We start from the raw sequence: 144179 nt of genomic DNA on the forward strand, positions 1-144179 counted from the left end.
CATAGATATGTTCAAATTAATTAGTAATCTCCCCTGTTTTGTTTTGTTAGATTCAGAGTCTAGTACAGTTGAGATCCACATGTCGAGTGAGAACCGAGACTGTGGGGACATAGAAGCAGAAGGGGAGGTACTGGGAGACTCGGCAAGATGCTAAAAAGGAAAAAAAAGCACTATGCCCAGCCTCTCTTCTCTGCAACCTAGGAGTGATGACTACACTCAGCCTGTCTTCAAACAAAGAGTGACATCTTTCTGACATCACATTAATTCAGTTAAATTCATGTATTGTTCACACAGGGGAAACTCATTTCATTGTCAAGTGTGACAAACAAAAAAAAGAGATAAAAAAAAAACACACCCTACACAAATACTCAAAGCATATCATATCAAATATTCAATCCAGTGTTGTTAAAACATTTACCACAAATGCAAAAATGCAGTTTTTCAATCTATTACTTGTCACCACAGGGAATGAATCCAGAAGGAAGGAGTTGAAACTCAAAACTATACAAGTTGTTGTTCTTGCTTTTCAAGTAACCAGTCAAATTAATATGTCATCTAAAGGAGTCATGATTTTATTGAGCACTTTTATTTGCTCTTTATTTGCACACTTAAATCCCAAAACCAAGCAATTATGGAAAAGAAAAAGAAATATGATAAGTGACTTTTAGAAAGGCTCATCTTCATGTCTACACTGAACATACTTAACTTTCTTAAGAAGTATAGTACCTGTTTCCCCTTTACACAAGTTGTATAAATATTTGTAGTAAAGGTCAGATTATTGTCAATATTGATCATAAAATGTAACATTTTAGCAGCAATATCAATAATTTTAATAAAATTTAAAGTAAGGGCGTTGGGGCAATTTATGGAAATCAATTTTCATTACTTTGTTTTTGTAATATTAAAATACATGTGTGTACACCACTGAGTCTTTAACTACTGACCCATGTACAGTCTTCTCATGCTATTCCTGTAACGGTGAGGGGGAGGCAGAACAATGAGGCGAGTTATTTAGAACATAGTGTTTATTATTAAACATATAGTGTACACTAGACATTCACATAGACAGTGCATGACTCAGACAAACACGAGCATGGGACATTGCGTAAACACACATTAAACAGAGACCCAAGTGATGATGGCACGAGCCACAGGTGATACAGATGAACACACTTACATTGAAGCACACCCAAGTAATATATGGTCAAAACCAGATGCAGACTACACCTACACACGCCCAAAGGGAGGGGTCCAGTGGGGCTGTATCATGACAGATTACCCCCCCATACCCCACGTTGGGGCCTCCGCCAAGAAACATCTCAGAACACCGTCCCTGGGAAGATGGGAAAACATGTTAGACAAAAACTGACACAGACACAAAACACACACAGGCACATTTACAATGATGGGCATAAAATGGAAAAGGGGATTAAAATGTGCCATATTTTTGTCAATTGTGATTTTTACACCCCAATCGAAATTTGTCCTCCGCTTTTAACCCATCTGTGCAGTCAGAACACACAAACGCACACACTAGTGATTACTAGGGGGCTGTGGATCACACGTGCCCAGAGCGGTGGGCAGCCCTAGCCCGGCGCCCGGGGAGCAGTTGGGGTTAGGTGTCTTGCTCAAGGGTACCTCAGTCATGGCCTGTCTGGGAATCGAACCCACAACCCTCCGGTCACAAGACCAGTTCCCTAACCGCCAGGCCATGACTGCCCCTTTAGGGACAAACATGGGGATAGACAACAACATAGGCACAGACATAAATGGGAACAGAGGGCCAGGCATCCATGCCTGAAGCCACACAATTAGTTGCACAGACAGTCCTAGGATCACAGGTGTTTGGCCTGACGCCTTCCCTCTCTGTTCCTCAGCGGAGCCCCGAGGTCGATTCCTGGCAGTAGACGCGGTAGGAGCACGGTCAGGCTCCTGAAATGATACAGAGCAGCATGCAGTCCCACTTGGCGCCACTGTCTTCTATGTTTAATACGTGATTTGGTATCAAATTTAGGGGGTGCTTCTGCAGCACACAAACAAGGAAACAAACCATGCACACCTGACACCAATAATGAAGGGTGACGTAAAAAAAAAGACCTGGTGGAAACAACTGAAATGAAAACAAAAGCACATGGAACATGACAACAAAGACTTAGACAGATGGGGGGTGGAGCCAGATGGAACAGTAACCCCATACCCCCCAACACCCCTCCACCACCCAAAGCATACCACACTGAGGTGTCCAAAACAGAAACCAAAAAACATAAGCCAAAAAAGGCACAACAAACCATGAACCAGAAAACAACAAACCAGAAAACCAAAAACACAAGGTGTTAGTGTTTCTATTTTATTCATTTATTTATTTATTTATTTATTTATTTTTATTGTCCATTACAAGCTTTGTAATCCTGTCATATGATTACAACTTCCTGCAAGCTACATCAGCTACATTACTGCCTTCGCGCCTTTTGTACTTCGGGCTTTCCATATTGTGGCAGACTTTCAAAGCATTGCCAGAGGTAAGTCGTGAAAATGAGCATCGGGAATAGTTTCACAATCTTAAGTTCAAATAATAATTTAATAACTTATAGATGTCATGCATACCCTTTCTACATTAGCACAAAGCCAATATTAATTGTTTTTGATTAAACATTTTGCATAAACATTTGAAAACTTTCAAGGCCTAACCACGCTATGCTAGTGGACTCTCTCGCTGAAATCACCTACTAGATGTAAATATGTTATATTTTTATTCCCCAAAAGGTACAAAAGCCATAGCTGAAAAGGTACAGTGTTACTGTTGATTGTGCGCAGGTATGTTGTAGTCCTCCCTTTTCCTTTGTTTCACTGTTATTATTCTTTGAAATATCATCTGCATTCCGGGCTAGTCAACAAAGCTATAGAAAAAAAAAAACTGTACATTGTTTAATTTTTTTCTTGTTGTCTCACTGTAGAGATTCAAATAGTAATGTCTACCATTATTTTAGGGGGCGTAGTAATCAATCAATCAATCAAATTTTATTTATATAGCGCTTTTTACAACAGTTGTTGTCACAAAGCAGCTTTACAAGTGCCGAGTCCTAGCCCCCAGTGAGCAAGCCAAAGGCGACAGTGGCAAGGAAAAACTCCCTAGTTTTTTTGCATGAGGAAGAAACCTTGAGAGGAACCAAGACTCAGGGGGGGAACCCATCCTCCTCTGGCCGACACCGGTCACCATGACAACAACAACAATATAGACAGAATGTAGACAGAATGTAAAAGATGCAATAATGTCCATTTAGACAGAATATAAACAGGGTTGCCAACTCTCACGCATTGAGCGTGAGACACACGCATTTGACCGTTTTCACACGCTCTCACGCCACACTTCCGATATCTCACGCCGAAAAAAAATATCCAGATTATTTACCTCAGATCCACATATATGATTCAATACGTTACTAGTTCGCTAGCTCTGGCGCCATCCACCGGCGATATAACATTGAATCTGTGTCCATTTTACGTTCGCCACCCCCCCCCGCTCAACAAAATACACTCGCCACCGGCTCCAGGTTAAAATCTCACTCCAAGCGAACGTCAAAAGTTGGCAACCCTGTATAAAAGATGTAATAATGTCCATCATGGTGTAGGCATCCGGTTAGGCAGGAGGTGGCCGGCCCAGGATGGATCGCTTATCTCTCCTCATCTCATTATTCCTCAAGCAGGCGGGCAGCCATGTGGAGAAATGAAACAGGGAAAATTAGCTCTGTATGAGGACAGGTAAAATTATAAACATTTCTGGAGTGTGGCAGCAACTCCGGCACTAAGTTAAATTATTACAGCCTAGCTAAAAAAGGCAGAACCAGAAGGTAACATAGGCTTGGGGGCATTCTGAGACAATGGCATCCGTCCACTGCACTGTCAACAAACTTGAGTGACCACGAGCAGTGACAGGATGACAGCACCAGCACCCCAGTCTACCATAAAACCCTTCGTCTATGAACCCCTGGATCTGTACCTTTATCTAAGGGGGATATTAATTATCAAACGCTAGACTAAATAAGTGGGTTTTCAACCTAGATTTAAAGATTGTGACTGTGTCAGAGTCCCGGACACATTTAGGAAGATTATTCCAAAGCTGGGGGGCTTTATAAGAAAAGGCTCTTCCCCCTGCTGTTACCTTGTTAATTTGTGGAACTAATAACAGACCAGCACCCTGTGATCTTAGTTGACGTGGGGGTTCATAGTAGGAAATAAGTTCCTGGAGGTATTCAGGAGCAAGCCCGTGTAGTGCTTTATATGCTAATAATAGAATTTTAAAATCAATACGAAATTTAACTGGGAGCCAATGCAGGGCTGATAGGACTGGTCTAATATGCTGAAATTTTCTAGTTCTGGTCAGAACTCTAGCTGCAGCATTTTGAACTATTTGAAGTTTATTTAGATTCCTATTTGAACATCCTGACAGTAGTGAATTGCAGTAGTCTAGTCTAGAGCTAAAAAAGGTGTGCACCAATTTTTCTGCATCATCCTGTGATAATGCATTTCTTAATTTGGCAATGTTGCGGAGATGTAGAAAAGCTATCCTAGTAGTATTATCTATATATTTATCAAATGATAGGTCGGAGTCGAGTATGACGCCTAGGTTTTTGGCTACTGTACCAGGTGTAATGGGATAGTCTGCAAGATTAAGCATTAAATTTGGAATTTTTTGTCTTGCGGCCTTAGGGCCCACAAGGAGAACTTCTGTTTTGTCCTCATTTAATTGTAGGAAGTTTAGAGACATCCAGCATTTAATATCTCTTACACAGGCCTCAATTTTTCCTAAACTGAGTTTGTCATCGGGTTTGGCTGATATGTAAAGTTGAGTGTCATCCGCATAGCAGTGAAAATTGACACCATGTTTGTTTATAACTGTGCCCAATGGTAGCATATATAATGTAAATAATAGTGGTCCTAAGATGGAGCCTTGCGGGACCCCATATTTAACCATTGTACGTTTGGATGAAATATTATTGAGCTCTACAAACTGATAGCGATTTGTTAAGTAAGACTGAAACCATGAAAGGGCTGTGCCTGAGACTCCAACCCAGCGTTCTAACCTTTCTAGCAAGATCCTATGATCAATTGTGTCGAAAGCTGCACTAAGATCAAGAAGCACTAGCAGTGATACATAGCCTTGATCTGATGCAAGGAGGAGATCATTTGCTACTTTAACTAATGCTGTTTCAGTACTGTGATGGGGCCTAAAACCAGATTGGAACTTTTCAAATATGTTATTCCTATGCAGATATAGGCATAATTGCTGGGCAACAGCTTTTTCTATGATCTTAGATATAAATGATGTGTTTGAAATGGGTCTATAATTAGATAGCACAGTCAGATCAAGATTTGGTTTCTTGATCAGAGGTTTGATAATTGCTAATTTACATGATTTGGGCATGTGACCTATTGTAATGGATGAGTTAACTATAGTTAGAAGAGGTTCAGTTACAGCTGGTAATACTTCTTTTAATAACTTTGAGGGAACTGAGTCTAGTGTGCAGGTAGTACAATTTAAGGAAGAAATTATTTTCTCTAATTCTGATTTTGGGAGTGGATGAAAAGCATTAAGTTTTTCTCCCGGTATGTAATTTAAATCAATATCAACCAAATACAGTGTGTATGTGCAGCTATGAGTGCATATCGTCGATGGTATGAATAGAATGGCAGAATTTCAGAGCATTGCTAGAGAGGGTACAAAAGCAGTAACTGGAAATGTACAGTGATACTGCTGATTGTGCACAGGAATAAAGACATCCCGGGAAGAGTCACCTCCATGTCTTGTGTCTAACACACACCTCATCACACTAGTGTCGCGCATCCATTACACTGGTGTAGTGCATCTGTTACACTAGCATATCTGCAAAGGCAGCAAGAATTTTTTTACAGAGCTGCACTCTGTCACATGGAGCTGCCTCCCTCCTGTCAGTCATGTCTTCTGTTTTGTTCTCCACATGTTTGTGTGCCTTTTATTTTTAAATTTCTAGTTGTGTCTGCCTTCACACCCCTGCCTTGTTCTCCGCCCCTCGTTATTGCTTTCTGGTGTGTCTTGTTAGGTTCCTCGTTTGGTCAGTGTATTTAAGTCCTGTGTTTGTCGGTTATTGTAAGTACTGGTTTTGTTCATGACTTTTGTCATTCATTCTTGCTCCTTCTATGTATTTAATGTTAGCTTTCATGACACCTCTGTTCTTTGTATGAGTACCATCATTTTTGTGTTAGTTATATTATTATTAAATCACTTCAAAATCTGCATTTGAGTCCCACCTGCTTAGCCCTCAACGTTACACACTCATACAGGAATGTTACAAAGAAACATACAAAGAATGTTTGGTGGACTTTGCAGCACTTGTTTGTTCTGAGAAAGGAAGCATTTGCAAATGTGTCCCTCTCCAGGCAAACGGTAACAAGATGAATAAAGGGGAATTTGGACTTTCAGCTGCAAAACAAACTTTTTTTGTCTTGGCTCTGGAACAAGAGCTGTGATGATACAGCCACTGATCTTTATACGCTGGGTAATGAAAAACTATTCAGTCAATGTGATGCTATTAATTTTTTTTTTTACTGAAAAGAATACTTTCCAATCTGAACAATCACTAGTTCATTCAAATTGTTATGGGCCAGTCTACCTTTCCTGTTATGATCTGTTCCACTCATATGGTGGGTTTATTGGTATAGGGAATAAACAACTGACATATCTGGTTTATTGTCAGGAACCCACAGGCCAAAATAATTAACCGAAATAACTATAACAAACGAAACAACTAACGTACCTTTCAATAAACAAAAGCAAATGAAATCACAATAACACACCCTACTACTCCCTACCCAATAAACACACAAAAAACTGTAAAATGAAATGGTACATTTCCTTACTAACCCCCTTTTGTGCCAATATTTACAATCAGCTTACAAATCCAATTAGGCAATCTGAACAATGAAAACCATAGCAATTTGCAAAGGGTAACAAAATCCCAAAACAAGAATTGAATACCCACCACAAAATGTGAATTGTAAGAACAGATTTCAAATGAGGAGGCTCTATGCTCCTTCTTCCTGGTTCAGGCTGTTTTATGTCCAGGAGAGACTTGCAGCCGATGAAACAGCCAATCCCATGACAATGTGTTGTGTTTTCAAGATGGCGCCTCTCTTGGTGGCATGTAGTCTGCCCCTCCTGTTTTTGTTAGAATTATACATGTTTTGCCTTTTTGTCAACTGTGATGCATAATCGATCCTGGTCTATGATCATTCAGCATTACGGAAAATCCAGGACTCACTAAACAGTGACCCAATTTTCGCTAAAATTGGACATTCTGAGAAGCTGCCACCATTCCCGGCGTCTGTGCCTAGCTTTGTGTGCCTACTTACCTGCCGCCCGCTGCACACAGCCACGGTCACACATTGGACATAATAATTTATTTCTTTCTGTATCCATTACAGAGATTCTGCATAGTTGTATTTCAGACCACCTCCCCATTATATTTAATGTCAAGGTTTACTATCTCAGCACGTCTCGGCTGCCCCTTCACTTTCTCCACTGCAGGACAGTTTGCTTTTGCCCTGTACTCTGATGAAAGTCTGGACTCTCAATCTGGAAGAATTTATCACATCTTTTCATCACACCTGCACAGAGATCTTGGACTCTATTGCTAAAATAAAACCAGATCCCTGGCTTAATGATACCACTTGGGCAGAATGCAGATGGAAAAAGGACAGGCTTTGTATGCCCCAGAATATGTTAAGAGACTGTCTTTGTGTATATCAAGATGCAGTTCAAGGGGTCAAATCTCTGTATCTTTTCAATTTAATTACTACCAGTTGTGACTGGCCGAGGGTTCTATTTAGTACCATTCAGTCTGTAATGAATCCCTCCATTAACGTTCTGACAACTGCTACATGTGAGGATTTTCTTAAACACTTCGTTAACAAAACAGACTATTAAGCTCCTCCAATCACATCTAATGTTTTTGACCAGTTTGAGCCGATATCATTATCCCAGCTCATTATCCCGTTCAGGTGGTTCAACAGATGAAATCTACAAACTGTCCTCTGGACATCATTCCTTCTAAGATGTTCAAGCAGTCCTTTGATGCTATCTGTCCTTGTCTTTTGACACTTATTAATAGCTGTCAGCATCAAAGCTGTTATTAATAGCTATCATTGCAAGTTCAGGTTTTGTCCCGTCCATCTTTAAGCATGCTGTGCTCAGGCCACTCCTTAAAAAACCGGGTCTAGATCCTACAGTTCTCTCTTACTTCAGGCCAATCTCTCATTTGTCATTTCTCTCAAAAGTTCTGAACAGGGTTGTTTTTATTCAGTTGCAGTCATTTTTAGAATCCAACAACTTGTTTGAAGAATTTCAATCTGGTTTCAGATTCCGACGTAGTGTAGAATCTGCAATACTCAAAGTACAAAGTTTGTTCCTTGATGCCAAAAAAACTGTTCTGCTGGTCATGCTGGACCTATCAGCAGCTTTTGACAGTAGACCATCAGATCCTCATCACTCGTCTGAATCAGCATATCGGCCTTCAGGGAGTTGTCCTTGAGTGGATTAAGACCTATCTAACAGACAGAACTTTTTCTGTAATGATAGGTGATCTGTCTTCCTCCTCTGTGATTCCTTTGACCTCTGGTGTACCGCAGGGATCCATTCTGGGGCCCTTACTTTTTTCAATTTACATGCTGCCACTAGGACCTATCATTGCATGCCATGATCCGTCTTTCCATCTGTATGTAGATGATTTATAAATCTATCTGCCTGTTGCTCCAAAATCTGCACTCAGTTTTAACTCTGTTATTAGCTGCTCTCTCTGTGCGAGCTTTTAAAGACCCACCATCAAATCTCGTCCTGCACCATGAAGCCACATGACTCCCGCACCAGATGGTAATCACGGCGGTGTGCCATGTTCTGGAGAACCTGCAAATAACTCCAAAGCAACCAAACAACCAAAAAACAAAGCCCAAAAAACTGACCATAACACTTTGAAAACAATTTACAGGCAAGCCATTAACATTCCCTTTTAAATAATATTATTATTAATAAACTTATTTAAAATTTTAAATGACATACACCATCCATTTTACACTTTCATTCCTATCTACAATACAATTCTTCTCATTCCAAAGCCTGCAAAAACTCAATTCCTCACTTGCAACTACTCCGATTTAATCACATTTGTACAGACAATGAAAACATCCTCCAGAAAAGTATTGAAATGCGTGAACATTTCCAAACTGTGGTTTTCCTGAGGAAGTCATAGATGCTGATTTTGCTAATGTTTTACCTATTCAAAGAGTGGATGCACTGACCTATAAACAATCTACTGAGACAACAAGAATTCCTTTGATGCTGATTTATCATCCCACAAATAAAACAAAGTCCAGACCCTCCAGAAAGTCGCGATGTTGCGATTTGCAACTTCAATGCAACTTCAAGCAAACCCCGCGAATTCAGGGCGGTGTTGCAACTTCAGCCAATCACCGCAACTTTCCCGCAAATTTGACCAATCACTGATGTCGTCTTGATGTGACGTCGACAAACTCCCGCCTTACTTCCGTATATACGTTCAAGAGTAGCAGACTGAAAGCAGCATGAGCGACGAAAAATAACGGCAAAAAGATCGGGAAAAGCAGTATCCCGGTACACTACATGAAAGCAGGGATAAACTGTCCAGATCCGACCCGCGAATTGATTATCTATGGCCCCCTGGATGATATTTAATTACTATTAGAACTGGTCCGCAGGACACAGCCGCCCGATGGTGTTTTGCACGCACAAACACTACATTCCCCACAATGCAACGGTAGCCCGCGAAGTCGCTGCAGCGCACGCAAGCGGCGAGGGTCTGAGATAAAGTTTATAAGTTTAAACTTTAAACTGGGATAAAGTTTAAAGTCAGATAAAGTTTCTCTATCTCTGATCCATATCTATGAGTTACTAGTTCGCTCTGGCGCCAACCACTGGCGATCGATCTCGATATAATACTTAATTTGTGTCCCTTTTACAGGCCGCCCGGTAACAACTTACGTTCACTAACCCCCCCCCCCCCCCCCCCCCCCCCGTCAAAAATTAATGTTCGCCAGTCGCCACCCCCTCCAGGTTCAAATCTCACTTCAAGCGATCTTGAAAAGTTGGCAACCCTGATTAAATAGGTAAATAGATAATTAAAATGGACTACTAAATAGAGGAAACCATACATTTACGCCCTATTGTAATGTACTCACAAAAATGCAAAAACACACCGCAACTTCCATCGCAATTTTTTTGAAAAACACCTGCAACATCAAACATTTTAGCCCGCAACAATCACAAAAAAGGCTCGCGAAATCCTGGTGGGACTGATTTACGATCAAAGCATATCTAAATCTGGGGTCGCGCTTAACGACAGACTTTTCGGTCTAACACCGTTGTTAAGCGGGGACTTGCTGTATTGTTTGCGCTTGAAAAAAGGAGAAATATTTTTATTTATTTTATTTTAACTTTTATGAAATTTTATTTTAATTTCAATTTGTCTAACGCGACGCAGCAGAGTACTGAAACGATGGTTGTGTCTATACAACCGTTTGACCGAGATGCTTTCAACGAGCGGTTGGATTCCATCCAAGCCATGCTCGGTAAAGACGCTGATGGGAAACCTGTGGCGCTACCCTCTCTCTGTCTAGTCCCTGAGGTGTACGATGGTGAGAGAGGGTTGGTCAGGAGCTTTCTCCTCCAATGTGAGGGTTACTTACAATTCCTCACGATACCTAAGCCACCTGAGGACATACAGGTCATATTTATGCGGTCGTTGTTGAAGGGGAAAGCCTTAGAGTGGGCCAACATTGTCCTTGCGCACCGGGATACCGACGCATGGACTGTGGAGGGGTTTAGCCGGACATTATGTGAAAGGTTTGGTGGAGGTGTATTTGAGTCTGCTCCTCAGTGTCGACGGGGAGTGCCTGCGGACCTGTTGATCAGCAATGGGATCGAGACCTCCACACCCTTCGACGACACCAGCACTGCAGCCCGGCCTCACGACGACGCCGTCCCAGCCTACGGTGACCGCATCCCGGAAGCCACTCCCCGAAGGCCCCCCCCGAATTTTTTGGGGGGACGCAGTGGCCACTCACCGCAGGAATGGCCAGCTCGGACCCAGGATGACGTCAGTGTGGCGGACACGCCCCCCGATGGCGTCGGCCCGGTGGTCACGCCCCCCGATGACGTCGGCCCGGTGGTCACGCCCCCCGATGACGTCGGCCCGGCCACCACGCCCCCAGATGACGTCGGCCCGGCCGCCACGCCCCCCGATGACGTCAGTGCGACGGCGCCGCCCCCCGATGACGTCAGTGCGACGGCGCCGCCCCCCGATGACGTCAGTGCGACGGCGCCGCCCCCCGATGACGTCAGTGCAACGGCACCGCCCCCCGATGACATCAGTGCAACGGCACCGCCCCCCGATGACGTCGCTCCGGCCGCCACGCCCGCCGATGACGTCGCCTCGGTGGACACGCCCGCCGATGACGTCGCTCCAGCCGCCACGCCCACCGATGACGTCGCCTCGGTGGACACGCCCGCTGATGACGTCGCCTCAGTGGACACGCCCGCCGATGACGTCGCCTCGGTGGACACGCCCGCCGATGACGTCGCCTCGGCGGATACGCCCTCCGATGACGTCTTCACGGCGACGCCGCCTGTTCCCGCTCCCCGCCAGCGGGCTCCGCCTGTTCCCGCTCCCCGCCAGCGGGCTCCGCCTGTTCCCGCTCCCCGCCAGCGGGCTCCGCCTGTTCCCGCTCCCCGTCAGCGGGCTCCGCCTGTTCCCGCTCCCCGCCAGCGGGCTCCGCCTGCTCCCGCTGCCCGCCAGCGGGCTCCGCCTGCTCCCGCTGCCCGCCAGCGGCCCCCGCCTGCTCCCGCTGCCCGCCAGCGGCCCCCGCCTGCTCCCGCTGCCCGTCAGCGGGCCCCGCCTGTTCCCGCTGCCTGTCGACCGGTCCCTGCGGCCCCTCCACCGGCCTCCGCTGTTCCTCAGCCGGACCTGCCAGTACCCCTGGACCCTTCCCTGGCTCCCCTGGGAACTCCTCCAGCTCCGCCGGCTCCCCAGTACCCTCCTCAGCCCACGCCAGCCCCCACAGAGACTGCCTCGCCCGCCTGTGGGCCTGGAGCTGGTTTTTTGCTGAACTGTCCGGACACTGTCCCTCCTGTTAACCCTGTTTTACACTCACCTGTGTTCCCTTTTTTGCCCTGTCCCCTCCCTGGCTTCCTGTTGGTCCCCGTTCCTGTGTGCGTGTCTGTCCGCGTCCGCGTGCCTGTCCCTGTGTCCGTCCTTGGTGGTGTCCTCCATGTCCCTGTGCCAGTCTCTGTTCCCCAGGTAGTCACCCACTTTGTTCCCGTCCCTGTCTCCGTCGTCCTCCGTCTGTTTGCCTCTGTGTCCCAGCCTTCCCGAATGTCCAGTCCTGTACCCTTGACCACGCCTTGTCCGGCCCCCTTGGTCTCGCCCCCTGTGTCGACCCCCTGTCCTGTCTCGTCTGGCCCCGTTCCTTGTCCTGGTCCTCCCGTGCATTCGGTGCCCAAGCCATCGTGTCCGTCCTGCCCCGTGTCTGTTGCCCCCGCCCCGGCCTCGTCCTCTCGTTTCCCTCTGTGCCGTGGTGTCTCTGTCCCCAACGTCTGTCCGGTCCTCCCTGGTTGGCGTGCCCCGGAGTTGCACGCCTTGAGGGGGGGTTATGTCACGTCCAGCCCCTCCCTCCTCCCTGGTCCCGCCTAGCTCCCCGCTCCCATTCGTTCCTCCCTCTGTCTGTCACGCCCCCGTCGTCAGTCTCGTACACCTGAGTCTTGTTCCACCGTCGTGTTTCCGTGTATAAAAACCCCCTCGTGTTTTACCCCGGTGTCGGTCATTCCCTGCACGGTAATCCCTCGCTCCTTCTATTTCTCGTTCCTTCCAAGACCTGTTCCTCCCGCTATTCTTGTTCTCCCTTTGACTTCGCTCCCTGTCTGTTTGTTAGTTGTTCCTAGTGTTTAACGCCTGTGTTCTGAGTGTATGTTCCCTCGTAGTATTTCTATATGATTTTATCGTGCTGTCTGTTTGGGTTACCCTACTGTTGTGCTTTAGCGTTTCTTGTGTCTAGTTGCCCCGGTGTTCATTGTTGCTTATGTGTTTACAGTTTGTTAGTTGTGTGTTCTTACGTATGCTTGTTCCCAGTTGTTTAACGTTTCCGTTTAGTTCATGCTCTCTCCCCGTTAGTTTGCTTAGCTCCCTCTGTCTTCCGTGTCCTTATCTTGTTTGTATCCCCTTTTCATTAAAATCTCCAAAGAACTCTGCATTTGCGTCATGCCTGCCCGTCGCAAACGTTACAGTGTAACTCAGTTAAATAAAAGTATGTTGTCCAGTCATATAATTTGTCATTTTAGTTTCCTTAAAATCTCGTCACGTCTCGTTCTCGTGAACCCAATATCGTGTATCGTCACACCCGTAGCAGTAATCCTCAGTATGGATGAGATGATAAACACCCTAACCAGTGCACGAACTATGGTGGCGCACTGCTTCAAGCAGAATAAATAGAACATTTCTCCATAGTACTGCTGGCTAGCATGCTATCAGCGGTACTCGAGAATGAGACTGTAAATACAGTATAGAAAAAAACGAACAATGTTCTCGTGCACAACACTCCACTGTGCTGCCACTGCTCCTCCGCGCACCGCACAAAATAACATAAAAAGTTGGTCGTAACTCCGGTCCGTCAACCAGACCCGTCGTTAAGCGGGGACTCACTTTATTATGTGCAAAACAAAAAGTTTTTCTCTGTCAATAGGCTACAGAGTGCAAATAGTGCAAACAGAGTCTGACCAAGTATGTCACTGAATTTGCTGCAACTACACTGCCATGATCATTTTTAAGAATATTAGCATCCCCACACTGCTCCCGATATCCTGCTGTCTCAACTTGCCAAAGCGCCGTTCTGTCCTTGCTACCAAGTGAGATATGTTGATCTGAGTACTGAGCTGTGGTGGTGCTGTAAATGTCTCTGCATCGTGCTCGTATTGGCCGCGGTGTACGGCATTATTTTCATACAATGTTTGTATATGGTCAGTGTCTTATCAGTCACTCTCTTGCCATTTATCATTTCTGCCGGGTACCCAAAATGCTGCCAAACAAACGAGCCTGCCGCCATACCTGGTACCACAAACTGAAAGCACAAAATGGCGCAAGTGACGTCAGGTTTCATTCCATATATTCAGACTTTCGTTCCATATATTCAGACTTTCGTTCCATATTCTCAGGTTTCATTCCATATATTCAGACTTTCATTCCATATTCTCAGGTTTCATTCCATATATTCAGACTTTCATTCAATATTCTCAGGTTTCATTCCATATATTCAGACTTCATTCCATATTCTCAGGTTTCATTCCATATATTCAGACTTCCATTCCATATATTCAGACTTCAGTCCATATTCTCAGGTTTCATTCCATATATTCAGACTTAGCAGTCATTCTATATATATAGTTTTTTCCTGAACGGCTTGCCATAATAAATAAATAAATAAATAAATATAACACAAATATATCTTCTTCTTCTTCTTCCGGCTATTCCCATTTAGGGATCGCCACAGCGGATCAAACTCCTCCATTTGGCCCCGTCCTGAGTGTCCATTGACACACCAGCCACTCTCATATCCTCTACCACTGCATCCATAAACCTCCTCATAGGTCTACCTCTCCTCCTTTTGCCTGGAAGTTCCATCCTCAAGACCCTCCTACCAATATACCTCTCCTTCCTCCTCTGTACATGTCCAAACCATCTCAATCTCGCTTCTCTAACTTTATCTCCAAAACATGCTACATGTGCTGAACCTCTAATAAACTAATTTCTGATCCTATCCTTCCTCATCACTCCAAATGAGAATCTCAACATCTTCATCTCAGACACCTCCAACTCCCTCACCTGTCTCTTTGTCAGTGCCAATGTCTCCAGTCCATACAACATAGCAGGTCTCACTACTGTCCTATAGATCTTTCCTTTCATTCTAGCAGACACCCTATCACAGATCACCCCAGACACTTTATGCCATGCACCCCACCCTGCCTGCACTCTCTTCTTTACCTCCCTTTCACTCCATTACTCTGTATCCTCAACCAGAGTAATTTACATGCTACCTAAGTAGGTAAACTAGTCAACCTTCACCAAATCAACTCCTTGTAACTGGACCTGTCCACCATCTGTCCTCTCATTCACACACATGTACTCTGTTTTACTCCTGCTCACTTTCATTCCCCTGCTCTCCAAAGCATATCTCCATCTTTTCAAGCTCACTTCCACCTGCTCCCTACTCTCACTACAGATCACAATGTCATCAGCAAACATCATAGTCCAAGGGGACAGAGGTGGGTAGAGTATTCAACAATTTTACTCAAGTAAAAGTACTGTTACTTGAACCAAATGTTACTCAAGTAAAAGTAAAAGTATGCATCCAAAAATGTACTTGAGTAAAAGTTAAAAAGTACTTTGATTAAAAGCTACTCAAGTAGTGAGTAAATGCATGAGTACTGTCTCGTGTCAATAAATTACATTATGGGAAATTTAATTACTGGAAACAATGACTTTTAATGTTAACAAAAATTATTTATTATAAATAAATATAATATATGAAAATTATTTATTATAAATTATATGTATTTTTGTTTGTTTCTAATTATTAGGCCTGTGTAACTTTAATGTGTGCCACAAAGGCACTAACTGATGAGACGGTCAGCCAATACGTGTAGCTACAAATTGATGCCAACTTAATCAATTTGTAGAAACTTAATCATCATATATTACTGGTGTGTACACTCAGAGTGTGAACTGGTTTTTAGTATTGCACTGCGTTACATTTAATAACTACATTATACAAACGTTATGCCTCAGATATAGCATTACACAAAATTATACATACGGCAAACTTATCGCAACGTGTTTACTCAAATTTGATGTTGAGTTCTTGTAGGCTGAAATGTCCACACGTTTGGCAGACACAACTGACAGCGCATTATATAACTGTCCTTTTTATGTGAGGCCAGGGATGCTCGGTAGGTTCTTCTGTCACCATACTTTCTTGCTACCAGTGGAGAAAGTTTGCATATGTGATCACGTGATTGACCGGCTTCATTTAATTGGTCACTCATACTCAGATGACGAGACGTTGGTCTGTCTTCTCACTGAAAAGACGAATTATTTATGAAACTAAAGTAACGGTAGAGTGCGGCGCAAATCCGATTGTAACGGAGTAAAAGTCGCGTTTTTCTCAGCACATATTTACTCAAGTAAAAGTAGAAGTCTTTCATATTAAAACTACTCTCACAAGTACATTTTTGTCCAAAAAGCTACTTGAGTAAATGTAACGGAGTAAATGTAACGCCTAACCTCGTCCATCAGTCTGTCCATGACAATTGCGAACAGGAAGGGACTCAGGGCTGATCCCTGATGTAGTCCTACCTTTACTTTAAACCCATCTGTCATTCCTACCGCAAAACTCACTGCTGTCACACTGTTCTCATACATATCCTGCACCACCCTTACATATTTTCTGCTACTCCTGACATACTTTTCTGCTACTCCTGACTTCCTCATACAATACCACAGCTCCTGTCTCGGTACTCTATCATAAGCTTTCTTTAAGTCAACAAACACACAATGTAACTCCTTCTGTCCTTCCCTATACTTCTCCATTAACACTCTCAAAGAAAACAGCATCTGTGGTGCACTTAGCTAATATGAAACATGAAACCATACTGTTGCTCACAGATCTCTACCTCTCCTCTAAGCCTAGCTTCCACTACTCTTTCCCAGATTTTCAGGCTGTGACTGATCAACTTTATTCCCCTGTAATTACTACAGCTCTGAACGTCGCCCTTATTCTTGAAAATCGGCACCATTATGCTTCGTCTCCACTCCTCAGGCATCTTCTGACTTTCCAAGATTCTGTTAAATAACCCAGTCAAAAACTCCACTGCTGTCTCTTCTAAACATTTCCATGCCTCCACTGGAATATCATCAGGTCCAGCTGCCTTACCACACTTCATTCTCCGAATTGCAGCCCTTACTTCCTCCTTGCTCACCTGAGGCACTTCCTGATTCAAAACCTCTACCTCTTCTAACCTTCTTTCCCTTTCATTCTCTTGATTCATCAGTTCCTCAAAATACTCCTTCCACCTTCCCAAGACACTCTCCTCACCAGACAACACATTTCCATCTTTATCCTTTATCATCCTAACCTGCTGCACATCCTGCCCATCACGGTTTCTCTGTCTGGCCAATCTGTACAGATTCTTTTCCCCTTCCTTAGTGTCCAACTTCTCATACAGCTTGCTATACGCCTTCTTTTTAGCTTCTGCCACTGCTCTCTTTGCCTTTTTCTTAAAGTAAGTGTTAACTACAGCCATGTTTATCCTTTAAGCAAAATCTAACACCATTTGTCCTTCTGTATTCCTTTCATTAACACCATATCTACCCAAGACCTCCTCATTACAACTGTTCCCTCCACCAACATGTCCATTAAAATCTGCTCCAATAACCACTCTCTCTTCTTTAGGAACCTGCAAAACAACTTCATCTAACTCTCTCCAGAATTCCTTTCTCCTCCAAATCACAACCTACCTGAGGAGCATAAGCACTGATGACATTCATCATCACCCCATCAATCTCTAACTTTACACAGATCACCCTGTCACTTAGTCTCTTTACCTCCACTACACTCTTACTAAACTCATCCTTCAGGATTACCCCTACTCCATTTCTCTTCCTGTCTACACCATGATAGAGGAGTTTGAAACCACCACCAATGCTCCTGGCCTTGCTCCCCTTCCACTTGGTCTACTGTACACACAGTATATCTATCTTCCTCCTTTCCATTGCATCAGCTAGCTCTCTCTCTTTACCTGTCATAGAGCCCACATTCAACGTACCAACTCTAACCTCCACCTTCCTGCTCTGCCTCCTCTCCTTCAGCTTCAGAACCCTCTTCCCCCCTCTCCTCCTCCTCTTTGTCCCAACAGTAGTCCAATTTCCACTAATGCCCTGTTGGACAACAGCACCAGTGGCAGTCATTGTTAACCCGGCCTCGACCGATCCGGTATGGAATTTCTATTTTTGATCCGCATCATTTGATTTGGCACAGTTTTTACACCGGATGCCCTTCCTGACGCAAACCTCCCTATTTATCCAGGCTTGGGACCGGCACTAAAATACACTGGTGTGTGCACCCTAGTGGCTAGGTTCACATAATACATATATGTGCAAAAGTATTTTGCTCACCTTACTTGACTCACATATGAGCTTAAGTGATATTCCATTCCTAATCCAAAGGTTCATACAGTTCAATATGACATTGGTCCACCATTTGCAGCTAGAACAGCTTCAACTCTTCTGGGCTGTCCACAAGGTTATGGGGATTTTTGACCTTTTTTCTAGAAGCGCATATGTGAGGTCACATACTGATGTTGGACGAGAAGGCCTGGCTCTCAGTTGCCACTCTAATTCAACCCAATGGTGTTCTATTGAGTTGAGGTAAGGACTCTTTGATTGCAGGCCAGTCAAGTTCATCCACACCAGACTGCCATCCATGTCTTTATGGACCTTGCTTTGTGCACTGGTGGTCATGTTTGTAGAGGAAGGGGCCAGCTCCAAACACAAAGTTGGGAGCATGGAATTGTCCAAAATGCCTTGGTATGCTAAAGCATACAGAGTTCCTTTCATTGGAACTAAGGGGCCAAGCCCAGCTCCTGAAAAACAATCCCAGCAACTTCATAATCTCCAGTTGAGCACCAAATTTGGATAGGTACCTTAAAGGGAAACAAAATTCAGTGATGTGCTCCACCACCCCACTCCTGCTGTGACAGCTATGTTTCCATATGTTGGATAGCAAATTAACAGCCCACTTGAGAATATTTTGGCACCATTTCTTTTGCACAAAAAAAGGTACCAAAACTTTGGAACGCCCTTCCATTATTCTGTACACTCTATACACTCTCCCTCATTCCTTTTTCAAATCTGAACTCATAACTTTTTAAAAAATTTCTCAATATTTTCATTCTATTTTATAAGGACTTGTACTGTCAATTAGCTTTTAGGCTGGATCACTAACTTTGTGCTATATGAACGTTATGTATGTTTTATCTTGTTTTTAAGTTTGCCTTGTTTGTGCATGCCTTGTGTTTTGCACTGGAAAGTGTACTGTGGTACAAGATAGGCACATTATAAATTTAATTCATAAAAAATTTAAGGAGCAGTTTGCAAAATAGGATAGGGTTGGAAATAGGGTTTTACATAATTTACAAATGAGCAAAAAACAAACTGAACTGAATCTAGATGAATTCAGCAAAAGCCAAGGATTAAGAATAAAAAGAATCTGCAACAAATGGTTCACAAGATACAGGCCAAACCACATAATGCTGCACTGTAGCGCCTCCTGCAGGATGATGTTGGAACCTGTATTTGAATGATGAATCCTGTATTTGAATTTGCAACTTTTCCACCGAGTTTGGTGTTCCCGGCTTAACGGTCTTTGCTACCCATCACATTTTAGTAGAGAATAAGAAAAGCAATTAATTGCTTAGTAAAAATAAACCAACCGAGACAGAATTTTGTAATATCAAAATAGAGTGATTTATTTGAGCCACTGAGTGCGAGGCATGGAGACATTGTTTTTGTTTGAAAACAGAATTTACCCTTGACTAGGATGACATGGATGCATACATCCTTCCAAGTACTCCACCTTCCTTGACTAGGATGAGATGGATGCATACATCCTACCAAGTACTCCACCTTCCTTGCTGGCATACATCACAGATGATCTCTCAGTCTGACCCAGATAGCAAAGGCTCCTGGTGAAGGGAGTATGGGCATCAGCAGTAACCAATCAACCGATATCCGACCATCCTGTAAAAACCCAATAAATTAACAGCCACTTCTTTTTTTTTGATGCAATCAAAATTCTTCTCCCATACTGTCTGAAAAAAGTCAATTTTATAGAACCCTAGAAATTGGTTGCAATGATACAAAAGGACCAGAAGAAAAAGCATGTCAAATGTGTGGCCTGTTAGTTGAAAAATGCCGTCATCCCATAAAGCAGAGGCAGACTTACAGTACAAAATTAAAGCTAAGCCCATCTTTCAGGGTATTCCGAGGTCACTCGCGTTCACAGCTGACACTGGCTATCAATCATATCAAAAAGATGCAACAATAGAGCCTTCTAACTAACCAATCACAGCTTAAAGGCTACAGCAGGACATTTGCCTAATCAGGTGGAACAATGAATAAACTTTTTTAGAGAAATGTGCTCAAGCAGTAATGCAAGAAAAGCTTGAAAGATGGACAGTGCCTTGACAGTGAGCATATGAGATTTTCCTTAAAGCTGGTACTGGAGTCTGCAGCAGAATATAGTCAGCCTCTGATTCATCCAAGCATGCTACGTTCCTCCAAGGCTTTGTTATGCTTGTAAACCAGTGTTAGAATTAAGACCTGGGTTGAGAACAAAACATTGCCTGGAATGTTCCACACACACTTGCAAAATGAGAGATTTTGAGGCGCATCACATCCCCAATTTCTGAATGATGAACTTCACAACCAACTCAGCAAACAAGATTTCTCGCATTATCAAAATTCTGAAGCAATCTAGAAGGGGGAAAAAAAGCTGGGTATGCAAGATAAAACTTAGCTTTCGTAAAGCATGAGGCCAAAACCTCCAGATAATGATGACAATGACTACATATACCGTATATAAACATATATGTGTGTATATATATATATACAGTATAGAAAATCTGTGTATTCTTCTCATTTACATATCTATACATTCATTAGATTTACATCCAGAGGGCAGATCAAACAATTGTCAATAACACATTTTACATCTGTACTTTCTTATTTCCTGTACGCCGTCATCCTGTTAAAATCCTGTTTGTTTTAAGAAAAAAAAATACTTGGCAGTTGTGTTTCTTAACTGACCTCAGTAGTAATGTGCTTGAGATGGAAAACAGCTCAGTAACTGCCAGAGCTTGTCTGTCTTTCAGAAGTCCACAGTTTAAAAAACATCATACGCAAGAAGTACTCTTGAAACATCTGCTAATCTCCACTAAGGAGAAATAAAAATTAAACGCTCAAGATCTCCAGTGCAAAAGCTACCCAAAAGACAGCGAAAAACATAAGCACTGTTGAACTGTGGGAAAATAAAGACAACAAAAATCTTACTGCTTGTCAAATAGTGCACTGATCTGGCTCTGCCAGAAGGCATCAGGGCGGAGCAGTGAGGAGACACAGGCACAACCTCCAGCTCCACCACCATGGCTAGACTGAGAAGCTCTAATTCAGTTCATCTCTCAGGTCTCAACAGCAGCCTCGTCTGATTGGTCACCCTCTGAACTGGCTGAGACCACAAGCAAGCAAGTCTGTGTGCCTCTTTTGTTCCCTCTGCACGAACCATCCTTCTTCAAATTTGGTTAACATTTGGGTTGTTTTTTTTTTTTCTTGTCATTGTTTTTTTTTTTCTTGGTGTAGTTGAGTTCCTGCCATGTTCTTGGTCTTGCCTGTTCATCGTTAGCGTGAGCTCAGAGAGTTTCAGCCTGGTGACGCCAATGCTGTCAGAATGCATTTAGCTTCACAGTTCCAGCTTTGCCTTCAAACTGGCAAGGGGCTACTTCCGTAGATCCAGAACACAAACCTTGAAAAACAAAAGGTGAACAGCATGAAAATAAGATTAATGATAAGGTTAATGTCAGAAATAGTTGCACAATCAATTGAAGTGGGTAACTTACAGATCCATCTGATGCACTGGCCCCTACTTTGTCTCCCGAACTATTCCAGCAGACCTCAAAAATGCCTCCTGTTCCTCGGTAGCTATTCACCAATGCTCCACTCTGATTTGGGAAATGAAACAGCAGCATTGCACAATGGGTTAGCAAATTCTTTTTGAAATTCCAGATTCTTATATGTATGATGTGAGTGACACATTATAAAATTCTTACATTTGGATTTACTCTACACCCCACTCCCCGGACCAGACCGCCTACACCCCCTGCCCTTACCGCACCCTCCTCACTCACACACAACCACACATGCCACACTGAAGTCAGGTCTAAGGTTTGTTCCATCTCCCTCACCCCTCCTAGCAGTATCAAAGGGGTCTACTCACTGCCGTGCTCCAGATGTGAACGCATTTGTCAAAGGAGCCACTAGCCAGAAACTTGCCGTCGGGACTAAAGGCCACACTGTAGACAGGCTCCTGGTGTCTAGTGAGCGTGTGGAGGCAGACTCCACGCTCCACATCCCACAGCCGCACCGTGGAGTCAAAGGAAGCACTGGACACACAAGCGAAGGCCCACGGTTAGCACACAGAGAAAAGTTTCCCAGGATTCCTACATTGTTAGGAAAGTTAACAAGTTATATTAAATTTAAAAAATTGACTTTTAAAGAATAAATCTTAGGAAGCATACTCAATGCTTGAATCAGGGCTAGAGGTAGAGAACAGTTATATCAGGATAATAACACAGGTGGTGTTGGATTCTCAAGGGGCAGACCCACCGTCAAACGCACAAATATCAATTGCTTTGGATAAGAGCATCTGTCAAATTTCACACACGTAAATGTACCAATGTAGGGTTATCAGTAAAAAGGTCTAACCTATATGACTATAAAACCATACATATGTGAAAGTTATGGGAAAATATGAGTGAATGACGTAGAAGCCTTTATAATGTGCCACCAGCCTGGCCAGCTTCTTATAACAGACATAACCTCATATACTGCTCATATACTGCTCATAACAGACATAACCTCATATACTGCTCATAACAGACATAACCTCATATACTGCTTATAACATACACAATCTCATATACTGCTCATTGTTTCTGGTCTTGTTGTCTATGTTCTTGAACTCTGCTAACGAGTTCCTTTTATTTAACCAGGGAAATGCAGGGACATTTGCTTTTTCTTATTTATAATAATAATAATAATAATAATAATAATCTTTATTTGTATAGCACCTTTCATACATACATGTAACTCAAAGTGCTTTACAGTATAAATAAAAGAAACATTAAAAGGAGATAAGACAAAGACAAAAAGAAAAATGTTAAAAGAAATTAAAGATAAAAATATTAAAATAACATAAAAAGTAAAAAGTGAAGTAAGTAAAATAATAAAAAGTAAAGTAAATAAGATAAAACTATTAAGATAGAGTTTCTTAACTAAAAGCGGATCTAAACAGGAATGTTTTGAGACTGCTCTTAAAACTATGCAGGGATTAAATGCCTCTGAGCTCTTCAGGAAGAGAATTCCAGAGCTTTGGGCCATAGTGGCTAAAAGCACCCTCGCCAATCTTTAATCGGCATCTAGGAATCACCAGTAGATTACTGTTTGAAGACCTCAGAGACCTGACTGGAACATATCTAACCATCATTTCACTGAGGTAAAGAGGGGCAAGACCATGAAGACATTTAAAAACCATGACTAGAACCTTAAAATCTATCCTAAAGCTGACAGGTAACCAGTGCAGTGAGTGGAGTGCAGGTGTAATATGATCTCTCTTTCTCCTGCGGGTCAGAACCCTTGCAGCCGCGTTCTGAACTCGCTGTAGGTGCGAAATAGAGCTCTTTGGAAGAGCAGATAGAACAGCGTTACAATAATCTAGCCTTGATGTGATAAATGCATGGACAAGTTTTTCACTGTCAGCAGGAGAGAGCATATCTCGGACCTTAGCGATGTTTCGAAGATGAAAGTAAGCTGTCTTGCATGTAGTCATGATGTGTGATTTGAAGCTGAGCTCATTATCAAAGGTGACGCCCAGGTTCTTAACACCTGCATCTCCATATTTGTAGCTATGGAGATGCTCTGTTAAGCTGAAAAGCAGGAGTGCTAAATAAATTTAGCAGCATGTGTAAATGGGAGGAGCAGCACCAACCACAAAAGCTGCACACGCAGTGTGCTTCACATGTTTGTTTTTTAAATAGAATAATTATTATTCTTGGAGAAACTGGATTTACTACACCAGCACAAATTAATGGATTTGAAAATGGATGAATTCATCTCTTAAAATATGTTCTCCTGGGAAAATGACAAAATACTAGACCAAACAAAAAGGCCAAAGAATAATTATAGAGAGGCATTAACATCACAGGTGAAAAACAAGAAGTAGTAGCTGTAATGATGCTAAATGGCTAATTTTAAAATAGCATCTATATGGCTTGATTTATAAGTGTGTGTGTGTGCTTGTATGGATTTTGTATGTGAGTCTGTGTAACACACATGTACACATGGCATAAATGAAAGAAGTGTGCGAGTACTGAGCCACTAGTACCCACTTGCTCTCAGAAATCTTTAATGTCACATTCTTACTAAGATCTCTCTTACTGGGTGCCCTCTCCTATTTCCTCCACCATTCTCCTGGAGCTCTGTTTGACTATGAGGTACAGGAGGCAGGGAGTCTCACAAGGTCATTACCTGGCCAACAGCAGATTGGCATTGGGGTTGTTAGATCCTGCCCCTGTGGGACTCCATTTGATAGTATAGATCTCTTTACTGTGTGCCTGTAGATCGTGAACACACGAGTCCTGCTTCATGCTCCAGATCTGAAGGAAGAGAAGATGTTGTCAGATATGACAAACACTAAAACATCTAAATCCAACACAAGACTATTAAGGTTTGGTTTTCCAAAAGAATCTGCTCAAGAATGCATGTAACAGTAGTTTATTGCTGTAAACGGCCAAAGAAGAAACCCTGGTTTGTGAAAACACTTAATGTAAAAAGCTATATTCTAAACCAGCAAGCCTTCCATAAATCTAACTAGTGATTCTCAGAATAATACTGTTAGACTTTAGTCTGTTAGACTTTATCCAAAGCACCAATGAGATAGAATTGCACTTGGGCAGTTCTAGGTCACTGAGGAAACTTTCTCTAACCTTCAATGTCATGTCATCAGAGCACGAAGCCAGGAGTGTTCCAGACGGGTCCCACTTGATGGCATTTACCTCGTTCTGAAAGAGCAAACACAGTCTTACAGTGCACTCGGTGCTCAGCAGATCTGAAAGCATGTGGCAACCATGGGGCCTGAGGCCATGCTCGGCGGGCAGAGCTACCGTGTGGCCCTGGAAGGTCTTCAGCGGACGATCGGTGCCCAGACGGCACACGTGGATACACATATCCGTGCTGCATGATGCAAATGTGGTGTTGCTCTGCCAGTCCACGTCCAGTGCAGGAGCTACGGAAACCAACCAAGGCACAGAACAATGGTACAAGCTGGCAAACAGCACTGGAGTACTAACAACCAAGAATGGATCTGTCTCTATAATTTAACAAACATCAACTGGGACCAGAAGCAGGAAGAAAAAAACTCCTAATTACTATAGACTTCCCATGAGTCATGATGTGATGTCTATTTACAAGTAAACAGGTCATTTGAAAAGACTAACCAACCATGTAAGGTAACTTTCTTCCCCTCTCCCTCCGTCTCTTACCATCTCTTAACACATTCAAGGCTCAACTAAAGACCCAGCTATTTAATCAACATTTTCTCACAACTTCCTCAACTTGGGTCTGTTCTATGGGATTTTTTTTTCTTTTTTTATTGTCTGTTCTTGTCTGTGTTTTTTTTTTGTATTTCTCTGTACAGCGTCCTTGGGTACTTTGAAAGGCGCTATAGAAGTGGAAATTATTATTATTATTATTATTATTATTATTAAAGACATTACTCAAGGCAATCAAAGCTGTGATTGGATGATTTCTTGGTCATAACATGGTTTGCTTGCAGGTCTTGCATTTAGGATCTGTCTGGTTTGATGGGAGGTCGTGACCTTACCCGAGTGAAACGGGAACTGCTGTTTTGCCTCCCCCGTGTGCGCGTCCCAGATGATTGTCGTCTGAAGCAGCAGCAAGTTCGATAGAACAGAAGCAGGATTAGAGTCACACACACATTTGCCTTTGGGCATTTGTTGCCCATTTAAACACAGAGGAGACAGAGGCCATGACGTACCTTATCCACTCCAGCGCTCAGAATACTATTTCCTTTCTTGTTCCACTTCAAGGCAAAAATGGGCCCTTTATGTTGGCCCAGAGTGCTAGCCAGATTGCCTATGCAACACATGGGGAAAAGGGATTATTCTGATTGCAACTTAAAGATCACACAATGCTCTTTAATATAATAAAAGCTGGGTGAATAAAACCCAGATTGCATATCATCATGAGTGGCCCATTATCTGACATTAAAATTCAGCCCCTTATCATTGTTTTGATGTGCCGTCCCATTAAGCAGAGTCAGAGTAGATATACTGGGCTTTAGTTGCATTAGATCTTTAAACTAAGATGAATGGAGGACTGCATTTGCACATACCATCCTTTGTCCATATTCTTGCAAATCCATCATAGGATCCAGTGGCTAGGAGTGTACCATCACTCTATTGGGAAAAAGGAATTACTAGTATTAGTACAAACCAGTGACCTGCAGTTGCAGCTTGTTATGTACACAATCAAAGTAACATGACTGTCAGCCAACAGTTATTGGAACAATTGTGTCAGTTTACTGCACAGAATGCGGAATGATTACATTTAATGTAAAAGAAAATGTAATGGCATGACAGGACTGACGTATTCATGTTGTCGAATAGAGTGAGTGTGTGGAGAGGGAGGCCACTAACGTTCCAGTCGAGGGAGGTGACATCCTTGTTACTCGGCACGTCCTGCCCGCCCTCGCGTATGCAGTGCCGCAGGACCAGCTGGGTGGAGCCACTACTGCTGTTCTCGCTTAGGTTCCAGATACGTGCCGTCGAATCGCCCGAACTGAATCGTGCAAACAAGCACACACCCACGCGCTCGAATTAGTGCAAAGTGCAAACACCTCTTCAACTACTCTACGCAGAAGCACACCAGGCAGTTCAAATGTGTACACACACAAATGTGCATGGAGGGATGGGGAACCAGCTGACTTACCCAGATGCCAACAGGTCACTCACGGGGTTCCAGGCGCAGATGAATACCTCAGACTCATGGCCCCGCAGCACTGTGGCCTTACTGGCTGGGATCTCCACCTCACCATCCACCTCCATGGGCTCCACGTGGTTACCTTTCCCCAGAGAGAGACAGTAAATCAGCTTCCTGCACACAGCTGAGAGCTACTTAAAATGAACAAATAAACACTACGAGATGTGTAATGGATGCAAGATAATGCTTTTTAATGGGGAAAAATTCAGTAGCTCAATTTCCTTTATTAAGTATCTTTCAAGCCTATGGGATTAAATGTTGTTTTAGATTTGAACCTGAACCTCAAATCATCAATTATGGGAGCCACTTACTGCTAACCTGCATCACTTATAAAAGACAGTAATTACAAAGTGAGGCAAGGGCTGCCACAAAATTAATCAACCACCCCCGTCCTTCTACTACCCCTCCTCAAAACCACACACTTCACTTTTAAATGATTCATTTTACAGCCACTTTCTGGGCTGTAGTGATCATTTCAGCGGTAACTGTAAAAGCCTGTCTGCCTTACTCTGTTTAATGGAGACATGGGTGCCATTCTCCTGGCCATTGACAGTGGCCTCTCCATTCTTGGCCATGCCGCTCTGGCTACCCGTTCCAGCTCCGCCCCCCGAGCTGCCTCCAACCTGCTGCTGCTGGGCCAGCTTGTCCCGGAAAGCCTGCTGCCGTGTCTGCACGACGTCTGGCATCACGGCATCGATGAGCGACAGCGACTCGATCGGTCGCCCGTCAAACACGGTACCATCCTGGTGGAAAGAGGACAGACACAGAGCTGAACGGCAGCAGCCGTGCCCGTGATGTGGCACTGCCTACACATCACGCCACTTTGTCAAGCTTCGGACTGTGTAAGAGTTTAACCTACGGATGCCCAAATCCGGACCTGAAGCAACTCTTTATGTTATGCAACCCCTGGCAAAAAGTATGGAATCACCAGTCTGGGATTAGCACTCATTCAGACATTTTATTCTGTAGAACAAACTCAGATCAAAAACATGATACAATAATAAGGTCATTCCAAAGTGCAACTTGTTGGCTTTCAGAAACACTAAGAAATAAATAATAATAAAAAAAACATTGTGGAAACAAAGTAAATGTTACTTTTATTGAGCAAGCACAGAAAAAAAATGGAATCACTCAATTCTGAGGAAAAAAATGGAATCATGAAAAATAGATAAACAATTCAAAATACATCACTAGTATTTAATTGCACCACTTTTGGCTTTTATTACGGCTTGGAGTCTCTGAGGCATGAACTTGATGAGTGACAAACAGTATTCATCAATTTGGTGCCAACTCTCTTTAATAACACTTCCCAGATCAGCTTTGCAGGTCGGAGCCTTCTTGTGGACTATTTATTTCAATTTCCACCACAGGTTTTCAATTGGGTTGAGATCTGGACTATTTGCAGGCCATGACATCGACTGAATGTGTCTTTCTCCAAGGAATGCCTTCACTGTTTTTGCCCTATGGCACGATGCATTGTCATCTTGGAAAATTATTTCATCATCTCTAAACATCTGTTCAATTGAAGGGATAAGAAAACTGTCCAAAATGTCAATGTAAACTTGTGCATCTCCCCAGTGCCTTTGCCTGACATGCAGCCCCATATCAAGGACTGTGGAAATTTGGTTGTTTTCTTCAGGCAGTCCCCTTTATGAATCTCACTGGAACGGCACCAAACAAAAATTCCAGCATCATCACCTTGTCCAATGCAGATTCTTGACTCATCACTGAAGATAACCTTCATCCAGTCATCCACAGTCCATGATTGTCTCTCCTTAGCCCATTGCATTGCAGTCTTGTTCTTTTCTGTTTAGGGGTCAATTATGGTTTTCTTTTAGATTTCCTGTATTGAAATCCCATTTCCTTATGGTTCAGTCACATACATTTTCTTACGGTTCGGTCACATACATTGGTTCCAGCTTCCTCCCATTTATGCTTCATCTGTTTAGTTGTACTTTTTCGGTTTTCAAGACAAATGGCCTTAAGGTCTTTGTCTTGACGCTTTGAGGTCTTTCTTGGTCTACAAGTATGCTTGGCTTTAACAACCATTACAAGCTATTTGTATTTGGTCCAAATCTTGGATACAGCTGACTGAACAGCCCACATCTTTAGCAACCATAAGTGAAGAATTACCTTCTTCAAGAAGTTTCACAATCCTCTCTTCTGTTTCAAGAGACATTTCTCTTGTTGGAGCCATGGTTCTTCCACTCCACTTTGTCCAGCAGCCCTCCAAGGTGTCATGACTGCAGGTGTTTTTAACTGCAGACTAACAAGCAGATCTAATCTGAGGCAGGTGTCCATTTAGGGAAAGGAAATTGACTGGGTGTGTCCTTATTTTCTACCTCCAATTTGAGTGATTCCATACTTTTTTCCTCAGAATTGAGTAATTCCATATTTTTTTTCCTGTGCTTGCTCAATAAAAGTAACATTTACTTTGTTTCCACAATGTTGTTTTTTTTCTTTTAGTGTTTCTGAAAGCCAACAAGTTGCACTTTGGAATGACCTTATTACTGTATCATGTTTTTGTCTGAATGAGTGCTCATCCCAGACTGGTGATTCCATACTTTTTGCCAGGGGTTGTACAATACAAATATTGTGCAATTTAAACATGTTTTAATCGTGACTAATAGTCTCGTAATTAAGATCAGCAAAATCACTACACTGTTGCATTTTACATCTATGGAAAACTGGCTTGTCTTTCTAAGGAGTGAATTAGCTCAAATTAGCTGAGTGTAGCCTCAGTGTAATGCATCTTGCTAACCTCGTTGATGCTGATCTCAGCCTCCACATACTGAAGGCCCTTTTGCAGTATTGAGATGAGGGCAGCAGGGGGCACCAGAGTGCCGTTGATGTTTGACTGGCTGATGTGGCTCTCAATGCCAAAGGTGAACGCAGAATGAGAGAAACCTGCAGCGCGCACACACACACACACACACACACACACACACACACACACACACACACAAACACAAGAGTGAGAGGTCAAATAAAGCATGGACATACACATATGTAAACACAGCTGATAAACACACTTGCAAGGCTCCTCACAGACTGAGAGATAAATATTGTCATATACCAGGGATGACAAAATGAAGAAATCAAATATGTGGTAGGAATATATTAAAATATGTGGCATATGGTAAAGAAACATGAGTAGGAAAGCTTCAACTGAAGAGTGCCACTTTAAAGAACACCATCCAATGTCAGGGCAATGTTAGAGATAATGTCAGGGGTAAACTGACATTACTTGTCTTAAGCTAATTCTTAAAACCTTGTGCATGGCATTGGCTTCACACATTATAGTTTTGAAATGTACTGCGTCATGCATTTTTATGTGTAAGAATTTTAATACAATATTCATACTGGTATTGCATATTACTGTTGATGTACTTGGTATCTCTGCACTCATAATATGAATATCTGTACATATTTCTGTGTATGAAACAGCACCACAGACATGAGCCAAGTTTTCCACACACACTGCCAGCCTGCCTGCTTTCCATCAGGCATTCGGCAGTCTTGATTAGCTCTCTACTCATGAGCACACATGTGACCTTCCTCCTAGGGGGTGTAACACCTTTCCACATTAAGTAGGACCGTGAATTCTGAGTTAATGATTGTGGTGCCATGTTTGGGAGTTGGGGCTCTGCTCTTCTTTTTATATCAAAGTATCGGAGTAGTTCATTAGTTGCAGGTCTGAATTTTTGAGAAGGAAATCATAAAATATGAAAAGAAGTTTACAAATATGCAAGGAAAGCAAGCATCACAAAGTAAATAAGGTGAATGTTTATCTTTTCTCAAGACAATTTACCAAAAAACACTCACCTGATTCTTGGAGATATCGATAGACCAAAAAGTTGACTTCATCACTTGTTATACTCATCTTAACCCACCTTGGTGGATAAGGCACACAGGAATGACAGCCCCCACTCTGCAGGTCAAGAAAAAAAAGTAAATTAGTTGGCAAGAAACCGTAAGGTTGTCAAGAGTACCAATCAGATCAAACTTTTGTGTTTTTTCACATATATGTCAACACATCACTCTCCATCAACCATCCACTGGAGAGCAGCAGCAGATACACCAGTAGTTGCGGAAACAGCAAAAACTAACCATATGTTTGTTTTCATCTTTTCAGCCTGATCATGTACGGATTTTGCAATCCAGAAAATAAAAAGCGATGCACATATTAGACCATCCATTTTGTCTTATTTAATACACAAAAAAGTCATATTCTTACAAAATATCACTTTTAAATTGTGGGTGAATTGTGACTTATGCAATATGTTTTATACCAAAAATGCATGAATGTTCGCATGCATGGCATTTTGGAGAACATGCGCTCACTGACACATGCGCTCAGGTCACTTCACACAATGTGAACTGCCAAGATAAAAATAAAAAAAAAACTGGGAAATTGGAATCTACCGATGTGTATATAGCCCAGGCTACCTACAACCGCTGTTCTGACGAGTTGTGCTGCTTTGTCGAAGAATGCTACCGTAACGAGAATCAATAGCAAAACTGGGCTACTCCATCAGAAAAAATAGTACCTTATGGGTTTCAGTTGCCAGTTGTGTACATCCCATAAAGGTACGGCCTAACTCTCACAGTATGATGACTCTTTTTAATTACAAAAGGAGTAAGTGTAATGTAGGAGCATGGGAGGCATGTTTTAAAGGGGTAAATCTATCAGATTTAGATTCATTGACAGAATGGGAGAACTTTGTGTAGGTGACTGGGATGGTGTGGGGATAACACGCTACAGACGAACAGCATATGCAACATCTACACAATGATTCAGAATGAAACTGAGAGACAATATGAATATTCCATTAACTGTCCACAGGATCATGCCACTGATTGCTTTTTAAATCCCAGCTGCACGGTGTCCAGCCTGACATGACTAGAAGACCAACACGAATGTCTCCTAATGGAATAAGCTATTTGCACCAGCAGACCTCTTCCCACTCAGCACCCCTGCTCTGTTGGCCATGGTGAGTCATGAAGAGAGTGGAGATATTAAGGACGGAAGGAGAGGCAGCCTCAGGAGAACCCGCTGCTCTGATCTTTTTAACTTCCATTAGTATTCAGATTCACACTTCACATAGTTACAACGCATTTATACCATTAATTAAAGTATAATATGCTGAGAAAGAATGTGCAACAACTGTGCGCTACTCTGTACATAATGTGCAATGGTACTGTTCGCTACTCTGTACTATGTACATAATGTGCAATGGTACTCTGCTATACAACATGTGAGATCAGAGCATCGTGCATTTTCCTGCATTCTCTCAGTATGTTACAGTGTAATTAATATAACAGTTACATTAGACCAGACCTTTATAATGTAAATTGTTTCTGTTTTGTTCCACACAGATTATTCTCATTCTGGACCCAGTCAGTGCACTTTAAGGGCGTACTCACACTAGGCACGGTTTGCTGGTTCCGTGCTGGGGCCCGGTTATCCCCCCTCCCCACTCCCCCTCCGGCCTGCACTCACACTGGCTTCAGCAACCCGGCCCGAGCACGCTTACGTCATCACAACGTGGCTTTATTTGGAAAAAAAGCACGCTCGCACAACACTATGGAGTTCACGATTCTCTTTTTATTGTATTTTTGGAGTCGTTTTGGGAGTGCAGAAACACGGTGCAAGCACAGAATTATCGATAATTTAACACAACGATTGTCTGCTAATCGCTTTGCCGCTATGACTGTTTAATGTGAGCATCGCATCACTAACGTCATGTTTGAGTTCCAGCGAAATGAACCAATCACACGAGGCACCAAGCGGGCCCGGGCACGGATAGCGCTCACACTAGAAGCGAACCGTGCCCGAGTCCACATGAATCGTGCCCTGGCCCACCTCTTCAAGCGGGCCCGAGCACAGTTAACTGATCTGGGCCCGGGCACGGTTGGAGCGCTCACACTAGCCAAACGAACCGTGCTTCGGCAGGCAACCGTGCCCGGGCCCGGATCACAGAGCCTAGTGTGAGTACGCCCTAAAAGCTAAATGCTAATGCTGAGTTTATGCAATAGCGATGCTTAATGTAAGACCAGAAATGACAAACTGAAAAATAAAATCATGACAATTTTAAACCCATTGACATCTGCTACCTTTAACACCTCAGTTTTTGTCAAATCTATATGATGCACCAGTCGTAAAGCATTATGGCAGTTTTGTGTGCGAGTGACCAGATTTTTGGCTGGGCCAAACAAATTCTAATGTTACCCCCACAACGCTAGTGAATCTGTAGGACACTCCTCTGTAAACCTAAAGAAACCTGAAATAGGACCAAAAGATATATCAAAGCATTTTCAAAGCACTCCCATATATGTATAAATACAAACATTGTGATAATTTTCTTTAACCATGGTTCATGATGAATATAAAAATTTTATTATTTCCAATAAGTCAAATATTTCATCAAGAAAATACTGGGATAGACTTTTTTAATAAACATTCAGGTACACCAAGTTCTCCACCTAATTAAAAAAATTCCAGTACTGTTAATAAATAAAGAGCACTTACTAAGGGCATGTCAGGTTGGTGTCAGAATAACAATTTGTTAGATGAAAGCGCTGAATTCAGAGAGAAAAACAGACTAGCATACCAATTCAAAAACACCTGGGAAGAGGGCCCCGAAAGCAGAATGACATATAAAGCGTAATCCTCCATGTAAACAATAACACTAATGTAATCCTTAAGAAATGAAGGCAAATGTGAATTCCTCTAGCCAGATGGATGAGGATATATTCATGTATCAGATAAGATCAACATTGGCACTGGAGAGGAAATGGTGCTACAATGAGCTGTGAGCTCACAAAGGAACTCTGGGCTATAACCAAAACCTGATCAGGACAAAAATGCTGCCTAGCTGCCTAGTTCTCAAGCAAAATGTGCATTTTCAGTGATAATACACATCTGTGTATTATGTCTGTACCATCAACACATTTTTTAAGCAAACCAAATCTTGACTTAAAAAAATTGTATAGAATGTAAAAAAAAAAAAAAAACAAAAAAAACAAAAAAAAACCTGCTATGAAATGCCAACATTCTGCTTAACAAATAAGTGGGAGGTCCAAACTCATCCTATACATTGAGTGCCAAATCTGTATTTATATAGATAAATATAAAGTCCTCTGGAAAAAATAAATCGGCTGCTGGTCGCAGCATCCTGTGTAATTGAAAATCCACTGCACACCCACTTTGAATTCCTCATTAATAATGCAATACTCCTCAAAAGCTGTAATTTACAGTAAATATGTCCTTTACATTAAAGTTTGTTTATGTTTCCCTGAACACCTATGACAACAGACCATGAATGAACAGTTGGCCTGTATTGAGAAGTTTGAGAAGAACATTCACTGGCCTCCTGGTGAAACAGTGGAGAAGTGAAGCTACGGGCAGCAGCTGATGGCATCTGGGTCATGTCTGTACCTGTGCAGCTTGCCTTCACAGAGAAACCGAACTCTGGGAATTTAGTGTTGAAGTGCATGGAGGCTAGCATCGATATGCTTCAGCTAGTTAGCCGAGTTATTGCATGAGTTGTGTGAATACTTGAAATGAATAGTAATTCTAACAAACAATGGTTAATACGAAGTTACCTGATTTCCATAAAAATACTAGAATCAAGTAAACATTAGTGCAAAATGCTAGTTACAAAGCACCAATCGGGATTTGTTCAGGCTACAGTGTACAGCTACATTAATGTGCAATATGCCATCTGCACAAGCAAGGCCTCAAGAGTTAGAAATATATCCTCATACCCTAGTCACATACTGTATCATGACATGACCAAGTAATGAGAGGGCAGCACTCCTGGAATACCCTGTTTCTGGTTTACTCTGGTCACTTTTTCTTCACATAAAATTATAAACTGTGAAGCAAATCATGTGATCAGCGAGACGGTAGTATCTGAGCCTTGATGGATTAGTCCATCCATTCATCTCAGCAGTGAGGTATTCACTGTAAATTGCTCAAATCACTCTAAAATACGTTATTGGATTAAAAAATCAAAGCTTAAAATTTGCTGTATGAGATCACTGTTACATTTATGTAAATTACTGAATCATTTGTCTCCAGTTCAGTTGTTTTTTTCACCTGAAAACTGGTCGCAATTCAAATAGCTGTAGGCTATAGCTATTCTTTCTATGTTTCGCTTTGACCTGACCCCAACACTGGCCTCTGAGCTCAGGCATATGCTAGCTGTAGAAAGTGTTTTATATCTTAGTATGTCTAACTTAAGACGCTAAAGAATGAAGTGGTTGTGTTTACAAGAGAACTTGTATACAGCATAATACAGCTCTGCTCATCTCGAAACTCTAAACCCTCCAGTTTAAACATCAGCACAACGCCCATTATGCTGATGAGGTATGTAATAAAACTGTATGTCCTCCATGTCAAAAGTGGAAGCCCTATGTATGCAGCCCATTCTAACAGCCTCTCTGCAGAGTAGCTCGAGGCTACACCACATTGTGATTACCTGCGGCTCTCCTGAGAGTGAGAAACACCGCTTCCTTACAAGGTTAAGAGCTCATGAACACTCATGAAGCACACAGCGCCCATCCACATGGCTCTCAGCAAGCTAGGCCTTTGGTAGCGTAGCAACAAGAAGCTACAGCTTTAAACAGCAAGGATTTGAGATTCATACTGGGCAGCATGCCAGCCAGGCCACGCACACTCCTCCACATGAATTATTCATCCCTTCATTTTGGGACTCTCTTTCACATAGGCTCCTGTTGTGTCACAGCAAGCCTCTCAAACAGCTTAAACTGTGCATGTGTAGGCCTGTGGTCAGAGGTGGGTAGTAACAAGTTACACTTACTTACATGTACTTAAGTAAAATGTACATTTGTGGGGAGAGATATTGACATTTTATTTTAGCTAGTTCAGTCACATTTACTTAAGAATACCTATTGTTAATGTCTGCTTGTGACATTGCCTGGACTGTTTTGTCGGTCATCTTTTTTTAGACCAAAATATCACACAGTAGTACTTTGCAAACTACTTTTCCTATGTCAAGAAATGTCTATGATAAGAAGTATACCATCTATAAAAGTGTACCGCTATTAGAGTTTCATTTTTCTGTTCTACTGTCATTTCCTCTAAATAAAAGTGTTCCTAATGCTTGAATAACCATAATTCCAAACATGGAAATATACCAAAAAAACAACTTTGTAATTAACATCATTCATTAAATGGAAGCATCATTTCCAGTTAAAATTAACCTACCCTAGGCAGCCAGTGTGGAATAAGAGTTAGTACATAAATAAGTGCCACATCCTTCTTTTGGTCTTAGCTTAGGTTTAAAAATAGCGATACAGCAGATTGCTGTAATATGCAAGCGTGTGAGGTGTCCCTTACAGCAAAAGCTGGCAAACCAAATTGTAAATAGGAAGGTCAGTTATGTTAAGTGTTTAAAACAATCATTAAAAAAAGTCATAGCTGCTTTTCACAAGTACCAAAATTCAACATACCAAACCATCTTCCAGATCATATTAATTGATAGAATGTAATTATTAACAATACAAGAGAGCATTTCAATCAAGTAAGTTACTTCTTAGGCACAACAGATGTGGCATCTAGTCCATCATCTTAATTCATCATCCTATTTCTAGTTCTTTTTAGTCTATTTCTCTTTCTGGTGTCTATGAACTGCCAGTTAAATTGTATGATACACTGCAAGGTTTCCTTTGGCAAGGTTCAAGCAAAACAAATTGCATCATGTTTGTCTTTTTGGTTTCATTCAATTTACAATGATACATATCAGAAATTGTTTCAACATATTAGAAAATGGTACAATCTTTTTACATGCATTGGTCTTGGGACATTGAACTCTGCGTGGATGCCTGCAACAGGCTCAAATCGAGAGGACTGAGAATCTGGGAGAGATTATATACTTATCAGTATAAAAACTACTGCTGGACTGACTGTTAACACAATGGCAGCACAATAATAACCTTGTAAAAGCCACAATGATGATGAAAGCTCAAAGCGCTAGTTTGGTTGTGGTAAATGATATGCTATTAATTTGCTATTTAGGCAATCACATCCTTAGGCAGGTGGATGTAAATGACCACTCAAGGTGATGACCTATTTTCTTGGGCTGGTAACTGATTCTCTCAGCCTGGTAAAAGACTCTATTTGCTGAAACTGATTTATTTGGACTGATGACTGGCTGACCTGGCTAATGGTTCCCCAGGGCTAATTCTCTCCTTGGCTGGTGAGCGACATGTCTTGGCTTGTTACTGCCTTTTACTGCCATAGGCTCTCCAGTAGCAACACACTCTACAAGACCAGATAATTACACTCTCTGGTGAATGACTAGGTTAACAGCTTGATTTGCTAAAATGGCTAATATGGAACAATTTTTTCTATCCCAAAACAAATAACAAAATCTGTAAACAGGTCTCGGTTTTTTATTACACTAATTTTAATTCATAAGTACTAAACAAGCAATTATTTTAAAAAAATTCAAAAGTGGCTTAGCATCCGATTTAGGCATTAACCAATTTTTCCTTCAAAATAAGTTGAGAAAAATATGGCAATTATCATGTTAGTTAAGTTAGCACAGCTGAATAGTTTCCATGCTTACATTAGTATGTTTTTGGTGTATATACTGTAGCTATACACCAGGAGTGGCCAAACTGCGGCTCTTTGCCTGGTTTCATGCGGCTCCCCAGCCGGCCCGCACCCTCACCTGCACAAACGATCTGTGCCGTGGCCCGGTTACCTCATCAGCTCTGAGGGCGACACACTGCTATATCTTCGTGGTGCACGGTTTGGTTACAAGCCTAGCGAGCCGCTACCACTTTTTAAACTGGCGTAGTGGAAAATGTGAGACTAGTGGCATGAAGTATCTGTGCTATTGTGATTGTGCTTTGAGTCTCGTTGGTGAGACGCGGTCTTCTGTCACACATTTTGGAATAAACCACATATGAGGTGCAGCAAAGGCACCACAGACGACCAAGTGAGACTTGAAAACTACTGCCACTGTCTGTTCTCTTCTTCCTAAAGTGAGCGCAGGTCAGTGGCGTTCTAACGAGCGTTATCCACTTTTTACCTAGAAAGCAGTTGCGTACATAACATATGAGTACATATGAGCTCGTAGTGTGCGTACACGCATGCATGAGCAACCTCGCTGTGCCGTGGCCCACCTCCTCCAACAACGCCAAAGTCCCGAAGCATATCAAGCCTTATGTTTATGTTGAAGTTTGTGTTTATGTTTTTCTTTTTAATGTGCTGTTCGCTTAGCTTGAGTTCACCCCGGTATTTTTGTCAAACGCGCATGTGTGCGAGATGAAAACACCACTTCCCAGTCAGGACAAGATCATTTCAATAAACAATTTGTCAAGTTTGCTCTCAAAATGGCAGGGGCAAAATGCACAGCAAAACAAAAATATGAAGATGAACAGAGGATGTTTTTAACAGAGTAGGCAGCCCTAGCCCGGGACCCGGGTAGCAGTTGGGGTTAACTGCTCAAGGGCACCTCAGTCATGGCCTCAGGCCTGGGAATCGAACCCAGGACCCTCTGGTCACAAGACCGGTTCCCTAAACACCAGACCATGACTAAACCCCACACCGTTTGTGTGTGACATTTACAATAAATCTGAGCAGAGGGGTGTGTGTGTGTGTGTGTGTGTGTGTGTGTGTGTGTGTGTGTGTGAGTGAGTGAGTGAGAGAGAGAGGGGAGATGGGAGATGTTCAAGTGTGCCCATGTGTATGATGTGGCTCTTTGCTGTAACACAGTAAAAAAAAAGTGGCTCTTGTGGCCACACCGGTATACACCATAATGTTATCTTCTAAACTCTGGAACTTAAAGAAATGCATTGTAGAACCTTACATTTCCTCATGATTTTATTGGATTTTGTTATTTTGGTACAAACTGTTATGCTGAAGAGTTATGTTAGATTCATAATGAACATACTTCTCGCCTATGTACTTCTGAAACAAGGGTCTGTTCCCTGTGCTACGAACAACTTGATCAATGAGCAGACAGCCAAAGTAGGTGACACTGAGGATCTGAATCTAATGATTCTTTTTTATATCCGAAATTAATATGAGAATTTAATATAGGCCAAAAAAAAAATGACACTGCTGTACTGCAGTCGTGGTTGCAAAACCTTGTTCAAATGTACACAACATATATGGAGTAATGACAACCCCCCCCCCCCCCCCCCCCATACTATAAATGATTGTATACTTTTTTAAATATTCAAAATTGGGTATAATTATATCGCAACATGGATGCTGAGTAACCAATTTAGAATACATTTTTACATTCCTAGTACATGGAGTTTAGACATGACCTACATGTTACAGCACTGTGCTGCACCCATGGCCCAGGAGTCGTTTTGGTCTTCTTTGTGGATAAATGATGATAAATGTGGAGAATTCACAATAAATGTAGGTCAGCAAAAAAAGAAAAAAAAAAAAGAAAGTGCTGTTATCTTTGTGAGCTGCCAGCTCCCATAATTACCCAAATACGAGACCTCAGAGTGGGTGTCTTCTGATTCACTGTGCTAACAGGGATGAAAGGTTCTGGATGGGAAATCTGGTGGACACAGACTGCTACTCCCTTTGTTTCCTTCTGTTTTGTAAAGCACACATTAATTAGATGGCATAATGTGCCGTGGATGGGGTGAACACAGTAAAAGCCCTGAGCTGCTGCTGTCAGTGTGTTTGGGGTTGGTAACACTCGGGCCTGACTCTGCTTCACTCCAGCACTAATCCGGCTTTCAGATCAGCTCACGCTTAATTCATCAACTGTATAAACTGTTCAGATGGCACTAAACTATAGCTTGTTCTAGAGAGCGCATGCTGAAAACAAGGCCCTCCTCTGCTACTGTCCATGTACCACAGCAGAACAGCTTAGATGCGCAAGCAAACATAGCATTACGGCAGGGGCTGCAGTGCTCTAATCCTAGCATGGAAAAATGCACTAGTAGGAGATGGTACACTTATGCAACCATAAGGAATGAGGTTTCTGAGTGCATATACTGGCTATGCTGATGTGTTTGGAGGCAGTGAATTTAAATTGTGCCATGCTTCATGTGTTTTAGTGTATCAAAACAGATTGCTGAGAAAATAATTTATTCTGCCTGAACCTATTCTTTGCCATCTATGCTAAATGGAGCCAAAACTTATGAATGTGTTAACACAGATTAACCAGTTTTTATTATACAATTTAAAATTTCTATACCATTACTATACCTTTCAATGTAAAACAATATTTCGTGGCTGAACAAAACAAACCAAGAAAAATAGGCTCATCTTATCATGCAATTCTTGATGAATTTTGTTTATAGCCACAAGAGAAAATAATAAGTGACGTCCTCTCTTCACAACTGATGTCTCAATGTGAATACTCATCAAACATAAGCTGGACCACACTCTGAAACTTCAGACTAGCAAATCTGATCATAATACTGATACTCTATTGCCAATTGTGAACATTTTTTGTGCAACTCATATCATTGCCCAGGACAGGTGAGAGTGTTGCACACATTTATTATGTCAGTAATAAGAGTCCTTGAGGGCAATGCATGGCCAGATATGTCCCTCTGAATGTGGATTAAATGACTATCAATGTATCTCCAAAACCCATATGACCCCATTTACTTGTATATTGTACTGACCAATTGTGAACCAATCACTTGATACACATACCATATATAAATGGAAGCTAGGAGTGCAGCTACAGCTTGAGTGCCAAATTTCGGGAATTTACTTGGCTGCCTCTTTCCAATAGAAAACACTAGTAATATATGTAACCAGTTCTAGGTAAGGGTGTGCTCAGAATATTGATACAATGTGTTACAGCCCTTTTGCAAATATTTAAATAAGTTTTAAATGTAACGGAATCAAAGAGTGTACGTTGATCATGCCGGGCTTCTCAGCGTTGAAAAAATGGACAGAACACAATGAAACAGGGTTGTGCAGGAACTGACAGACATTAGTATCAACAATGAAACAAACCAAAATAAAGAATCCAGCATGAGCCAAGCATGACCAAACCAGAAGTTATCAAGTTGTAACAGCTTCATGTTATTAACCTTCTGGAAAACTACAGTACAATATGCAGAGGGCTTATCCTCCATACATTTCTCATTAACTATGGGGTTATTTGTATCTTTGGTTATTACCTTGATACAGATAACCCTACAACCACCACAGTAATCTGTGCAAATCTAATGTTTCGATTGGTGGAATTAGAACTGAGAAATATAAAAGGCTATGCCAAAATTTTATGAAGCACATTCAAAATTTTTATGCAATAATTCAAATTCACACAAGCCATGCAGAACAGGGATAAGCAGCAGGCATTGATAGACATGTTTTTAAGGCTGAGAAACTTGGTGTGAAAGGCTAAAAAAATAAAAAAAAAAGTAGCGAGAGGCTCAAAAATAGCCTGATTTCACCTGCCTCCTCACTTACATTTCTGATATTGAAACTTCAAGCTCAAATGTGTGGTTTCTGTATATTTTAGCCAGTTAATGCAATACTATTTTATCTATTTTGAAGCTCCTTTTTCCCCCCACATACACCTAGTTGCTGATGGAGTTTCCTTCCTGTGGTGCTGGTGAAACATATCGCAGCCTGAGAGATTCCAGGCTTTGGAATGCACTTTATAGGTTATTTATGTAGCCCCAAACCCATCAATATTAGCTCCTTTGAGAAGAGAACCAGGGGGCTTAGCCAGAAATAGCAAACACACCCTCAGAACTGCGTCAGAACAATATCACACTTAAATGTAGGAGAATTATGATTCAAAACAAGTTTTGAAACAGATATCAATTTATTAATTGGACAGTTTACACAAATATATAAAAGGCAAAAATATATACATCTCTCTCTCATATATTATATACACACACACACACACACACACACACACACACACACTCCATCGATTGACCTGAAGTTCAAACATGAGAAAAGTTCAAACATTCTTCTTAATGTGAAAATACAGATTGGTCACAACCTCAAGCAGTCTACCACTTCAGCAGCATGAACTACACATAAGAAAAATTAAACAGTAGAGTTTGTGAATTAAGTCACGTGTGCCAAAAACATATATGCATGTAAAATTAATGTTCAACACTACATTTGTTTTTAGAAAACAATAATGCATAAATAGCAGAGAGTAACCATTTTAAATACATGAGCACTAGGTTAATGAACACAGAATGGGGCCAAATCTGTCCTGCACACACAGAATCGACAGAGACCGCATGCGTGATTAATGTGGAAAAACAGGACACTGCCGAGAAAAGAACTGAAGTGTGAAGGAAAAAAAGAGCACTGAAATGCGGGAGGGGCATGCTGTCTGTGAGTCTGCAGAGAGCCCCATTTCCTCCTGGCTGGTCACGTCCTGACAGATGTGCACACAAGAGCGTTAAGCAGCAGCCATTTTCTCTTGAACTGCTGTGCAGAGTAGAGGCTGCCTCTAAGAGCAGGCACATGCAGCAGCCCTGGAGGTTAAGGCAGTATGTATGTGTGTATGAATGTGGAGGTGCTGGGGGTGGGGGTAGTCGTATATCAGTAGTGGGCTGATACACAGCAGCCATTTCTGTATGATCCTCCCCTTCAGTGGTGACTCAGTTGAGCAGGCCCAGCTGTAGAGGGTGGCAGGGTGGAGGGGTGGAGGAATGGGGGAAGTACACTCTCTCAGGGGAAGCACTACTCTCAGTAAGATTGGGTTTCCAGTTTAGTTTGGAAACCGAAATTCAAGGGTTTGCTGTACTCAATGCAAGCCAGCTCTTGTTTTGACTCACACTGAAGACCATAGCTCTGAGAAACAAGCTCACATCATCCCACCTTCAAGTCAGGAAGACTTTGTAGTAATAGAACAGAACAGCTACTTATTGTGTGTACCACTAAGGACCATGAGCACTCACTAAAAAAGCTTTTATAACTGACTTTATGTGCATCTGAAGACAAGGACTATGGAGTTAGGCCATTCTCCTCTTGAATTAGTTATTACCAGGAGTACTTTGGATATCAGGCTAGCTTTATAACCACAACTTTTCAGCTTTTGTTTCCAGACTAATTTGAGGGAGGGGGTTATTTTTAAGATCCATGTATGTGGTTTGGCTCAGCCAACTTCAAACACAATAACACTGTTCATAAAGAACTTTCAGCTGGGTGCTGGATAATTGATGGTTTTTATCAGGACAAAAGATGAGCATATCATATATCCTTTTCCCCTGCAATGAATATAACCCCACTCCTTCAAACTACTTTACGTCCCTTAAAAGAGGCTATGAGATGATTCTACCGTGTATGGGGATGGTTAGTGTCTTCACTCTATCTTCCATCTGCTGCATGACACACCGCATTCATTTATCACCTGATATCGCACAATGTCAGAAAGCCAGTGTGTGACTTCCATCAAACTGGGAACCAGTTTGGGCTGGTGGCACTGAAGGCTGATACGCGTCAGCCCTGTACTCTCCTTGTGCTCCACACCCACCTATTTAAATGGGCTCTCACATCTTCAGCGTCAAGAATTGTAACATTCAAAATGTGTCAGCAGAGTCCAAAATGTATCATCATTGAGGCTAGAATGTCTCCGTTCAGCAGTGAGAAACCACCTAATGTACTACAGTCAAAGTGCATTAAACACAAATATATTTGGGTTTTTGGTACGTATTGCTATAACTGCACTTGACCCCCAAAAAAGCTAAATTTTCTTAGACCTTGCAACACTAAGATGCTTTCAGATATTATTAGTGCACAAATTTGAGAATTTTATAACTGATACAAGAAAGATACACTGGCCTTTTAACCAACGTAATACTTTGAAGACAACAATGTTTAAAGGTTTAATTGTTGTCATTAATGAAATAAGAACATTAGGACTACCAGATTTTAATCTGTCAGAGGAACCATGCAGGGTTCTTCCATTAAATTTCCAATTCAAAGAATACTCTATGACAGTATATCAAGTAGCATTTTTCTGATTAAATGGGATTTGTTTTTTAACTTCTACATATTTATCCTTGACAGATGAAGTGTGTATAGTGAGAACATTAGGCTAATGAGAGCTGATGTGAAATTAAACCTTTGTGGTCATTATGTTGATTACATTCTAGGCAGTAAGTGTGATTGCTACACTGTAAAAGGTTATGACCACACAATGTCATAACTGATTTGCTTTCTGATAGTATTCACTTAAGCAGTTACAGTTTAGAATAAGCAAGTGACGCTGCTTGGGTTTCTTAAGTTACAATCCCTAGTATGGTCATAATACTCAGCCCTATGGAAAAAAAAATAGAATTTTCTTCCCAGGAAAATCCTTGAAACATCTCAATGACGGTCATTCCTGATATGCCTCCTCACCCAAACAGCCGCTGCCACAATCAGTGACAAAGGTGTCTGTGTCGGTAGTGCCTGACCTTCCCAACATTATCTCACATCTGGACTGATAAGCATGCACAAACTGTCATCACACTTCACATCAATTACTTTTAACCTTAGACACCAACGCAAGATCACAATCCTTAACACACGTACAAAATACAGACGGTGTACAAGTGTAACTCAACAACAAATATGTGGCATAGATTCAACAAGATACAGGAAACATTCCTCAGAGTCTGGTCCATATTGACATGACAGCATCACGCAATTGCTGCAGATTTGTCGGCTACACATCCATGATGTGAATTTCCCATTCCACCACATCCGAAATGTGCTCTATTGAATTGAGATCTGGTGACTGTGGAGGACATTCAAGTACAGTGAACTCATTGTCATGTTCAAGAAACCAGTCCAAGGTGATTTGCGCTGATGAAATGGCGCGTTATCTTGCTGGAAGTAGCCATCAGAAGATGGGTACACTGTGGATATAAAGGGACGGACATGGTCAGCAACAATACTGAGGTAGGCTGTGGTGTCGACACGATGCTCAATTGGAACTAATGGGCCCAAAATGTGCCAGGATAATATCCCCCACACCATTGCACCACCACCACCAGCCTGAAATGTTGATACAAGGCAGAATGGATCTATGCTTTCATGTTGCTGATGCCAGATCCAAATGCCGCAGCAGAAATCAAGACTCAGACAAGACAGTTTTCCAATCTTCTATTGTCCAATTTTGGTGAGCCTGTGCGAATTGTAGTCTCAGTTTCCTGTTCTTAGCTGACAGGAGTGGCCCCCTGTGTGGTCTTCTGCTGCTGTAGCCCATCCGCCTCAAAGTTTGATGTGTTGTGCGTTCAGAGATGCTCTTCTGCATGCCTTGGTTGTAACAACTGGTTATTTGAGTTACCGTTGTCCTTCTATCAGCTCAAACCAGTTTGGCCATTTTCTTCTGACCTCTGGCATCAACAAGGCATTTGCACCCACAGAACTGCCGGTCACTGTATATTTTCTCTTTTTCGGACCATTCTCTGTAAACCCTAGTTGTGCATGAAAATCCCAGAAGTTTCTGAAATACTCAGACCAGCCCACCTGGCCCAAACATCCATGCCACATTCAAAGTCACTTAAATCACCTTTCTTCCCCATTCTGAAGCTCGGTTTGAACTGCAGCATATCGTCTTGGCCATGTCTACATCCCTAAATGCACCGAGTTGCTGCCATGTGATGATTGGCTGATTCGACATTTGCATTAATGAGCAGTTGGACAGGTGTGTGTGTGTGTGTGTGTGTGTGTATTTGAATGGGTATTCATGTTAAAACAAACTGGAACAGGTTCTGGAGCACTAGAAATTGCTATTGTTTTATAAAGCACTATAAGCAACACATTTCCGTTAAAAGTAGAAAAGAATACTTTCTTGTATGTAAGCCACCATAATAGATGTTATGTCAGGGATTTAAACATGAGGGATTTACTGTGTTGGCAAGGCACGGGGACTTTGGCTGCCACTGCTAAGAAACATGCAGACAGAGAACTGCTGGTGAGCTGTGCTTATGCCAAATAAAGTGCTTTTCTACATTCAACCCTTTCATTTCCTCATATAAAATTTAAAATCAGCAAAAATATTTGAGTTCCTGATTTCACCAAACATTTTTCTTATTCATTCTTACGTAAAGAGGTTGTGTAATAATAAGCATGATGGTACATGTAGTGAAGGAAGAGACTGAGTGAGTTTAATATGTAAGGCTAATTACATACACATAACCATAATTATTTCACTATGGAGCCTATGCTACAGATTTCAGTCAAATGGATCACATAGAAAAGGAAAGGATATCTATCCACCAGTGAAACCAAACCTCATTAGTTGCAGGCACGGTACACAACCACATCTTTCAGCCGAAGCTTGTGATTTCCCAAGTTTTTTCCCCATACTCTTTGTATACAATTAGTAACGTGCATAATATTAGTACTCTTGTACTGTTTCGTGAGCACACAAAATGCTTCAAATATGTATTTTATGTGTATCTATTGCTCCATAACTTTTGGATAGAACCATAAGCAACTGCCGCCCAAAGCTAAACCATCAACACGCTCAGCTGTTCCAGTGTTCAGCATCCTGCATTAGGGATTTGTGCTCTGCATAAAGGATGTGCAGTACAACACAAGCTCAATCACCGATACAAACATCAGAAAGAACAATGTTGCCATGGAGATGCTGGAGCCTCAAATCTTTGTCAACAGCTGCAAGTGAGACCTTAATGCCTCTTCCTCCCTTAACTCAAAAAATCTCATTCATTTGCGCGCGTGCGCACACACACACACACACACACACACACACACACACACTTCACTTACAGAATACTGCACACAGTGCATGTACATGCGCACACACACACACACACACACACACACACACACACACACACACACACACACACACACACACACACACACACACACAGACTCTTCTTATTATAGCTTCATATTACATTATGGTATGCCTGGCAATATATAAATACATTTTTTAATCAGTGATGCAAGTTAAGGACCTCAGCAGTAACATGCAAGATTGGTCAGAACATTTACACAGCTCATGAGAACCGTGAATGTAACTGGCTCATTTGCAACATATTGTGATCCATTGTGAAGTGACCATAAAGACCAATATTGTGAATGGTTAGCATTGTAATGTCCAATCCTAGTTCCCGGATATGGAATCAGTATCATGGAAGTGGACATCAGTTTGAGGCTGAACAGAGCCCCACTGACTGATCACTTCATTCTTTTCTCATTGACCCATAGACCATAGACCAGGGGTACTCAAATAGAAATGATGGGCCACATTTTATTTTTTCAATCACTGACGGGGCCGGTTACGGGGGGGGCTGGGGGTGTAGCGATTGTAAACTGTCGACGGGGGGTGGCGAACGCATTTGGGCGTCTGCTACCTGTTTGTTGTTGCCATAAAGGCAATCCCCGGCATCGTCTTGAGATCGCGGTGCGCGATTTCAAAATAAGAGCGGATAGCGCGATTGAAAAAAAAGATTCCTTAAAAAAAACACTTTTCAAAACAGCTTGCGGGCCAGTATGGGGGCCATAGACCCATGAGGCTGAGCTCACACTCTTCACCAGTCCTAGTTTGTTCAAACAAACAAAGTGAATTTTTAAATACAAATGTAGTCATGAGAGCCTATTCATAAAAAAATATTACCAGGGTAGGATACCTATTGATTACTTCAAGATTTTCCTTGTATTCTTTTATTTTTCCATAATGTGCACAGACAGACGTTGTTCATGACATTAAAGGCATAAAAATATATGACGAGACTTGCAACAAACACAGAAAAGCATAAACCACCACTAACGTACACAACCACAACTAAATAATTTCTACTCTTTAAGAATTTATGATTTCCACTATAATTTGTACATGAAATTTCCATTTAAAGCAGCAGTCCATCATCAGAGCATCAGTCTTTATACAATTCTGATTCCTACAGTTCCACAAGTTGGCCGATTTCTGCTCCACAGGCATCATCATCATCTCAGGGTTCTTTATGGAGGATTTGGATTTTCTCAAAGTACAAACCAAAGCCTTTGAACCTGCAGCAGTTCCTCACAAACTCACCCCCCTTCCCCCCATCCGGATTAACCATTATCCCACTTCGCTTCTAATGATTTACAACCGTTGGTGCAAATTCCCAACTAGTTCTGAGGCCTCCCTCTCTGTGGTGAACGGTGGAATTCTTGGTCCTGATGGTCTGCTTTAGGAATAGGAACAGTGGTGAGGGCCAAAAATGTTGCCCAATCAGGAGACCTTGAGTTCAAGCAAAACCCACATCACCCATGAAATTTAAACCCAACAGCATGGGAGCTTCAGTATAATATATCCAGTAATCTATGTCAAGAAGTGACTGCAGAACTCTGAAGACTCTCTTTCAGTGAGGACCACAGTGTTTCTCTCAATCCTGGATCCAAAACAAAGTAAATTGAAAAAACCAAATGCAATCTTTGGAAAACCCCTAATTTGTATGTAGTAATAAGATCATGAAACTTGTAATGTGTTCTACGCCTAATGACTTCACCAAATCTAATGTGGAGTTAAAAAAGAGATGATATTTTGCTCAAATTGTTGATAACTACAATAAGAAGCATGCATTATACTGTGCTAGTCTGTCCATTAATTCAGATCCATCTGGACATAAGAGCTGATAATTATTGCCCCAGACTTCCCATTATGATGAATACGGAGAGTGACCCTCCAGACTTGCCTGCTCTGGAGTATCAGTACACATCTGCGACTGTGGTGGTGTTTCCACATGTAGATGATGGCGTTTCTAACTTCATCTCAGCCACAGGCTCCCAAGACCTCACAGACATCTCAGATTTTTTGCTTGTTAGCGGGACCTCAGTAACAATTTGCAGTGTTAATTTTGCCTGTTTGTTAAATTACATTATAAGGCCATGCTCATGCCACAAACTGTGAATGTACTTTTTATTGCTAAATAATATAACTTAATTAAGTGCTAAATATGGTAAAATATTAGCCAGATAGACATAACACACAACACTGATCATTGTCCATATGAGCTACTTCTACTATAAGGCAGAAGATGTACACAACAACATCAGAACTCTCGTGTTTTATAAAAGTGATCTTGTCTGCATTTTTTGTATCACTCGTACTGAACTGTAGTCTAGTACTTGATACTCAACATACAAACACCTGAGGTCTACAAGAGCACTATATCAGATCATCATGACAAAATAGAAGTTACAGTTAGTGTTTGTTTATGCCTAAGTGGTCACTCAGAGTGACTGCTTCAGTTTAGTGTAAAGGGAGTGAATTATTGTTACTGCTCCCATAATTGTTTGTACTCGAGCTCACCCTGCAACATGTTAACACACCTGTGATCTCTGAAGTAGCACAAAGAGCTGTGAACACAGGATAGTGTCAGAGCTTTCATCTGCAGAGACAGCACCCCTACTTATTCATCACTGGAATAGCTACATGTAACAGCTAATGGCTGTCAGTGCTCAAGTGTTGTGGTGTGAAGAGTCTCACAGTAGTATTGGTGCCAAAAATCCCATATTAGTTCTACATTAGTTATCATTTCTGCCCTGCAGGCACGCGCGCGCGCACACACACACACACACACACACACACACACACACACACACACACACTATAATCTTATTTAGCAGCAGCGTGCCACTGTAATGCGTCAAACTGAAACTGAATTACCTGGAGTGGTGAAGGATGAAGACTGCTGATTCTAATTCCAGAGAGTGCTGCCTGATAACTTCCTCATTATCAGATATCTGTCCAACTACATATCACATGAACAAAGGTCATAATATGCCCTGATTCACAAAACCATAGAAAAGTGCTATGCAGTAGCATTTAAACTTGGGTATGTGCCCTGAAACATGTTTGTATGATCCCGGGTGTTTAATTAGCATCTACAGTGCTCTTTTTAATCCAAATGAACACTGAGTTAATTCAGCACTGGGGATTTTGCTTTGTGCTGAATTGCAGACTCAGAGATGAAGAATTCACACACCTCAATTTAAGAGAGATGAGACCAAGACCACTAGATGCACTGTATTCATTGGTACACAATGATTTAATATCAGCTACATTATTTGTTCTGAAAAAAAAATGTTTTACTTAAATTTTTCTGTGGCCTTAGCAACACAGTCCATAGAGAACAAACTTCTCAAGGGAGGTGAGGAGTGAGCAACAACAAGACACAACCACTGTTCCTCATGAGGTTCTACACAATTCCTGGTATGTGCATGGGAGTCTGTACGAGTGTATGTCTGTAGGAGCTTGCTGAACTGTAAAAGCTCAGGTAAAGTTTCATGTGTGTGGCAATAAGAGAGAGTTAGATGTCTAAGAAAGTACAGAGGCAATACCATCTAAGGCATAGTGAAATGCTGTTTTGAGAGAGACAACAAACTACTAGTATAGCAGACTTGGGCAAATGCCAATCAAAATAGCATATTTCTGGCCATATATATATATATATATATATATATATATATATATATATATATATATATATATATATACACACACACATATACACATACATACACACACACACCCATGTTTGGTTACATATATATAATATCGTTATCCAAACATGGGTGTATATTATAAAACTAACAAATTATGTTATTGATTTTTTTGATCAACAGGAATTCCTTCTTCATTTTGTAGCTGAAAGCAACGAAGAGTCACTTAGTTATCTATAGCAGTCTAGCGGCAAAAACAAAATCTGCGGTGTAGCTTTGATCCTTCCCCTCCCCCACACACGCGCTTCCAAACTATCTACTAGGAAATGTGCCTTTACGCCTAGTTGTGTATGTTTAGATGATGATGATGATAATTGTAGTTGTAGTACTAGAAACTTACTGCATAAGTCATATACGTGGCCTACAAGAATATGTCACCAAGAACAAGCAATGTTTTTTTTTGTTTTTCTGCTCCAAGGCAAAACCGACCGGAAAGTCTGCTCAAATGTCTCTAAAACAAATGAAACATCACCAAGATATGCTGAATATGTCAAACTCTAATTATTGACAAGGTCCTTTAAGTCGTTCTCAACTAAAAGTAGTGCAGTTCACGCTGTGAGAATATCGGCAGCACGAGAGCCAATTGGAGAAAAAGAATCAATGAAATGTGGGTTCCCCTCACCTTAGGCAGTCGGCGAGCTCGTGGTACACAGCCTTTTCACTTCCACAAGGAAATACTCTCCAACTTCAGTGTGCAAACTGCGGCTTTCCATCCATCTTGCCTTTTTATTTTAAAGTGATACCGCGCAGATAAGTCCCGTCTGTAGTCCGTATCAAAGAAAGAAACAGTCCTATTAATTACACGTGCCACGGTGTGGCTCTAAAGGTCGGTCATGAGCGCTTGTAACATGTTAAGTTGTTTCTACCAGAAGCGAGGCGGTAAAGGCAGCAGCGCGCGCGCACGCGCATACACACACACACACACACACACACAGGGAGGGGGAGGGAGAGAGAGGGGGAGCGGTGGTGGTTGTAGCTTGTGACCTACAATGGAAAAATTAGCACCTAACCTTAAACCTGATTATTCACAAACACAAAAAATATTACGGAAGAAATGTTAAACGCCATTTTGTCTACACGAAAGGCTGGAGAACTGCATGCTTCCCATGAACATTAGCGGTGTGGGTTCAGAATTTGCAAATAGGACATTACATTGTTAAATATAATATTACACAATGGATTCGCAAACAAGGTGACACCCAAGCTGATTTGATAATCATCTAATTGTATGTTTTACAGCACTACTTGTGACACTATGGACTTGCTGAAAATGTGATAGTTAATTCAATTAAAGTTAAAGAAGCACATTAATTCCACATATAGTGAAGACTAAGCTCGTGCATTTCAACCCTGGCCTCTGAAGATAGAGCAGCAACCAGTGACTAAAGACATTTATGTATAAAGAAAAGCTTCTAATATTACTCGATTATTCGACAAATCATTGTCTATTGATGCTTCAGGACTGTCACGGTCGATCGTCGTTGCACAGTAATCACTAAGCGCTATCAACACTAATAGTCTCCAAAGAGAAGGCAACACATGTAACTTAAGTCCTAGCATGACGCAACATTGACATCCGCTGGCTTCCCTTCCCCCACAGCTCTTTTTTGCGCTTGCACGGTCACACAGTGGCTGATTAATTCCCCTTTCGCCTTGCTCAGTCATTCAGATTTGGAAAGTAAATAACAAGTTGACATCATTACAGCCCTGCATTAGTGTGTCACATTCCTTTGGGTCCCGTAGATATCGAAATATCAGCGCACGTAATTCAAAACAACCGTGGGAAATATACGTATTTGGTATATCATTGTATAACGAAATATATGGTTTTACTATTGTTTTAGTTTTTACAAAGCATTTGGAAACATAGACAAGTAAGATACCGAGGTTTGTCGACCTGAATATTAGAAGTGATTTCTTTTGAAGTGATACCATTTTACAATCACTTTGTGTAGTTACTTTGTTTGCAATTTAAATAGCAAACATTACTCACATTTAATACTATAAGGAATACCACCACAGGAGTGCCATGCCAAATCTTTCAACATACCATAGAACATAATCCACATCACAGAACGTCTATCATAAATCAAACTAGAAGCTTTAGAATACACCAATTATATATTGACAAGTCACATGATCAATATACAAAACTGTGTTGTTTCTGCAAATAAAGTCTCAAATTGTATTTTTTGAGCAGTAGACCTAATTTGCCCTTTGATGTCATGGCAATGAGGTTGTGGCCATTACGTTTTTCCCTCTAATAAATGGACACAGCGCTTCTGCTACAGGTATGAAAATATAGTGCTTTCACATCTGGTTGGTGTCTGGTAATGTGATTGGCTCTTGAATGAAGCCCTCGTTTGATCTATGTCTGGGTGGAAAATGTACCAAATCTGGCTAAAGCTGGGCGTACACTGTACGATATTTTAAATCGTGTATTCAGCTCCAGCTCAAACTGTACGACTAAATCGCAGGGAGAGTCGGCTCGTGGAGCTGCTTCAACAGTGCGATACTCTCACGAGGAGCGATTTGAATTTCAAACATGTTTGATATTCTTGCGACGCTGCGATTTCTGATCGGGAGTTGGTCGTGAGGTGTGAATCGCTCCTCGTTTACCTGCGTAAACTATACGATGCACGACACGCGATTGAGCCGAAACTCGGCCCGATCGCAAAAATAGTCGCACAAGTGAAAAATCGGCTGAAAATGGGCCAAAAATCGCACAGTGTACGCCCAGCTTAAGGTTATAGCAACCTCTGGTAGCTAGCCATCTAGAAAAAGTCGTAATGAAATCAAAGTTGAGTATGTGTCTAAAACCTTTCAGAATGGGGTTACATCAGTGATGGCCAGGTTGAGACCACCACTCCACCCAACAGTGTTCTCTTACTCTCTGCCCATCGTCGTTACACTGTTCATGCAGCACTTAAAAGCCTGTCCTGTTACATTACTGTGAATATTTTGCAGCCTTTCACACCATAGGTCCATGCCATGCTCTTAGTTCATTCCTGAGTGTATCTCTTAACAGCATTACGGTAAGAGAGCTTCCTGCTGCGGAGCTGGTGCTGACCTCCTAACAAAGAGCAGGTTCAATCTGCCTCCCCTCCCCCACACCGCCAGACTGATGAGGGTCACATGACCTTTCTAGACACCGCCGAGCACCGCGGTAAATATTCAGCTGTGGGGGAAGGGTGTCCCCAGTCACACTACACTGAGTGTGACTGTGTGTGCGTATTTGTGTGTGTGTGTGTGTGTGAGAGAGAGAGAGAGAGAGACAGTGACACATTCTTACCCTCCATGCACTACACACCATATCGACATATTGAATCTGTCCTGTAGAGTCCAGCTCGTTGATATGGATTGTAAACAGAGAATATGGAGGGGGAGTTTGGTTTGTGTGTGGTAGTGTGCCAGACTGAAATGAGGAAGCTGTGGGTAAACGTGTACACCGACTGTACACATGCCACCCATCCCCCACCACTATAGCAACAGTATCAGTGGAGACACGGATAAAGAGAGAAAGAACAAGAACTATATAATGATGTTAGATCCGCCTGCTCCCCTATTGACAAAGAGCAATGTGTGCAACCTGTGTGAATCACTTTATTACAGAAAAAAATACTCCGTGTTGAATTACCACACATATAGTGTTTTTTTTAGGACCAATTGGACACAAAGGAACACTGGACGAATTAATTCAACACCAGGGATTTTCCCATGTGCACTTGTACGATCAATAAGGAAAAAAGAAGCAAAGCACACATTGCACCTGGGGATGGAGCAACTGGTGCGTTTGCACATGGTTTAGAGGGAACCACACTGACATACAGTAGGACATCAGGATGAAGAGAGGGAGAATGTTTCAGTGCCCCACAGATATACCAACTTGTAATTTGGGGGTTGTTGGGGTGGAAGATTTATTGGGGGGTGGGGTGGGGGGTTGGGCTAGCAAACAGATGTCAGAAACTTAAGAGCTGAGGTCAAAGGTTGATGACCCTTGTCCCAGAAGTGCCTTTGCATCATAGCAGCTTGGAAACTATGTCAACTCATGAAGGCTTATGCAGAGTGTGGCACATTCCAGAAAAGCAGATGTCAGCCACAGTAGCAGACAATATCATGCCTTCATGCAACTTCCTGGTAATGTTCTTAAGGAGGAATTGATTCAATTTCTGAGGCTATATTTTTTGCATGCTTTGTCAGCTCATGACTGGTGTTTTAAGTCAAAGTGCAAGCGGTTTAGTGCTGTTGGTAGGCTGTTTTCTGTGCAATGAAATATGCATTGTATAATAGAAAAGACAAAATTCAGAAAGACAAAAGATATAGTGAGACACACAGGGTACATGAAAAGGTCTAGGTGGATAAAAAACTCACCATGGTCCAGCTAGTGATAACTGTGTGTCTTTTGAATGTTAACTCACAAGGTATTAATAGATATTAATATTCCATTAAGATTTTGTTAGACCAGTCCTTGGGCTTGGTTTAACTACAGTCATATAAAAGTAGAAAGAGATAAAGAGACATTTTGTTTTCTATATAAGAAGCATGAGGAGAGAAAGAGCAGGAGCAGGCTCTGCACACACACACACACACACACACACACACACACACACACACACACACACACACACACACACACACACACACACACACACACACACACAAACAGACAGACAGATCCAGACACAAACACACATACACACACACAAGCAAGCAGACAGACGGATCCAGACACAAACACACTACACACACAAGCAAACAGACAGACAGATCCAGACACAAACACACACACACAAACAGGCAGACAGATACACCCACACAAGCCAACAGACACATCTAGACACAAACACACACACACACACACACACACTCACACACACACACACAAGCAAACAGACAGACAGATACACACACACACACATACAGACAGACAGATCCAGACACAAACACACACACAAACAGACAGACAGATACACACACACACACACATACAGACACACACACACATACACACACACAAACAAACAGACAGATCCAGACACAAACACACTACACACACACACACACACACACAAGCAAAGACATACAGATCCAGACACAAACATACACACACTCACACACACACAAACAGACAGACAGATACACACACACACACAAACAGACAGACAGATACACACACAAACAAACAGACAGACAGATCTAAACACAAACACACACACACACACAAGCAAACATACAGATACACACATAACAAGCAAACAGACAGACAGATACAAGCAAACAGACAGACAGATCCAGACACAAACACACACACAAACACATAAGCAGACAGACAGACACACACACACAAGCAAAAAGACAGACAGATTCATACACAAGCAGACAGAACCATACAACGTCACACACACACAGACACGCACACAAGCAAACAGGCAGATGCACATACAAACAGACACACATACGAACAGACACACACACACACACACACACACACACACACACACAAGCAAACAGACAGACAGACAGATCCACACACAAAACTGTGGCCTGAGATGCTAGACAATCCTGACAAGGCTTCCTTTAAATGTTATAAATGTTGATTTTTTTTTTAAACTTATGTTCCATTTTGCAGCTCAGACTTGTAGATTATTCAGTGGCCAGCATTCTACTAGGGGCTCTTGGCTTTTTCATTAAATGTCTGGCATAGTTCAGAGTTCACTTTCCTGGTAAAGTATTTTAATCTTCAATGGGCCACAGCCAAGCTCATGATCTTTTTATCTTTTTCACTCTCTTCCTCCTTCCTCTTTGTCTGCCAAGCCCCATTCAGACAAGCCAGTGGGTCTTTAGTGCATCTCTTCTGCAGAATCTGTCACTGTAAATGAGGATGGTTGCTGTGGAGAACAGGGTTGTGATTTTTGGATTCAGAACAATTTCATTGTGGAGTTAATTTCTTTGCTGACTGCATGCTTCATATGAGAAAACACCTCACCTTGATTCTGCTTAACAGTGTGTAAAGAACATTAATATTTTGAAATATCTAAACATCATGTAAAACTTGTGATATTAAGCTTTACTTTTTTATTTATTAAGTACTGTACCTAGAAAGTCACCTACTACTGGAATCAAATTCCTTGTGTGTGTGCAAACATACTTGGCAAAATAATTGAAATAACTGATTTATTGAAATTGGGTCATGAAGGAATTGTTTCAGCCACTAATTTAGTCTCTTTAAGAACGGTTCCAGTGCAGTTTGTCAGTTAACATGAGTGTCAAGATTGACTCTCCCCTGAGACTTTTCATTTTGCAGGCCATTTTTATACTGCTAATTGGCTTTCAGTCTTATGACTCATCTATGTAGGTGTCTAAGTGTGTTTTAGTTATTTCAAAGTTAAAGTTATTGTGTTGCTGTCTATTTTGCTTGGATATTTCATATTTCAGAATCTATGTTCATGGAACTCTAGTGCTGAACATATGATCTAGTTTTGGTCACTCTGAATAGTAAACAAGTAAGCATGTACACTACTGTTCAAAGGTTTGGGGTCACCTAGACAATTTAGTGTTTTCCCTGAAATCTCATACTTTTATTTATCAAATGAGTTGCAAAATGAATAGAAATATAGTCCAGACATTGACAAGGTAGAAATAATGTTTTTTTTATTTGAAATAATTTTCTACTTTAAACTTTGCTTTCATCAAAGAATGCTCCCTTAGCAGCAATTACAGCATTGCAGACCTTTGGCATTCTAGCTGTTAATTTGCTGAGGTAATCTGGAGAAATTTCACCCCATGCTTCCAGAAGCCGCTCCCACAAATTTGATTGTGTTAATGGGCACTTTTTTCGTACCATACGGTCAAGCTGCTCCCACAACAGCTCAATGGGGTTGAGATCTGGTGACTGCGCTGGCCACTCCATTACCGATAAAACACCAGCTGCCTGCTTCTTCTCTAAATAGTTTGTGCATAATTTGGAGGTGTGCTTTGGGTCATTGTCCTGTTGCAGGATGAAATTGGCTCCAATCACGCGTTGTCCACAGGGTGGACATGCAAAATCCCTTTTACCTTGTTCAAATCTCCCACTTTACCAGCACCAAAGCAACCCCAGACCATCACATTACCTCCACCATGTTTGACAGATGGTGTCAGGCACTCTTCCAGCATCTTTTCAGTTGTTCTGCGTCTCACAAATGTTCGTCTGTGTGATCCAAACACCTCAAACTTTGATTCATCTGTCCATAACACTTTTTTCCAATCTTCCTCTATCCAATGTCTGTGTTCTTTTGCCCATATTAATCTTTTTCTTTTATTAGCCAGACATGGCTTTTTCTTTTCCACTCTGCCCTGAAGGCCAGCATCCCGGATACTTCTCTTCACTGTAGATGTTTTTGGGTACTAATTAATGAAGCTGCCAGTTGAGGACCTGTGAGGCATCGATTTCTCAAACTGGAGACTCTAATGTACTTGTCTTCTTGTTCAGTTGTGCAGCGGGGCCTTCCACTTCTCCTTCTACTCTGGTTAGAGCCTGTCTGTGCTCTCCTCTGAAGGGAGTAGTACACACCATTGTAGGAAATCTTCAGTTTCTTGGCAATGTCTCACATGGAATAGACTTCATTTCTCAGAACAAGAATAGACTGTCGAGTTTCAATTAAAAGTAGTTTTTTCTGGCCATTTTGTGAGTTTAATCGAACCAACAATTGTAATGCTCCAGATTCTCAACTAGCTCAAAGGAAGGTCAGTTTTATAGCTTCTCTAATCAGCAAAACTGTTTTCAGCTGTGCTAACCTACTTGCACAAGGGTTTTCAAGGGTTTTCTAAATATCCAATAGCTTCCTTACAGAGTTAGCAAACACAATGTACCATTAGAACACTGGAGTGATGGTTGTTGGAAATGGGTCTCCATACATCTATGTAGATATTGCATTAAAAACCAGATGTTTACAGCTAGAATAGTCATTTACCACATTAATAATGTATAGAGTGTATTTTTGATGCATTTAATGTTAGCTAAATTGAAAAAAAAACTGCTTTTCTTTCAAAAATAAGAACATTTCTAAGTGACCCCAAACTTTTGAATGGTAGTGTATATTTGTTCTGAAGCACATTTAAAAATATGAATTGACTAAACTAACTTATTCAAAACTATATATGTCAGACCAGAGGTGGGGACTCGAGTCACATGACTTGGACTCGAGTCAGACTCGAGTCATTAATATTAAGACTTTTGACTTGACTTGAAAAAATATTCAGAGACTTAGACTTGACTTGGACTTTTACACCAATAACTTGGGACTTGAATTGGACTTGAACCTTTACTTGCAAAGACTTGATTTTTTTTTACCCCAAATCTAAATTTTAAAACGCATATTAATATTTATAAAGTGCGCCCCATTAATTTCATTTCCGTCCTTCTGACGCAGACCAGTCCTCTGCTTTTCCACACTCTGTACGTGTGTGTGTGCATGAGCTGCAGCACAACCAATCAAAAGGGGGGTTGGCGAACGTAAATTTTTACCGGGCGGGGTGTAAAATGGACACAAATTAAGTATTATATCGCGATCGATCGATCGCCAGTGGTTGGTGCCAGAGCGAACTAGTAACTCATTGAATCATAGATGTGGATCAGAGGTAAATAAACTAGATTTTTTTCCGGCGTGAGAAATCGGATGTGTGGCGTGAGAGCGTGTGAAGACGGTCAAATGCGTGTGTCTCACGCTCAATGCGTGAGAGTTGGCAACCCTGGGTTCTGTATCTGAACACGGGGAAGAGAGCCTCTCTCTGTCACCATCATAATATCCAGTTCTATCTCAGCATGGATTGTGTATTTGAACATCTACGTCGAGAAAAAAATATATTGACAAAAGTGGAGCGAGTTTTCAGCTATGGGGACATCATTCATCGTGCACAAATGACATACAGACTTTTGGCCAGCAAATGCAATGCAGAATAGTTTACTGAAATGTCTAAAGTTGCAGATTCCTGTTAATTGTTCAGTTCTTATATTTGTTTGTCTTGTGTCACTCACACATGTTCTCCAAGAAACCAGATAAGAGAAGAGAGGGAAAATGCTGTTATGGTTCTTTGTATTGTACTGTGAAAATATCAGCACTTTTTATTTGAACATGGAGTTCTACTTATGACTTTTTCACAGAATATTTATTTCTGGAAAATTGTAGTTTAAAGTATGAATATTTTTGCAGCTAAGTTTAACAAATTGAACTGTGCAATAAAGAGGTGTAATTTTATTTTTTTTTATACTTCGTGTTTTCAGTTGCACATGTTTTATCAAGATTTGAGGAGAATACAGATTTAAAAAAGAACGCATGTCTATTATTTACATTTAAAATTTAAAATATACCTGCAACATTAGTAAAAAAAAAAAAAAGACTCGAAAGGACTTGAAATTCCAAGTTTCAGACTTGGGACTTGACTTGACTATTGCCTGTCTTGACTCGAGACTTGACTTGACTTGAGTGTCTTTGCTTGAGACTTGACTTGGGACTTGAGGTATAAAGACTTGGACTTACTTGAGACTTGCAAAACACTGACTTGGTCCCACCTCTGTGTCAGACCTGATGCAGACCTCCCCCAGCACACCGCCAGAGGTCCCTATCTCCGGAATACTAGGAGTTCTCGTAAGCTGTTTTCCATCTGCACTGATCATGCCTGTATTTAGTCCTGCACACTCCAGCATGACTCTGTGAAATATTGCCACCTCTTCACGAGTGACTACTGAGCGGTTTCCTATTGAAATTCCTGTTAGTCTTTCTGGTTCTGGTCCTGTTAGGCCCTCTGGTACCTCTGCCTAATTTTTGGACTGTCTTCTCTGCTGCCATTCCCTGTTGCCCGTCTCTCAACATTGCCTCTTGCCTTGCCCTATTCATACCTCAGCACTCTGCCTGTCCATTTTTTCTTATTAAAAATACTAAACCTCTACCCTACATATGGATTCTCATGCTCAGTATGAGTACCAAGCGTTACAGAATACTTCGCCCAACCCGGATGCAGCAAAAGCCCGGGATGTCCAAGCGGCCCTAGCATCGAAGGGGCAGCTACTTAGAGTGCATGAACAGCACTTCCAACATCTCAGAAGGACCGTGGAGGACTTGGCACGAGCTTACCAGGATATGGCCGCATCTAACTACCCTCCTCCTGCACCTACACAACCTCTCCAGATGGTACAACAAACCGGGACCGTTCCCACCTCGTCTGTCAAGTTGGCCGTGCCCGAAAGGTATGATGGTTGTGTAGAGGTTTTCTATTACAGTGCTTGCTACACTTTAGTATCAGGGCTCATGCTTTTCTTATGGACCTTTCGCAAGTCACCTTTGTGATCACACTACTCATGAGCAAGGCACTGAGCTGGGCTACAGAACTCTGGACCTCTAATTCCCCCTTTCGGAACTCATATTCTGAGTTTGAAAAGCATTTCAAAGAGGTTTTGTATACAGGGTATAGATGGTCAACCCTAGGGAACAGACACTGTTAGCAAGAATTCGCATTCCCTTTCCCTTCACGTGGGGATACTCCATTCGGAACTCCTTCCATTTTTTTGTCATTGTCTAATCACCCCTTAATATTGGGCTACCCCTGGTTAGCAAAATCCTGGTCCACCGGTGAACTTGTTAGATGGAGTCCCTACTGCCACATTCTTTGTATGGCCACTATATGAGGTTCGACTAGAAAGCCCTGAAGTATTCTCCCCTAGTAACATACCGCAGGATTATGTCAGGTTTACAGATGTTTTTAGCAAATCCCAGGCCACTCTACCACCCCCCAATTGATCCTGGGATTGCAACATATACTTGTTACCAGGTACCGTGCCTCCCAAAAGCAGGGTTTTTCCCCTGTCCATAGAAGAGGCTCTTAAGCTAGGCTATATTCAACCATGTACCTCCCCTGCTGCTGCTGGCTTTTTTTGTAGAGAAGAAGGAGGAAGGCCTTCGCCCCTGCCCCTTGTGCCTTCTGCCCTAGAACTGCTACGACGGACTCGGATCTTCACTAAATGTATCACATCTGGTCCCACCCGACCTGTCTGTCTTGGTTTCGTGTTTCTTCAGTCCCACCTTGGTTTTTATGCTTTTCTTTCAGTTTGTGATGCCTTCTCTTCATTCTCCCAGAGGCGGTCTTTGCATAGAGGCGTGGCTAGGCAACTGCCTTGGGCCCCTCCCACTGCAGCCCACTGTAGGGGCCCCCTGATTAGCTGACTTATTTCTTGCATAATAATGTTGATGGGCACCCTAGCTAAATTCGCCTTGAGCCCCCATGTTGCTAAGTCTGCCACTGCATTCTCCCCACCCTTTGTTATTCAGTTCAGCTGTCTCTTGTTCATTGGTTTTTGGTTTGTTTTATATTATTTGGGTTTTCCGGTTTTGTTTGTGGGTCAGTGTTTATTCAGTGGTTTTTCAAGTTGGTTCTACGTATGTGTCATGACATATGGTGAAGTTCGCTGTTTCCATGTTCGTATTTGATTGTGGTTATTGCTAGTGTCTATTCTTGCTTTGATTGTCTGTTTTATCTGGTTTGTCTAGTTTCTTGGTTAGTTTCTCGTAGTTGTTAGTGTCACTCTTTTCCTGTATTTTCCACGTGTATGTTTTCGGTTTCCTGTAGTGTACTTTAGTTATAGTTGTCCTTACTTTAATATTCACATGTGTCTGTCTCCTAGCTCCGCACAACTACAAAACTGGACCTCTGGAGTGCCAACATTTAATAATGCCCTACAGATTGGCCAATGATCCCTCAGTGTTTCAGTACTTCATCAACAAAATTTTCCAGGATTTGTTGAACAAGTGTGTAATAGTTTACGTAGATAATATTTAGATTTATTCATCAATTCTGGACAAACACATCCTCCGAGTTCAGGAATTGGTGCACAGATTGAACAGATTAAACTCAAGAATTGTGAGTTTCAGACACAAATAAAATTTTTGGGTTATGTAATCAAATCCCAAGACAACTAGATGAGGCCAAGGTGACAGCCTTCACTAACTGGGCACTGCCCCGCACTGTGAAGGAGCTGCAGCGGTTTCTGGGCTTTTTTTTTTTTACCACTGCTTCATTTGTGGTTTTAGCTCCATTACAGCCTCCCTCACTTCCCTGTTAAGGGGCAAACCTCTGACACTAGGAAGGACTAAAGAGAAGATTCACTTTGGCTCCCATCTTAAAACATCCTTACCCATCACTCCCCTTTGCGCTAGAAGTATAGATGCCTCCAAGACCGGTATAGGGGCTAATTCTCTTGCAACATCTTGGAAAGCCCCCCCCCCCCCCCCCCCAGACTATTCCCGTGTGCCTTTTTTCCTGCTAGCTATCTACAGCTGAAAGGAGCTACGATGTCGGGAACAGAAAATATCTTGCTGTAAAGTCAGCCCTCGAGGAGTGGCGTCACTGGCTGGAGGGAGCTAGTCATCCTTTCCTTGTCGTTACAGATCATAAAAACCTAAAATATATTAAGACGGCACAATGCTTAAACGCACGACAAGCCAGGTGGGCATTATTCTTTACTCTGTTTAATTTTACTCTCACATTTTGCCCTGGCTCCAAGAATACTAAGGCAGACGCCCTTTCAAGAATACATGATGACTGTGTGAGAGAGATTCCGTTAAGAACAGAAAACATCACTCCCCCGTCACTCATAGTAGCCCCCATCCAATGGGACCTATATACTCTTATTCGGCAAGCACATCACCATAATCCCCAACCAGATGACTGCCCTTCAGGCAAGCCTTACATGCCCCAGGGAACTCGGCCAGAGCTGTTGCACAACATTCACTCTTTGCCTAGTTCTGGTCAACATCTGGCATCCAACGCACTATAGCGTTAACACAGGCTCGTTATTGGTGGCCAAGAATGGTGAAGAATATTTTGGGGTATGTTAATGCCTGTGAAGTGTGTGCGCATAACAGGACCCCACGGCAACTACCAGCCAGTGTCATAGAATCCCTCCCAGTACCTAAATGGCACTAGTAACACTTCAGTGGATTTTGTCACGGATTTGCCATCATCCTAAGGTAACACCTGCATATTAGTGGCTATAGATTGATCCTCCAAAGCCTGTCATTTAATTCCCTTACCTAAGGTCTCCTCAGCGATGGAAACTGCTAAAGCTATTTTTTAATAACATATTAAATTTTTTTGGCATCCCTGAGGACATCAGACAGAGGGCCTCAATTTACGTCACGTGTTTGGAAATCGTTTTGTAAATTACTGAACGCAATGGTAAGCCTCACATTGGGCTTTCATCCACAGTCTTACAGGCAGGTAGAACAGTTAAACCAGGAAGTGGGAAGGTTCCTAAGATAATTCTGTAGTCACTCTCAAACTGACTGGAGTGAGTTTATTCCCTGAGCCAAGTATGCACAGAATTCGCTGTTGCATTCTTCGATGAGTCTCACTCCCTTCCAATGAATGCTTGGCTACCAACCTCCTACTATTCTCTTGGTCTGGGGAACTCTCCGACGTACCCACAGTCGATGACTGATTCAGACGTAGTGAGCAGATGTGGGCAGAGACACACGTACGTATTCAAAGAGCAATCAGATGTCAGAAAATTCAAACGGATTGGAGGCATAGGTGCGGACCTGTGTACAACCTTGGTCAACCAGTATGGCTCTCCACACATGACCTCTGTCTCAAGTGAAAGTGCAAGAGGCTTAATACATGCTTTCCCCGCATTACTGCATTTCTCCCACCTTTCATGTGTCTTTGCTCAAACTTGTGGTCTCCTACAGCAAGTCGCCTTCTGTCCAAGCTCTGCCCCCTCTGCCCCTCGTTGTCGACGGTTCTCCCGCCTACCTGGTCCGTTGCCTGCTGGATTTTCATCGACGCGGGCGGATTTTGCACTATTTGGTAGACTGGGAGGGTTATGCTGTGGAGGAGAGATGTTGATAAATTCTGGCAACATCCTGGACCCTTCCCTTATCCGGGACTCTGATGATGCCAACCCCGTTGCCCTGCACTCAGGCTAAGGTGCAGGGCAACCCACCACCAGAGGTCGCTATCTCCAGATTACTAGGGATTCTCATCAGCTGTTTTCAATCTGCAGTTTTTGGACTGTCTTCTCTGCTGTGGTTCCCTGATGCCAACATTGCCTCTTGCCTCACCCTATTCGTACCTCTGCCTGTGTGCTTTTTCTTATTAAAAATACTAAACCTCTACCCTGCGAATGGATACTGTCAAATTAATCAAACAATAAGGTCTACAGTACAATTATTACATACTTAATTATTTTCATATTATTTGATTTTATACTTAATCACAGTTTTGGGCTTTGATTTCAAGAGGAACATGGATTTCTAGGGTCAACTGGAATACAATATCAAAGTCTCAGCGTATCAACTGCAAAAGCAAAAACACGCCTCCACACTGAGGAACTGTCACAAACAGTGGGAGGAGAAATGTTAAGGGTTTAGACGCAATGCACATCACATACAAACCACAAATGGAAAGGGGGGGGGGGGGGTTGGGGCTGTCATGATTCACTCTTACAATTATATAATTGCATTTGATTCTTTATGCAAAACATTGGATTACTGATGATGAAACCTGTGATATGACAAGGCTAATGACATTTTGAGTGTACAGACAGAATATTAACAAATGAGTACAAATACGTACAAATTAATTTACTAACCATACTGGTCTTCTGTAGTACACTGTATTTATAATAAAGTGTTGTTATATTGAAATTAAATTTGTATGAATGTGCCTGAGCAATCAGTAGACTGATGCATCACAACGTATTGTGTCCCCTATTTGTGTATTGTGGCCCTATTTAGTGCACAGAGTCTGTCCGTGTGGATGTATAGTGCGCAAGGGTGGCCACTCTGCCACGAGGGGTTTGTCCCACTTCTGTGACACGTTCCTGCAGAGCAGCAGGATGTTGTGCTCAGCCCTAGACAAAGTAGGTTGCACTGAGAGATTTTCAGCCAGCCAGCATTACAGTATTATGTCCTTCACTACAATATGCTCTCAGTATCTCTCTCTCTGTCTCTCTCAATCTTTTTTCACTCTCTTCATCATTTTCTCTGCTTTCTTTATCTTTCTGACTTTGTCTTGCTCCATCTGCCTGTTTCTCTTCCTTTCAATGACTTTGTCTTTATCTCTCTTTTTCTTACTCTTGTACCTCCCCCCATCTTTTGACCCCATTCAGCTTTCTTGCCCCTCCTCCCTGTATAATTACTGCAAAGCTGTGCTGATGAAGAACTGTCACCTATATATAAAACAATTTTTCTGCAAATATTAAGTCATTAGATCTTGCCAGTAGCTGCCAGAATATATTTAATGGATTTAATTGTACAAAATAAGATAACTAAAACAGATTAGCATGTCTGTGTGTGAGTGATTGGGTGTGGGTGTGTTATAAAATTAATCTTATCATTAATCTAATTTAGTATTTAATTTGCTCTCTATCTTCATCAAACCTATTATTACTAAAATACGAGGACTGTGTTTTTAAGCTTTTGTTGGGTACTTTGAAGTGTGCATTCAAGAGTGCTTTGTCAGAATTTGCCCTTACCTTTTGAATTCTTGCTGTGGTTGAGGTAAGGGGAGAGAAGGCTAGACCTCCCACGATTGTGAAAGGGTGACTAACATTCACAAAAGATGAGTAGGTACAGTACAAAAGACAAAGCATGCAACAGACAAACTGTCAGGGAATGTGTAAACAGTGCCATCTAGTGGACTGTCTTGTTATCCTTTATAATAAACCTGACAATATTTCACAGGTCCCCAAAATGAATGAGTCCCATAACTCTACAGCCATATTAATTACTATCATGAGTGATAACTACCAACAGTTAGAAGAACAGCTGTACCACTGTTTGGGGTCATACTAATGTGCTGCAGCCAGATGAGAGTTATGTCTCGGGTAGGAGCTGTGTCCACCACATTAATGAAATCATTGTGCCCAACTTCTGAGGGGTTGTGGTATGGTATGGCCTAACCTGTACCCCGCTGAGCTTTAGGGGCTGTTTAGTCAAGTTGAACCTATGCTGACTGCCCAGAAATAGACAGAATGGACAGAAATGGCCAAATGTAAAGTAGTCTGTAATCATGACTGTTAAATGGGGGAATTTTCCCTCCAAACCTCAAAGGTCAGTTGTATAGGTTCAGTTACCTCCCTTAAGTGTCATACACAGTAAAAGACATAGGGAGCATGGAAAATCTGATGTCATTAAAATATCAATGGAGTAAATCATAAATAGAGACTGAGTGTTTCTAAGCAAAGAAAGCAAAGTTGAGCCAAAGGGAGGGTCCAATACGGGTGTCTGTGGAAAATAACCTCAAACCTAAACATCTTTTAAACACTCTTTGTATCTGAAGTATATTTATAAGGTTGGCAGAGCTGTTCCAGTGAGGTGGTAGCGATAGTCAGAACATTACACTTTAGTACACTACAGAACATATCATTTTTATGCATGTCTGTGAAGTCAAATGACAATGATTTAGTGAAATGCTAATGTCCGATGGTGAAACCACCAGAGAAGAGTTAAGAGTTATTTCAACGAGATAATACAGGTTAATCTTGTACACACTAGTATTTGACCTTTCAGTGGAGTATTTTTAAGATGACAATGATTTTTCATAAGACATGGAGAAATTATACATATACACATTTTTTGTCTTTAAAACGTTAAATATCTCCCCCTAGTGGTCCATTATATCATTGTAACATTGATAACTAAGAAATGACCCAAGAGAATGGCACCTGGCCAATCTGTCTTTGCTAACACATTCTCGCTCTATGTCTCCTTCTCTCTCTCCTCCCTCTAACCTATCTATAGTGCATTAAATTGGACGAAGAGTTCTTTGGCTCAAATGTCATTTTGTACCGACAGCCACTGTGTGGGAGTGTGTCTAGAATCAGTCTCTATACCTCCATACTCATTCATGCCAGAAGAGTTGGTGTCTCAGACCTGAATGAGCTCTTGAGACAGGTCACATCTTATTTATCCTACAGCAATCCAAACGTAGGCGTAATTAATTAAGAAATCCCAAGTGGCTGCTGCATAGAAAACTTATGGACTCTAAGGTCTTATTGAAAATTCCTGTTACATGCCAGTGTTATCAAATGAACATCACAACATTGTATTCAATGCAGAATATGTCTAGCAATCTGCTTTATAAGCTTGATTAAATAAACTATCTGGCTTATTAGGCCATGTAAGATTTATAAACTACAAATAAACCAACAAACCAAATTAATTTCCGAAAAACAAAATGTTCTTGTCACGGTGAGGCGGCCCCCTACCGGTCGCCTCCGTCCACAGCGGCTGTGTTGTTGTTGTTTTGTGATGTCGTGTACGCCCCTCAGGTGGGCGGAACCCGTGATCCGTTCCCACCTGATGGTCGTTTGTCTGTCTATATATGTCTTGTCGTCGTACCAGTTGACCGCTGGTCATTATATCCTTAATTTGGAGATAGTGCACGGGTTTTAGGTTTGCACACTTTCTATTAAACCATCATTTTTCCCTGAGACTTGGCGTGATTGCTTCCTTTTCGTTGCTCACCCCCGCCCGTCACAGTTCTATACAAAATGTTTGCTTCATAACAAAATGTTCTATACAGAATTTGAGTGTCTTTAGTAGAACTGCTTTTTTTTTTCTTTTTTTTAAGCTTGCCCAAAGCAACGTTATATGTCCTATGCAGGTACACACACATACACACACGTTTACAAATGTGCATTTGACAAAGGCTACACCTGCAGCTTTTAGGGATCAAAGATGCATGGCATTAACCACGCAGGCAACAGGAAAACCTCTCCTTACATAGGGGCCGAAATGTGATACTGGCTTGCTATTGTCTATGGAATAAAACAACTGGGATCACCTTCCCAGTGGTGTCAAAGTGATCTATTGTTAGCACACCCATATTTCTGCTTATTAAATTTGTCATTTGGAGGAATCTAAGATTAGCCTACATGAATAGGTGTAAAATATTACAAAACATGTCCCTGTCTCATTGCTCAGTCTAAGGTGATGCTGGTGAGTCTCAAAACAGTCAAAGATCAAAGGAACTGTTGATGCCATTTTTTCTGACTGACTGCCTATGCTATTGTGTTGGAAACTCACTTATATTTCGTTTGATGTGATGAGAGAAGAAAGCAAAGCAGGTAGAGTGGGAGGAAAGCCATGTTTGAACTATCGCAGCAGGCCTCCACCGCTGTGTCTCAGAAGACATGACAGAACTGGCTCCCTCTGCTCTGTCATCTCCTGACCTGCCAGTCTTATGTTTGTTCTGTTTTGTGTGATTGAGCACAGTTTCCAGTGTGATTGCCTCAGCCAATGCCTGTGCTGAATGATTTTATATTTGTGGTGAGCTACTTGCCTGGAAAAAATATTGTTTATCTTTTGATATTTTTTTTCTTTTTAGTTTTAATAAGATTTTAAAATCTTTTACAAGTCTAGGTGTAATGTAAGTCCAAAAACAACAACAACAGCCCACTCTCTTTAAATCAGTGAGAGATGAACGCTATCCCCATGGGTTCATGAAGGAGTGTGAAGAGTTGCAGCTCCAGGAATGTATCCCCAAAGATGCATGTTTTACATTTAAACAAGTAATATTATTCCAAGAAAACACAAGTCTGATGAAGTCCAGGTGCTTCTGAACTTCTGACAGCATCTGAGTCGCAAAGTTTGATGTTCTTAAGAAGTGTCCTTCTAACCATGACAGAAATGTGCAGTTGGAAGGACTGCTTATCAAGCACATATTCCTGCTCTACATCTATTGACCTTGTATGTGTATGATGTGGGGTAATTGTTACTCTCAGATTTAAGTACTTACTCCCCCCCGTCGTCACCAACACATGGCTGCAATAAGTCAGCAAATTAAGCCATTACACAAAAGTTTAAGCAACACAGACATCCGTGTGTAAATGGTTTTAAGAGTGGCCAAGGATCTCCTGCTACAGACCCTGCTGTGCCCAACTGCCATGCACTGGTGGCACGGGACATAAAAAACATGCCGCGCCAATGTGGTCTTACCCCACGGAAAGGCTGTGTGGACCCCTACCAACCAGTACCCCCGACCACACACGTTCTAGCGGACGTGGCATGGGCACCATCAAGCGCCTGAAAGTCAGCTCACTGTGTGTGGTCAGCAGGGCAAAAATATGACTTATGCTTGGCAACAGTTTACGCTTGGGCCACAAGGCCTGAATCAGGCTGACTCCTCATTTCATTATGGAGGTATGAGCTGACATTTTTTGGCCTGGACTCAAGGTGGCCCTGGGCAAGGAGGCTTGCCAGGCTAGATCCCTGCCTGTTTCTGTCCTGCTCTGTTTAAGAGGGATGCCCATAAAGTCTCATTAGACAGGAACACTGCCGCAGCTGCAGTGGCCAGACAAACCCTTCATGAGCTGAGAGAATGTGAAGTCAGTGTGGTCTAATGTCAACCCTCCAGGGAGCTCACTAATTAAATATTAACTCTTTTCTATTGGTGATAAGCTAGACATTTTCCTTCTCTGACTTCCTACAGCATTTGTTCCAACAGCAAAATAACAAGGCTACAAAAATGAGTAAAGAAAAGTAATGAAAAGATGCAGGGCATTACTCTGCTTGAGAGTGACTGCTTGAATATGAATGGGCTTGAGCAGGCAATGTCATATCAACAGATGACTTAACACTTCCACACTGGCCAAAAATCTTTTTTTTTAATCATTTTTGAGCACTGAAGTTTTGGTAGACTCAATTCAGGTGATCTTGATCTGGGATTTAATCTGATTTCACTATGAAATCAGAATTAGACAGGTAATTTTTTCCCATAAAACCTGGAAAAGTGTCTAACAGATGCTTGAGAAAAATATACAAACAGAAAATATAAATAAGATGCTTAAACAAACAGATTGTGATTTATATGACTAAACATTACAGATACTGACAGACATTAAAATCGGCTTATTATGCTCTTAAAATACTTTAATTCTACAACATGTTACCGTTCATCTTTCTCCATTTACTCCTAAACAACACTGCATTAGTACTTGTTAAAAAAAATACTTGCTTGAAAAGGAATAGGTTCCCTTTTCAAGTTGTTTTCAATTCCAACTTCAAACAAATCTGTAATGACGACACCCCCAGCACACAAGTACCTGCTAAGCGAGGCTAACAGCACGCGCCAATCACTTTGAGTTCCTCCAATGGCGTTCCAGCGCGAGGCTACGACTCCTCCCTGGTGGATAATTAAACTTTCTTTAGTTCAACAGGAGAACCTGCGCTCAAAGTAGTACTAACTGAGAGAGGATACGTACGGCAGCGCCGCACAATGTTGTCGAGCTACTCAAGCGTGTGCCTGACTTTATGTGTATGGATTACAGCCATCTGGAGCAGCGGGTATGTCACAGCGAGGAGACACGACGAGTCCTTCTTCATTGGGAGTATTTACCGCGCGAGATGCTCCTCGAGGTGTCTCAGCCTTCACATCACTCGCATTTCTACTTTTTTCAAGCATTTCCAGGTATATTCAGGTTTCCCCACATGTGGCGATGTAAAAGAACACCTTTAGCCGTCTCTCCAATTGTTTAAATACTTAATAACGTACTTATTAATGTATCTGTTTTTAAGACTGTTTACATTATTGTTGTGACTTTTTGGAGAATTGACTAACTTTCAGTAAAACTTTAGCTATGTAATAAAAGCTTTTATAGTTCATTCATTCCATACGACAGCAAATCGTTATGGATGGAGAATTAGTATTTTAATTGATACCCCGTATGAGAATGGCAAAGTGCAGCTGCTCCGTTGACAGTTAAAACAAGCGTATTTAAGTTTTATTGGAACGTACATCAAATGTAGGGATGCAACTATAGATCTGCACTTTATTTGCTACATATGCAAGATAAAATCGTTGTCATCACGCCGCCCAAAAGAATTGCTGAATGTGACCTGCAGCCTAAATGTTGCACATGGTTGAATAGGTTAATAGAGACTGAACATGCTTGGGTGGGGAAGTGTTTGTTCTGTCATAAAGTTCTCCTTAAATTTCACGTTTACACGTCAATGCTAGCCAGTACTGTGTGAACTTGTCAGTATATGTTGCCCATCATACCTGCAACTGTTTCAATCTGTTCACACTGTGTTTAGACCAGTCCAGTGGTAGTAAAGGAATTAGCCTTCTTGTCTTTTGAGCGGTCGTGCCTGTCAAGTCAGACGCGTTTTTCACTTTGCCACAGCAGAAGATCGTCTTAGTCTCATTATTTTTTCATAATACTACTTACACCATGCATACAAATTCTCAGTTATTACAGGTGAATTCTGAATTGTGTCGATGAATACATATCTTTGTTTTTTGTACATGGCATGAATTCATGAAGGTTTGAAAGATCAAGCTCATTATTTAGAACTAAAATTAAATATCAGGTTAACACTGGACAGAAAACAAGATGAAATACGAAAACTTAATATTAATTTCTATATTCATTCAAAATTAAAACACGAGTTTGAATCTGACAGATATGGACTCTGCCTCTGAGACATTTAACTCCATATGGTGACTTTGAAACTGCAGATAGTTCGTTCCTACAGCGATGTTCTGAGAGCAGGACAAAGTGTTGCAGCTAGAGTTGAGATGAATAATGAGCTCAGTACGGAGCTGGTGGAACCTCTGGGAATAGAATGCAATTGTTACTGATGCTCCGCATAGTCTGGAGTGGACGTTCTCTCTCAGAACTCTTTCATGTGGAAATTGGAGGTCTGGTCAGCTGCAAAAACACAGCCCCCCCAACAAGCCTGGCCACCAAATGCCAATGTCACCCTCCTCAGAAGACCCTTGCTCTCTGTGTGAAGTTGTGGTGGTGGGGTCACCTTCCTGCTAAACAGGGCCTTCACCCCCACTGAGAGGATTTAACGGGTCGCTGGTGTAACGTTGCCATTAGCAGGCGGATCAAGCAGCTCCGCCTTCTATAACGGATCTTATTACTGCCACTGTCCTGTGGCTCCTTGAGCCTTGTACCAGTGCTGCTATGCTTGAGCAGTTATAGCATAGGTGGGCACAGTCATGGCAGTGGTGTCATTGACTGAGGAAGCAAAGTGGATTCACCCTGTTTGAAGGCAAGCATGATATCAACACTATTAATAGAAATAAGACAATAAAAGTTTTACTTTTCTTCCTTTGCATTTGTTGTCTCAAGTTTCCTGCCTGGATTCATTAGGACCTTTAAGGGTGGTAGCTAAACATAATTTAAAAAGTTAGAAAAAATGCAATTTCTTGCATAGGAATTTCCGCTCTTGTATGTATCTGTTACATTACTGAAAGTGTTCTGCATTCGTTAATGTATTTATGGTTTTATTATTGATAGTTTTATCCAGCTATTTTTGGCATAGCAAAATGATCATAAGTGCATCAGAGCAGATAATCAATGTAAGCTGTTATAAGTCGGGTAAAATGTGACATTGTATTTTTAGTGTTATTTCGTATTAAAAGTCCAAATTCCAATGTATTTATGAACATGTGAGCAGACATATGGGTGATCTCTCACCTTCCCACAATAGACAGAGGGGAACACCCAGCCATAAAATACTGCAGCTACTAATGGGGACTGAAAGAGGGACTCTGTTCTACAGTACATTTGGAAAGCATCCGCCTTATGCCTGATTATTTATGTGTAGACCTGTACAGCCAAAGGTGTGTCAGAGAGGTCTTGCTAGTCCATTTGGAGTCATAAAATATATTAGATTTTAAATTAAGCTTTTCATTCCTCCCATCTGGCTCTTGTACAACTAATGCTCCTGGCCCAAGAGATGCATGTTTTAATCCAAAGGAAAGACAAACATTGGAAAAGTAGTTTTTGCCATGTTCCCTTGTCTTTGGCTTTGATAGGAAATAGCTTGGGTATGGAGTAAAAACACCTCAGTCACTAGCAGTTGTATGTATAGCGTTTTTCATTAGTAAAGACAGGGAAATGAATGGAGACTTATGTTGCCAGGTTTCACTCCTTACAGATACAAATGCAGACACAAACAAACACACACTGACTTTTATGGAGGAAAAGTTTGGGCAGGCCAGCTACTTTTTAAGCCACTGGTAAGAGTGGTAAATTGTCTATAACTCTACCAATGATCTTATATTACAAATTTTATTGGCTTATATTATCCATGTAATTAGCTTTGCTAGGGATCCCCTATTAAATGTTGCTGTGATCACTCAGGGAACTTGGAGGCTATAAAGCTATACCATGGAACAATTATTTATCATATTCCATATAAGCAGTTATTGTCACTGGAATTTATAGACAAAACATAACTTAGGTCTGTACCAGACATGAACTATCTATACCAGAATGGTTTAAACAAAAACCTATCTCTGACCTATCACAGTGGGGTAAAGAGAATGAGTCCTGCCATCTGTCTAATCATGTACAGGAGTTTAGAGTCTTGCACAGCTGGGATTTTTAAAGGCTCTCACCTCAGCATTGCTATGCAGGGTTATAGCAGGAGCACAGAGTGAAAGCAATTGAGACTTAGCACACATCAAGCTGAGATCAACATGAATGTTTGATTGATTTTTCAGTCAGACGAACAATGCTTTGTAAACAAATAATAAAAAAAAATTCTGTCTGATATATTAGCTAAATATATTTCAGGTAGCATTATTTACTTGAACTAATTGACTTGTACACTGGCTTTCAATTTCTCTCCATTGTTTATACAGCACAGTGGCAATAAAATGCTTGACCACCACATAATAACACAGGGCACTGACAAACTTGGCATCAAAGTTTACACCTCAGCTAAGGTGTTGGACTAAAGCCACCTCAGTTCAGATGTTTGTGTACCGTGTGTGTGGTATGCATTCACAGGTCGCTTCTCCCTTCCCAATTCCCAGATGGGCCTATTTGGCTTATGGGTGTGCTGAAGGAGGCCTTATCTTAACTGCAGTTCAGTTGGGGCTCTCGTACCCCGCACGGAGCCTATCACAGTCCACCGCACGGCCTGTCACATCCACAAACATCTGTTGGTTTGGAGTGCCTCTTTATGGCAGCAGACTATGGCTCTTTGAGTCATATCTGCCCAGGAATTCAGCAGATGCACATGTGGAGCATTATGAAACTCTGATAAGGGGTTATTAGCAGGCTGTTGATAGCTGAACACACTACCCAGAAATGTCATTTATTTAATGTGTTTTTTCCCATTATAGTAAAAAACATTTATCTAGTGGAACACATCAGTAATGTCATGTGCCCGTGTCACTTGACATGGCACAATAAGTCCTTGCTAAGTGCCACGCAATATGAAGTTTTACCAGTGCATTTTCAAGAAGAGCAGCCCCATGTGAAATTCTCTCAGCAATCTGTTTTTCCAGAACCAACAGAATTTATTATGGTAAGTATATTCATAGTTAACAGGAAATTACACAACAACTTGGTCACCTTCAGACAAATTATCCCAAGAAAATATGACTAATAAAACATATATCTGTTAGATTTTTGCATTCTCTCAATGTTGGATTTGGTGATCTTGGGATCAACATCAATCAAAATTTCGAACTACAGCCCCCCAGACACTCACAAACTACTAGTGTGGAGAGATGACTTTTGACTATTGACACAACTAAGAGCCTGCAATTGATTATGGACTGGAAGTTAAAAGTGGTTTGAAATGGTCTCTTCCAGCACAGGGATCGTGGATGTGCCCTATAATTATCACAGGGCAGGTCAGTGACATGTTGGGGTCAGTTGTGCAGCAACTGGGTTAACACACCTACTGAGTTGGAGTTAAGCTCTGGCGTGGAAGCCCGACAGTAGTGATGGATGGGATTGAAGAGGTGTCAGAGATCATGGTTAAGACAATACGATCTTCCTTATCTGCTTCTCTGCCACAGTGGCTGCCTAAATGACTAAATGATGCTGCCACATGGTGAAATTTGAAGGGGGTGGACCTGTGATAAATTAGTGGGTGTAGTTTGTTTCAAACAGTAATATGTTGTGGAAGGAAGCTTCAACAATCATATCTCTTCATGAAAATCTCACAAAATATTTCTATCCACTGACTCACTAGAAGCCAGATTATACTGTAGATACATTAAAATCTTATAAGTGAATTTTATATATAAGAACAGAAGCTACCATAAGACTAGCTACCTTTCACATTCTATAATAATACATACTGTACATGTTTAACACCAGCCTCTCCCAAATTTTGTTATTTCTGCTTTTCTGCCTCTTAAGAGTTCCTTCTGCTGAGGTGAAGCTGAATCAAACCGATTTTCCCTCACTCTGACGAGGGGTGATATCTTCTTAAAAGGGACGGGTGGTTCCACTCTCAGTTTTGGCTTGCCTTTGAAGCAGGTTGACCATGATCCTTGACACTGAGTTTGCAGCACCCTCCGGTACTGGATCGCAAATTAAGTCATTAATGATAAGTTCTTTCCCAAGGTTTCTTGGGGAATTTCCAGTGGATTACATTGTTCAAGAATCCTTTGAACTTGACATTGAACTTGAGCAGACTTTCTGGTTTAGAGTCTTGTGAAAGTTTGACTGCCCTCTGCTTCCATCTTTTTTTGTCTGTGTGTAGGAAAGAAAACAGTGATGTCATACAAAATAGTAATCTTTGATTTTAACATTTTTGTTTAAAGGAATTCTGTGTAGATATTTGACTTCTTGGTTTCTTATCTCTCCTTGATGTTGCTGTCAGGGATCAGAGAAACCCAGTAAATCATTATGTCTGTTGTAATAAAAACCTCCTGCACCTCCTTAGCATTTAGCTTGTTAAAATTCCAGTCTGACCACTTCTGTAGTCTCACCTGTTCCTCTTGGATAACTGTCAAATGTATGTGTAATTATAGTACTACTGAGACCACACTAGCATACTGATGAGGGGTTTGATATTAAATAGAGCCAATGGAAGGCACTACACTCACATCTCATGGTAACAATTTAAGCATATATCTCCCCTTTGAGACAGAGCGTGCCGGTGTAAGATCTGTTTGCACATTACTGGTCTAGGATCTGCTTGCATGTTGTGCATTCTAATGACTACAGCAAATGAACCTGATCCCAGGTAATCACCTCATCCTTACTCTGGGATATTTCTTTATCTATGGGGCGTGGAGTCTGATGGATCTTGTGGGTCCAGAGTTCTGCAGATGTGAGCCTAGCCTTTTACAGCTTTCAGAAAGGGTCTGTGCAGAGAGGCGAGTTAACATTGGACTCTGCTGTGGGTCTTTGTAGGTTATCACTGCACACGTTCTTGTGACTGTGAGCAGATGTGCAACTGCTCTCTGACTGATTCTGCTGGACTTTTTCAGGCCATTGTATTATTATATTCTGCCTTTAGTTAATGTGTAATGTGAACTTATGATTAAGGTCAGTCTATAACAACTGCATGCACCTCTGGGAACTACAATTTGCTATATACCGGTAGTTCAATATATTTGCTAGAAACAGAAACTACTGTGGTGGCCTATAGATGCTAATACTAATACTACAGATTGTTTACTTAGGTTTCCATAAATGAAAAATATGCTTTTATTTCGAAATTAGATCATAATAACATATGATCATATAACTGAAAGCAGTAGGTGGTAATAAGGATTTAAAATTATGTTCTTCACAGAAGACTAGTGAAATTCAAATCTGGACCTCAAATCCAGTTTTCGATTTGTAATCCTTTGTAGTTACTCAAATTTGAATATATCCACAGTAGATTTCCCACAGTAGTTTCCCTATGCATTATGATCATTGTGAAATGAATTGTGAGCTGTTACTATGGGATTGAAGTTAGTTTTCTAAAACTGTGCCATTTCTTCTCTTTCCCTGCAGGGTAATGGATCTTTGGTGTGGTGTCAGAATCATAAGCAGTGCTCCAAGGTAACCGTCTTTCAGACTAAGCTGAATACATTTTCATATAACATTCATATACGCAGCATCACACTCTATATTGTGTGACTGGTAATCTGAGACTCTCTGGAATAAACCATGGTCACTGAGCTTAATATGTTACACTATTTAATAAGAAATGAGGAGCTGGAGAAAGTGATATTTACATGTATTATAATGGTTTTGTATAGATGTGCTTTGTAAAGGTCAGCCAGGTGCTGTGGGATCCTGGAAACACACACACACACACACACACACACACACACACACACACACTTGAACAGGCAGCATGATGCATGGTGTTGACGGCTGGTACTTTGTACTGACAACAGTAGCTATACTGTGGCACAGCCTGGCATATTTATTTTGATGGTGTTATTCACTCAAGCCGACTCAGGGCAGCTAAATAAACACAGGGAGTAAGAGAATCTCAGAACAAGCCTGAAAAAGAGAATATTCTCTCCTTCAGCAACTAGAGTTTATAGCTGACGCTCTGTAGCTTGTATGAGAAATCTGTTATTTTCAGGTTACAAATTACTTTTCACTCACGTCAGTCTTTCACTGTAGACAAATATGAAATAGTCAACCCTAACTGTAAATCAGAGAAGGACCTTGTATATGAAAGGTCATTTGACCATTATGAAAGAAGGTAATTTAACCATTTGATCAGTACTGTCTGTGTTTATCATTGCAATTAATTTATTCTAAGAATTCCGTGCTATCTATCCTTTATGGCACTTGTAATTAAATGTACTTCATTGTGTTATTTCCAGGTTTCTCTACCAAAAAGGCTTTTTGAGAGAACCTTAGAAAGCCATGCATTTTCTTTATACAGCAACTGTAAACAGGATCGATGACAGACACAGGCCCAGCAAAATAATCATTAATTTCCCACAGCTATTCTGCTTTAATCTATAGGTGTGAACTAATGAGATTGAGAGGACTTTAAAGAACAAATTAAACATGCTTTATAAGTGAACCTCCTTAATGTTGCTTATAGAGAGAGAAATCATAAACAGATTGCATGTGTACTAAATGTTTCATGTATCCTAGGTCACTGTCCTTTAATATATTAAAAAACATTTTTCAAGATATAAGCCCAACCAAACCAGCACCTGCATCCCTAGTTTCTTCTTAGACTAGACTCAGCTACTTACTTTCAAATGCAAAGTTCTTGTCTCCAATACTGAATCTATCCAGAAAGATGGTAGACTAGGTGATCAGAACATTTTGTAGCTCATTTATGATCTCACTTAGATCTATATTAAAGTAGAGCTATATGTTAATGGCTGAATGTAGGGTGTATCTGTGAGTCAGGGCCTTTCTGCCAAGGCGAGTGCTAAAACGTTTTTTGATTCCATACTCAAGCTACACCACATGCAGGTGTCATTGCAAAATGGTTTCTAATAACGCTGGTGACTGGAACTGTGTTGATTTCTTTGGATTTTCAAAATGATAATAATGTCCTTTCTATTAGTGATGGATGAAAATATTCAGTTGAACAAACATGAAGGTAAGATTATGCCTGAGTTCACAGATTTCTGCGGAAACCTCAGAGACATTCAGATGCCCCCTGAACACATTACCCTAAGCATTTCAGATCAGTGTGTCCTGATGGATGTGCGAGAGCCTACATCATCTTATATATGCACCATCTATTTGCCTTGAATTTGCAAGGCTTTCTTTGTTGTTTGTAACAACAATTATACCAGATTTTGAAATAAGAGAATGAATACTGGTTCATTCATTTAAGAAGTGTAGAAAAAAATTCACAACAAAAATGTTTTGAATTGGAGACAGTTCACATTTTTTTAGAGCGTGTGATGAAATTGAATGTAAGTTATTTATTTACAGGCATCAGTGTGATAATCAGTGTTTACAATCTTGTGAATTCTCTATACTTACAACAACAACATTAAAAGAAGAATATCTTTCTACATATTGCAATACAAGCAAGCCAGCTTTTATTATTTACCAGTGGTTACACTGGCCAGTGGATACATTGACCAGTGGTGGTTGTATAACTGCAAGCTCATTAGTTAATGAATATGTGGTGACATTACAACATTAATACCAGCAACACAATATAAAGGCAGTGGGGCAGACACAGATGATCTAGTTTAGCTTAGTTTAGTTTAACTACTAGAAGGTGGCAGTTTTCCATCAACAATTGTCTTGAGTAATTTAAAAGGCATTAAACATGTTCAATATTAGATAAAACTTTGTTCAGCTTTAAAATTCAAAACTACTTTGCCTAAACTATCCTGAAATTACTACTCCTCAGCTAAAGAATCTGTTTCCTCTTTTTAGGTTTATACCCATTGATTGTGTTTCATATTACTTTTCTAACATTTATTTTTACAATAATTTTATGTCAGTGAAATGAGAGCTTGAATTTGCAATCACAATAGTAACTGATCACGAAGCAGGTTTTGATTGTTTCTTTGCACCATTAATGATAAGGATCGTTAACCTAGGCAAATGTGCGTTTGGATACTTACACTGTACTCTCCTTGGAATGAACTGAAATGTTTGGAATACACTCATGGGGTATTTAAAACACAAAGGAAGGACCACATTGGGCTAATTTAAACAGTGTCAGCATATTGTTCTGGCAAACAACTTGAGTGTGTTTGTCTGCATGCATGCTTGTGTGTTTGTGTGTACAAGCATGTGTGTGTGTGTGTGTGCGCGCGCGTGAGAGAGAGAATAAATTGGTGGGTGTAGTTTAGCCTTTTCACTTCAGCTATACTTCACATCACTCAAGCAAAAGCACAGTGTTGGCTTGAGCAAATGCCCTTATCACGGTCTCTCTCTCTCTCTCGCTCTCTCTCTCACACACACACACACACACACACACACACACACACACACACAAACACACACACACACACACAGAGAAAGAAGAGAGAACCGCTGCTGATATAGTTCCTTTCCTCTCAAACAGCCCATCATGAGGCCTCTGTGGTGACAAAAGCTGTGCACACATCGGTTAATTATTTAAACAAAGATGGCCTGACCTCCCCAGTCCATCAGCACTTTTGGAAATCAAAGGCTTTGCAGTTACTTCCAGATGGAAGGTGGTGGTGGTGCTGGTGGTGGTGGGGGGTGTTATTGGCCAATCATCCTCAGTGTCCATCTCTGCCTCAACGTGCTTCTGTGCCATTAACGTCCAGTTGTTATGGTAATTAACCCCTCTCGCTCTGTCACACAGAGAGGGAGGGAGTCACAGACAGAGAAAAACAGTGAGGGAAAGCAAGTGAGAGAGAGAAAGAGAGACAGAAAGAGGGAGGATGTGGTGTTTCTGGCCCTTCATTAGCATTCTATAGCACCAGCATCACCCTCTTTTCAGACCCGATCCCACCAGGAGGCCAGCGTGCCAAATAGCGGAATGCTAGCAGCTTTTGTCCTGGCTTTTTTGTCATTTGGTTTCTTTATCTTTCAGGCGACCTCCTTTTCCACAGAGAGAAAAGCTCTGGCCTTTGCATGTCCAAAACGTTTGACAACTTTCTGGGTGTTTGATTTGATTTAAGTGAGAGCAGCCATGGCGAAAGCAATGGAACGGTTTCTGCGGTTGTTATGCAGCCGAACAGAACCATTCCATTCATGTCCAGTTAGCGCTCTCTGTGAGCAGGAACAGAATGGCGGCCTTGGTGTCTCTTTCATTCCTTTCCCAAGGTCTCCCGGTGCTTGCCAACAGAAAGACTCTATAGTCCAGGAGTGTTGTCTGCGGACGTGCCGCTTAATTGCACTGTGGTGCAGATAGGCGCAATGGGAACAGGGTAGCCAGATCGCCCTTACTGGGGCCATCTTTTGACTGAGCTAGAGCTATTGAGAGAAGCGTCTCTGTTGGAGAACAAGCAGTGTATTATTTGTCTTTTCATTCACACCTACATGTCCTTGGCTCTTTCTAATTTTGAAACAAATGCGAAAGCGTCACAGGGAAGAACATGGGAACAGAATTCCACTGGTGGATCCAGAATGTCTTGTGTTCTAGAATGTTCTAGAATGTCTTGTGTAGAATGTGGGTTCTTTCTACACTACTTAGAGTCACTCCTGTGTGTTCCTTCAATACTACTTCTAAGTAGTTTTTCAAGGAGGCTCCAGGTTAAATAGCAGTTGTAGCATTTCCTGTGCTCACAGTCCTCATTTTCAAGTGAGACAGACTAGTATGACTTCAGGAGTGGCATGTATGTGTAGAGCTGTGTGTCGCAGTGATTTTTCACGCCCGCTGTGTGGTCATCATTTCCTGCAGCTCACTGAGAGATGGGGCTAGTGCAGGAAGAGAATGGCACTGGCTTTATGGGAGAGAGACTCTGGTGGTTGAGTCTGTCAAAAAGCATTTCAGAGCACCTTTTGGTGGGATGTCTGAGCCTGGCAAGCTCACAGCATCTCACAAACTTTAAAGCCATAGACTTTCGCCGAGCAACACAGTGAACAGAGTCCAGATGGAGGCCAGGATCATAAGGAAAGTGGAGAGAGTTCAGCCAAAATGGAGTTCACCATCTTACACACATCTGCTGTGAGGTGGTTCAACCCATATATCAGATCCATTGTCTTTGAGTTATTAATTTGTTACTTTTATGTTGTTCATGAGCAGTGCAGCCTTGTAGATGACTGCGTCCATTAGCAGCCGTTTGGTTCTGTTCTACCTGTTATTCAGGTCACATAGTTGCCCATTAAGTTCACTCTCCATTCCACTGCCCCTACCTCGATAGGGATTTTAGACAACAAACTTTCAGATTTGTTTCTTAATGCCTCTTTTTCTCATCTGTCCTTGACATAACAGTTTCCCATGAATGTGCTCCTCCTCTTTCAGCTTAGAGAATAGTCCAGATATCAGAAGCAAACATTCTGATGTATTTGCTTACGTGCACTCATGTGTGTGTGTGTGTGTGTGTGTGTGTGTGTGTGTGTGTGTGTGTGTGTGTGTGTGTGTGTGTGTGTGTGTGAGTGTGTGTGTGTGTGTGTGTGTGTGTGGGTGGTAAGGGCTGTTAGGTCAGGGCCAGCAGGAGAGCATGTGATGGGGTCATAGCTGTTAGTAGTGATAGTGGGGAGGGAGCTGCTGCTGTCTGTGTGGTGTGTTACTCACCGTGGTGGGTGGCAGAAACCACAGCAATGGAGACAATCATGCAGACAGAAGCAATGGCACACACATGCTTTAAACACAATGCTGCAAAGAAGAGAAACTTAAAGCTCCTTGACCATAATCCATATTAAATGTGTACTAGCTACTCTATTACAAAACCTGTGACTTTAATTTCCTCCACACAAATAATTTTAAGTTGTTCCTGCACATTTGCAGATCGTATACACATTTGCAGTCATAATTAGCCATAAGCATGCGTACCCAGACAAGCTGTTTTGCTGCCATGTTGCATTTAACAAGGCTGCAGCTTACTCAACATGAGCAGCTCACTATTGTTGGGTCCCCACTTTTATTATGGACTGATGTTTTTTTCTCTGTTGGATGCCTTGCTGTGTCAGATAACAGCTCCAACTTTAATATCCGCTCTGGGTGTGTTATAATCAGAACAGCTTACAAAATTCATTTTCTGTAGGAAATTCACTATAGGGGAAAGATGATCTCTTTTTCCGTTTCTGTAGACTTCTCTGCCTTTTGAATTGGTTGCTGTGAAATCAGCCTCTTTGTTTATCTGTCCTGGTCAGTCTGTCCACCTTCTCTAAGTGAGGTTGATTTGTTTTGACTCAGCCCAGTGCCCAGGTCAGGTTTGCCGCTAGACTGGGTGGTTGAAGCCAGCAATTACAGATTTTTCATTTGCTGCAGTTTGTTAGAGCTTTCATGTTAATCACTGGTTGTGTCCTTGGTACCTATTAGTTTGGATGCCCCTAGAAATGTGCAATGGCATGCCGTAGGTTATCACCAGCTTGCAATTTTATCTGCTCAGTGTGTCGTACGAGGCATTAGGACCTTGTCTATCTCCAATCATGCAGTCATCCATCCTTTTATCCAGCCTAATCCGATGATAAGTACTGAGCCCCTCCAGCCTGCAGGGACATAGCGAGAGTACTGCTGGATTTCCCTCCTGATTATAGCTCTCTGGGAAACTTGTACCATGATTCACACCTTACTGTCTTTTCAGATTAAATGTTTCTATAAAGGTTGAAGTGAAAAATGGCTCCCTGTGAGAAGAAAGGTTCTTTTTCATCAGCGACAATCTGCCAGTGTTTTAACTGGAGTATGTCATGGCTGTAAGAAGTGGTGTTTGTGCAAGCAAGGGGCCAGTGCACTGAAAGTCTGCGGTTTGATCTTCAGTCATTTGCTCTGGGAGTGTTCTGTTTAGTTGCTGACTGAGAGTTGGTCAGATGCACTCAGCACTTTCAAATATCAGAGGCAAAATCACACCCTCAGACCTCCATGGTGCACATTTATCAGAACCAGGTTTCAATCTGTGCAACTGTGTTGATTCAAACTGTGCCTGAAAATTATCAGTATGTTGCAATGGAACTAGCTCTCTCATTGATCAGATATATCGATTGTGCTTTTTTACTGTACTTGTATAACCTATTGCTCTAAATGTGTTAATTGCTATGAAGCAAACACTTGTTTTTAAGCCACAAATGTAAGGGTGCAGTAATTTGATAAGGTTTAATAAATAGAACAACTTACTCGGACATTCTAATATGGCTAACAGTGAATGGAAGTACGCAGCCCCTCATTAGCATATAATTTGTTATTTGTATAACGCTAATGGTTGGCAGTTTTATTTCATTCATTAGCATTTTGACCACATTCAACAATAGCATTTTGACCAAATTCCTCTTTTAAGGGTGTAATGCAATATGTTAATCAGGAAAGATAACATGCACATTCATGGATACCCCATGATGAAGGTGTCGATTCTTTTAAATTATCTGTAAAAATATCAGTGTGTATCAACACTGGTGACAGCTAAAGCTAAAAACAGTAGGAAGTTCACAATGGTAAATGACATTTGGAGACATACTGTGAGTGCTGTGTTGAGGAGATGGAGCAGAGCTGCATTCTCTACTCTGCGGCTTGGGAAAGCTGCCCAGAAAGCTTCTCTCCGCACCATGGTCCTTCCCGGCATCCATCATCACACTTACATAGTGAGTGTTTCAGTCAGCACCTCTGAAATATTGGGGGGCGCTTAAAGAGGCTCTGCATGTACAGTAAATCAGATACACAGTCCAACATGGGTCCTTGCGGAACCACTGAGATGGTCCTGTGTTTCACTGGGTCCCACACACAGTAACGCACCACTCTTATCACTCATCTGAGCCTGTTCTGAAAGACACATCCTTTTGGGCCGATGGCAGCGAAACACAAACCAAGCCCGGAGGGAAGACAGAATAATATCACATTACAGGGGCTGAAATATCGTCTCGCATCTCCTCTGAGTTTTATTAGTATTCATTGACAGGTCTCTGGGAAGGTGAGCACTAGTCTGTAATGGCTGCTGTTGAATGAGCTGGTTTCCGTAAGAGATACTCGCCAGAGAATTGCTGCTGTCTGAGTGTGACTTGAAGAGTCATGAAGTATTAACGTGAAGCCCTGTTCTGCTTCAGCACAGACAAAGCACAGTCCTGCCTGTTCTGTTCGCACTGCTCATAAATTAACCAGGCTCCTCCGATTGTGGGCCACATGTATAATTCATGACCGCCCGCCTCCTTCCTTCTATCTCTCTCTATCCCTTTCTCTCTCTCTTTCTTTCCTCTTACAGCCCCCCCCCCCCACCCCCCAACTTGTAGAGATGCCTCCTATGCCTCTTTATTGTCCGCTTCTCTGCCTGTATTTAAATCAATAATTAAAGTGATACTCTGAGAATGTCTGTTTGCAAGGCTGTCATTCCACTGTGCATCAGGCGTTTCTGCTGTGTAAATGCAGCATCCATCTGTTTATGTCTGGGGGTTAAGCATGGGACGAAAGCCTACAGCCATCAATTAAGGCTAATTTAGGCTTCTTAGCCCAAACTTCCATTTGGTTGCCTGCAAAGTTTGCCAAAATACCAAGATATTTTTGCTCAGTCAAGTTGCTTGTCTGTTGATTTCTGGCAGGACAAACTTTCACAATGGCAAACCAAATTAGTGGAAGAAAACTGGTGACCAATTGGAAATATTCATAAACATGGTTGCAGGTAGAACAAGAGTGTGCCCATGATGAATGCAGGTGGTCTTCCATAAGAAGCTTTTAGAAATGACGTGGGGTATAAAAGTGAAATTTGGTGGTGGTTGTTCCAGGTTGCACAATTTGCATCGTATGCAGTGCATTTTCTGTAAAATTGTTAATGTTTTTAATAATCATTTCACTTATTTTTAATGACTACAGTTGCTTCAGTCATAAAAAAATTTATAACTCCAAAACTAAAGTATAACTACATATATTTTATTCAAATATAAATACATAATTCTCCCTAAAAGACTTCCATCATCCTTACTTTGACTAAAAGAAAACTCAGAATTCAGTTTTTGTCCGATGGGATGCATCAATTTGCATAAGGATTAGATTTAAGATGAGTCCAGAAAAATAGGCCTACAAGTCAGGACCCCTCAACAAAAGTCACTCTGACTGATGAATAAACAAATTTTACCTCCAGGGTAGATGCACAAATGTCCAATTCTGTCTTAAACTGAACAATTGTAAACACACAAGATGGTTTGACAGCTTCTCCATGAAGGGGGGGAGGGGGGGGTGGTGAGATAGAGCAGAGCAGGCGAGTGTTTCCTCAATGTCTGTGACACTAATTAAGGAGAGTGTGTGAACCCAACCCAGAGCACACCATGATGTCACCAGTGCAATGCTCCGGAAACATTACAAACACAAACTGAGCTGCTTTGAAGCTCGCCAGCAATTTGAGCCACAGCAGCACAGAACTGGTGATGAGAGATGACTGTGTGTGTGTGTGGGGTGGGGGTGGGGGGGTTGGAGTAGGGTTTCTAACCTTGGCATGACTTAATCCACTGACACTTAAGTGTGAATCATTCGACCCCCCCAACTGGGGTTGTACACACATACTCACATACACTCACCACATGCATATTCACACATTCACAAACACATACAGGCACATGCATATTCCCTCAACACCCAGAGTTGTGTGGTCTGTGGCATCAACAGTATTTACAAGAGGCAATCTACAAGACCAGTCAAATCTGTGGCTAGTTGTGAAGTGAATGTGATGTTTGCTATTTGTGCAGCCTTCACAGGGTGAATGTGTGAATAATGTAACTGCTGCAGACTTAAATGCCACATAAATATATGACAAAACATAAAATATTGTTTTGTCATTGAAACAGTGTTACTGAAACACACCCAGAGTGTTAGATCTGAGTTACCTCAGCCGTAATGGTGTCCACACAAAGCACACGCTTTACACACACACACTGCTCCCTTCCTGCTCACTGCTGTCTCCATGTTGATACACACTGCCCTCTTTTTACAGACAGACCACAGAGTGTCTGTGCACACTCACAGTGCACACACTTACACTTTTCTGGACATCAGAGTTTATCTGTTAACCTTAAGAGTTGCTATGCTATTGCCAGGTTGTAGGTAAGGAGAATCTCTGTCCTGGCATCCGAGATGGTGGAATGATCTTCCACTTGCTGTTCAGACTGCTGACTCTCTTTCCGTCTTCAAACGTAGATTTGTCACCTGTTTGTAGAGAACTTAAATGACCATGAACACTGCAGATAACACTTGTTGTCCTTGTACATATACAGTATCTATGGTACTATTTATGATGCATTCTGTGAACAGATGGTGAAGCACTTTGTAAGTCACTCCGGATAAGAGTGTCTTCTTAATGTCCAACATGTAAATTAGAATGAAGTGAGGAAATAGAGATTGTGATTGTACAATACTGGCTACCTATTGGGCAGAAAGAACTGGAGCTATCAGAAATAATGATGCTCAGAGCAGACTGAGCAGTTATGGAGACAGTGGGGTAGATTGTGTGACTGTATCTTATGGAGGGGTGTGTGTCTGGTCAGGGGAGTGTGGGATGAGCCTCAGGGGTGTAGGGAACTTTGGATTGGTGATAAATCTTTCTGGAGGTTGTTAGAGAGAGAGAATAGGTAAGCACAGTGTCCTCTGGCCCTGATGCTGTAAGGTAGCTTCTCTGGCAGAAAAGAAATGACCATAATCCAATAAGGCCTGGCAAGGTTTCACGCTATCTAGTGTTCAACAGACGAGCTGCTAACAGTGTCTTCCATTATATTCATTTGAACACACACACACATGCATGCAACTGCAGACACACAAACATACACATGAACAGCCACAGGCACCCTCACAGTGACACACCCCCACATTTACAACTGCTGTGTTAATGGTGGTCAACGTGCATGCATGTACATGGTAAACATAAAAAGTAAATATTGTTAATTGCACTAGTTTGCAAGATCCAAATGGTGTCATCTGTCTTTCTTGTGATCTTTTCTGGTAGAGCAAGTCAGGACCTCATTTGCGTAAAGCCGTAGGGTTTGTAATATTGTGCATTCTCCCCATTCAGGCACACACACATGCACACACAGACACCTGGAATACATAAGAAATATTTTTTTCTGTTTGATCCAGAGAAGGTTATTCTGTCTCTTATTATTATGACGGCAGTTCTGTAGTGTAGTGCCTCGGGCACACATCATTACCCAAAGTGAAAAACACCTTAGTGGCATTTTAGACTTGTGGTAAGTGTAAGTGTGTGTGTGTGTGTGTGTGTGTGTGTGTGTGTGTGTGTGTGTGTGTGTGTGTGTGTGTGCGTGTGTGTGTTCCTGTACACACCCAGTTTACAGTGTTTCCTCAGCTGTGCCCTCCAGCATGTGCGCATGTTCTGTCTTTTATGATGGTGGACGATAACTCTTACTGGGGCAAAGGGACAAGCAGAGATATGGAGCTGCAGGGAGCAGAGAGGGAGCAGACTGCAGAGAAGGAAAGAGGAGCAATATGGAGGGTGGCCTTGGCTGATGAACAATATTATCGAATATTGTGATAATATTATATAATTTTTGGTATTTTAGTTATGGGGAACATGGATATTGGTAGCGAAAAAAATCTACATCTTCTAGCCATGTTGCTCCTAGCTGGTATTAGTGCGTACTATCCAGTGAAAGAAGGCATATTATTCTTTAATACCGGTACTATTTTTTTGCATGCTTCAGTCCACTATGACATAGCATAACATCAGAAGCTGTTTAAAAATGGTCAGAAGTCCATTTAAAAGCCCATTAGAGACGTCAGGTAATCAACAGTTTTATCTATTAAATGATTTGTCATTTTGAATCGGGATTAACATGACAAAGGACATGAATTAACAGGGGAATAAACAAAAAGTAGCTACATTTAGATACCAGGTTGCTTTTTAGCTAATTATAATTTTGTACCTTTCTTGCACATACCTCTACCACTTCACATTCTTTAAATGACTTTGACGTTTTTTAACCCTTGCCTTTGTACCAATAATCCAAAAAAACTAAAAGACTGACCATGACCAACTGCACATATACGTTACTCCAAACTCTTGGGAAAGACTATAACAAACTTTAAGTCTATCAAAGTTTGCTTGGGTACATGTGGATGAAACATGCGGATGAAACTCCGGTACCTATGATGTGCTCCCTGCCAAAAAAAAATGCTTGTCCAGGGGAAATGGTGTCAACATCATTTTGGCAATATTTGGGTGGAGCCGGAGGGCCCACACAGGACAGACAGCAGCCGCGCCAGCCCCTGGCAGACTCTCTCTCCCAGTGCCTGGCAGCAAGCCCGGCCCAGGCTGCCCTGGGATCGGTGCTGGCCAGACTACACAGCCTACTCTTCCTCATGCTTGGCCATGCAGATTTGTGGGTATTTTAGTTATTTTGTGCCTCATTGCTGAACTGCTTGTGTCATTGTGCTGTGTCCTGGTGGCACGGCGGTGACCTTTACAAACACAGCCAAGTAGTTACACCAAATCCTTATTCATATTATTTTATTTTTTTTTACAATTGTTTAAAGACAAATGAGGAGCCTCTTTGGTTGCTGAGAGCGCCTTTGTAATAGAAGCTGGATCCTCTGTTTGCTTTGGTAGGGTGTCTGTTGTCACTCTTTTTCTTCTGCTACTGATATCTGTTTGGGACGGAGGGGGTGGTTGTCAGGAAACAGTGGCAGAGTCGTCAGTCACAGCACACCTGTAAATGCCATTCTCCCACTCATCTGTTCTTCTCTTCTTCTTTTTTCAACCTCATGATTTTTGCCTTGTCATTTGAATCTACATAATTAATTGAAACACTAAGAATCCCCCAAGAATCCACGCAATTCAGTGAAACATTAAGACTGCAGGTATGTGCATGTCAATAAGAGTGGCGATAGATATGAACCTTGAGACATTCAGACAAGAAATTTTAGCACGAGTGGGGTTATGGCAGTACATCAGACCATTCCAGAGAGCTGTGACAGACTCTCAAGGGCAAAAACACTCAGAACCATTTTAATCCACTGCTGGGTAGAGTTGCGTGTCGCTGGGTAGAGATGTATTCATAGTGTGCTTGCACGAGCTAGTTTGATCCTGAGGCTTATGAGGTGTGTGTTTAGTGATTTGTAGAGGAGGATTTGGGGCTTTTGCATTTGTAAGGAGTAGTGCTGGTTCCTGTCGTGACTCCGCCAGGACACAATACAGCTAGTCAGCTCCTGTTCATTTGGCTGGGGGGCTGTTTTTAAAGATCACCCACCTGTGTTTGCTACCAGTCAGACCAAAAGGAGGTTGGGGGGCAGAGTGCGGCTTCTGACATGGGAAACAATGCTCAGGTGGAGCATGGAGACCTTTGTCCCATCCAAACCTGTAGGAAACACAGCCTCAAATACTGGCATATACTCTAAATAATAGAGATACCAATTTATTTTGGTATAGTTCAGGTATAGTTTGGTATGGATCTTTGTGTGCCACCATGATTAGTAGATGTCTGCTTTTTTCTCTTCTCCAGAGGACTGGGTGTTGTATGTTATCCCAATAGATTTGGGTGTTTATACCCGTTTATATGGATGTCTTTTTACAAGCCAGAAATGGGTTGTTGCATGGGTGACCTGTTGTTCACTACAATTGTCCATTGATTCTGTTAATATATACTAACGTGCATTAACATGGACCAGTGACTACTGTTCTAATAATAGTAACTAGCTTTCCTTGAACAGAAGATGGTACGAAGACACATTACCAAGCCATAGATGGTAATTAGGAAGGCTAATATGTGCATGATCTTGGTAGGGTTTATGTTTCCACCATTCAGTCACTCCATTAAAAAGCAAATAAACATTTCACTGTGAATGGCAGAATAACAGTTTAACAGTGCTTCTGCCTAATGAGCTAATTACAAATCCATAAGCCATTCAGCAGCTTGACTCAGCCCTTCTCACCACTCAAAACATGACTGTTGTTATATTCACCATGTTTGGGGAACAATTTGGGATATACTACCATGCTAACTGTCAAAGAGTATCAAAGTACCATGATTGCTATTATATCAACATGTAAAAATGCACCTTAAACATTGGCTTTTTATTTTTCATTGTCATATAAGAAACATTTTGTAGCAGAGACAGCAGTCAGCATTATACTTCCCTGGAAGGACCATCAGAATGAATGAACCATGAGCCACATAAACCAAGAACCACACCCCAGTGATGGCTGTATCCTAATGCGCATCAGGGTACATGGCTGCATGCCCTGGATGCTGTGGGTTGGGACAGAACCAGCTATAGCTGCAAGGGGCTCTTACCCATACTATGCATTCCAAATCAGTTGAAAAGGAATAAAGAGAGAACAATATATTGAGGCAAGTGAGTAATAAAGCCGCAAATGGAATAAGAACAACGTGGGAAAGCGGGCCAGGACTCCTTGCCGCACAGATTCCTCTTTAAGAAGTCCCATGCTGCCTGGTCTACTCTGGAACAAAAATACTTTTTTCTCTTTGATAATGCACTCTGAATACTCAGGAGAGATGCTGCTGATTTTCACATGGAATCGTCCCCTAATCGAATCACATTTGGAGTTCTCTGATGGGAGGTGCGCTCCTTTCTTGCTCCTTTCCTCTCTTTGATTCTCCTCCTTCCCTCCCCGTATTCTCTCACTGGGACAGTCCAGACAATGCCAGTGATGCTTTTGATAGCTTTAACTGAGGTAGGACCTTTTTCTGCTAGGTAGAGATTATATCTGACATGCATGAGCTTTCATGTTCTTTTGCATTTGGCCTTACTGAATCTAATTTGCTATGGGTGATGTGCCGTACAGAGAGAGAGAGAGAGAGAGAGAGAGAGAGAGCAAGGGAGAGTGAGAGAGAGGGAGAGAGAGAGAGCAAGAGAGAGAGAGAGAGAGAGAGAGAGAGCAAGGGGGAGTGAGAGAGAGGGAGAGAGAGAGAGCAAGGGAGAGTGAGAGAGAGGGAGAGAGAGAGAGCAAGGGAGAGAGAGAGAGAGAGAGAGAGAGAGCAAGGGAGAGTGAGAGAGCCAGAGAGAGATGGAGAAAAAAAGGTTTTCACACATAAGATTAGAAGGCTTCTTTTTAACACATATTATTAGATGGACCAAACACCTAGTCATGCTGTTATATTACCATATCTCTGTTTTATTGTATGTTGAGAGAAAAACCTGAATGAAATCACTTCCACATGCTGTACAGAGAGGCAGTCCTAGGAAGTCTACGTATCAGTCATTGCTTGTTTATTCTATGCAATGCCTGGTGTATCAACCGTTAGATATTTTTTCTGTCTGCACTTTGCTGAATGCAAATGTAGCGAAACTGCATGCTGGTGCCAGTGTGTATCTGACCCAGCCATCTCAGTACAGAGACTGAGAGCCGCTTTCTGGCTGGGAGGTGTCTGCAGCGTAGCCCCTTCTCTGTCTGAAGCTCTGCCAACACTAAGCCCTACACTCAGCTGCTTCTGCTGAGTCAGGCCGTGTTCTAAATACGTACATCTGGGATGAGTGTTTGATGATGTTTTAGGTCAGTGTGCCAAGAGATGCATGTGTTTTGTGCGAGAAACGTGGACTACAATTATATGGCTTTATTTGTTATGATAAATGAAACACATGACTCTCAGCAGTCTGTAACCTTTGCATTTGGAGTATTTGTTTTGCCAAAGAGGGGAATGAGGTTTAGAGCCTTTGTATTGGAGTCACTGAGGTTCATAGCTTTGAACTGGAGACCTGTGTCGTGTTGTCACCATGGCCACCCCCACTGACGTGTGGATTAAGTGTGCAATCTGAAACTCCTCGGCTGAGGCTGGGGATAAAATCAGAGACTGTGTTTGGGTCACAGCTATATAGAGTCAGTGGCTGTAAGAGGAAAAATATCCATCTGTCTGTTATGGAGATTTACATGCCCTGAGGATGGATCAGGTGGCCCTGTCCTTATAATCCTCGTCATTACATCATTATCATAATAATATATATGTATATTTATATTTAGTACTTTTAGTTTTGATTAAAAATGCTCAAAATACTTTTTAAAGTAAGGATTACAAATAATTACAAGTGATAGATTTCTATACAATTTATTTTTACAATGTAGTTTATTACTGTATAAAAATGTTATATGATGACAATAAATAATAACACATATATTACTTTTACTAGTAGAAGATCAACCAACAATCTCACTGATTTTGTCAGTATTACCTTCAACTAAATAAATGTCCATACTGTGAGGACTTTAGTTCATATGCTGCTAAAACAGACAAAATGAAACACATGATTTTTTTTTATGTGCTTATGTTTCTGACTTCCTTTTCCACTAGTGCCTGGAACCCTGCAAGGCATCATGGGACCTGAGGGAGAACCAGTGTCAGGATTTGTGTGAGGTATGTCTGTGCATGTGTGCACCCTCAGTGAACTGAGCACAGCTGGTCCAGAAATTGTCCTCACAACTCCTAGCAGCATGCCGTCTGAATAACTCGCGGACTGCTGTGTAAACATAGCCTTTTCCCACTCTACACACCTCATGTGTCAGCCCAGAGGTTTTGACCAGCCATTCCTGTATCTGTTGTCAAAGTCAGATGTATTGATATAGTGCATTTTACAACATGGGCTGTCACAAAGCAGCTTTGCTTTGTTTGGGTCCAGATCCATAATGAGCAAGCCAATGGCAACAGTGGCAAGGAAAAACTCCCTGGATTTAAGGAAGAAACCTTGGGAGAACTAAGACTCAAAAGGGAACCCATTCTTCTTGGGCAGTCCAGCTAATAAAGAGTCTGTCCTTTTGTCTCTCACCACAGGGTTTGTTTCCCAAGAAGCACTATGAGTGTCTGACTAGCTGTGAGTTCCTTCGCTCGGTAGAGATGGCAAAACAGGGGGACTGCCCGCCGCCGGATCGGGCCAGTGGATTCGCTGCCGCCTGTGTGGAGAGTTGCGAGGAGGACGCAGAGTGCTCAGCCCTCAGGAAGTGTTGCCCCAATGGTTGTGGACACACCTGCCAGGTGCCCCGCAACGTCTACAAAGGTACACAGCACTGGTAGGGAAGGGTCCTCAGTCCTCCAACCCAGTCCTCCAACCCAGTCCTCAACCACTCCCAGACAGTTGACATTTTCACTCTGGAAGCCAGGAAAGAGCAAAAATATGGACCATTGTGGGGCTGGGTTGAGAAACTATACTGTTGGCTTCATGGTCACAATGGCAAGCAGCACAGGATTGAATGGTGTCTCAATTTCTGCACAGATATGGACTATAGAGCAAGCCTATTGCTTTTTCTGCTGGCAAGGATACTAAACATTTCATTTATCAGCCAGTTGGTGTCCATAATGAATATGACTATAATATATTTTATTGAGTCATCTATCAGTGTTGTGGTGGGTGAATGACAGGTTCCTGCTGTGGGAGTTTAGAGTCCAGACTGATCCTCAAACACACTGACTGTTTTTGGCCTTGCAGCGTATGCCACTGTAACTGGTTATCATGTAGAAAATATTTGGCTTGGATAATGTGTAGCTATTTATCTTTACATGAATAGTCTGTGTTTGAATTTTTGCTGCCCACATTTTTCATTACTTCATTATTAATCTTTTATCACTCAGCTCACTGTCAGTCTGGGCTGGATGTCAGCATCTGACATAGTTATGAACATGTTTTTAATACTATTTAATTTTGTCTGGGAAAGCGCACTCCCAGTGCCAGAGGTTCTCCACCAGTGTGATAAGCCTTGTGGCTATCCCTGTGAAACGGTAGACCAACTACCTGTGGAAGAACAGGAGAACTCCCCTCATTTCTCAGATGATGGCATCAAACTCTGAACTGAGTGATGGGCTTGCTTTTTTAAGAGAAAAAGGATCTGTGTATATGCAGGTAAGAATGTAGGTGTGTAAAGGATCTATGTATATGTAGGTAAGCATGTGGGTGTGTTTCTTTGTGTTCCCTTGCGTGAATCTCTTTCTATCATGTCTGTATATTATCAGACTCAAACTAAATCATCACAACCCCCTTCAACTTTTTCAAAGCAATGTGGTTCCTTTTATATATGGAGCAGGCTCTGTCCCAGCCTTTGCACTCTTTATTGGGTGGAATGCCTGGCCAAGGATGAATCTTTATTGCTGTCAGATTTGCTGCTTTCTCCTTCATTTGCAGGTAGGCTATAAAGCCTTGATTGGATTCCAGGCACTTTTGCCTGAGCAGAGAGTACTTGTTATTAGCTCACCACGACGAAAGCGTAATTGTTTCTACGTGTGGCTTGCTCTTGCATCAAGTGCTCTTGAGGGACGCTGGAAACCATTACCCTCTCTGTGAGCTGGGGGCGAAGTCGAGCAGCGTGCTGCTGTCGATCCAGATCGCTGTCAGATGTTCCTGCAGGTGGGGGAACTGGAGCGTTTGCTTGAGACACACCCGAGCGCTTTGTGCTCTCCGTATCGACCAAACGCCCTGGGACTGCAGACATCCACCAGCATCCTGTCCTTCACACTCAGTTGGGGGGTGGTGGGGGGGCTTCTTTCTGTCTGTGATTCTGTTCTGTCTGATTTGAGGCCTAACATTTTTCAGAAAGCATTTTAATGGAGGAGGAGGATACATTGTTTATGCAAATGTTAATAAATTCATAACTAACACCTGCATGTTTCAGCTTTTCAGATTTCACATGACATGTTTAGTTCAAAAGGTTGTTTCTCTGTCTTGCTCTTGGGATTATTATACGGAGAAGATTATGTTCTTTGCTCATCACTGCTTTGAGAAACTTGGCACATACAAGGTAAGGGAGGTGGGATCTTTCTTTTTATTTTATTCCAACCCAACTGGGTTCCTTTAGCTTAATCGTTCATAGTATCTGCTTTGTCAAAAGCAGTGAGATCATTTTTAAAAGCATCTGCTCAAGGCCCAGTGGTTATTGAGCAGGTGACAGGCACTCTGTGTTCCCTTAGCTTATGGGTTGGGTGAGACATGGAAACAAAACCAAATGTTTGGACAAAGAAGTCAGGACTGTTCTGAATGTTTTAAAAATTCATTCTGAGAGATGCATCTGTGGAACCAGTAAATTACTCCACAGGACTGAACATAATTTATACCCGACCAAACAAGGGCACGTTCAGGTCTTTGTGCATTTACATCAGCTGTTATTGTTAGAGAGTGAACTTGCAGCAAGATTACAGTGGGTCATGATCCATAGCGCTGAACATCAGGCCCCATAAATGGAAGCTTCCCTTGCCGAGGGTGAAGAAAGCAGTAAACCCATCTGCACCGGCGGAATGGCTGCTGGGCAGCGTGCTGCAAAGTATGTGGCCTTTGGAACTTACACATCATTAGGATCATTCTTGGAAAATAGTGAGTGAACTCTGCAGTGTTTTCAATAGTGAGAGAAGATACTGACTCTTGAGTGCAGGCTGAGTCTGTGTAGCTGTTCGTGTGTCTGTGTGCATGTGTGTCCTCATGAAGGGGGTGTTCCAGCAGTGGTGAGAGCAGGAATGCAGTGGGATTGTTGTAACTTCTCGTTTTGCTTGGAGGAGTGTGTGACCCATGTGTGCTAGCTGAGAAACCACAGCACAACGCCATCCAGCTGCTCTGCTGTTCTTCTCTCCACAGTGACACCAAACCTAGGGATCAGTCTATTTGGCAAGGACCTCCACTCTGAGCTAAGGCATTTCAGACACATTCGCCATTAGACATCTGTTAAACAGCCTCACACAGTAACACCAAACCCTGGTGCACCTTGATCCCGTTAGTGTATGGAACTGCACTAAAGTTATTGAGCCTAACTGTGATAACGATTGCAGTTATAATTTCCACTGATGCTCCAGTGAAATTCTGCTTAACACAGAGCAGGCTGTCCTCAAAAGACTTGTTATTAATATATATACCAGTACCACAGCTACCATCTACATCCACCTATGTGATCCTTCCTGGTGAAGCCATGACTTAAATCCCCTTCCAGCTTGAAGTCATTTACAGTCACCTTGCAGCGTTGCTCCCCATCATTCTGTGCCTGAAATGGATGTCCCTGAATCCCTTCCACCCTGATGGGGGCTCTTTGCCGCTGTGCTCTTGGTGTTCAGCACCCAACCCTGCTGATTTATGTGGAGGTCGGTGGGTGGGGTTCCTTACTGCTCTTCACTGCACTCGGGGCTCTCCATCTCCATGTCATTAAGCTCCCTCAGTCCTATCACCAGCTCCCTCTCCTTCACAGCTGTTATGAATTGGGTGCAGTGAGTTAATCTTCCACTGCAGAGCATTTCTCTTGGGTTTTTTTTTCTCCCTTGAACCCCTGTACTTAATAAATCTTTAATTTATTACACATGGAAGCATTTATTATGGCTTTGAGCGTTGACTGTGAGGAGCCATCATGTTGGAAAAGTGGTTGTGTATAGACTAGCACACTTGCAGGATGTGTTGATGATCCACAGGAAGCCAGTCTGGTGTGCTCTGTTTGTTCTGTGACACTGGGCCTTGTGAAACTCTGCTCTGTGGTGTGTGTGCTGCAGGTCTTTGAGGTTGAGCGTTGGGCAAGATGGCCCTTTAAACTGCTGAAACACAGGAAACTAAATAACATTTGATAGGGACAATGATGTCACCCAATACAGCGCTGGGTTGGGTTCAAGCACTGATTCTCAGTGAGCTGCTCCTTCTCTTCCTTTGTCTCTGTCTCTCCAAATATCTTTGTTGTTCTCTCTCTCCATCTTTCTTGCTTTCTCATTCTCTCAATTTCTTTCTTCCTCTATTTTATACCTCTGGTTTCCATCTCTCTGTCTCCATCTCTCAGGGTCTCCCCTGAAACCGAGGAAGGAGTTAGTCTTTGTGGAACAGCCTTCAGGGCACCTGGAGATCCGCTGGTCCTCAAAGTTCAACGTGTCAGTGGAGCCAGTGGTGTATGTGGTGCAATGCCGATGGAACCATGGAATCCACCCTAGTGAGGATGACGCCACCCCTTGGCAGGATGTAGCACAGGTCTGTTGTCAAGGCCCCCAGTTAAACCTTAAACTCAACACATCTGCTACATGACCAGATCTTAAGGTTGTAATTTTACCTGAAGTGCTTTGACCCCCAGGAATCCCATTTCATATCAAATTTCATACAAGTGCTGCTAGTTTAAATCAGTTGCTTGAATCAGTTGCTGAATATTTGAAAAACATGCTTCCCATTCTGAGTCTGTGGATTTTTAATATAGTTCATCCCTTTAAGTGTCAATGCTGTGTCATATGTACTTGACCTTTAGCCTCCAAACCTGACTTTGGGCCCTCTCTGACCCCCAGGTTGCAGAGGAGCGCATCCATTTGGCAGACTTGCGGCCCAGCAGGTGGTACCAGTTCCGCGTGGCGGCCGTGAACGTCCATGGCACACGAGGCTTCACTGCACCTAGCAAGCACTTTCGCTCTTCCAGAGGTAGGTCTTCCTGGGTGGGCTCCGCACGCCTGTCCCCAGCTCTGGCCCCAGTACTTAATCCTCTCATACCTCCCCCCTCACATTTTGGAATTAAGACTCTTACGACAGGTGGAGACTTTGACTGGGGATTTTTATGACCGGATTTGCCCTTGTAATTGCCCAGTTTGGCCAAGAGTTCTGCGCTTGCAGTGTGTGCGTGCTTCACGCCTGCTCGGTGCTTGAACTAAGATGGCCGCAGGCGGACACAAAGGGCCCCATTTATTGTTGGCCTTGTTGCTACAGAGAAAAGCACCAAAAATGATTTAGCCACTGGCACATTTTAGTGATAAGTATGAGTTAAAATCATAAACAGGGCAAATGATGGAGCTAAACTACAGGTACACTGACATTTATCCAGTATGAAACAGAAAAATAACTAATGACAATGCTAGGATCTGTTTAGGAAAATTACACTAACAATGCTTATGTGCATATCATGTTGTATGTGTCTGTTGTAGTTCAACCATGGTCTTAGTTAATAAAAACTTGCACTCATTAAAACACAGGGTTCATTAAAATATGACAGATGATAATCAATCTATTTAGACATATAAACATTTACATTGCTCCACTACATGTCAGTGGGAGATTTTGTAGCATTTTGCATACTTATGTGCAATAAGACGCCTGTTGTAAAGAGAGGTTTGGAGCACAGATTAGAATAATATTTCATCAAATGTACTCAAACATGACATGCATGGCACAGTTTTTGAATGTATATGTTTTGTTTCTGTTGCTGTTTTTACTTTAATACCTCTTAATTCACTCCACAACTTTGGCCTGTAGTACATAAAGCGAAATAAGAAAAGAAAAGCTCGGGCTGCAGGATTTGCTACACAGGCGAGGTATGAGAAGGACGTCTCATGCACTGCTGCCACAGATTAGCAAGCAGTAGCCTAGCATGCATGGTCCTGCAGTGTGTGGGTGTGGTGTGTATGGGGTGTGTAAGTGTTAAATGTAAAGTGACATGAAAGAGGCCTTTAGTACAACAGTTGGTAACACGCACCAATTCTTAAAGCACTTCTTTCCAAATGATTCCAACCACATTCAACCACATGTCGGTAATGATGTGGTCGGACTTTAAGCTTCCATAACCAGCTTCCCAATTATGGATTAAACCAAGTTATTAAGTGAAAATCGGGTCTTTATTTACTGAAGCAGTAATGATCATTTGGATTTGGGACCAGTTTAAGTTGCTTGACAGAAAGGGCAATGTTGAGCATAATGGAATTATAGCAGTGATCTACTACTGCTTTACTACTTATATTTATGTCAAAATGTGTAGAAGTGCAAAATGCCATTATGTTTCTCAGTCTTGCCATTTTGCTGCTCTTGGCTTACTGATTTTGTTCTTCAGTAATTACTGGGTCGAGCGTCCATGTTAAAAGTTATACATGAATATAGATACACATACACATGCAATACATACATGCCCACTGTCACTCTGTCACTGTCACTGGGGCAGTCATGGTCTGGAGGTAGGGAACTGGTCTTGTTACCGGAGGGTCGTGGGTTCAAATCCCAGGCCTGAGGACTGAGGTGCCCTTGAGCAAGGCACCTAACCCCAACTGCTCCCCGGGCACCGGGCTAGGGCTGCCCACCGCTCTGGACACATGTGCACCACAGCCCCCTAGTAATCACTAGTGTGTGTGTTCTAACTGCACAGATGGGTAAAAAGCGGAGGACAAATTTCGATTGCGGTGAAAAAAACGACAATAGAAAAATATTACATTACACTCAGGTATACCTTCTATTATATGTACATGCTAAAATCCTTTCCCCCCCCCCTCTCTCTCTCTCTCTCTCTCTCTCTCTCTCTCTCTATCAATCTGTCTACCCTTTTCCCTTTCTTTTTCAAATATACTCTTTTTCAAATATAATTTCCATGCTTTAGATTACATTTCCAACATTCCGTGATTTTCTCTTGATTAGGGTGGCGGGATTTAATAGTCAGCACACCCACTGCACATCAGGTCTGTCATATGATTTCAATTTCTCGCCAGCACTGTTGGTTGGAGCAATTAGTGAAGGCTCCACTGGCGTATTTATCTAGCAGCACTAAGGTTAGCTTGCTGGTGACATACGAGGCAGTCAGAGTGGATGAAATGGTTTTCAGGTGGGGGCAGCTCATTGTAAAAAAAGGAGAACTGATTGGCTACTAAATTGGGTAATTTTCCTGTTAAAATCTGCCGTGCCTGTACTTTGCCCTCTGTCTGTAATGGTGCGGAGGTTATGTCATGGCCAGTCCACCTGCACGGCTGTTAGTCTGGCCTGCTGGTTCAGAGGTAGACAGAACAGATGGTCTGCAAGAAGTCTGAGGAGATGTAGATCAGGATGAGATTCTTTATGAGTGATAATAATTTGGTAGAATGAGTACCAATTCGAAACACATTCTTGCATGCAGCTGAGCTCATGCTTTAAACATAAGTGCAAATGTAAACTGTAGAGTGTCAGCAGAGAGACAGAGACCTTCAGAGATGCTGGAGGCTGTCAAACAAAGCCAGATAGCAGGTGTGAATGTAGCTATTTTTTGCTGGCCTTTGAGTGCCAGTACAATGTCATGTTCTGCTGTGACAGAGGTTTAAGCAAACCTTTTAAATATACACTTTATTATAATCTCATAATTTTGATCAAATCCCCATAGTTTTTATTTTAGTAATACATTTGTAAAAATTTTAAACAGTTTACTATTAGTCAGGGGTGCTCATTACGTCGACCGGTCGATCGCGAAGGAAGTGTCAGTCGATTGCGAAGGAAGTGTCGGTTGATCGCGAAGGAATGTGCGTAGATCGCGTGACATTAAAAAGTAGTAGATGAATCTCCCATCTGCACTGACGGTTGTATTTTGATTGGTAGCCAATCTGCAATCCGCACAACAAATTACGTTCGCCCCCCCGCTCAACAAATTTCGTTCGCCACCTCACAACCCCCAAACCCCCGGTAGATCTTTCTGACTTTGTCATCTTATAAGTAGCTCGCAAGCTGAAAACTTGTGGGCACCCCTGCTATTAGTATTAGTATTTTACTATTTTTTAAACAGTTTATCCACATTCACTAGATTCAGACTTCTTGTAAAGCCATCTGTTCAATGCTGTAGATGTCCTGAGTGTGCTCTGATGTCCCACACAGACCCGTCTCCCCCTCCACGTCCTTCTGGACTGAGGGTGACCAACGTGACAATGGGGGTGGATGGCCTGCTGGATGCTCGCCTGGACTGGACACTTTCTGAAGAGCCCGATGTGCCTGTGCACCATTTTAAAGTCTTCTGGAGTTGGACCGTCTCTGGAAAAGCCCTAGTGCCTTCGAAGAAGAAAAGGAGAAAGACCACCAGTGGGGTAATAGCTTCTACTACTTAATTAATTACAGTGAAATAAAAAGTAAGTAGCGCAAAAATTTATATTGATGACTTACTGCAGTCTGAAAACAACTTTTCCTGGGCCTGTTTGTCTTCCTGCACTCCCCTTTCAGACCAGACTGTCTCAGGCCAGTCCTCTGGACTCATAAGGCATTTCATATTTGTACTCTCTCCTAGTTCCCAAACCACCTGAACAAAGCCATTAAGAACAGTGAATGGCTTGTACAGGAGCAGGGTTAGAACACAAATATGGACCGTCTGGTACCTGAGGACTTGGTTGAGGATCACTACATTATATGTGTTAAATTGTGGTTAATTTTTTATGCACTGTTTATTTATTGTATGTTAGAATAAGAGCATTTTAAAGTGCTTATAAAAACATGTAAATATAATTAAATTATTACAGTGCAATGTGTAAGTAATGTTTCTTGATGGAGGCACACTTCTGTGCATGATGAGCTCTGATCATTTGTGTATAGTGATCACCAATGGACTATGAATTTTCCTAGCACTTTGAATACTGAGCCAGAGCAAAGAGTGACAGATTCAGGCCTTCACTGAGTAAACTCAGTAATCTGTCACAAACCAGACAGATGGTTTGTATTTTTATTGCCCTAAACAAATCACAAATAGTGATTTTAATGTGCTTAAAAAAAGAAAAAAAAAGAGGATGCCAGATTTGGACTCCAAAATGCAGTGTCCTATGGCAGCATGAATCTGTTCTTTGGCTGGAGCATCTTTGCTTCCTTTATTGTCATTATGTGCTTGAGTACATAGTAAAGAAACAAAGCAAAAATAAAAATTGGTTTAAAGGACACATGGGTTTGTAAACACACTTCTGAAAACTCATTATTCCACACATCTCTGTGAAATAAATCAAAAGACTGATGTGCAGTTTTGCTTCCCTGGAATTAAACTGTACTGCCAGTTTTCCTCACCTGTGACTTTTTGTATACCTGGTAGTCAAATACATAATCAGAGTAAGCCATATTTAGCTATATATGTACTGTATAAATGAGATAATAATTGAATAATTATCCAAGTTATTTTTTCATGTCAGCTCACTATCCGGCAGCTACTGCTGAAAGTGCTACTGCTACACTAGTGGTTTTAAATACATAACGCCCTGCAGGATGTATTTATATAATACCTCACAGATGTGTCACTGAAGCCATTAAGCGCGGGGCCACAGGATCTGTGTGTTTACACATGTAGCGCCCACTCTCCTACTCACCGCCTCAGCGCCTGCCTAGTGACCTGCTGGTGCAGGAATGCCAAAACAAACATGGCCAATAACTAAATCCAATCAGCCGCATGCTGCTGGCGGAATGCTCCAGAATCAGGCGCGAGGTAGCCAAGCACCGGGGGGGAGCTTGGTAAAGTTTTGGAGTGGAAATTCTCACCATGTTGTTGCACACAGTACACATGTGCTTTCAATAACCAAGTCTGAAAGGGTTTTCAGATTCAAGACCAGCATAATACCATTGGCTGGTGATGTATGAGGACCAGACAGTTATTTCAATATTTTCAGTTTAGTGTCTACATTAGATTTTTTTGTTTTACTTTTAATGCATTTTTTCTCCTATGTCTCCTTAAGAATTGTTTCTGTTTTATACTTGTATGTTTTTTATCTGATCATGAAAATTAGACAAAACGCTTCTCCCTTCAGTTTTTTAAAACACTTAAAATAACTACCAATTTAGTTCAGATGAATTTGGTCTAATCACTGATTTGATAGCAGCTTTGGTAGTTCAGTAGTTTTTTTTCAGTAGTTTACTTTGCCTTATCCATATTTGCTAGTACCTGCTTTTTGATCACATTGTGCTACACAATAGAGCTATAACGAGAAAGACAGAAAAGACAGAAAAAAGAGGCAGAATACCCTGATAGAGAGAGACCAATTCCTGACCCTACACTGTGTATCCCAATCACAGGCCAAGAGCTCAGTGGATCTGGAGGGCCTTGTGGCTAACAGCACTTACACCGTCGAGCTTCAGGCAGTGGCCTATTGGGGCCAGGTGCGTCTGAAGAGCCCCAGAGCCTCCCTGCAATTCTCCACCACCCAGGACAACAGCCACTCAAGTACAACAGACACCTTCTTTTACCTTGTCTCTTAATCTTTTTTGGTTTCAGGTAAAAGTAAATTCAGATCAACAGGCAACACACAGCAAAGAGTGGGCAAACATAATAATAATAATTTTTGAAACGATCCTGTCTCTCAAATGTTTCCTCTCAAAGCAGAACCAGAGCTTCTGTTTCTTTTGAAGGCAGGTTTCACGCACGAGGCTGTAGTTTCCTTCTAGTAAATCAGATAACCAAAGAGGAGGGATCAGGTGCTGTCAGTCATGTCATGTTTCTTGGCATTCTGTCTTAAAACATTTGCAGCATAACAATCATCAAGAGACGGTAGACGTCATACTGATACTCACTCTTCCATGTAATGGTGATTCGCTACAAAGACTTTGGAAAACACAGCCCCGAGCCACTGTGTTCTGTGCCATAGCAAAATTATACTGGATCCATATGTGCTTGCTGAACTTGAGACCCCTGGGTCCATAACTAACAAACTATGGAGTAGGTCTTGATGACTGAACCAAAGTGATGATTTCATTTCTTAAAGTTAACATTGTTTGGCAGCCACATTCACACATAAATGTTCGTGCCTTCTACCCAATCAGAGCTGGTGAGCAAGCTAAAGAAAGAAGAGTTTCCTGTGTTCAGTCCAGTGCCTGCAAAAAGACCTGTGAGCTCTCTGGAGGTGGGAACTCCATTCTACCAGGACAGCCAGCTCCAGGTCCGTGTTTACTGGAAGAAGAGAGGAGGTATTTCCCATTACTACCTATTACACACATCTGTGTAATATAATTATTCTGGTGTGCCTTTTATGTCACAAAATTATTACACTTGCAAATAAAATTGTATTGAAAGACTTCAGTAGGCCTAGGTAATCGCCAGTTTAATCTTTAAAAACCTTATCAGCTAAATAAGCAAGCCAAAACCACAGGTTAATGTAGTGAATACAATATATGTCGGAATTATATAGAACAGAAATTATAGCCTGGAATTGCTGAAGAGCTATTAACATTTGCGGAAAAGGCCAACATAACCAAGATTATTGAAAAAGCTCCTCTTTTATGAAGTTATGCTGCATAACCATATTGAAACAGTCTCTGAACACCATATAGGAAAGCCCAAAAAGAGATAAAGTATAGATCTCTCCCATTGCACAAAATAGATGCACAGAACATAGTTCGTTCTCTTACTTCACCCTGTGCCTCAACATAGGCCAGACTGCTCCGCTAGTGCCGAGTGGAAATGCTGAAGGCTTGAAAGGCATGCTCTGGGTCTGGGCTGTCAGCTCTTATTCAGGCCTCTCTGCTAGCATGCAAATAAATGTCGTCACCTCAGCCAAGTTCACATAGCAGAGCTGGAGAGCGCTTGGGGCCAATGGAAGCCTGGTATTTGTGATGGTGGCCTTTTGCTTAATGCTAATGAGGGAAATTCCTTCTCGTCTGGAGCTGTTGGCACTACCTGGCTGAGGTTCTCGAGTAGGAGTGATGGTGATTCGGCCAGGCACCTTTTCAAGCCACAGAGTTAGTGGTTTATGAAAGCAGTGTTTTTGCTGGAGAATGACAACCATAGGCAGTGGGCTCTGACCAACCTTCTATAACTTTCTGTAAAGTTACTGAACAAGTTTTAATCTTTTACCAAACCTAAAAGACTCAGGCAGACCGCTGGTGGTCTTCTCGCCATCAGCTTTTCCTGCTCTGGATTAGAGCAGCAGATTCGTTGCTGCCGATTGCAACACTCACTCAGCGTGCGGCACAGCAGGGTCTCCATGCTATTTCAACAGTACCGGTCTTAATCCACCAACACCCCCCCACCCCCCTCCACCCGGGTGCTGAAGCTACACAGCGCAGGGTGAGCAAGCACAGAGCTTTTGCGCCGACTGCCGTGCGTTCTCTGCGCCTTTATCCCCACCCCCTTCAGTATTCTTCCCCAGGTTTTACATACTGCTTCCCTTCTCTGTCAAATCAGCTTTACATATCATGTTTATGTTTCCGTCCTCCCTCAGCTGCTGTTCCTTTTTTCTGCTTCCAAAAGCGCCGCGAGCCCCGCGAGCTTCACATTCATGTCTCAGGCTTCAAAGAGCTCCTTTCATCTCCGCGACCACAGAGCAGGCCCCCATCAAGGGGGCTGCAGCAGCGTAACTCAATTATTAATTTGAGGAGTATCATTTCCCATCCAAACTGCACGCCTCGATGAATAATAAACTCAAATAACACGGGGCGCTGCAAGCATAAACAGGGCTGATTAGGGTTCAGAAACTGCTGCGTTAGTCATAGGCAGTACAGGAGGCAGCGCCGAGTCGGTTCACTTCCTGCTGAGGAAGCTAATAGCACATTCTGGGAATCGCATGCAGGTAGTGTTGTTTTATCTGAAATGTGTTTTGAATGTAGGTTTTGGCTTCATGTAGTTATTACACTAATCTCAAAGGGTCAAGAAAGATCATTTACCACCTCATTCATTTTAGATTCGATTCAGAGTTTGAACGCCGTCATGTGCAAGTTGAGGAACCGATACAGTTGGATGTGTTATAAAGCTTTGTGATTAAAGCAGGATTTATAAGCCTGTGAAAGCTGTGACCTTGAGTAACCAATCAAGCATACCGTAATGTATACTACAGAATTAAAGTGCCTGAAATCATTGTAGTTTTCTCTAGCTTTGAATACTTGTTTGGGTAAAGTAAATAGTAGGTTCTCTGTACTGTTGAATAAAAATGGTCAGTGGTTTGATCACGTGTCAGTGTTGTGCGTATGTTGTGTTCCCAGACCCTGCAGAGAGCCGCTACCATGTCCAGTGGATGCCTGACAACTGCAGCCACAATGGCACAAAGCTACCCGAAAAATCTGTCACCCAGGTTGGTCCAGAAGCCTTCTCAAAGCACTATGATTGCAGTTATTAGCATCAGCTCAGTCCATCGTGATGCATGACGGTGACTTACTCTAGCAAACATCTTGGACTATAATCAAAGCTGCCACACATTCGCTATCCTTATTATTTACAAACTAGGAAATACTGATTCTGCAGTAACTCAGATGCTGTGGTCAAACAAGCAAGGTCAAATGTGAAGGATGTAAAGCACATGTATTATATTCAAGTATAATATCTGCTGGAGTTTCAAATACATTAATTTACTTAACTGTTTCCCCACTGAAATTAGCCTATAAATCAGAACTTTGGGATGTGTTTGTTTGTGTGTGTGTGTGTGTGTGCGTGCGTGCGTGCGTGCGTGCGTGCGTGCTCAAATGCGAGCATGTGTGTGAGTGTTAGCTGCTTGGTCTGAGCATGATGGCGGATGGCAGTGGTTCTAAAGATCAGTGCATTCTCCAGGGTGTGCAACTCTGGTTGCTAGGGAATGCGCATCCATTTTCTACCATTTTCTATAGAGGGCTGGGAAGAGGGAGGCATGTGTGTATTGCACATGAATGCCAGTGTCTCTGTGCCTTCAGTCAGCCTGCTCTCTAGGAGAGAACTATAGGCACCCTCCACTCCCACAGGGGCCAGTGAGTGTAGGCTTAGGACTAAAGCACGTCTATTGCTCTAAAGCCAAACCTGCTGTGATCCACCAGAGCCTGAAAGTCAAAGTCAACACTACATGCTCTGTTTATTGTCATAATAATTACAGTGAAAATTAATTAGAATCCCTCCAAGTACTCCAAATGAAGGCTTGGCCAAATACAGAGAATGTTTGGGCTGACTTCAAATAAAATAATAAATGTTATATTTTATATGTCATATATTAAATAGATTAAACAAGAATAATCTTGCATGTAACAAGATTTCAACAAATGTAAGAGAGCAACGTAAGATACCTGTAACAGAGCGAGATGGAGACGGACACAAATCCTGAGAAGAGGTTTATTCAGGTCAAATCCATAATAGGGTCACAGTAACGGTCAGAACACTAACACGAATCAATCCAGAATACACAATGAATGACAAACAAATAAAAAAGAGAAAATACAGTTATATTTCTTCAATTAATACTAGAATATTAACACCAGACTGACCACAAACACACAGGGCCACAAACAGCAACAAGGCTAAATAAACACCAGGTGTAAATATATAGGCTAATAAGGGAATGAGCAAAACACAGGTGAAGCTCAGGAGGAAAACTAAACAAGGCGCATGACTACAAATGAAAACAAGAAGCACATGGAAAATGAAAACCAGGAACTAAAGCAAAAGTACAAACACCAGTCAGCGTATCTATGGTAACAGAGACGTTTGGCATGGACAACCATGAGAGTTGTCAAGCATGACAGCACGTATCAACCCAGATGCATACATCTTCTGGTATCTTCCTGGAATTCAGTGGTAGCTCATGCATGAATTATGCATGATAAACAGCTGTATGCATGTATAGGTATGATAAACAGCAGTATGCATGTATCTATGATAAATAGCTAGATACATGTATAGATATGATAAATAGCTGTATGCATGTGTTTAGTTAATGAGCTGCTGCTGTCTTGATTATGATTGATTTCTGTTGATAACAATGAAATACTTGGGTACCTCATCCAGGAAACACTAGCGCTTTGGCAATGTGGCAGTCTCACACCAGGCCCATTGGTGTTACTCCTTTGATCCATCGTAAGTGTTTAATAAGCACATGTCCTTTTTTCAGGAGAATTTTATCAACCTGCCAGGCTTGCTCTTCTCCTGCAAGTACAGAGTGAGTGTGTACACCCTGAAGGCCAAGAGACGCTCTGAAGAGGAGAGTGCCACCTTCATCACACCATCCTGTGCAACGCTGCAAAGCAAGAGCCGCAAACCCATCACATGTGCCGGGGAGGGGGGTAAGCACTCAGTCAGACTAACTGTGCAGTGATTGAAATAAAGGAAATTAATGTGTGTTCTATCAAACATCTTTCTCCTGTAGCTATTTTTTGCACATACTTAATCACTTTATGGTTTTCTAGAAGCTCGAACTTGGATCATATATAAATTGATGTGAAGGTCTAGAAAAGATTACATCTTAAAAATCTATTGCATGGTTTTCTTTTCACCATGGTCTCAAAATATGCATTGCTTATTTTATTTTTGAGCGCTTTTGCCTCTGTGTGCTTGGATAAATATGGTTCTGTTTTGCCGATTAATTCTGTAGCCCCAAAGGTTTTGGCCAAGACAGAGAATCTGACAGCATCCTTCATAACTCATGATGGTAATGTCACTGGAAACTTCAACTGGAGAGTGTCCCGCCCTCAGCCACAGCATCCAATCACGGGGTTCCAGGTCACGTGGGCAGAGGTGTCCATGGCGAGCCGACAGAACAGTCTTCCAAACAGTATTATCTCCCAGTCCCAGATCCTGCCTCCAGTAAGTGGGTGGAAAAAATGCTTTCTATTGTAGGATCTTCAGGGAGTGGGACACTAATTAAGACCTAATCAACCAAGACCTCTCTACAAGCAATTATAATATATTTACTTTATTTATTTATTAATTATAATTTGAACTTCCATTTAACTTCCTTTTTTACTCTGTAACCACAACCATCAATGTGATCTAGGATAGCACCATTACTATTGAAATATCAAGATAACAAGCTACAGATTTCCAGGACTACAGCATGGCAATGTAAATTATGTAGACCCAGCAGTGCTACACTTCCAAAAGTATATACAGAAACAAATGAACCCACATACATTTGGAAGGACATCCTTCTTTGAATTACCTAGCAACGCATATCATCATGATATGTAACCTATTCATGTCTGCCTCTTGAGCCACATCTATTTTAGTTATGATGCCTATCACCTTATTTTGCTGAGTTGTTTTAATTTTTTTAAAGCCATATGTACTTTATTTGACAACAATTTTGAAATTACTTGAAAAACAACTTAATAATTACTACTACTTAATAATTCATTACATCCAAACACAAATACTTAAAATAAAGAAAGTGGACTTACAGTTGGCTTTTCCTTTCTGTAACCACCCAACTGAAACACAGAATTCTTAAAGGAATCTTTGGTTATCGTTGGTAGGATGACTGAATGGATAGTTCTAGTATCTGGGATGTACCATACTAAATAAAATATGTCTAAGCGTGTGAGCTGGTGGGTACTCTAACTAGATGTGAGCTTGTAGTGTGCTTTATTTTCACATTTCCATATGAGCTCTGCAGTCATTGGTCAATGTGTGCTGCAAGGATATCTGGTTTCAGAGAAATGTAATGACAGTATTAAGTATAATGGTACTTGGATGGTTGTGATGCCTCCCATTGCTCATATGTGAAAATGTCAGATAGTTTGGCTCTCAATAAGATCATGATGAAAGCAGTTTTAGCCAGCATGAATTTGTGATTGCCCTTTCAGGGTTATGTCACATATCTCATTAAGTTAAGGTTATGTTAAAAGCTCAATTTTTCAGGCATGGCCTGGCATGGCTATGATTGTCGACTAACTAGCTGTGCACTAGAGTCATTTACCAAATTCATATGAAATCCTGCCCTATTTTCTGATCCTGTCCTATGTGATTTAGGAATAAATGATAAAAAGTGAAGAGGTGCTTAAACAACTTATGCAAATATGCAACTTATAGTAAACTCGTTTGGCTACTAAATTTGATATTTCCATGCTCAAATATTTATATCGTAGACCACAGATCTTTATACAACAGAATTGCAAAATACCATCACACCTAAATTAAATGATTACAAGCAGACTACTTTATACCTATGTAGAGGAGACCTACATTAGTCATAGCTGTCTGTGTTCTATGTGCGCAGAGATGTTCCAAGAAGTAACAAAGTATTTCTGGAAAGAAAACCAGAAAAGAGGCTGTATGTGCTTTGATTTCAAACTAACCCTCGCCCCTGCACTGGCTGCTTGGGTTCAGAATAATCACCTCCACCAGGTCTTCATCTGGCACCTTTTCCTCCCCTGAGTACATTAGTCTGAGAATAAACAGATTTGTCAGCCAGCAAGAGCCTGACGCAGATAGGAATCTGATTATGCATTATTTACTGCTGTTTTAAACTTGTTTATTTCTTCACTAAACCACAAGATTGAGCTATAAAGTATCGGTTTAGATAAAGCAAAGCAAATTATTCCAGACTTCTTAGTCTAAACAATAAAGCTTAATATGGCTATTGAAAGCCATATTGTTTCTCCTATTGTTACAATGAGTAAACTCATTGTTTAGTCATAATAAATACCTATTGTGTAACAAAAACGTCCACATGGTGTCTGGCTTACACTAGGCAGAGCATTTTTATGGTTAGACAAACTTTGAATTTCAAGATCATTCGAGTTGTGAAATCCTGAACATGTTTGCTGGGTGTATTTTTAGCTGTTTGGGGGATTCTTAAGAACTGTTCCCCATTTTCAGGACCATAACTTCTTGATCCTGTCTTTTTCAGACTCATAACTTCCTGGTAGTGTCCAATCTCAGACCAGCGACATCTTACCGGCTGGAGGTGCAAGTCATTACCACAGTAGGGGAGGGTCCTTCTACAACTAAGATCTTCCATACACCTGCTATGTCCCAAACCCTGCAGCACAGTAAGTTCTTATACACACTAACATTTACAGTGACATGGTTAACTGTCTCACATATTATAAATATTGCATGGTAAATTGATCACTCTTTGTGAATGGTGTCAAGATTTCTAAAATTATTTAAAACATTGTTATGCCATGCTTTTAAATTAGAACATTGATAGTATAACATCAGTTGCACATTAGTGCAAAATGTAGAGAAAACTGAGAATGTAATTGTGCCCCATAATTATAATACATTATTTTTCCAGGACCCAAACTTCGTCATCACCCACAGCACCAGAAACCCTTGCCAGAAAAGCATTAAGAATCCAGCTCACCTTAACCCAGCCTACAATCCTCATCTCTTAGTGTTCAGCCCACCTTAAACCAGCCAACAGTCCTTATCTCATAAACACCAGTCTATATTTGCCCAGTCTACAGTTTTCATCTCTTAGAGATCAGCCAACTTTAGTCCAGTCTACATTCCAGTCAGTCAGAGACCAGTCAACATTAAGCAGCCCTTTAGTCCTCGTCACTCTAAGACCAATCCACTTTAGCTTGAGCTGAGGCCAGCTCCAGCATCTCACCGACAGCCCTCTGAGAGATTCTTCTAACAGAGCCGGAAGTACATGTTTGAATGTACTTACTGTGGACTATTCATGTGAAATTACTCTCTTTGAAAAGATTACTTGCTCTTGAGCCACTCTGAGGATAAGGTTATGGGCTCATGTACACTTTGAGTAGATGAATGTACCTTCAGAGGTGGGGATGCTAGCAGCGTTTTGAAAGACATATTTGGAATTCAGCTATGTATTTTTCTCAGCCGAATGAATTGATGCTCAGGCAGGCAATACTAAGACCTAAGGAAAATAACATCTTAGCTTCAATGACAATATAAAATAGAAGAGAACAGTATGGGAAAAGACTAATTTGCATTTAAAATGTAAATGAGTTAAACTAGCATTAAATTGCATGTCAAACTTTATTGTTCAGTAGGCATGAAATAATCTGTGTTACCTCTTTGTGAATATGTTAGCAATATTCCAATAACAGATTAACTGAGACCTATATGAGGAGTAATATTACATATTGTTTATTAATGACCTTATAGCTTTTTTGTGTGAAACTTTTGAATGAACTGATGAAATTGTACATGTTCTTGGCTGTAGAGATATTTGTTATGAAACAGTCACTGAATGCCAATATTTATTTATGTGTGTATTTCAGAATTTAATTTGTATGTGTATTTGAGTGTGTGCGTTTGGATTTTTTGTGTGTTGTAGCATAGCCATTTTTTGAACTGACATCTCCTTGTAAAGACGTTTTGTAAAAAATCTAATTGTAAATATAGTCCTATGTTATGTTATTTTTCAACGGTTAGACCCTGTATATACTGTCCAATAATAAAATAATCCCCCAAATACTTCAATCTATTTCTGCACTTTCCAGTTTTGAACATTACCAACTACACTGGATACATCCTCCCCTGAGCCACCACAGGGTTTGTATTTATTTTAGCAGCAATGCACTAAACTGCAGTACAGCACATTTGCTCATCTTCTATTTTGTGAAGAAATCTTCACTTCGGATGTTTGGATAAGAAGCTCATTTATAGAGGAGGCAGTGCACCCAGCACATGTACAAGGCAGTACACCTTACAGTTACCCAAACAGACATGTTGCATACAGTGGGTACAGGAAGTATTCAGGCTTTACTTGTTGGACTTTACTGAGTTATGAATTTGATTTTTGGATATAATTGCAGTTTTACCCACCAGTCTACCCTGATAGTGATGGTGTAAAAGTATTAGTATTGGATTTAGAGAGTAAAATAATAATAATAATAATAATAATAATAATATTCAAAAACAAATGTCATTCACAAAGTTAGTCAAATTATTTGGCACTCCAAATAGTTGTCTTCTGTTTAGCACACCTAGGTCTATAACGGCCCACAATTTACATTGAATTAGAACAAAAGTCATGGAGGGGAAACCGAGAGAGCGTGCATCACACAGAACATTTATTGACGCGCAGACACAGACGTATACACCATAACACACAAATACAATTCAAAGGCCGACAATGAGAGGACAAAACATACTAGAGTTTAAATACTAAACATTAATGAGGGGAAAACAGGAGACAGCTGAAACAGAAGGCAGAGTGTGACAATAATAACAACACCACAACAAAACATGTGCACACGATGGACCGTACCAAGGGAGCCTATAAAGGATGGGTGGGTAACTGCGGTAACTTAAGAACAAATTCCATGATATGAAGTCCAAGTAACTGGACCTTCACAATCAAACTGGCAAGGTATATATCAGGCCAAGTATATAAAACAACAGGGCCTTGAGTGATCTCAGGATGACAGTAGCCTCATCAATTTTGAAATGAAATATGCTTGTACAACCTTGAAGTTTGCTAGAGTTGGCCATTCAGCCAAACTTGGTATTCAAGTAAGAAAGGCCTTGGTCAGGAAGTTAAAAATGACTCAACAGTCGCTCTAAAAGTGCTTCAAAAGTCTTGTGCAGAGAACGCAAAACCTATTGGATGGACAGCCATCCTGCAGTGTTCCATAAATCATGACTTTATGGCAGTGTATCAAGACAGAAATCCACTGTTGAATAGGAAGCATATGATAACTTGCTGGGATAAATGGCATATAAAGAACTCTGGTTGCATGCAGAATATTTATTTGGTTCAATGAGATGAAAATTAAGCTCTTTAGGCAGAACAGCAAGCACTACGTTTGTCAAATACAGGCACTGTACATCACCTGGCTAATATCATGTCTATGGTGCAATACCATGGCAACAACATAATGTGGAAGTTTGTGGGATGGCACACAATTCAGGGGGTCCACAACAAGAGGCAGGGTGAATCTTATCAGGTTTCTAATATACAGTATCTGCCACAGTACCCTGTATACCAGCAGCCATGTGGTTCAGTCCATACAAGCGGATGTGTCTGGCCAGTCTTTTTCTTCATTACACACAATATTGGATTTCTTCAAGATATTTCAGACAGTTGGTTGAATTTTATGTTGTAGTTCAATAACATGACTGACATTTATCCTAAATGGCATCTTATAGTACCCCTTTGGAATCTATTACCTACGTAATATGAAATATTGTAACGTTTTAGCACTAGGCAGATGTGACGCAAGTGCAGGAATTTGAACAGGTTTATTACTGAAACTACACAAATAACCAAACACATTATGAGAAAGGCGGGTAATAGGAAACATACACAACAGACAGACAAGGCAAACTAGCAAAGAGATGACTTGGAACAGAAGCACTAACATACATTGACATCGGGGACGATGAGGCAACAGAGGTGAGTATATTCAGAACTGTGGAGACATGCACAGGGACAGACACTGGGACAAGAACATGGAACACCAGACACAGACACAGGAAGAGGTATGTGGACACAAGGAGACACGAATAGGTACAGGGACCAACAGAAAACCTGGACAACTAAGGGGAACACAAACATTGTCAATTTCAGGCCCACAAATACTGAATGGTCACTTTTAAAGAAAAACTGCCTAGTTTTCCTGAATGTTTGTCAGAAATTCCAAAATATGACCCCAAAACTTCTGATAAAAGTATGCCAGTGCTTGGACTGCATCCTCAGTGCCTCTCCCCAGGTTATGAACTGTATGCCAAGTGTATCTCCATCAATAGTGTTAACCAGACAATCAGTCAGCTTCTCTGACATCTGTGAGATTACCACATTTCCCAAGCAGTCTCAGTCCAGCACTCTCCCACAGGCGGTCTCCTGTCTCTTTTTCTAAGAACTTGTTTTCACACTTTTGTTGCTGCCTTCGCTGCCCTTGAGCTCTCTCTCTTTTCAACATGCGTATGTACAGTTCTATTATGTCACAATAGATTAGTTCCTGGCTGTCCTTGCACACTAATCCTCTTGTGTGCGGTGGCACCAGGGTCTGGCCTGATCTGCGGCTGTTTTCTCTCACTGCCAGAAGTGGTCCTCCTCCCTTCATCTACACCCCCGCCCCACCCACCAGCACTCCCGCCACCATGCAAACACAAATACCATGGTCCTCGTGTGTAAAGGCCTCAGAACAAAAGCTTCAGACCTACTTAAAAGCCACAAAGGGCTCACAGTGGATCCTAATTTTAATCAATGTAAAAGGAAAGAATGAGAGAGAAGGGTTTTTTTTCAACAATGAAAATCGGGCAGTGTTAGTTTTTGAGGAATTCGCACCCAAGAATGCTTGAGTAAACACATAAGTAACTCTTATTATTGCACTCTTTGCTCTTTGATTGGTCAGCGTTTGTCTTTTTTGCCGCTAGTGTGGAGGACTGGAACACTAGTCCCTTTTATTAGCAGGCCTCGCCGTCCCATGGGGTTAATCTGACTTCACAGTGCTTGTTCTGCTGATTAGAACTTCCACATCCGTCCATCAACATTCTCCTGCTACCTTGCCAGACTCTATGTAGTGGGATTTCTCAAAATTCCTTTTGTCTTTATATAGTTTGCATATATATATAGAGAGATATCTAGTGGCAAAAGTCATATACAATATGTATGACTTTTGCCACTAGATTTGGGAGTACGCAAAAGAATGCTGTGAGGACTCCCAGTGCACCTCTCCACTGACTTTAATAAGTTTCAATTTAATTTTATACATAATTGACTAGTATGTGTGTGGGTTAGCTTTGTCATGTCTATTTTCAGTTTATTAGTGTATTATAAATATGTCAGCCATCTTTGTGGTGTGTCTTTTAATTACCTTTCCCATGTTAGAGTTAGCTCCCATTTCTGCGTATTTATGGTGTGCATATCTTTTTAAAGAATACACCATTGCAATAAAAAAACATTTCCCTCAAGAAGAAACATTTATGTCTTGGTTCACCAATGCTACAATATCTCTAACTTTCTTAGGCTACTGTCATTAAATTGTCAAATGTTTTGAATACAGACTTAAATTAAGCTCAAAGTATCTCATCTCATCTGCATTTTTTCTCCATTAATGTGACCATAGAAAAGTTCTAGGCTTCAGGAAGAATAAAGAGTCACAATTTATTACTTCAGCTACTGATGAAATCCAAGTCTCTTTCTTTCTCCCTGCCGTTGATTAGATGTGTGAGGGCGGTGGAAACCTGTGACCTTGCCCAGGGCCTCAGTGTGTTTCTGGTTAGGCTATGGGGACTGGACAACACACACATGAAAGGCTGCTTCTGCTGGGTTCTGTAGATGTTCAGTCTACTTTTAATCAGGAACAGGATGAACCTGTACTGCAGAACATACAGAAACACTAGTCCACAGCTCCAATTCAGTTCTGAGTTATATCTCCTACCTCGGCTGACCTCCATCCCAAGCAGTAACTTGCTGTCTATTCGTGCTAATACATGTAAATCACTGTCATCAGAATGATAAGAGTTCCAGCTGTTGAACGAAATCTATTCAAATTACAGTTTCAACCCAAATCCTGGCACTACTGGTGAACAAGATTATGATCTTTAAATCTCCTTCGATGTCTGGCATAGATAACCATATCTGTCCACACATCGTTAAACGCCTAGCAACGTCTTTTTAAAGTAAGACAGCTTGTTTACTTGGCAGGAAAAACAATGCACTCACTGGACACTGATTTGTCTCCATCTTTGCTGTTTGTGGGAATGAATTTCCAGCAGAGCCACACCAGCTGTGGCCTGGGTCCCTCTTAAACAAGCTTCGCTAGGTCCTCACAAGGCTAAACAGAGAGGCTGTATTCTCTCAACTGTTAACTCCAGGGCTATGAATGTTATTTAAGCTCAGTGCTGATATATTTCTAATGCCTTTAACAGTGTCACTCATCCTGTCGGCAGGGTATTGATGCAGCTGTATGAAAAAAGAATTACACAGCAGTAAAAAGTTTCTGTTCCTGTCGTTTTCAGTCATGCAAACCTATTAAGTAATAAAATAGAAAGGAGCATGTAGTAATTATTTCTTCAAGGGGAAAATGCCTTCTTGGCTCATTCAGACTGTGAACGAAGATTTCAGACACCCGAATTAGCTGAGCTGCTGCCGTGCTGCTGCCATTTGCAGCTAGCCGTGAAGATGTTTGTGAAACAAATAACACTCACCATTAGGGGGGAAAATTAGGAAGACGTCAATGTGTGAAGGGGTATTTCCCCCATGAAACCAAACTCAAACCACCCTTCCATCCTGAAACAGTTTGAGCAGCAGATTCAAGCTTTTCCAGACAGCCTTGCTCTTATCCCATGGGTCATTCTGTCAGATCAGATGCACTCTGTTTGAAGCAGGCTTTCTAGTGCTTCAGGGCCATAGGTCAAAGGTAAACAAGGGCCCACCTGAAACCACATTTCGTAACCTGTGTTTGTAAAGTGTCTCAAGAGACAGAATTATCCAAATCTCTTTCACCAGGCAAAAACTTCCTCTAGTTTGGGGAAATACTAAAGAGTTTGCTTAGAACTGATTTAAACTCTTTACGCTAATTACTCCCCATTTCCCCCATTATCTTGTTTTTTTCTTCTCTTGCAAACTTAAACTTTATTGCCCGAGTTGACCTCTTTCATTGGTAATTGAATCAGCAGGGCTCCACAGTGTCTGCTAAACTCTGCAAACCTACTACTCTCCAGTGACATCCAAACCCTTTATGAATCAGAGTAGGAAAAAAAACTTCTTGATCTAAACAAATTTATGGGCAATTTTTAAATTAATGACATTCTTCATTAATGAAATCCTTCTTAACATGAGTTAAAGCACATGTATGCACACTGATATATTCACACTCATATTCTGTATTCCAAATAATGACTCATATGAGTTATGCAATATTGAACATTACAGTTCATGATCTATTGTCTTCTTACTGGCAGTCCTTCCTACACACACAGTCCACTTGTACGTCTCCCAGCAGCTACTCTGTATCTAGAGAAACATGCAGCCATGCAGAAAGCCAGGAGAGAACAGCAGGTATCGAGTTGCCCCAGTGCTCTGAAGCTTGAGCTCCTGACGGTAGCGTTGCCTGCAGGCACGTTAGAGGTCACCGTGTCTCTCTGGATGTTCAGCATCAAAGGTCAGCAACCCCCCTCAACCCTGGCTACAAGGACGCTGTCATGGGGATGAGATTGACACATGCAGGTACATACGTACACCAGTCATGCAGATGTACACGTACACACACACACACACACACACACACACACACACACACACACACACACACACACACACACACACACACACACTCACACACACACACACACACCCACAAACCTCCCACCCAAACCCAGACACAAGCATAAACAACACCCCCTACTGGCCCTCTGCCACCATTCTCTTTCACAGTGTCCATAATTAAAAAGCAGAAGCATATTAAAAGACATTGGCCAAAATAATTACTTTATTTGAGCACCTCACACGCACTTCCTCCCTCTTCTTTCAGGAGCTGTAGATATAAGGTTCTGGACATCCAAACTCAGAGATGTTGTGAGTTCTTCAAGTACTGATGCTGATCTGATTTACATCTAATGCCAGTCTACTCAATGGTGAGAGGGGGCGAACACTTGAAAAACAAGTGGCAACAAAAGAAGCCAGAAGAAAATCAAGTCAAGCCTGTGAAGGAGCGTCAGTCTACCGATAATCCCCACACAAGCTCGTCAGCATTCCCCTGGTCAAGGCCAACAGGAGACACAAGAATCCAGTGTGGGCTCTTTTTTGATTATTCTAAATAATAATAATAAAAACACATTTAAAATAAATGCAACACTTAAACTTTAATGACTGACAGATGACACAGATGGTGCACCTTTAGTTGATTTTGTCTTCAACATGTGGATACGATGAAGGAGTCCGTTTGTTAAAGTCCAGTGGTAACCTCTCAGCTGGGACCTGAGTGGAGAAATAAGAACCAAAGAATCAAATTATGCACAACATTACGTGATGAAAACACAAGGTCATAGTACCGTTGATGCAAATGAGGCATGTGTGTCACTGCCCCTTCTCAGGCTGATAACTGCAGGGCCACGTTCCATCAGCAAACTCAGCTCTCCATCACGCTACATCCTCTCTCAGGCCTCTATGACCAACATAATACCACGCATGTACATTCTCAACAGTGCACAAACAATTAATAGCAACCGCTAAAATGGCTCATTCTTTATTGCCAAAATAAATAAACAGAATAAAAGGCTCCAGCACGTTTCCATTCCGATGCTGAGCGATGGGAATAGTTTCTCCATGCAGTGCAGGATGAGGAGGAGCTGTGGTAATCTCCTGGACTCCTCCTGGGCAGCCGGGCAGCAAGCCTGCAACAGTGAGCACAGCTATTAGAAGATGTATCTCAATTAGAATGTATTGCATAAATATCAGCAATAACCTGCATTTATTGGTATGTTTATCTTTGTGTGTCTGTGTGTGTGTCTGTCCGTCTGACTTGTCTCTGCATGTGTGGATGTGTGTGTGTGCGTGCGTGTGTGTGTGTGTGTGTGTAGGGGGTCTTGAGCCCATTTCCACCCTTATCAGCACCATTGATTATAATCATTATGAACAGGCCTCCCATTGCCTGCAGCCACAGAGTGGAATCTGGACATCTTTAGAGCAGAACCTTTTATGTTCTCCAAGGTTTATGTGGACTAAACGCCTGATGTAGAAAGCACCTGGGGTTTATTAATATTACTTAAAACAAGCAGTTCAGATCTTTGGCTGTCCTCTACAGTGTGGTCTATGGGCAGGGCTGACACCAGTATGCACGTAGCACAGGGTCTCTACTCATCTTTCCGGCAGACGTCCTTCTGTTTAAGCCTCACTGTGAGGAGCTGCTCACTTGACTGACTGCATCCACAGTGGAGCTACTGGCTCTTCGCCCAAAGTCTTGGTTCTGCTGGTTATAGTTAAAACTGCTCTGCACTGAGGATTCACAAAGGTTTATTGGTGACTTGTTGGAATTCTAGAGATTCAACCCATACACAATACTCATCCTAGATCTGTACTAGGTTTGAAAGATTGTTGTAATGTTACTAATAATGTTTAATGCATCTGGAAGCGGTTAGCAGTGCGTGTTAACTTCCACCACACTGAGCCTCTGAAGGAGTCCATCCTGTCCCTTCAATAACCACACTGAAGGACTGAAGCCACGCTGTCCATCCTGTCCCTTTAACCACAGGCCAGGTCCCTACCTTTGCATGCCCAGTCCTAACACCTGAAATTTTTAGTAGTGACTGCAGAGCCCAGGAAAGTTATATAGCTAGACAGTTATCAGGATATAAAACAGTTTATCTAAAGCAATTGTTAAAAAAGAAAAAAAACACCACCTATATCAGTTTTATGTGTTTTGAATATAATATCACTAAACACTTTGATGGTGTGGTCAAGGCCAGAGATAGTAGTATTGGTAGAGGATAGTGAATGCTTAACACTCATAAGGATATAAATATGATAGAGATTACAAAGCACTTCTGCAAGTCATTATGGACAAGGGTGTCTGCCAATGCTGTAAATGATTAGGCCATACTTGATGTCAAAGTTCCCTATAGAAAAACACAATTTACTATTTGAGATAAATTAAAGTTAGCAGGTTTGCATTTTAGTTAGCAAGCTTTCTGGACCATTTTACTTTTACTGAGCTCAGACTACCTCAACCAGTAAAGGGCATGCATGTAAATGTTATTGTGTTTATTAAAGGCTACAATTCTAGTAAAACAAATTCTTCAATATGATCTTTTAACCATAATTTAGCTTGAATAAAGGACTGTGGGCACATACACTTGACAACTTTTGTCACATTTATTTATTTATTAGAGTGCAAGAGCAGTACCAATTGCCTTCAGAGCATATATGGTCAGATAATCTCCGTCTCGATTCAGCTGTTCCTGTTTTAACAGTACAGCACACGCCTTGAACATTTTGGTACGGTCCGTCTTTGTTGTTGTTTATTGTTGTGTTTCCACAACCCCTTGTTAGCATGCCTTCTGTTTCACTTGTCTTTTGCTGTCCCCCCGTTAATGTTTGTATTTTAAACGTTCGTGTTTCACCCTCCATCACTATGAAAATAAATGTCTGTTTGCACCGCTCTCTCAGCTACCCCTCCCTCGCACCATGACGGAAAAACCGACCACTGCAAGGGGAGCTCTCTTGTCCTGGACTCATCCAACCTTGGGGTTGAGAGGGATTATCCTGGGATGCCCAGCCTACGTGACCCAGGAGGAACCTTATTTTTTGGGGGGTAGCCACAGCACCAGAACAGGAGAGACTGTTATATGTGTGTAGGGAGTATATCTGCCGCCTCTGATAGCCGCCGTATCCCAGATCTGCCGGACTTATTGACTGTTTAAGTATACCAAGGGTAAGGGGCTCTCCGTATTAGCCTGCCTTCTGCTTCACCTGTCTCGTGTTTTCCCCCCGTTAATGTGGGTATTTAAACTTTCGTGTTTTGGCCTCATTTGTCAGTCTTGGTATTTGTCACCATGAAAATAAATGTTTGTGTCATGAGGGAAGGCAGGATGCAGAGAACCAGGCATGGATTCACTATGAGGGTTTATTATAACTGACGTTAAACACACAAACATGTAGCAGGGACTTGACTCAGTCAAACATGAGTAACAAGCACAACATCGACACACATTAAATACTATATACATAAACAAATAACAAGTGCTACAAGTGCAACAATTGAACACATGCAGACACGGAAACACGCCCACAAACACCTACATACGCAGACACAGATGCCCCCCAGGGAAGAGTCAGGGGCGGATCGTGTGTGTGTGCGCCTCTCTCTCGGCTTCCTCTCCCTTGCACCATGATACCTTAAAAATGGAATACATTTTATAAAATATAGAAAGTAAAAAAAAATCTTAAAATTAATCCTAAAAAATAAAAATGTCATAAAACATTTACAAAAATGCTAATGTAACAATGCAGATATGCAATCCACTTATGGAAGACATTTTTTAATGCAGATTTCCGCACAAACGTTGGGCACTTCGGATGTATAATTCTGTCATTTGTTTTTAAGTACTCTTATTAGTCTTACAAGCCTAAAAACATGACATTTGTAGTGGATAAAGGGATTTTGATTTGCCAAACTATTTACACATGCATACTGCATATGCACAAAATGGACAATCCAAAAAAAAGCATCAAGCGTCAGGGCATCAGTGATCTATGTTGGGGCATTTAAGGCGTTATTAAGACACATGCAAGAGAGAACATAGAAGATAAACTTTATATAGTCTCTTGTCATATGTTTCTGTGAAGCAAACGCATGCTGACAACTAATCTGACCACATGTGGAAGTAAATGTTTTTTTTATTGCAGTGGATTAATTAACAATTTTTTTATTGATTTTCAAAAATCAATTATAACCTTGATTATATATTTATTATAAAGAGATTATTGAGTTTTGAAACTAAATTTTACATTGACTTTTTAAAAATTAAATACTAACTCCAAAAATTGGAACTCTAGGATGAAAACATATCAGATTCTGCATCAGGCTAATTGGGACCAATCAAATGTTCATATACTGTAACAGCTCACTTCAAAACTACAAACAGGAATTCAAGGACCTGAACAAGCAGCACTACCTCAGCAAACCACTACACAAGGGAAAACTCAGCACCATTACAGGTCAAAACAGAACACACCACCATGATACCCAATCACAAAATGCATCACTTTTAAGTATGGTTCATCTGGCATGGTTAAAACAGCAGTCCAGGAACATTACACACTACTACACAGCAGGACCACAGTGGGAACACAGCAGGACCACAGGAGAAACACAGTGGGAACACAGTGGGCACACAGCAGGACCATAGGAGAAACACAGTGGGAACACAGTGGGAACACAGCAAGACCACAGGAGAAACACAGTGGGAACACAGTGATATAATAGATAATAGGCTGCTTCCGGCATATTGTCTTAACACCTCCCATCACATCTATGTGGTGTGAAGGACTCGACTTGGGCTTAGAGTTATTATTAACGAATTATTGACTAATTTTACATTTTAAAGTATGGCAGATCAACCATACTTAAAGGTGTGTTGAAAAATTACTTTGTGAAGAAAATTAAGGAGGAAAATAATGTATTTGTATGAAGTTACCACATCAGATCAGAGTTACAACAAAAATTCTGATTCATGGAGCCAGTGAGCCAGTGAAATGGTTCACCATGTACCTTGAAGGGTAAATAAAAGACAGACTAGCATTTTGCTTCTTTTGTTATTCTGTAATATGCATTGAAAAACAACTTTTAAACATATTGTGCTAATAATGTTTTTGTATGATGTGACTGATTTCTTAAAAATTTTTTTCCAACAATATGATGTCATTGTGGTAGTAATCATATGCATGAAGACTGGCCTGAGGAGAATATCAAGTCCAGTAAGTCCAGTATCGTACACGGTTTATTTTTGCCTGGTCTCAAACACCTGATTCAAATTATCAGCTAACTGTCAAGCACTTCACGAGCTGAATCAAGTTTTAATGCATGGAAACATTGAATTGTACAAGCCCTCTAGGACTGGATTTTTGCATCCTTGCAAAGAGAAGAAAATAATAAAAAGAATAGAATTTATCCAGTATGTGGGGAAAATGAAGGAACAGGGGATCTCCTGTGGTTACATCAGTAAGGAGGAGGCAGTGCTGGGCTAAGTCATGCCCCGTGAAACTCAGTTATGGCCCACACCGATGAGGTTCGCTACAATAACTCAACACAATCTCTGGGCCTCTAGAATGAAGGACATGGATCACCAGCTATGGGGGAAAGAACTGGATCACTAATCTCTATCATGAAAATCCAACTCTCTAGCTCCCAAAATCTTTATTGGGCATTAAACAAATTTCAAAGATGTCGACTTCCCCTATGCTCCATTTGCTTTTGTTAGAATATTATATTCTTTGTTATGATGTTGCTTTTTGCCATGACCCCATTTCTGCTGTAGCTCATCCATAGTTGGTTTGTAGGGTGAGAGACCATGCTCTAAAGACAAGCGCGATATTGCATGGTTAGAGGCACATAATCAAAACCATATGGAGTCCCAATAAAATCTGTAATATTATATTTCAAATATATGGCCTTAGAAATATTTGCTTGGCAGACACTGATGGAACATTTGATTGGCAGATCCTGAAAGAATGCTCCGCCCTGGAATGTTTGAGTACATCTTGAGATTGAGAATTGCATTTTAACTGGATAATAATGTCATTGAGTACCATTCACAATTACCCAGGCCTAACACATCACAGATGCTTAAGAATGGCCTCATTATGTCATCACCTCACAGGAAGCTCAATGCTGGTGTATATGGACTAAGTGCACTGTGAGTGAAGCCATGAAGGAGAAAGAGCAGGCCACAGAGTCAGATCTACTATTGAACTGATCCAGTAATGTCAACAACAAGGTCCATGCATATGGTATCACCAAACATGAGAAGACTAGGGCTTAATGTCTTACTTTACATATTTAGTAGGCATACTCTAATCTTCTCTTTATAGTGTTACTGTGGATCATATTTACACTGAATCTAGCATGTACTCCTGTTTCAGAATTGTGATGAAAAAAAAAAAAATTCAGAAATTGACTTTCCCCCCGGGGATTAATAAAGTTATCTATCTATCTATGAATGGAATGTTGAAGTAAGTGGAAAAAAATTCCAGGAGAAACTGATCAACAGAACATTTGTAGATTGTGCAGTTTTTCTAGCAGTTGCACACAGAATACAATAGCATGCACTTTCTGATGTCAATAACACATATATCTAGACAGCACTATAAAATTTCTTAAATTAACCTAAGGGCACATGAAGCTGTGCTTGGGACCAAGCCCACTGAATTAAAAGCCCTTTAATCAAGGGATAGTAATGGAGACATTACTGACATCATTCTCCGTATTATCAGGCGTAGCTAATAGGGCTGTTCCACTCAAACTAATGACCCTTTTACTCCCTGTGTCACCATGATACTGACTAGACTCCAATGAACTAACTGAACTCATCTGTGCACACTGATTTCCACTAAAGAAACTTGGCTGGTCTATTCTACTGGGCTAATGAAACTCCCCTGGTTAACTGAACTCCACTAGGTTCTATTTGGTTAACTGAACTCCTAAACCCCACATGGGAAACTGAATTCCACAGGCCTGTATTTGTGCATCATCCAAATGCTAACATTTAGCATAATTAACCTGTTGCAAATCAGCGCCAGGAAGTAATAACACAAGAAGATAATACAAAACCCAAACATTTTATTAACCGACCATTCAAGTGGTCTGTGCAAAGTCCCAGCAGAGGATGTCTGGTGATTTGTGATCAATCTTTTTGCAAAGAGCCAAGCTTCAACTGCCAAGAATAGCACTCCCTCTATTTCACAGTGGTGTCTGGCTCTCATTATTATCCAGATAGGGCTCTCTCTCTCTCTCACCATCTCTCTTTCTCCATATAAAGGGTTACCTTCTGTTTTTCATCTTCACTCTAATATTGCTCCAGTAAGGCAGCTGAACATCCATGTGTTGTGTGCGATGGCCATTCTGAGACTCATATGTGACGCACTTCAGATCCCCTCTCTGACATTCATGGTGACCTGTACGAGGGAGACTGATAGACCTGTGCTCTGAACCAAGTGTGCAGCACCATTGTCCATCTAAGCATACAGTCTTGCTTATATCAACTGCTTACGCATCCTTACAGCATGCACTGTATCATGCATCATACATGATACAGTGATTGCCAAAACATAGAGAAACAGCAACCAGTTCTAGAATACCTGAATTGTGTTTGTTCATTGTGTGGATATGAATGAACCACTCCTAAATGTTCCCACGTCACTCCACACTTCTGTTCCATTTACTGGATTCCTGTAGCTTCTCAGGGTTACAACTCTGATGCTTTGCTAACAAGACCAAATATGGACCTGTTCATTGCTCATTTAATGGCATTAAAAACCTGATCTGCATCTCAAGCCCTTTGAGTCTCATGTATGGACCAACTTGACAACCCATTTTTCAATGATTCATAATCAACAATCATGATTTCACTGCTCTAGCAAGTAAACATCCACTGGCTGTCTGATCATTGGCCATGCTGACTTCAAATGCCACATGAAAACTCATCTCTTTGAAAAGCTCCTTAATGAAATCTAATCAGGCCCTTGTAAAGGAAATGTTATATCTGGACTTACATTTGTTTAATTTAGTAATTACAGTTGTGTTGTATTTTATAGCCCTGTTTTCTACCTGGCATTTGAGGTTTCAGCACTGATACTTTCTTTTGGAAATCTTGATTAAGGGTACTTTTGTAGCATAATATATGTGTTAGCTAAGGATATTTCCAAAACACACTTTCTAAAGTTGCTCTGGATAACAGTGTCTGCTGAATGCCATAAATACAAAATAAAAGTATGTTAGTGCATTTGAAACAACCAATATATTTGAGCATGACCAGCCAGCATGAACTCATTTAGATGATGCTTGGATGAAATAAAGGTTCAAGGAATCAAAGTACTGGTCCAATCTGGATTATATTAAAATGGATCATATTAAAACTATTCCCTATCACTGTTCTCTATCCCTATTCCCTATCACTGTTGTCACTTTACCCTATCACTATCACTGTAAGGAATTACAAATTAAGTTACAAATAAAGCACGGAATTTTCCAATCATCATGCGTCACTGGTTTTATTCTTCTATACATGATTTAAACAGTATCGTTTGTAATGAAATCATTTTGATGCAATGAAAATTGTAGAATATAAATTAAAAACTGCATTGGATTCATTCCTCTCCTAAAACTCCTTGTTCCTTCAGCTGGAATGTTGGAATGTTGGAAGGGAATCTTTTACAATGATTGAATTTGGCTGCACTGAACATCTTTCAGCATGATATGTTCACTGTACCCTCCTGTCATCTGGGCTCTGGAAAAAGACTTTTCATGCTTGACAAATAAATCTTTCAGCTCATCAAAGTCCCTTAGCTGTTTCCCAAGGCTGACTCCAAAATAAAATACTAAATTAAAAACTCTGTTGCCAAGTTGAAGAGCAAAGAGTGAACTGGAACAAGAACTATACAAAGAGCTTTATTTATGTTTTTTGTTTGGTTTTTATTGAGAGCAACTTAGACATTACATTTTTCAGAAATTTATATATCCCTTCAAACAGCAATCAGAAATATGAGTACTGTAGGAGCTACTGGAAATGTATTTTATGAAAATAAATGTTCAGTTTGGATCACACAGCCAACATCTGATAAATATAACCATACAAAACAGTTCACCAAGACTGGAAAAACCTGGAACTGTCCCAGTTGCTTGGTGTACACTTAAGCAGCTACCACTTACCTGATAAAGGAGAGTCTGAATCATCCCAGATATAATCCCATGTATTATTGAATGAAAAATTCACTAGAACTGAAATGTTTTAGAAGATGTCAATATAAAAAGCAGATGCACTTCTACAGTCAATTTTAGGGGGTGTCATGTTAACTTTTTTATGAGCATTCCTGCATTGGCTCCCCAACCAGTCTGTTTCCTGTCATGCTCATATTGGGACCATCACCACAGGCAACATCACAATGTTTAACTCAACCTGACAGGGATTAGGTTGATCCTAGTGCGGTAACTGGATAGATAGTGGGCCAAATTATGGTTTATGGTTTTTGATAGTTTAAATATTAAATTTTAAATGTACATATTGCTTTTAGCAGTCACAAGTGGTCAAAGCAGAGGTTTATGCCTGTGCACATTTGTTTCTTGCTATGCAGGTTCATATCGGTCTTTAACCTAAAATGTATTGAATCATCAATCTACTTTTCTTGCTCTTTTAGATTTTCATATGCCCTTGTGTCTTTATGTCGTAAGCAACAATCAATCATCAAAAGTTTACATGTGGATCATCATGGGCTTGTTAAAGCAGCCAGAGCAACATGCACAGCTGGATGACATGTAGGTCATGTGTTTGAGAGTGTGTCCAATGAAGAGCACTATGGGACTTTTCATTGCTAATAGCACCCAGTAAGTGAAAGAGGCCTTGCAGTAAAAGCTCAGAAATCAGTAGTGCTATGAAAGCCAGACAGACTGTGTTTCCCTTCACTTGAGAGTGTAGTACCCTGAAACTGAGTAGTCCTCTATCCATTCATAATCAATCTAGGACTGCACAATTTATTGTCTTACATTACATGTTACATGAGGACTGGCATGGGCAGTGTTAGGAACTCAGCTGCATGTGTTTAGAGTATCTATGAGCCCTACCCCAGTTCTCTCTCTCCCTCTCTCTCTGTCATACTTTTCAATTTATGCATTCCACTCTTTCTCTTTGTCTCCCTCTCTTATCTGACATATAGCATTGTGTTAAAAAGAAAGATTTATTATATTTGAGTTTGGAATGCTCCTCTGTTTCTAATAGCTTATCCCTGACAAGTACAATTATGCAAGCGGCTGACGTACACCTGCACACTGAAACCATGCAGATGTTCAGTTGCTCTTTGCTCTAAACCACAGCTTTGACAGCAATTTTACACAGCCATACTGCAATTGAGTATGAATTGTATAATTTAATACTGTCAGCGCTAGTGATACAATGAATATCCCTTTTAATAGCGTTAGCATGCAGCAGCAAAACAAAAGCTTAGGAAAACTCAGTACGACTGGATACAAATCCCTGAAGACAAACACAATCCCTGGTTGTGTTTACTTTGTGCTGCAAACAACCAAATTGTTCAGGTTTTTGTTTTCACCACAAAGCAGTCTTTCCAACATCTCTTAGGCATGGATTGTTCTTTTCAGACCTTTGATAATTTTTGTTTAATATTATAGATTTCATGGATGTAGTAGCATTGATTAAACTGGGCTAAATTGCATTTAGGCAAGCAAGATTCTGTGAAATCAAACATGATTAGAAGATTGATAAATGATTGATTTTCTGGAGATGCATGAGAACCTCTTTATATTGTTACGGAGCAGCTCCGGACCCTTCCCTGTGGGCGTGTCATGATGTCATCTGTTATATTAAATGTTATATGTTTCACCGTAATCGTCTTGGTGCCTGCCTCCTACACCCGGACGTTACAGAAAGACGAGCCGAATAAAAGAAGGTATGCCTGGATACGCCACCAGGGCGCCTAAGGGAAGGAGAAAGAGCCGACATCACCACGGCTCTTCTCCAGTCCGACGTCCCGAAGCCCCCGTCTCCGAGCAGGAGATGATGCAGAGCCCCATCTGCGCTTACATGCTCTGTGCCGCTCGGAGTACGGAAGACGCTGAGATGGCCGAACACCTCCGTCAGTCCGCGGTGCGTATATGGGAGGAACAACACTCCACCGCGTCCCTAGAGCCGCCACCCGGGGCTGTGGGCGGTTGTGTTTCGGGGAAGGGGAGAATCATGCCCCGACGCGCTATGACGCGCGAAACCAACCCCCTGGCTAAAACCAGAGAGGGTACGGAGGACCCGCTGGTCATTTACACGGGGATGGTGAGCGCCAACCCTCCAGAGGACGAGTCCGGGAGTGAGGACTCGGAGGAGGAAGAGAAGGAGGGTGGAGCCGGCTACTCACCTTCCGTCTACTCCGCGCTGACTGTGTACTACGGCGAGGAGACGGAGGACACCAGCCCTCCGCCGTCGGAGTGGTCAGAGAACACTGAGCACTCTGATGAAGAGGAGAAGGACGACACCAGCCCTCCGCCGTCGGAGTGGTCAGAGAACATTGAGCACTCTGATGAAGAGGAGAAGGAGGTGGTCAGCCCCCCTCCGTCGTGGTACTCAGCCCCGTCGGGAGACGAAGAGCAGGGCGAGGACAGTGAGGGGGACAGTCTCCGGTCCGTGAGTTCGCTCCCGACCGTTTATAAAGGGGGTGGGAGCGGACTGAACAGTCCGCCCGCGTCGGAGAGCGGGGACTCTGGTGAGGAGGAGCCCATGGAGCACTCGCGGTGTGAGACCCCAGCTCGGTCCATGGACTGGAGCGTAGCCGAGGAGGAAGAGCCGGCGATGGACACCACCCCCGATACCGAAGCCAGGGGAGGCTGGCCTGGCACCAGAGGGGCCTCCTATGGGGGGTTCCCAGAGAGGGGGAAGGGGCGCCGGCAGGCTTATGGGGCGGCAAGCCCCTACGGCAATCCCGGAGGAGGGAGCCGCGGACCTGGGAGGATGGTTGCCGCGAGACCCACTGGTCGCGCTGCCTCCAAGAGGGATACAGGTCGAGCTGCACCTCGCGCGTCCACCGGTAGTGCTGCCACCAAGCGGGCGACCAGTCGCGCTGCACCTCGCGCGTCCGCCAGATGTGCTGCCCCTAAGCGGTCGACCGGTCGTGCTGCACCTCGCGCGTCCGCCAGAGGGGCGTCCCCCAAGCGGTCGGCCAGTCGCGCTACACCCAGCGCGTCCGCTAGCCGTGCGGCACCTGGCGGTGAGCGGGTGGAACAGGCGGGGGTTGTTTGGAGGAGTACCGCCTTCTGCAGCATCTCCAGCCCCCGGAGCTTTCGCGCTACTACGGGCGTTGCCTCAGGCGGGATGCCTGGCTCCGGTTATGAATGTCTGTGTACCCGTGTTTGTGTCAGTCCCAATGTGTCTCCCGAACCCACTGTTCCCGTTTGTGCCTTGTGTGTTCAGCGTCCCTGTGTGCATGTTCTCCCCTGTCTTCCCAGGGAGGGTGTGCTAGAGCTGTTCGCGGCGGTTCCCGCCGTCGGGGGTGAAGGCTCTCGGAGGCTCGTGATCCCGGCGGCTCCGGACCTTCCCGTCGGTGTTGGTTCGGGGCTTTCCAGCTGCGCGGGATGCTCCGGGAGTAGCGAGCCCCTGGTGGGGAGTTCTGTTACGGAGCAGCTCTGGACCCTTCCCTGTGGGCGTGTCATGATGTCGTCTGCGTGCAGTTATGTCCATGTTTGTACTTCCGTGGGTGTGGGTTGTTTGTGAGCGTGTTCATTTGTTACACCTGTGCCTTGTCTCGAGGTCACGTGGGTCTGCGTAATTCACCTATTTAATGTGCGTTCGCGCAGTGTCGTGTGCTCGTCTTTGTCTAAAGCTACGTGTCTGTATGAGTGTGTGCGCTGCTCTGACTACGCACGGAGCTTACACTGGTCGTTTACATTAAATGTTATATGTTTCACCGTAATCGTCTTGGTGCCTGCCTCCTACACCCGGACGTTACATATATATGAGGACTGCAGGTAAAATATCCAAAATATCAAAAGAATTTTGTATTTTATTATAGACAAAATATTGTCTATTTTTTATACTTTTTATGATACCACCATGTCAGAATCATAGCTCTATAAATTCTTGCAGTGTCAGTCAGGAGACTAACAACATGACATCATTGTTTACATCATTTCATGAGTTCATGGGTCAAGAAATTGTCAATCATGGTTAAGAAGGAACACATTATAGAAGTTATCAAAGTTATCAAAATGCAATAAACTCTGATCCCAGATGCCAAGTTGCTGTCCTTTGATTAAGTCACACTAAGACCTGTTCCTCACTCCCATGCTCATATTCAATCCTGGTGATGAAAATGTGTTGGGTAAGACAAAATTGCCTCAATATCAGGAAAAAAATTATGTAGTAATTTAAAAGGGGTCTGGTGGTTAGGGAACTGGTTTTGTGACCAGAGGGTCGGGGGTTCGATTCCCAGGCCTAAGGCTATGACTAAGGTATCATTGAGCAAGGCACCTAACCCCGACTGCTCCCTGTGTGCCAGGCTAGGGCTGCCCACCACTCTGGGCATGTGTGCACCACAGCCTCCTAGTAATCGCTAGTGTGTGTTTGTGTGTGTGCGTGTTCTAACTGCACAGATGGGGAAATGTGGAGGATGACACTTTGTTGTGTGAAATTTGACAAAACTGTGAAAATCACAATTGACAAATGTGGCAACTTAACTTGTATTGCCATGGTGAAAGATAATAGATATACCGGTAGATTTCTGTGGTTGAATCCATAATGTAGCTTTAAGTGACTCACTGTGACCGTCTTGAATGCTTTTAATCTGAAATGTAAGTGGGGGTGCTAGATTTCTTCCCTGTCTGTAGCAGAACATTTCAGCTCATCATGCAATGCTCTTGATTCATCATGTCTTCATTGTCTGCTGTTTGGCTTAACCTTATGAGTCAATCCATGGAAAGGTGATATGAGCTTCCCATGGCAGTGTGTAATGATCACAGCAGGCGGGTCATGGTGGGGTGATGAACCAGGCATGCTGTCACAGTGTTCGCTCGGCCAGGACACGCACATAGGATCTGAGTAAGTCTTGGCACACCACCCTTGAAGTCCAGGATAGAAAGACACTATCCCACCTATTTGCAGGGGTCTTGTTTAGCTACTCAGGAGTTGAAAATAAACAAGCCTGTTCACTTACACACCACTGCATTTTCTGGGACTGCAGCCAGCAGAATTTCTGGAGTGTAATTAGAATGCATGGTATGAGGAGATATATTCAGAAGATTCATTGTGTAATACATTGCAGGGCTGCATGGAGACCAATGAGTTTCCCTGGAGGAAAAAAAAATGAACATATAATGAGAACTCAGAGTTGATTAATTGTATCTCCATTATAATAATTCTAATCTGCAGAGGCATTACCTGTAAGTAATATACCTGGCTCACTGATGAAATTGCATGATCAAGATTTTGAGTCTTTCAAAAACTGTTATAGCAGATATTCTGTTCTTGTTATTGAATGTGGCTTCAATAAAACAAAACAAAATAAAACAAACCTTTTTATACTTTCTGGTTATATGCATGAGTGATTGAATGAATAAATGCCAGTGGAGGAAAAGAGAAGAAGTAAACACAACCCTGTCTACACAACGGTTTAGAAAGAATTTAACATAGCCATATATGACACCATGAAACAGGCCACAGAAAGCTGACAATATCATCATCTGACATAAACCTAAGAATACCAATTGTTGAGAGAATTGTAACCCTCCATCATTCTACAGGGAGACTGTTTTAAATTAGGTAAGTCTACTAAACTCCAGCAATATTTGTCACATACAAAAAAATGCAAAATGCACGTTGGCGTATAGCCTACTGTGTGCGATTGTACGGATCACGTGCTTATAATGTTCCTTTCTTTCTCCACTCCCTTCTTTCTCTGGTTTGATTGAACGCACATGCGAGAATTGCGTGACAAATCTGGCAGGAGCGACCTCGTTGACTGATGAGGCCGGTCGTTGAATTAAGCACACATCAATCATATGCGAGGGAAGCTCTGACTCGCTGCTGCAGTTTGGACGCTTTGGCGTTGGGTGCGCTCGGGGGATCTGGGGCGCCCCGAATAATCAACGGACACTCGGCTGCCGCTGGCTCTGTTCTCAAATGTTTGCAGCGACAGAAACACACTATTTCGTCGCGAGTGGATTAAGCCTGAGCTCTAATAGCGTCGCGTGAAACCATAGCATATGGAGCGATCGGAGACGGTAGTATCGAGAGCAAACGCAATGAACTGGCGAGGTCTTGCCTTCCAACAGCTTGAAAAATAATCACTCCCTCCTGCTTGCGTTTAAAAGGCCTCCAAAAGAGAGCAATGTGTTCATTTGTGCATGGTAGCAAGAGACAGTGTTGATATCAACACATTTTTTAAAAGTTCTAAAAATTTGTCATGGAAATGACAGAAGTATGATTTCATGCCATGGCTGCTATTAACAAGTTAGTTTTATTTTCACGATTAAAATTCTACAAACATAACTGTAAGGCAAAGCAGTTAATGTGATATAGATTAATTTAAACTAAAGTTCCTTGCTAACATGCACTTTGCATTTAACAATACCTGTTAACAAATGGATGTTTTTGAAGGCTGCATAGAGAAAATGTGCACATATTGTAGGATCTGCACATGCAAAAAAAAAAAAAAAAACAGAAAACCAGAATGGCAAAGTCATGTTATTGCCGAGATATAAGACAGTGGATGTTGTTGACTGATGTATGGCCATGCTGATTGATATATTGTTACATACTTACTAATTTGTGGATGTAGATTTATGTAAAATGTTATAGGCCTAGTCCATCAGCACATATAAAGATGTTTGCAGCCTGAATGCAAACACATCTGTTAAACATGAAACAATACTGAGTTGACTGGAAACTTTGGAAACATATTATTTAGGAGATTTCATAAATAAAGCCACTTAGTTTTATATAGCAGATACTTTGAAGCATTTTTGCAAGCATATGGTTTAATCAGGTACATGACTGACTCCAAGTCACACTTTACCTTTAACAGTGCAATAAATAATCAGAAACAGAGCTGTTTCCCATTGCATTTTACAAAGACATTTACAATTCCTGTGGAAACAGCAATGGTTATTGCAGACTCCATCACACATGGGTGGCATAAGTACTTCCTGTCCTCTCATCCCCTGTCTGTGGAAACTTCATGAAATACTTAAAAAAAACATTACAAAAACAAAAATAAGAATAATGGGAGGAGAGTTTGGAGGAGCTGTTCTGGTGTTCTGGACAATACGTTGTTTAATGTACCAAACATCTCTAAATGCATAAAATTTTTTAACTCCCTCATCTACATGGTGCTACTCACAACATGGTTTCACGTTTTAGTTCAGATCGTTTGTGAGATTAGTTTGTTTAACATGTTTGCTTTTGGTTTCATTAAAACTGTTTTGTTATAGACTTTTGTATTTGATTGTTACATTGGTACACCACACAAAATGCACTTGATGAAGATTAAATGTAAGTACAATCCACAACATAGATTATTTAGATGCACATGATTAACTGAATACAGTCTATCCTAAAAGTCCTCATAAGACATAAGTGCACTTTGCCTTAACATTTATCTTCCTTGAAAAATTAGGCTGAGATTTAGCAGAAAACTAAAAAATCAAAAGCAATGTGTCTGAGCCCCCAAAAAACAAAACAAAAAAAAAATGAACACACTACATTACTACACGTCTCCTATAGAAACACCGTTGCCCTAAATGCATATCAGCTTTCTTCTTATCTGTGCTGTGTTTGAATATGTTCTAGTGTGAGTTTCCCCAGAACATTATGTTGCTGCAGCTGGTGTTCACAGTTGCTAGAAAGCAGAATGTAGTAAAACTTCAGAACATTTTAAAGTAAATTCTTCATTTTAACAAGTTAGCTTGCTAATTAAGCCACCATTGTGTTAATTTACAGTGCATTGTGATGAAAATATGTCATACACTCCTTGCAACTGTCTCATTACATTGATTTTAATCATAAAATAGGGCACTCTTAAAATGTTCCATTCGCAGGACCACATATTTAATCCTGTAATGGAGCTTTTCTTTTCTCACTCACCTCTTACTGATGACTTTGATGATAATTGTGGATTCTAAGTGATTCATCATGTTACTACTGATTGGATTTTAATTTTCCATTTAAGGTCATTGGTGCTACATTTCTGAAAATGTCTGGAACCCATCTGGAGTCTGTGACCCATTGTCATGAGGTGATGCTGAGCAATAAAATCCAACTTTGCTGTCACCACAATGGCATGATAATATGTCAGACTGACAACTGTCCCTGTCCTCCATTCCCATATGAGGGAGACTGGGAAAGTTAAGTTGTTTTACTCCAAGGGTAAAGGCGTTTAGAACATATGCAAGCAATTTGTTTAGAATAAATTAAATGAAATCATGCAGTTGACAGGTTTCACAGCTGTCTGTGCTAACTGTAAAGGAGGTCTTTGTTTGTCAGATTGACAAAGGAGGAGGCACTTTCAGTTTCACATTTTCTTTTGGGTTAATATATTTTAATTGGAGCAAGTGTCTGTGTATGAAGAGTACCCTCCTTGTCCTCTGCGATGAACAAAGCAAAGCAACAAATCTGGGGTACAGTTTTTCCTTTGTCTGTTGTTGTTGGAAAGTTAAATATTAGGCATGCTAATTAGCAAATCTTTCTAACAAACCAAACTTTCAAGTGTGCTCTGAGCCAAACTTATATTGTTCAGCAACAGAATGAGGTCATCAGGATAATCACTGCTATACAATGCGATGGGTTTCTGCCAGGGATGTTCCAGGAAATAAACAGATTGCAATGCATACAAGTATTTTACTTATTTACCTACAAAGTTCTTTACTACAAAAGGGCAAAGGGAACATCCCTGGAACAGTGCTGGTTTAATGCTGTTTATCTGGTGTAGTTTTTAGTGCTGAACATTTCTCCCATTTCACACAGTGCCAATACAGTGCCGTTAGGACACTCTACATCACAACTTTGTAAACAATTGGCACACCATGGTCAGGTGCATCTAAATTTGTGAACCATAATCTGTGGATTCCTGCAAAATCACATAGGGTCTCTTCCTGATTATCAATCCATTCAAGTTACAGTTTACATTCTCCCAGTACTTGCAATGCACAACTTCTAAATCTGTGAAGGTGTGTACCCTGGTTATTGAATGAGTTTCAATGTTCTCTTTGTTCCCCACTATCTTGAGTGTCAAACTTCAGCCCTATTAAGTTCACATATTTAACATATTGCCTGCAATAGTTAATTTTCTGCTTGTCAATGTCATTCCAGAAGTTAAACTTTGGATGTGTGAAATCTAAAATACATCGAATTGTTTCCCACGTTTCCCAGACTCCTCTGCGCCATTTGCCTCTCCTCAGTATTGATTCTTCATACCTGTGTCTCTCATTAGTACACATATTTAAGACCTACCCATCCCATATTTAAGACCTACCCTAGCCTCAGTGCAAAGTATTGCCGAACTTCTAGTAAGCATTCCGAGCGTTATTCTACTGCCTGTCTATTCATGGTTCAATCTGGTCTGTTGTTTGCACTACACTGTAAAAAGCCTGTGAAGACAATTTACTGTGCAATTTACAGTAACTTACTGTAGTTGCTGTAATCAGTTTCACACTATGCATATTATACATTTAATCACAGTACTTACAGTTCTTACTGTAGTTTTTATCACAGTAAAATTACTGTATTTTCTATTACAGTAATTATTAAACTACTGTAAGAGCTTTACAGCTTACTGTATTCATTTTAATATAGTAAATTAATTACCGTAAAAAGGATTATATACTGTAAAATGAAGACGACATTGTTGTCCCACAAAATTCAATTTATTGTATTGCTTTGAATATTTTTAAACATTTTAGAACATTTAAATACAAGGTACAATATTAAATGTGGAACTCTATAAAAACACAAAAAGCTTTAGAAATAAAACAATTAAAACAATCCTCCTTTCTGGGCTGGGGAATCCTTGAAAAGTCACTAGATATAGCGACAAAGTCGCTAAGTTGGCAACACTGGTCTTCCGTACTTGGTACTCACGGCTAGCAAAAAAACGAGTGATGAGCTTCACTAAATGCAGCTAGCTGGCACACCAACACATATATGCTAGCAAACACTAACGTTTATGCAGTAACGTTACTCCTACAGCAAACTGATGATGTTATCCACTAAATGTCACAAAATAACTGTTACGACTACTCTAGGCTATAGCCCTAACAGAGAATGAGTATATTATGGAAAAGAGGGAGTGAGATAGATATGAATGAAATGATGAATTTATTCAAATTATGGCCAAGGGATGTAACTCCAGGACACAACCCAATGCTCAAAATAACAAACAAAAACGTCTCTAACCAAAATAATATCAACTACCTAACCTGATGCGTTTTAAAGAAACGAAAGTAAATGACAATAACCTACCCTAACTACCTATGACAAAACAAAGAGAACGGTATAACCAAAAGAGCGTCGTGTCCTTTCTTCCCGTCTGGGCCGAATTAACAAGCAGGTTTTTTACACAGATATTTACACTTACACACTATTTACATATATATACACATAAATTATATACATCAGCTACCAAGACCAAAAGGGGCAAATCCAGACTCAAGTTCAGGGACGAAATAATACAAAGTCAATGAAACCAGAAAACCAACCAAACAATCAAACGAACGCTACTATAACACACCAAACGCCAATCTGGAGAATTACATTAGCACATTAGCAGCTAAGGAAGGTGCCTCTCTAACGTCTCCCTCTCCCAGTGCAGTGTAGGATTATGTAGCAGAGCAGCATCTTAGAATGGTGGAAGTGAGAGCTGATAAACACCGGGTTCATGTTCATTTACACTATACTGGAATAAACTGATGAAAGCAAAGCTTTCAATGCTATTTATCTCGCTTAGTACCAGTTACTACCTCGACACAGACTGACTGTTTATTAGCTGAAATATGCGAGCTAAAAAAGGCTCGGCTAATAGCGTTAGCTGAGCTAACCATTAGCACTAGAAGACCTATATAAACCTGTGTTAATTTTCATCGTGGGTTTATATATATAGTTATACAGCTAACTACACAGCATGTATCAGCTATGAAGGATATAAATTAGGGGTGGGCATAGATTAATTTTTTTAATCTAGATTAATCTCACTCAAATCTTGAAATTAATCTAGATTAATCTAGATTAGAATGTAGGCTTCTCGTGTTCAACGGTTTATTCAGTTAAACATGAATTTATAAGCCTACATGCTGTACATTAAAAGGGGTTGATAACATGTTTATTCAGCTAAACATGATATTTGAAATGTAAGCCAACATTTAGTACATTTAACCTCACGGATGTAATTTGGGGGGGACTTTTTCAAAAGCCGGTTTTGGTCCTCTGCAGTTTTAACGGTTAAAAAGAAATATTTAAATAGCGACGAATCTAGCGCAAGGACCATGCAGAAAACGACCGCTCCGAGCTCCACTCCGGTAACACTTTACATTCCTAAAAATGAATTTTCCATGAAGCAAACCTGGCGACTTCGTGGCGGCATCCATGTAAACACACGAACGATTTGTAATTCACAGGTTTGAAAACTCGTTCTCGCCCCTACTGTGCAATTTGGTTAGGAATACAGCCAAGCTAAACTATCAAGTTGAAAGTCATCATAGTTTGCTTACCCATTTTGACCCAGTTCCCAACCCAACTTTAAGAATAGAATAACGGCGATAATTTTTATATCGCCCGATAAGAGTATTAAATTAACTAACGCCGTTAACGGCCCACCACTAATATAAATACATTATCCTCTGTCTGTGTGGATGTTGCCTACCATTAGCAAAAGTGGATTTCTGTTTAAATTGCTGAATAAATCCCGCTCAAAATTACTGTATTATGATTAACAGCAAAATTATATTTACTGTAGAATTCACCCGCCACTGAATTTTGACCATGATGCTTTGCAGATTTACAGTAACATGCTGTAAACAGGTTCTACAGTAAGAATTTGATCATTTACAGTAATAATGCTGTGTAAATTACAGTAACATGCTGTAAACAGGTTCTACAGTAAGAATTTGATCATTTACAGTAATAATGCTGTGAAAACTACAGAAATTAATTACAGCGTACTCTTTTGGATTTGCCCCTTTGTACTGTTGCTTGGCTCTTGTTTTTTTTTGGGGGGGATTACTGATCTGCACTAGGGTTGCCACCTGTCCCGGTTTTTCTGGGACTGTCCCGGTTTTCACGTTGCTGTCCCGGTTTTCCCGGGCTGTTCCGGTTTTCCTTCATTTTAATATTCAGTCCAGGCAAAAAAAAAATAAAATCCTTTAATGTCCCGGTTTTCACTAGGTTAGTTCAAACGACTACTTAGACTGTTTCTGCACACTTTAAATCCGTCTTTTTTTCTCGTTGTGTCCATTTTACAACCTCCACCCCCCCGCCCCCCCCCCGGTAACATTTTACGTTCGACACAAAAAAATAAAAATAAAATTTACGTTCGCGTATGACTTGGATCTGGTTTTGGCCTCTGTCCTCTCTCACTACGTCATATACTCTGCATGCATCTGCAAAGTGACATGTACCGTACCCATGTTCCTTTTAAGGAAGTATTATCAGAATACTTTGTGATAGTCTTGACCACTTGTTTTGTATTCTGGAAAGGACTGCATTATCTAAGAACAATGTGGTATAAGTCTTCTTTATGTTATCAATTCAAATACAAGGTAGATCTGTTCCATCATCTGTTCCATCATCTATCTAAACAGCACAGTGTGAAGTAGCCACAAAAATGGTTAAAAAAAACAACCCTGAATTTTCGTTGCCGATACATTTATGGGGGAGTGGGGCATTTCCAAGAAACAAATTACTTACTTCAAACCTCTCCAACTCAAGAACGGATATGAAGTTTGCAACAGTAATTTAAAAGCAATTGTCCTTGAAAATAAAAAGAGCCTGTGGAGGTTTACATCCTGGAGGCCGTTTCTCCCTCCGGAGAAAAATAAGGCATTTGTAAGAATAAAATGGCTTCATTGTGACATTTGGTTTTTCCAGCCCCTTAAAATGAAATTTCTTCCATTCCAGTGAGATATCCAAGACAAATAAAAAACTTCATATGGAGATAAACTGTGGGCTGACGAGCAGTGTGTCAATCTCCATATGGGGTGTGTGTGTGTGTGATGGAGAGATATTGGCCAGGGTCGAAGGGATGAAGCTGCTGCTTTGATTCAGCTTATTATATTAAGTGTTATTAATTATTTTAATTTTAGATAACTAATTGTGTTTTAATATTACTTTATTGAGTTATATTACTTATCCTTTTCCAGAAACATGAAATAAAATTTCAATGTCTTAAAGATTAAGAGGTGAGCTGAAGTTAAAATCGTAATTTTAAAAAATCAGAGCATTTGTCACGGTACGGCCCAGATTCCTCCCTTTTGGGGCGTGTCTACATGTGGTTTAGTCCGGTTATGTCCTTATATGCACTTCCGTGTGTGTGTGTCTCTGTGTGTGTACCAGTACCCCTCCCATTTTGTGTCGTGTATACAAACACTTGTCTGGTCCCTAGTTGTTGTCAGTTGTTGATTGTGTCTATGTATGTTGAACTTATTATCAGCGCAAGACTCTGATCTTTGTCAATAAATGTCTGTGAGCCTGATGTGCACCTTGGCATCCATCTCTCACCACTGACGTCACATCATTAATTTATAATATTCAAGAAAGTTTGTTTTGTTGAAAAAAATGCTTATAAATTCCATTAGAGGACATATTAACTAATTAGATAATACACATTACAATCGCATACTAACTCATTCAGTTCAAACTCCAACATTTTGGATATACAGTGGGGAAAATAAGTATTTAGTCAGTCACCAATTGTGCAAGTTCTCCCACTTAAAAAGATGAGAGAGGCCGGTAATTGACATCATAGGTAGACCTCAACTATGAGAGACAAATTGTGAAAAAAAATTGAGAAAATCATTTTGTCTGACTTTTAAAGAATTTATTTGCAGATAATGGTGGAAAATAAGTATTTGGTCAATAACAAAAGTTCATCTCAATACTTTGTTGTATATCCTCTGTTGGCAATGACAGAGGTCAAACGTTTTCTGTAGGTCTTCACAAGGTTGGCACACACTGTTGCTGGTATGTTGGCCCATTCCTCCATGCAGATCTCCTCTAGAGCAGTGATGTTTTGGGGCTGTCGGCGGGCAACACGGACTTTTAACTCCCTCCAAAGGTTTTCGATGGGGTTGAGATCGGGAGACTGGCAAGGCCACTCCAGGACTTTGAAATGTTTCATACGAAGCCACTCCTTTGTTGCCCTGGCAGTGTGCTTGGGATCATTGTCATGCTGAAAGACCCAGCCACGTTTCATCTTCATTGCCCTTGCTGATGGAAGGAGGTTTGCACCTAACATCTCACAATACATGGCCCCATTCATTCTTTCATGTACACGGACCAGTCGTCCTGGTCCCTTTGCAGAGAAACAGCCCCAAAGCATGATGTTGCCACCCCCATGCTTCACAGTTGGTATGGTGTTCTTTGGATGCAACTCAGCATTCAATGTCCTCCAAACACGACGAGTTGTGTTTTTACCAAATAGTTCTACTTTGGTTTCATCTGACCATATGACATTCTCCCAATACTCTTCTGGAACATCCAAATGCTCTCTAGCAAACTTCAGACGTGCCTGGATATGGACTGGCTTAAGCAGGGGGACACGTCTGGCACTGCAAGATCTGAGTCCCTGGCGTCGTAGTGTGTTGCTGATGGTAGCCTTTGTAACGTTGGTCCCAGCTTTCTGCAGGTCATTCACTAGATCCCCCTTGTGGTTCTGGGATTTTTCCTCACCAATCTTGTGATCATTTTGACCCCACGGGCTGAGATCTTGCGTGGAGCTCCAGATCGAGGGAGATTAGTGGTGGTCTTATATGCAGATTCAGTCTTCCCAGCCTGGTGCAGGTCTACAATTCGGTTTCTGGTGTCCTCCGACAGCTCTTTTGTCTTCACCATAGTGGAGTTTGGAGTGTGACTGTTTGAGGTTGTGGGCAGGTGTCTTTTATACTGTTAACGACTTCAAACAGGTGCCATTAATGCAGGTAATGAGTGGGGGAAAGAGGAGCCTCTTAAAAAAGAAGTTACAGGTCTGTGACAGCCAGAAATCTTGCTTGTTTGTAGGTGACCAAATACTTATTTTCCACCATTATTTGCAAATAAATTCTTTAAAAGTCAGACAAAATGATTTTCTCTATTTTTTTCACATTTTGTCTCTCATAGTTGAGGTCTACCTATGATGTCAATTACAGGCCTCTCTCATCTTTTTAAGTGGGAGAACTTGCACAATTGGTGACTGACTAAATACTTATTTTCCCCACTGTACACTGCGAACCACCATATTCTAATAATAACTCTCCACTTTGTCAGGCTAGCTTCACACATGCAGCTTTCTGGCTGCTTGGAGGGCAGTGTACAAGGCTTTGCCTTTTTTGAATGCTCTGTAATTTAGCTTGATCTACCACAGCTCAGATACAGAAGTTAAAGCTTACTGATAAGTGTGTAGCACATTTGTCATGGTATTTAAACATGCACATGTGATGTATGGTATCGTGCATTATGATAGATTTCTCACTCAGTGCTCTTTCTATGTATGAGAGGATGTGTTTGGAATCCAGCTTTGCTTAATCACAGTAGAACTGAAACCACCTGGAGCTACACCTCTTCATTGCCTTCTGACACTGGTTCAAAAAGTCCAAAAAACACCATGTAAAACAGTGAATAAACTCAACCCTACCCTGTGCTCCTTTAAAAACTTTAACTGCAGTAAAGGGAGCCCCCATCCACTTTAGGTCAGCAGGCCTGTGAGTGCCAATACTGTGAGTTAATTGTTCTTTATTCTCAGGCTGAACCATAAATAAAAAGGCTCCAAACCTGAAGGAATTGGAGGCAAAGGTGTTGGGTTAAACAAAACCTCAGAGAAGCCATCTGCTTTGGTCACTGGGAGAGGCTCTCAGTAATTTTCTTTTTAATTTTTTAAAATACGTTTTGTTCAGCCTCCATAAATTGGGTGAAATATACAAACACAAACAAATAAAAAGATTAGCAAAAACTGACATTCTTAAAGTATTAAAATTCATCATCTATAATATACCATTTGGAAAGTGTAAGTTAGCAAGCTGGACTAACAGATTAACAAGACTAAGTAGTAAAATGTTTCATAACAGAAGTAGCTAGCTGTCAAATAAGAATGTGAACATAGATTCATATGGTACTTAGAAGTCATGTAATTTAATGGCTTAATAGATGCTAGGTATGGAAAAGTCTTTTGGGATAATAGCCAGTTATCCTTAATATTATCTGATGGCCATTTTTGATATACCAGTGGAATGTGACACAGTACAACGGGAGGAGGCTGTTCTATTTACTCTAACACGTCTAAGTGAATACAAACCTTAAAACATACATGTAAGATTATATGGGGAAACTTCGTCCAAGTGGTTGAACTGAAGTAGCATAGTTATGAGACCTCATCCAGTCAGTATCATAAAGGAAACTATGAGCAGCACATGAGAAGTCAAAACATCATGCAATTTGATAAGTTCTCCTCAGGAGTTCTGTTATGAGGTCTGCATTTCATTTAGCAGATCAGCCCTGTGCAGATGTTGAGACAGCATCTCTAGTAAGTCTGTGTGTGAGTGTGTGTGTTCTAGCCAGTCCTGCAGTGCTCTCTCATTAACACAGCGTTTGGTTGACATACTGTCAATAGTACTGGTGCATTCCCCTGCTCTCTAGTAATGACTCATGCAGCAGAATCTTGGCTAGTTCAAGGTCTCTCTCTCTCTCTCTCTCTCTCACACACACACACACACACACACACACACACACACACACACACACAATCATGCAGCCCACTATTCAGCCTCCCGTGGGGTAGGAGTGGGGTGGGTCACAAGATAGAAGATGAAGGCAGAATATGAGTGATTGAGATCACCCACACA

The 144179-nt window shown here is 41.5% G+C and overlaps 3 protein-coding genes across 4 annotated transcripts in view; 2 read left to right on the forward strand and 1 right to left on the reverse strand.

The window, feature by feature from the left end:
- gpr143 (G protein-coupled receptor 143) overlaps nt 1–757 on the forward strand; it is an 8971-nt gene extending 8214 nt beyond the window's left edge. The window contains exon 9 of the mRNA XM_077001179.1: nt 51–757. Coding sequence (XP_076857294.1) covers nt 51–154 — 104 coding nt within the window. The 3' untranslated portion in view covers nt 155–757. The remainder of the gene's footprint in view (nt 1–50) is intronic.
- A 20689-nt stretch (nt 758–21446) lies between these two features.
- tbl1x (transducin beta like 1 X-linked) lies at nt 21447–51384 on the reverse strand. Of its 2 annotated transcripts, XM_077001995.1 has the most exons (16): nt 51071–51384; nt 49613–49697; nt 30822–30927; nt 29758–29903; nt 27505–27739; nt 26946–27078; nt 26654–26795; nt 26350–26413; nt 25993–26090; nt 25819–25879; nt 25100–25221; nt 24923–24997; nt 24465–24592; nt 22156–22321; nt 21779–21880; nt 21447–21684 (listed from the first exon to the last, which is right to left on the reverse strand). In XM_077001995.1, exons 3-16 carry the CDS (start codon nt 30877–30879, stop codon nt 21658–21660), a joined length of 1557 nt encoding a protein of 518 aa, XP_076858110.1. In that variant the 5' UTR covers nt 30880–30927; nt 49613–49697; nt 51071–51384; the 3' UTR covers nt 21447–21657. The 2 variants fall into 2 exon arrangements, with proteins under 2 accessions (XP_076858110.1, XP_076858109.1); XM_077001994.1 differs by lacking the exon at nt 49613–49697 and having other exon boundaries at nt 51071–51383.
- Nucleotides 51385–70639: 19255 nt separating this feature from the next.
- On the forward strand, nt 70640–112413 carry anos1 (anosmin 1). Its single transcript, XM_077001996.1, has 14 exons — nt 70640–70893; nt 77195–77242; nt 92996–93058; nt 93473–93695; nt 97429–97613; nt 97919–98048; nt 101217–101422; nt 103377–103524; nt 104121–104264; nt 106275–106363; nt 108140–108311; nt 108620–108831; nt 110876–111017; nt 111266–112413. The coding sequence occupies exons 1-14, from the start codon at nt 70702–70704 to the stop codon at nt 111319–111321; spliced, it is 2010 nt and encodes a 669-aa protein (XP_076858111.1). The 5' UTR covers nt 70640–70701; the 3' UTR covers nt 111322–112413.
- Nucleotides 112414–144179: the final 31766 nt, after the last annotated feature.

The sequence above is a fragment of the Brachyhypopomus gauderio genome, chromosome 4, assembly GCF_052324685.1.
Source record: "Brachyhypopomus gauderio isolate BG-103 chromosome 4, BGAUD_0.2, whole genome shotgun sequence".
Taxonomy (NCBI): Eukaryota; Metazoa; Chordata; class Actinopteri; order Gymnotiformes; family Hypopomidae; genus Brachyhypopomus; species Brachyhypopomus gauderio.

Excerpts from the sequence above, each read along its gene's own strand:
- tbl1x (XM_077001995.1), bottom strand. The coding sequence starts at position 30,879 with ATGAGTATAACAAGTGATGAAGTCAACTTTTTGGTCTATCGATATCTC. Across the intron at positions 26,796-26,945 it reads AGTGACCTGTTGGCATCTGG|TTCGGGCGATTCGACGGCAC; the intron begins GTAAGTCAGCTG and ends TGCACGATTCAG. Across the intron at positions 24,998-25,099 it reads AGACCTTCCAGGGCCACACG|AACGAGGTAAATGCCATCAA; the intron begins GTAGCTCTGCCC and ends TTGCTCTTTCAG.
- anos1 (XM_077001996.1), top strand. The coding sequence starts at position 70,702 with ATGTTGTCGAGCTACTCAAGCGTGTGCCTGACTTTATGTGTATGGATT. Across the intron at positions 70,894-77,194 it reads CTTTTTTCAAGCATTTCCAG|GGTAATGGATCTTTGGTGTG; the intron begins GTATATTCAGGT and ends CTTTCCCTGCAG. Across the intron at positions 104,265-106,274 it reads TTACTGGAAGAAGAGAGGAG|ACCCTGCAGAGAGCCGCTAC; the intron begins GTATTTCCCATT and ends TTGTGTTCCCAG.